The following is a 144,179-nucleotide window of genomic DNA, read 5'->3' as shown; positions in this document are numbered from 1 at the left end:
TTGAAATAAGCCCAGAGCATTCTCCATAGCAAAGGACTGCTCTCAAGAGACACTATTCTGCCAGAGACTTACCTGATCTGGGGGAAGGAGAATTAGGTAAGAAGCTTATGATCTTTCTGTCTCACCTTAGGAAAGGCAAAAAACCAAAACGGCCAAGAAATGTTTCTGGAGGTCAGACCCAGGGACTTAGAACCACTAAAAACTTAAAATTCAATCATATATTGCAAAAATGCCTTCCCTAGCTAACACCTTACGGCTACATCAGCAGTGCTCCAAGATAGAAACAGTGAATTACAACTGAGAGGGCTGCAAGATAAAACTATTTAAAAAAGAATTACTGGGGAAACAAAGGCAAGATGGGAAAGCAAAGCAAAACACGATGAAACTAGGGAAACTGAAGTTTCTGGCTTGTCCAGCTACAACAAACCCGAAACAACCCAATTCCTAACCAGATAAACGTAATACTTCCACAATGAAGCCTGCTTACCTCAGATCCTATTATCAGGTACATCATGTCCAGCTTTCAAAAACAACAAAAAACTATAAAGTGTGCTAATAGACAAGAGTAAAGACAACCTGAAGACACAAGGCATTCATGAAAACCAGGTCAAATATGACAGCAATTTGGGGATTAACAGATAGCAAATTTAAAATTAATATGATTAACATATTAAGGGCATGAATTGGAAAAACAGACAATGTTGTAATAACAGATGATTGTTATAGCAAAGAGATGGAAGCTAAGAAAGATTCATAAAGGAAATATTTGAAATAACAATACTGTGAAGAAATGAATAATGCTTTTGATGTGCTCATCAATAGATTGCACAGAGCTGGAAAAATATTAGTGATCTTGAAGATATGTTGATAGAAATTTCCCAGATTGAAATAAAAAGACAAAAAAGTAGAAAAAATGGAAAAGCTATTCAAGAGCTGTGGGTCGTTTATAACAGTGTAATGTACATGTATTGGAAATACCAGAAGGAAGAGAAAGAAGAAAGACAGAAAAAAGAAAGAAATAGAAAAAAAGGGAAGAAACATTTGAAGTAATAATGCTAAGAATTTTCCAAAATTAACAGATACCAAACCACAAATCCAGATACACACAAGATATATATATATACACACACACTTCAACTAGGTATATCATATTCAAACTGCAGAAAACAAAGAGCCAAGGAAAATCTTGAAAGAAACCAAAAGGGAAAATAAACACATTATCTGTAGATGAAAAGAATAAGAAGTATATCAAAATTCTCATCAGAAACTGTAAGCAAGAGATGAGTATAGTGACGTATTTAATCTTGGAAGAAAACCCCCACCAACTTAGAATTCTATATATAGCAAAGTTATCCCTCAAAAAAGAAGGAGAAATAAACTTTCCCAGACAAAAACTGGAGGAATTTTTTGCCAGTAGACCTGCCTTTCAATGAATGTTAAAAGAAGCTCTTCAAAGAGAAGGAAATGGTATAGGTTATAAACCTGTGTCTACATAAAGAAAGAAGACCATCAAAGAATAAATGGAAGTAAAATCACATATTTAATTTTTATTACTCAACTGACCTAATATATATCTGTTTGTTCAAAGCAATAATAATATATTGAATGATTGCAGGTTATGGATAAATGAAATGAATGTCAGTGATAAAGAAATGGGAGACAATAATTGGAGTTGCTGTCTTATAAGGTATCTGCACTACCTTGGAAACAGAATAGAGTTGCTTGATAGTGAATTTAGATGTGTTATAAATATATATTTGCAAATTCAAAGGCAAGTGCTAAAACTTTTAAAAAGATACATATTTTAAGAAAGGAGATAAAATAAAATAATATAAAATGCTCAAGCTAGAAAAGTGGGAAAAAGAAAGAGCTTCAAAAATTCAGCGAATAAAAAAGAAAGTTTCAAAAATTCGGTGAATAGAAAGCAGTCATAAACAGGATAGATCTTAATCTGAATATATAGTCACTTTAAGTGCATGTGAACTAGGGGTGCCTGAGTAGCTCAGTTAAACATTAGACTCTTGATGGCAGCTCAGGTCTTGAACTCAGAGTCGTGAGTTCAAGCTATGCATTGGGCTCCACTTCAGAATGGAGCCTACTTAAACAAAAGTACAAAAGTACAAAACAAAAAAATAAATGTCTGTGAACTAATGTACTAATTAAAACACAGATCTTGTAAGTGTGAATAAAAAAAGGAAAAAAGCCCAACCTAACTTGTGTATGAGAAACCAACTTTAAATATAAAGCATAGATTAAAAGGAAAGGAATGGAGAAAGACATGCTAACATCAAGCAAAAGAAAGGTAGAGTAGATTTATTAAGTTCAGACAAAGCAGACCTTAAAACAAGACAGGATGGCAAAGATAGATGCATTGCATAATGGTAAAGGGATCAATTTTCCAAGAAGACATAATAATCCTTAACATGTATCCACATAAAACAAGGTATCAAAATACTTGAAACAAAAACTACTAGAACTGCAAGAAAAATAGACAAATCCAATATTATTGTTGAGGACATCAATGTGCCTCTATTAGTAATTGATGGAACCAGTGGGTATAAAATCAGCCAGCATATAGTTGAAATGAACAGCATAATCATTTAACCAGATTTAATTTATATTTATATAGAATTTTATCAAACAACAGAAGAATACATGTTCTCAGATTCACATAGAACATTCACAAGATAGACCACGTTCTGGGTCATAAAACACACCTTATCACATCTCAAAGAATAAAAATCATACAAAATATGCTTTCAACCCACAATGAAATTAAACTAAAAATAAGTGACAAAAAGATAGCTGGAAAATTCCAAAATACCTAGAGATTAAGCAATGCATACCTGAATAAGACATGAACTGAAGAAGAAGCCTAGAGAAAATGTCCACCCTAAAAAACTAAGAAATCTGAGCAATATAAACCTAAATCAAGTAGAAGAATAAAAATAATAAAAACAGGAAAACAAAAAGTAAGCAAAAGTCAACAAAATACCAACAAAAGTAAAAGCTGATTCTTTAAATTCATTTAGCTCAATGTCCATGGAATCAGTATTGCTCATCTCTCATTTTCTGATATGAGTAATTTGTATCTTTTTAATTTTTTTCTTAGTTATTGTGCTAGAGGTTTAGCAATGTTATTGATTTTTTTTTATTTATTTATTCATGAGAGACACACATAGAGAGAGGCAGAGACATAGGCAGAGGGAGAAGCAGGCTCCATGCAGGGAGCCTGACGTGGGACTCGATCCCGGGTCTCCAGGATCACGCCCTGGGCCAAAGGCGGTGCTAAACCGCTGAGCCACCTGGGATGCCCTGTTATTGATCTTTTTAAAGAATCTTTTTCAATCTTTGACAAAGGAGAAGAGGTAATTAAATGGAGAATAGATAGTTTTTTCAAGAAATTCTGCTGGAACAATTGGACATCCATATGCAAAAAAAAATTAATGTAGACAAAGACTTTATATCTTCTACAAAAATTAACTTAAGTGGATCATAGACCTAACTATAAAAAAGCAGAATTATAAAAGTTCTTGAAGGTAACAAAAAATGTAAATGACCTTGGCTTTGGCAATGTGTTTTAGACACAACACAAAAACCACAATCTGTGAATAAAAAAATAGAAAAATAAAACTACGTTAAAATTAAAATCTTCTGCTCCATGAAAGGCTCTGTTAAGAGAATAATAAGACAAGCCACAGACTTGGAGAAAATATTTACAAAATACATATCTGATAAGAATCTTATATCTGAAATACACAAGAAACCACTTAAAACTCAATGCTTATAAAATCATATTAAAAATAGGTGAAATATCTGAACAGATACCTCACCAAAGAAGCTGAATTATGAATGAGTTAAATTATGTTCCCTAAAATTTGTATGTTGAAGTTCTAACCTCCAGTACCTCAGAATGTATCCTGATTTGGAGATAGGTCTTTGAAGAGGTAATTAAGTGAAAGTTTTTGGGGTTGACTGGTGTCCTTATAAGAAAAGGAGATTTAGGATATCTTATCTCCTTAAGGTGGCTCAGTTGGTTAAGCATCTGCCTTCAGCTCAGGTCATGATCCCAGGATCTTGATCGAGTCCCACTTCAGGCTCCCTGCTCAGTGAGGAATCTGCTTGTCCTTCTCCCTCTACCCCTCCATGCTGCACTGCCCACACACCACTTGTGCTCTCTCTCTCTCTCTCAAATAAATAAATAAATAAATAAATAAATAAATAAATAAATAAAATGTTTTTTTTAAAAAAAAAGAAAAGGAAGGAGATTTGGACATAACATACACATACACAGAGACAAGACCACAAGGGTATAGTGAAAAGATGGCTTGTAAGCCAAGGAAAGAAGCCTCAGGAGAAATCAGACCTGCCAACACCTTATCTCAGGCTTGTAGCTTCTAGAACTGTGAGAAAGTAAATTTCTGTTGTGAAAGTCAAACAGTCTGTGGTATTTTGTTACAGCAGTCCTGGCAATGTAGGATATACAGATGGCAAATAAACATATGAAGAAATGCTCAACATTATATGTCATTAGAGAATTTGCCAATTCAACATTGAAAGATGTTAAAAGTTAAAATGAAGAGATAGCACTACAAAACCAGTACAATGGTAAAATCCAAAACACTGATAATATCTAAGGTTGGCAGTGATGCAGAGAAACAGGAACTACCATTGCTAGTATGAATGTAAAGTGGTCCAGCCACTGAGGGGAGACTGTTTCTCACAGACCAAAACAATTTTATATAATACAGCAGTCAGACTTCTAAGTATCTTCTCAATTAAATTGAAAACTTATGACCACATAAAAACGTGCACACGAAAGTAGCTTTTCCCAAAATTGCTTTAAGCTGAAAGCAACTGAAATATTTATTTTTAATTAATTTTTGTTTTATTTATTTATTTTATTTTTTCCAGCTTTACCTGATACAATTGACATATGACATTTTGTAAGTTTCGCGTGTAGGATGTGTTGATTTGATACATTTCTATATTGCAAAATGATTGCCACCCTAGAATTAGCTAACACCTTCACCATGTCACATGGTTACATTTCTTTTTGTGGTGAGAACATTTAAGATCTACTGTCAACAAATCTCAAGCATATTAGTATTATTAACTATAGTTACTATGTTGTACATTAGATCTTCAGAGCTAATTCATTTTATAACTGGAAGTTTGTTCTATTTGACTAACACCTTTCCATCCCCCTATCCCTTTTTCTGGACACACACACACACACACACACACAATTCCTGGTAACTATCACTCTATACTCTGTTTTATGAGGTTGGCTTTTTTAGATTCCACATATAAGTGACATTATGCAGCATTTTTCTTTCTCTGTATGACTTAATTCACTTAGCATAATGTCAAGCTTCATCCACATTGTCATGAATGGCAGGATTTTTAAATTTCTCTTGGCCGAATAGTGTCCCATTGTATAGAAGTATCTTTTTTTTTTTAAATTATTTATTTATTCATGAGAGACACAGAGAGGCAGAGACACAGGCAGAGGGAGAAGCAGGCTCCTTGCTGGGAGCCCGATGTGGAACTCGATCCTGGGACCTTGGGATCACGACCTGAGCCAAAGGTAGATGCTCAACCACTGAGCCATTCAGACATCCCTAGAAGTATCTTTTTTTTTTAAAAAATTTTATTTATTTATGATAGTCAGAGAGAGAGAGAGAGAGAGAGAGAGAGAGAGGCAGAGACACAGGCAGAGGGAGAAACAGGCTCCATGCACCGGGAGCCCGACGTGGGATTCGATCCCGGGTCTCCAGGATTGTGCCCCAGGCCAAAGGCAGGCGCTAAACCACTGCGCCACCCAGGGATCCCCCTAGAAGTATCTTTTAATAGATGAATGGATAAACAAGCTGCAGTATATCCATACAATAAAATATTATTCAGCTTTAAGAAGAAAGAAGTTATCAAGTCACAAAACTACATGGAGGATCGTTAAATGCATATTGCTAAATGAAAGAAGCCAATCTAGAAAGAAGCCAACTAAATGACTCCAACTATATGACCTTGAAAAAATAGGTAGACAAAATGATCAATGATTGCCAGATTGGGGGAGGAGTGGGGATGAAAAGGTGAATTAGAGATGATTTTTGGTATGTTGAAACTATTCTGCATGATGTAATATTGGATACCTGACATTATGTGTTTGTCAAAACTTATAAAACTTTACAGCACAAAGAGTGAATCTTCATGTAAACTATAGACTTTAGTTAAGAATAATGCAAATTTGGTTCATTAATTGTAACAAATATACCACAGTAATGCAAGATGTTAAGGGGAAACTTTGTTCATGACAGAAGGTATATGAGAGCTTTCTATATAATTTGTTCAACTTCTCTATAGCTAAAATTGCTCCAAAAATCAAAATGTGCATATAAATATGAAAGTTTATATGTATATACATATCATTATGTTTATATGTGAATACATATATGTATATGTGAATACATATCATACATATCATTATATGTTTGTCAAGACCCATAGAATGTATACAACCAACCCTAATGTTGTGTATGTGTGTATATACATATAAACGTATATATGAAACATATATATGTATATACATATATGTATATGAAACATTTATATGTATATATATTCACCATTAGAGTGTATAGAATTAATTTTGCTGCCTTAGAAACCCACTTAGCTTAAAGCTCCATCTATTCATTCTTTCCTCTCCCCAAATCCCTGGAAAGCCATAATATTTTATTGTCTCCAGGTATGTCTTCTTTTTCAGAAGCTCATATGGTTGAAATTAGCCTATTTCACTTAGTAAATATGCATTTAAGCTTCCCCCCTGCCTTTTTGTGTCTTCATAGCTAATTTCTTTTTAACCCTGAATAATATTTTACCATTTGGATGTATCACAGTTTATTTACCTCTTCACCTGCAAAAGGACATATTGCTTCAAAGTTTTGGCAATTATTAATAAAGTTGTTCTAAACATTCATATGCCAGTTTTTGTGTGAACATAAGGTTCCAACTCATTTGGGTGAATACCAAAGAGTATGGTTGTTGGATCATATGGGTAGAGTACGTCTGGTTTTGTAAGAAGCTGTCAAACTGTCTTCCAAAGTAGTTATACCATTCTGCATTCTCACCAGTGATGAATGAGGGTTCCTGTGCTCCACATCTTTGCCAGCATTTGGTGTTCTCAGTGTTTTGGATTTTATCCATTTTAATAGGGGTGTAGTTGTATCTTGTTTCAATTTGAAATTCACACTGACGTGATGTTAGGCATTTTTTCATATGCTTATTTGCCATATGTATATCTTATTTGGTGTCTGTTCAGATCTTTTTGCCTGTTTTTTAATCAGGTTGTTCATTTTCTTATTATTGAGTTTTAAATTTTCTTAGCACATTTGGAATAACAGTCCTTTATCAGATATGTGTTTTGTAATTATTTTTTCATTATTTTCCCCTTCTCTTATCAGTGTCTTTCATAGAGCCAAAGGTTTTAATTTTAATTGAGCCCAACTTTTGAATTCTTTTTTTATGGATTATACCTTTGGTGTTTTACCTAAAAAGTTTTCATCAAAGATTTTCTTCTGTGTTATCTTTTAGGAGTTTTAGAGTTTTGCATTATGTTTAGATATGCAATCCATTGTGAAATGGTTTTTGTGAAGGGTATAATGTTACTGCTCAGCAAAGATATGTGTGAGAGAATCATTTATGTGCCTGAGAGCCTAAGAGGACATATTTCAAAAGGTTCAGAGAAAAGAGGGACACAATCTCATGGCAGAAATCTACCCAAGAAGAGGAGAAGCAATCCACACTTAAATTCTGATTCAACAAGGAGGAAAAAATAGAAAAGCACTTAAGGAAGCAAGTATTCAGTACTCCACAATGAACTGAGTTTATTTTTACCATGTGTGTGTGTGTGTGTATACACATTTAGTTTTATTGTAACAAAGCAACTTGTACACTTTTAACGTTTAAAACTAAGCATCTTTCCCTTCCAGTGAAACAAAAAGAAAATTTAAAAATAAACAGGAACAAAATTACAATAGAGAATGTCAATTCCAAATAAGATCCTCTGATTCTGCTGATTCCCCCATTGAGTGGCAGGGCTCAAGTCATCATTAGGAGAGTTTTATTTTAAAAGTGTCATCTTAAACTGCAAGGATGTACATTAAACATCACAATTAAACATGCCAAAGGAGAAGCCATGTTGCCAAAATGCCCACTTAACCCACCCAAACATCTCAAACCCACCCTTTGATGACCTTCTATAACCCCATTTTTAAAAGTTTTTTTCTTTTTTTAAACAAGATAAAGTAGACAGGTACATGTTGGTAAATGCTAACTGTCCACTTTCACATAAAGACACAGTGTAATCTCTGAGCTCAATATATAGAGAAAGGAGGAAAAAAGCTAGAATTCTATGCACTACTACACAGGGGCCTAGCACCCTCCAGCTTCCAGCAAAGCTAAGGGAGCAGAAGGTTTTTCTTTCTTCCCACAGAGCAGTACTGTAGTGTTGATTCCATAAAGTTTTTGTTGAGACAGGAAGGGATAAAAATGAATTTGGAACAGAAAGCGGTAGAGATTCTTTTCCCTCTGTATTCTGCTCAAGGTGTTTCCCCCCAAAATAAATTGAGAACCATGGTATAAAGGGAGAGAAAAGAGACTTCAAAAAAACAGGACAAATGAGCACAAGGGGGGGGGGACAAAAGAGATGCAACTTGCTCCCAGGGACTGGAGAAAATTGGAATGGAATGTTGGAATCCATCAGTGTTCCATTAGTCATCTTCTCCTTCATCCTCCTTGCCTTCCCCCTCATCATCATTGTCATCTTCTTGACCTTCATCCTCATCTCCTTCTTCATCAATATCTTCCAATCCTCCTCCTCCTCCTCCTTCTTCTTCTTTCTTACTCCTCCTCCTCCTTCTTCTTCTTTCTTCTTCTCCTTCTTCTTCTCCTTCTCCTTCTCCTTCTCCTTCTCCTTCTTCTTCTTCTTCTTTCTTCTTTCTTCTTCTTTCTTCCTTCTTCTTTCCCTTCTTCATCATCCATATCTGGAACCAAGTAGTACTGTAATGGATTTGGCCAAATATCTTTTATGACCTCTCCTAACTCATCTGCACCTGCAACAGAGTGGTCAGTAAACCAGGTTAAGAAGCTCTCTGGTTCTTCGTGCTGTCTCTTCCTGATGGCTTTATTCTGTGTTTGACTTGAATGTTTTGTCAAATCCTTTCCAGATTTCCATTTGATTTCAGTGGACTTTGAAGATGGATCACCACTCTCATTCAGGTGAAATTCTTTGGAGAGAACTTTTTTTGAAGTAAGGGTTTTCATCAAAATAAAAAATCTATTCTGTAACCTGATTTAATATCTTCAAATTCTGTCACTTCAACTCTTGTCAAATAATGAAGTGCCTCTTCATCCTCCTCCCCAGGCAGTGCAGACACTTGTGGATGGTTGACAAATGTTATTACTCCAAAATTGGGGATTTTGGTGATCAATTCCAACCTCTTGTGAAAAAATGGTTGGTGGAGTTTGTTATATTTCTGTTCTATTTTCAAAATATTCTCACTGGCTTGTTCATTAAGTCTGTCTATTTCACTTTGTACTTCATCAATATGTTCAACTGCTCCTTGCTGTTCTTTTTCTCCCTTCAGCAAGTTCTGAGAGGTTGATGTTTCCTCCGGATTGGGCGCAGGAGGCAGCCTTGGTTTCTTCATTTGATGCGCGAGCAAGGACTGGCATTTCGGGGCCATGCTGTGAGGAGGAAACTCCATGAAACCAGGAGAGAGGCACATCTGGAAGAAGCTCTGATTACTCCTCCCCCCCATTTTTTTTTTTTTTTAGATAAGAAAGTTTCCTGGACAAGTAAAAAGTATGGACTTCACAACTAAGCCTTTTGTAACATATTTCCAGGTATCTTGTCCATGAAGTTGATTTCAAGGACAATTGGAAGCTGGGCTAAAGGATATATGTCAACCACTAACCAGTGATGATTCCTCAGGGTCCTGGTTACTGGAACTGTCTTGGGAGGTCCCATTGGAGGGCTTCAGAGCTTGGTTGTTGGCCTTGTCCTGATCTACATTTTTAGAATAATTTAGAAGTACCTACATTAAGTACCTCAAATTTGTGAATGATACCGTGAAAAAAATCTTCTCCTTCAGCAGATCAGATTATGGGCTGACAGGCTGAGACAAAGATGGAGGAATGACTCTGCATTAGCAGGGATTTAAAAAATAAATGGCAGGAGAATTTGAAAAAAAAAACCAAAAACAAAATATTGGGCTTATTTAAGGATACAGGTTTTCAAGAACAGTAAGATGTTGGTGAATAAAAGACTCCCAAAAGTTGCTTTATTGGTGAGCCCCCCCAACCTCCACATGCAGGGCTTGGCCTCAACCTTGCCTGAGTCAACTGTGTAGACTGTAGACTATGTAGTCAGTCTGTGCTGTTAGAAGCTAGAGTTATAAAGTCATATCCACAGAGCTTTCCAGAAGTGAATGCAGAAAGTTCAACATCAATTTCCATATTTTAGAAGAGAAATTTAATGCTTAGTCTCTTCTTGCCAGTGCTTCCAAACTGCCTCAGTACCTCAATGGGCAAACCAAAAAAATCTCCTGCTGTTCCCACCTAAACCTTTGAGAGGCTCTGTCCAGGTTCTTGACTTCCATGTTAAACAACTTCATTTGTCTGAGGGCCTTGTTTGTAATCCATTTCCTCAATCACTGGCTCTACTTCCTGGCTAAAACTCTTCAATGTGATGTTTTAAAAGTTGAGTTGTATTGGCCTTGGGATTTGGATAGGGCCCTTTTAAGTCTCTCTTTCTTTCCCAGTTCTCCTTCTTAACTGTATTTTTCAGACTAAGTCTCCCTATCCATGCAAGAAGTGATTTAGACAATGTCTGATTCTAGGCAAGCACCTGGGAAGCACTGTAGAGAGGACTCAAGTATCGGATGTCAGATAAAGTGAGAGGCCTATAAGTCTTGTAGTTCAATGTGTCTGGATCTGTATTTCTGTTAACAAGATACCTGAAAGGTGAAAGTCATTAGACCTACCACCAAATAGATTTATAAATAGATTTATATTTGCAGGAAATATAGAAGATAGACATAGATGAACAATTATATGATCCTACAAAGAAGCCATTTCTCCAATCCAGAATGGGGTCAAGGTGGTAATCCAAGGACTAGGTTTTATCTACAGATTGAAGGCATAGAAGTGAGGGGATGGAAAACTCATATGATAAAAGAAAAATCAGAAGCAAATATGTAGACCTAATTGGGTCCTGACTCAAAATAAATAAGCTGTGAAGTTGGAACATAGATATATGGGAAATTCATTATACTATTTTATGATTTTGCTTATTTGAAATGTCTGTAATAAATTTTTAAAAATCTTTCTAGAAGGAGAAAGTAAAGGATTGTCACTGTATTTTGTTCTATTAACACACTTCGATGTTTTCAAATAATATTTAAAAGCTGCTTGTATTTCTTATCTGTGGAACTGAATTCCTACACAATTTCATATTAAAATCAGACCTGAGAGAACAAGTGAAGAAACCAATAAGGACTACAGTTTGGAAAAGTCTTTGATAGGGAGAGCCAAGAACTAGTATCTCCTCTGAGAATGGAAATGTTCTTTTTCTTCCCAAAGGCACACAACTGGGGGAAGCTATTAATATACTACTGGGTTAAATTTAATTCACAGGGAGATAGGACATTCTACAATATCCTCAAATGGATACTGAAGGTCTTAATTGCAATAGCAACCAACAGCAAATCATAAGAAGCATATAGCGAGAGGAAATCACAAATAAATGGCTAGGAAAACACATTTGCTTAAATGGCAATGCAATTAGGAGTTGTGTCTTAAGTATTGTACTGTGAAATTTCAATTAGGAGCTAAGTGCTGTGAAATAGGCTGTGCTCAAGGACTTTGGCCAACCATTAGGCGTGCATTGTGATTTTGAGTATGATATAGACAGAGCAGAATGAAAATTGGTATTTTGTTTGGAGTCTAATGTTTTGATGTCTCTTGAAAGTGTGTGTTTTCCATTTTAGGGGATAGGATTGGTGTACCTATTTGTAAATGTGATGTAGAAAATGTACAAGATGCTGTGTAAAGTGTCAGTCTAGGAGTAAAACACAAAGTAGGACAGTTCCTGAAGACTTGGTACACTTGAGTTCCTTTAGTGGAAAGAAAAGAAAGAGACTTCGTTATGGTCCCTTCAGACAGATTCATCATTTGAACCACAAACACTAGAAGCACACAGTTAATGTATGTGGGTAAAGCATATGTTTTACTATAGACAGAAGTAGTCCTAAGGCAGTAAGTAGTTCCAGAACTGATTGTGATAAGATGAAGCACTGTTAAATATGCCTTTGGCTCTATCTCTTCTAGAGTGCTGGGACAGAGTGGTTTTGTTTCAAAAGCGTTCTTAGAGTTGGTGAATTTAGTCATGATTATGGATCCATCTCTCTATTTTGGGATTCCGGGTCTGATTTTAGGAAAAGATCTAATTTTGTCAGCTAATGTTGAAACTGTCATCGTCATCTTGCTAGAAAAATCATGGAAGGGTTGTCAAATATTGCCAAGACAATCTTTCAACGATATACTTGAATCCAGCATGAGTTTGCCTTCAGGGTCCATGCAGACAACAAATGTAGCCAGGATCTTTTGCCAGGCATTAGAGAGTGTTGGTAAAACAAAGACTAACATATTTCCAGTCTCATTAGGAAAGAGCACCATATAGAGGGAGATGTGGGATTTGGGAATCTGTCATTTAAACTTCAATTCTGAGGCTCAAGAGCTGCGTGACTTTATGCTGACTTAATTGTACCTTGGTAGCCATTATAACAAAATGCCACCGATTACGTGGCTTGGACAACAGACATTTATTTCCCACAATTCTGGAAGCGGAAAAGTCAAGGTGCTAGGTGTTTAGATTCCTGGTGAAATTTCTCTTACTATATGTATCCTCATGCATTGGAAAGAGAAAATGGCTCTGGTCTCTTCTACTTATAAGGACTCTAATCCCAACATGGGGATTTCACTCCCATGACCTCATTACTTCCCAAAATCTCCACTTCCAAATATTATAATATTGAGGGTTAGGGTTTCAACATAAGAGTTTTGGGTGGACACAAACTTTCAGTCCATATCTGTCACTCTTAGCTTCAATTTTATAATAAAAGAAATAAGAACTACTTTATTACATTTGATGAAAATTACATTCAATAATAAATACTAGATTCTTTCTAAGGGAATACTTAACAAGAAGACAGATATTTAATCAGGAAAGCACAATGCCATGTAATACATGATAGCAACTTAAATAAGGTGCAATGAGAATGAGGGTAGGAGCAATTTTCTGCATTAGTGAGGACCAAGGCATGGACTGAATGAGGCAGTGAGCAGCAGCTCCATACAAGTTCATCTGGGGAAGCCAGCTGAAGCTGAATATCTCATCATGATTGTCAATGAGCTATGTGGCCTCAGAGAGTGATTTAACTTCCGAGATCTGTAATTTCCTCATCTGTAAATCCTCGTACAATATCATTAAGATTTTTTAATTAATATTTAATCATAGTACATTAATAAGATTCATGTATGAAAAATATGAAAAGTGGTCTGAGAGTCTCTCCTCAGTTGTTCCCATTTGCTTAGGTTCCATTTCCCTACTCTACGAAATGTTATTCTTTCAGAGATGTTTGTTTTATTTTGTTTTACTTGTATTTATTTTGGTATTTATAAGCCACACTTCCTTATTCTCTCTTTCTAATTTAAACAAAATGGTTACCTTGAGCTTACACTGTTTTACAATTTGCTTTTTTCCCTTAATATACTATATTTGAGAATATTTTAAATTGTTGAAAGCTGGTCTCAGGTACCCATCTTTAGAGACTGAATTATGAAGTTATTTAAAAGTCCTGGTCATAAGCTGATTTCATATCACAGAAAGCCAGGATAAATCCCATTGTGACACTCTTCACCTTGGACACATGCAATCATCACTAATTGCTGTGGAATATCACCCACATGCCACAGGTGGCTCCCTGATGCGACTATGTATCCCTCACCCCTCCCCAGTGCTCCAGCCCAGAGGATTGTCACTGTTTCATAGTGTGGCATGGGTGTGGCATGCCTGGTCATTTCTCATACCAGCTCCACACTGAAGAACACAGCCACATGGGCATGGCATGCATCTTGCTAGTGGTTTCAAGTCAGACTATTAGAAAATAGTTGCCTTCAAGAGTGATCTAAAACAGATCACCACAACAGTATGTTGATGTTTTCTCAGGTCTCCCCAAAAAGAATTGCCCATAGTGCTCAGTATTGATCCTTAAGGCAGCATTGTCAGAGGTAGTCATCATGATTTATCATGATTGCATTTGTGAGGTTCATGAAGGCAATCCCTACCTGTCTTGGCTCTGGGAAGGTGATGACAGTGGGAATCAAACCCACCTTCCAAAGTTCACCTTGCGGTCAGGTGACATGCTTTCAGAAAACAAGCTCCTAAAAAAAAGCTCCTAAACTCCTCTGATGTATATGCCACAGAGGCAGACCTTAAAGTCCTTTCGGCTCCTTGGGAGTCTCTTTAGGACCCTCAGGAGGCTCACACAACATAAGGTGTGTGATGATGAAAAAACAACACAAAAATCAGCAACATCCCCCAGCAATAAATGCAACATCTTATTGAAATGTGACTAAACAGATGTAGTAATGTTTAGCCTGCCCTGAATATTGTGTGGTCATGTGAAAGAATCTTCTACTCCTTTGTAGCCAGTAAGTTAAGGAGACCTTCAATATGGCCAGAGATAGGCCTTATCTTTCATCTAAGTTACTGCATTTACTTCTTAGTTATCTGTAGGAAAACTTCTGTAGTATTGCATTATCTGTCCAAACCTGTCCTCAGACGTGGACCACTCTTTCCGCAGCAGCATCATGAGAAATGACACAATGTTGAGTTAATCCTGTGTCCACTTTAGGGTCTATACAGGTTTATACATGCTGGATACCTAATACATGCACTTTGAATGAATTAACAAGTGAATGATTGAATGAGTGAATGAATGAATGAATGAACAAGTAGGTGCCTGTGCTCTCTTGATCCTGCCCGTCCTCAGAGAAGCAGAGGTTGGAGAGAAGGTGAGGTCAGTCTCTGTCTGATTTGGGCAGTCCCCCAATGTTTCCTCCCATTTACTGTCTCTAGTGATTCTACCTCTTGGGAACTCAGTTTAGATTTAAATATCCCAGGGTGAGGGGCACAGGCTAAATGGACATTCTTATTATACTTATCAAACATGAAGAAATGATGCTTTATTTTTCTATAACTTGGTTTTATTTAACAGACAACATTTTTTTTTTTTAACAGACAACATTTCTTACTGAAGGTGGTGTGTAGTGTTTATAATGTTCTGGGAGATTAATTTGTTTTCACAAACTGGAAGTCAGACAAAAGAAAGGAAAATCTAACTGCAAGCAAATGTTAAAGATCACACAAGGCACGCTGTAATCTTTGATACAAATAAATAGTCACACGGACCATAAGCACATCACTAGCCTTGAAAATCAGGGAACCATTCCCTATGGCAACCAGAAGACCCTGCTCCTTAATAACTGGACCTTTTATGATGTGTTTCTATGGCGACTGAAGCTCTGCCACCTAAACACACTGTTGTTCCCAGGAGGAGCTGATGAACAAAAGCTGTGAGGAGATTATTGGAGGAAAACAAAAGTTTCTTCCTTCTCTTCATTTCTTTCAAATCTCAATTTACTCAGAGTGGAGATGGGAATAAGTTGAAGTGGAAACACACCTTGAATTTCAAATCATAGTCTACTGGGATTTTTGTTAATCTTTTAATTTGAAGTTCTGTCTTTATAATTTTAGTCATCACAATTTCCTGGCAGGTTTCTAAAGGAAACAATGACCTCTCAGGAAAACAAATTTAGGTCTTGCTTGTGGCCCGTAGGAGGAGGTTCTGAACAAGGATGACTATGTTGGTTCATTTTTTCTGTTCAACCGAGGTCAGGTATACTACGTTATTGCTGAAACTTGCTATTCAGTAGGGCTGCATTTTGCTTTTACCTCCTGAGGGAAGGATAAAGCCCTGCTTTAATATTACATAGATGTGCTTAAACTGGAACTGAATTTTAAAACCACATACTTGTGTGATCAATAAGAAATGTCTTCTGCTTAATAAATAATGATAAGCATCAGGAATGTTGGGTGCCAGGCAGTGTCTTAGATGTTTACTTACATTGTGCCTCACTTAATCCTCACAAAACCCTTGAGACAGCCCTAGGGTAAATGTAAGGTTATCCCTGATGAATAGACATGGCATTAAGCTTAGAGAACTTGGTTGAGATCACTTGGAAAGACTCTGGTTCCTTTCCCTAAGCTGATCTCTCCTGAGACATCACCTGCTTTATCATACACATCAAAATACCCTCTTGCAGACATCAAGAAAGAAAGCACAGCGTGGAAAATACGTACAAGGGCCCTATATCCCAAGGGACCTTCTTCTGCCAACCAAAAGGTGGCTTTTGTAATCCCCAGGTAGGATGAATGCTACTTTGTTAGTGTGCCACAGAAGACAATGGCATAATCAACATTATCAATTAACTGTCTTGCACCTTGATGCTTGGGTTATTAGGATTGGAAGGATCACCTGTGGTAATAAAATATCATTGCACAGCCATAGTAGAAGGCTTCCAAAAGAGACATTGTTGGTTCCAAGGTCTAAGCGTCTTCTTCCAGCTTCTGAAATTATTAGAGATTGATGGAAAGTCAAAGACACAGGGTCAGTTTGGAAACATGGACTCAGGAAGCCATCAATAATTTCAGCTCTTTTTTCCTATTGGATCTGAGAATCCCATGGCTTGGGAACATCTGGGTCACTGAGCAGGGATATATGGGCTGTGGAGCCACTTAATGCCGTAGGAAGCCAACAGTGGGCAGCTCTTGGGGAAGTTCTGCTTCCAGAATCTTTTTTTAAAAGATTTTATTTATTTATTCATGAGAGACACAGAGAGAGGCAGAGATATAGGCAGTGGGAGAAGCAGGTTCCCTGTGAGGAGTCCAATGTGGGACTCGCTCTCAAGACCCCGAGATCATGACCTGAACAGAGGGCAATCACTGAGCCACCAGGTGCCTCTGCTTCCAGAGTCTTTGACTGAGGCCTACTCAGCCACTGAACTCCTACTATTTGTTTCATTTGCATTTATTTTGTTGTTCCACCCAGATTGAAATGTCAGCCACTGAGAACCCGTCTTTGTACCCTCTGCTGCCAAGGCCTGGCCCAAGCTGAGCATGCTTTGGCTCTTTACCTGTTTTGGTTGCTTGAAAGTAAAAATTTGCACAATAGACTGTTCAAATATCCTTGAAACATCCCAGTGACAAATGTTCTCCTTCTACTTAGTGAAGAGAAGTGCTTGAGGGCCTGGCTTATACATGGCCCCATTTGTAAAAAGGAAAAGACATTTTTATGTTATAACTATAGAAACATAACATTTGGAAGATAAAAGTGTCTTTTGAAGTCATTTGGTCAAACTTTGTAATTTTTCAGATAAATTCATAAAACTAGAATGCTTAATGTACTTGTCCATAGTTGTACAGCTAGCTCGTAGAATATGAGTATACTACAGTGTGTGTTGTTTCTAATAGTAATGGACATGACATCTGTGCTATGTGACAGCTTTTACTTATACTGTCCTGCTGTGGTCACATGAACCAGTCTGCTGACTAGCAGACTTGTGCCCATGTCCAAGGACCCCTAAGTAGCATAAATTTCCTTGGGTTTTCAAGTGTGTTTCAATTCTGTCCTTTATAAGGTCTGTAAATGTGAACAGTTTATTAGTTAATAACTAATAGTTAATTGTCATTATTTGAAACAGTTGTGTTCTATTAAATCTCTGTGAACACTGAATTAGCAATCCCTAAACACTATTGCTCCCAGGGGGAAATACAGGGCTATGTTCCTTCAAACCTCTGGCCACAACATTTTTATCAACTGATCATCACATAATCTTGTTTTATGTGTGTTTCTATTTAAAGACACCTTATTTAACATGCACTGTTGACTCATTAACATTGAAGTCATAGCTAACAGCGCCATAACTCATGCCTGAATGAGGTTTATATGACACATATTTTCTTTATAAGGCGCATCACAGTTTTCTTGCACTTTAGGAATTCTAGATAGCACGTTAGCACTACATGTTCTAAACAGTGAACTCACCAACAAAAAGCACAAAAATGTGGAAAACATAGCACTATGCACACCACAAAAGGATACTTGTTGCTGTATGAGAACTGAAAGAAGAAAGTAGAGCATGACTTTGTGATATGTCAGCTGGGAAGATGAGGGTTGGGTGACTCAAACTTTCTGTTGCTTTGCACTTGTCTGAAAAAGACTAGGAATTGATTTTTGGATAACAAATACATTTTGGTAAGTGAATTTGTAAATATGAAATCTGTGAATAATGAGGACCGGCTGTATAAGCATAATGTTTATTGGTATAGGAGGACTTTTTATTTATTTTTAAAGATTTTAGTTTATTTATTTGAGAGAGAGCATGCATGCGAGTGGGGGTAGGGGACAGACTCCTTCCTGAGCTCAGAGCCCAACTTGGGCCTACCTGAAGATCCTGAGATCATGACTTAAGCTGAAACCAAGAATTGGATGCCCAACCGACTAAGCCACTCAGGAGTTCCAGTAGGATTTTTATTAAATGCAACTTTGTTATAATAAAAAAAAACCTTTTGATTGACTCTTGTTAATTAGTGAAGTAGAATTGGCATATATTAATCAAATAAATTAATTAACAATAGATTCCAAGATAAATTGGGTTAAACACACCCAAAGCTTATGCCCAGTGCTTTGTTGGTACAGAGGGAGTAAAAATCTAGTATATAATGTCTGTTCTTAAGGAGTATACACTCTCTTTGGGGAAATGCATGCTGGGCATTGTGACAAATGCTAGCACAGGAGAAAGCCAATTATATATCAGGGCATAATTATGTATAAATCTGGGGAAAGTCACTCATGAGCTGAGTCTTGAAAGGCATGCTGGAGGTAGGAGGGAATGTTCCCAGCAGAGGCCTGAATTGCTAGGAAAGCATCCAGGTGTGCAGAACCCTCAGAAATTAGGCTGTGCTAGAAGATAGGAGAAGGTCAGGAAAAGCCTTCTGTGGAATTCTAACCTCGGACTATTACACAGGAAACACAGGAGTCATTACTTAAACAACTTCCTTTGATAGGTGAAACAATCTGTTTTGAATTTCAGACAGGTCCTTAAGATGGTCAGAAAAGGGACTGTTAAGTAGGTGGGAGTAAAGGAAGACATTCTAAATTAGGAGGATGGTTACTCATTAGTTTGCAGTTCATTTCTTTGCTCCTCATTCATTTGTTCTTTTGTCTAACACATATGTTTTGAGGGTGTTAGTAAAGCTCCAGGCTCTGGGGACTTGGAAACAAAATAGCCAGAATACACTGTCTTTGAGGAGCTAGAGGCGATGGGTGGTAAAACAAAGAGGTGCTGACATAGTATCCTTGGTTGATCCTAACATCTATGGAAAGGATGGAGAGGCAGTGGAAGCAGGGCAGGAATGGTTGCCCAATTGCCACTGCACTCTGTAGAGGTGATCTGGGAGTCCTGGCCTCATGGGGACCACTGTGCACATATGAAAAGATGGGTTCCCTGATCATCACAAAGGAGAGAAAAGCTCCTGAAAACTGTGACTTTGTTGGGGAAGGTGCAATCTTATCAGGAGCCCCTAGTCTGGGTCTACCCTTGATTCAGCAGTAAAGAGTGTAGGAACCAGAGCAGGGCCAGGGGAAAAGAAGGAGGCAGGATTTGAGAGATGTTAGGGCATTAGGAGGGACAGAACTGGAGTCAGTAGAATATGGAGAGAAGAGGGCATCTCTGATTACAGAGTTGGACTGTAAAAGCAAGTTGGGGAACTTCTGCTTGGGTTTGCTGAGCTTGGATTCTTTTTTTTAATTTTTATTTTATGTTTTTTTTTCCTTACACGTTTATGTATACATCTATTTTTTTAATAAATTAATTTTTTAGGTGTTCAGTTTACCAACATACAGAATAACACCCAGTGCTCATCTGTCAAGTGCCTGTCACCCATTCACCCCGATACCCGCCCTCCTCCCCTTCCACCACCCCAAGTTCGTTTGCCAGAGTTAGGAGTCTTTATGTTCTGTCTCCCTTTCTGATATTTCCCACACATTTCTTCTCCCTTCCCTTATATTCCCTTTCACTATTATTTATATTCCCCAAATGAATGAGAACATACACTGTTTGTCCTTCTCCAATTGACTTACTTCACTCAGCATAATACCCTCCAGTTCCATCCACATCGAAGCAAATGGTGGGTATTTGTCGTTTCCAATGGCTGAGTAATATTCCATTGTATACATAAACCACATCTTTATCCATTCATCTTTCGATGGACACCGAGGCTCCTTCCACAGTTTGGCTATTATGGACATTGCTGCTAGAAACACTGGGGTGCAGGTGTCCCGGCGTTTCATTGCATCTGAATCTTTGGGGTAAAACCCCAAAAGTGCAATTGCTGGGTCGTAGGGCAGGTCTACTTTTAACACTTTGAGGAACCTCCACACAGTTTTCCACAGTGGCTGCACCAGTTCACATTCCCACCAACAGTGTAAGAGGGTTCCCCTATCTCCACATCCTCTCCAACATTTGTTGTTTCCTGCCTTGTTAATTTTCCCCATTCTCACTGGTGTGAGGTGGTGGTATCTCATTGTGGTTTTGATTTGTATTTCCCTAATGGCAAGTGATGCAGAGCATTTTCTCATGAGCATGTTGGCCATGTCTATGTCTTCCTAGTGAGATTTCTATTTATGTCTTTTGCCCATTTCATGATTGGATTGTTTGTTTCTTTGGTGTTGAGTATAAGAAGTTCTTTATAGACCTTGGAAACTGGCCCTTTATCTGATACGTCATTTGCAAATATCTTCTCCCATTCTGTAGGTTGTCTTTTAGTTTTGTTGACTGTATCCTTTGCTGTGCAAAAGCTTCTTATCTTGATGAAGTCCCAATAGTTCATTTTTGCTTTTGTTTCTTTTGCCTTCCTGGATGTATCTTGCAAGAAGTTACTGTAGCCAAGTTCAAAAAGGGTGTTGCCTGTGTTCTCCTCTAGGATTTTTTTTTCCCTTTTTTTTTTTTCCTCTAGGATTTTGATGAAATCTTGTCTCACAATTAGATCTTTCATCTATTTTGAGTTTATCTTTGTGTATGGTGAAAGAGAGTGGTCTAGTTTCATTCTTCTGCATGTGGATGTCCAATTTACCCAGCACCATTTATTGAAGAGACTGTCTTTCTTCCAGTGGATAGTCTTTCCTCCTTTATCGAATATTAGTTGACCATAAAGTTCGGGGTTCAATTCTGGGTTCTCTATTCTGTTCCATTGATCTATGCGTCTGTTTTTGTGCCAGTACCTCACTGTCTTGATGACCACAGCTTTGTAGTATAACCTGAAATCTGGCATTGTGATGCCACCAGATATGGTTTTCGTTTTTAAAATTCCCCTGGCTATTCGGGGTCTTTTTTGATTCCACACAAATCTTAAAATAATTTGTTCCAACTCTCTGAAGAAAGTCCATGGTATTTTGATAGGGATTGCATTAAACGTGTAAATTGCCCTGGGTAACATTGACATTTTCACAATATTAATTCCGCCAATCCATAAGCATGGAATATTTTTCCATCTCATTGTGTCTTCCTCAATTTCTTTCAGAAATTTTCTATAGTTTTTAGGGTATAGATCCTTTACCTCTTTGGTGAGGTTTATTCCTAGGTATCTTATGCTTTTGGGTGCAATTGTAAATGGGATTGACTCCTTATTTTCTCTTTCTTCAGTCTCATTGTTAGTGTATAGAAATGCCATTGATTTCTGGGCATTGATTTTGTATCCTGCCACGCTACCAAATTGCTCTATGAGTTCTATCAATCTTGGGGTGGAGGCTTTTTGGTTTTCTTTCTTTTTTTTTAAACATTTTTTTTTTTTATGATAGTCTCACAGAGAGAGAGGCAGAGACACAGGCAGAGGGAGAAGCAGGCTCCATGCACCGAGAGCCCGACGTGGGATTCGATCCCGGGTCTCCAGGATCGCGCCCTGGGCCAAAGGCAGGCGCCAAACCGCTGCGCCACCCAGGGATCCCACTTTTTGGTTTTCTATGTAGAGTATCATGTCATCGACAAAGAGGGAGAGTTTGACTTCCTTGCCAATTTGAATGCCTTTAATGTCTTTTTGTTGTCTGGTTGCTGAGGCTAGGACTTCCAGTACTATGTTGAATAGCAGTGGTGAGAGTGGACATCCCTGGTGTGTTCCTGATCTTAGGGGAAAGGCTCCCAGTGCTTCCCTATTGAGAATGATATTTGCTGTGGGCTTTTCGTAGATGGCTTTTAAGATGTCGAGGAATGTTCCCTCTATCCCTACACTCTGAAGAGTTTTGATCAGGAATGGATGCTGTATTTTGTCAAATGCTTTCTCTGCATCCAATGAGAGGATCATATGGTTCTTGGTTTTTCTCTTGCTGATATGATGAATCACATTGATTGTTTTACGGGTGTTGAACCAGCCTTGTGTCCCAGGGATAAATCCTACTTGGTCATGATGAATAATTTTCTTAATGTACTGTTGGATCCTATTGGCTAGTATCTTGTTGAGAATTTTTGCATCCATGTTCATCAGGGATATTGGTCTATAATTCTCCTTTTTGGTGGGGTCTTTTTCTGGTTTTGGAATGAAGGTGATGCTGGCCTCATAGAACGAATTTGGAAGTACTCCATCTCTTTCTATCTTTCCAAACAGCTTTAGTAGAATAGGTATGGTTTCTTCTTTAAACGTTTGATAGAATTCCCCTGGGAAGCCATTTGGCCCTGGACTCCTGTGTCTTGGGAGGTTTTTGATGACTGCTTCAATTTCCTCCCTGGTTATTGGCCTGTTCAGGTTTCCTTTTCTTCCTGTTCCAGTTTTGGTAGTTTGTGGCTTTCCAGGAATGCATCCATTTCTTCTAGATTGCCTAATTTTTGGCATATAGCTGTTCATAATATGTTTTTAAAATCGTTTGTATTTCCTTGGTGTTGGTAGTGATCTCTCCTTTCTCATTCACGATTTTATTAATTCGAGTCTTCTCTCTCTTCTTTTTAATAAGGCTGGCTAATGGTTTATCCATCTCATTAATTCTTTCAAAGAACCAACTCCTGGTTTTGTTGATCTGTTCCACAGTTCTTGTGGTCTCGATTTCGTAGAGTTCTGTTTGCATCTTAAGTAACTCTCTTCTTCTACTGTGTGTAGGATCTATTTGCTGTTTTTTCTCTAGCTCCTTTATGTGTAAGGTTAGCTTATGTATTTGAGTTCTTTCCAGTTTTTGAATGGATGCTTGTATTGCGATGTATTTCCCCCTTAGGACTGCTTTTGCTGCGTCCCAAGGATTGTGAATGGTTGTATTTTCATTCTCATTAGTTTCCATGAATCTTTTTAATTCTTCCTTAATTTCCTGGTTGACCCTTTCATCTTTTAGCAGGATGTTCCTTAACCTCCATGTGTTTGAGGTCCTTCCAAACTTCTTGTTGTGATTTAGTTCTAATTTCAAGGCATTATGGTCTTAGAATATGCAGGGGACGATCCCAATCTTTTGGTATCGGTTCAGACCCGATTTGTGACCCAGTATGTGGTCTATTCTGGAGAAAGTTCTATGTGCACTTGAGAGGAATGTGTTTTCAGTTGAGTTTGGATGTAAAGTTCTGTAGATATCTGTGAAATCCATCTGGTCCAGTGTATCATTTAAAGCTCTCGTTTCTTTGGAAATGTTGTGTTTGGAAGACCTATCGAGGGTAAAAAAAGCTAGATTGAAGCCACCAAGTATAAGTGTATTATTATCTAAGTATTTCTTCACTTTGGTTATTAATTGGTTTAAATATTTGGCAGCTCCCACATTTGGGGCATATATATTGAGGATTGTTAAGTCCTCTTGTTGGATAGATCCTTTAAGTATGAGATAGTGTCCCTCTTCATCTCTCACTACAGTCTTCGGGGTAAATTTTAGTTTGTCTGATATAAGGATGGCTACCCCTGCTTTCTTTGGAGTACCATTTGAATGGTAAATGGTTCTCCAACTTTTTATTTTCAGGCTGTAGGTGTCTTTCTGTCTAAAATGAGGGATCCCTGGGTGGCGCAGTGGTTTGGCGCCTGCCTTTGGCCCGGGGCGTGATCCTGGAGACCCGGGATCGAGTCCCACATCGGGCTCCGGGTGCATGGAGCCTGCTTCTCCCTCTGCCTGTGTCTCTGCCTCTCTCTCTCTCTCTCTGTGTGACTATCATGAATAAATAAATAAAATCTTTAAAAAAAAATAAAATGAGTCTCTTGGAGACAGCAAATAGATGGGTCCTGCTTTTTTATTCAGTCTGAAACCCTGTGCCTTTTGATGGGGTCATTAAGCCCATTCACGTTCAGAGTAACTATTGACAGATATGAGTTTAGTGTCATCATAATATCTATCCAGTCCTTGTTTTTGTGGATTGTCCACTGAACTTCTTCTTAAAGGGAAATTTTAAGAGTCCCCCTTAAAATTTCTTGCAGAGCTGGTTTGGAGGTCACATATTCTTTCAGTTCCTGCCTGTCTTGAAAGCTCTTTATCTCTCCTTCCATTCTGAATGAGAGCCTTGCTGGATAAAGTATTCTTGGTTGCATGTTCTTCTCATTTAGGACCCTGAATATATCCTGCCAGCCCTTTCTGGCCTGCCAGGTCTCTGTGGAGAGGTCTGGTGTTACCCTAATATTCCTCCCCAAAGAAGTCAGGGATTTCTTGTCTCTTGCTGCTTTAAGGATCTTCTCTTTATCTTTGGAATTTGCAAGCTTCACTATTAAATGTCAAGGTGTTGAACAGTTTTTATTGATTTTATGGGGGGGGATCTCTCTATTTCCTGGATCTGAATGCCTGTTTCCCTTCGCAGATTAGGAAAGTTTTAGCTAGGATTTGTTCAAATACATATTCTGGCCCTCTGTCCTTTTCGGCGCACTTGGGAACCCCAATTAAACGTATGTTTTTCTTCCTCAGGCTGTCGTTTATTTCCCTTAATCTGTCTTCATGGTCTTTTAATTGTTTGTCTCTTTTTTCCTCAGTTTTGCTTTTTGCCATCACTTGTCTTCTATGTCACTCACCTGTTCTTCCACCTCGTTAACCCTCGTCGTTAGGACTTCTAGTTTGGATTGCATCTCATGCAATTGATTTCTGCCTGATTGGATATAAATTCTGCAGTCATGAAGTCTCTTGAGTCCTTTATGCTTTTTTCTAGAGCCACCAGTAGCTGTATAATAGTGCTTCTGAATTGGCTTTTGACATTGAATTTTAATCCAGATTTTGTAACTCTGTGGGAGAGAAGACTGTTTCTGATTCTTTTTTTGAGGTGAGGTTTTCCTTCTTGTCATTTTGCTCAGTGCAGAGTGGCCAAAAACAAGTTTTATCGGGAAAGGGGAAAAAGAGAGGAGAGAAAGAAGGAAAGAAAAGAGAAAAAGAAAAAAGAAAAAAGGAAGAAAAAAAGGAAAAAAGAGAAGAAAAAGAGAAAGAAAAAGAAAGAAAGGGGAAAAAATGGGTGGGGGAAGCAATCAGAAATCAAAAAGAAAAAAAAAAAGACACGGGGGAGTATCTTCTGATTCTGTATACTTTAAGTCCCTTGACTTCCCCTGGAACTTTTCCGTCTATCTGGTCTTCTGGGGGAGGGGCCTGTTTTGCTGATTTTCAGGTGTTAACACTTGGGGGAGCTACTCTGTCCCCTGCCTGGTGCAGGGCTCAGTGGGTGTTGTTTACCCGGTGAGGCCCCAGGAGGAACAACCCCAGTGGCGGCGGCCAGCTCTGGAGCCCTGGAGTCAGCCCCCGCAGGAACTCCAGAGCTCTCCGTCTGCAGGGCCTGGAGGCTCCGGGGCGGGGCCGCTGATCTCCTCAGCTCGGGGCAGGAGCATCCTCACTGTCCTGGGCCCTCCCGGCCTCTGCCTGTCCCGGGGGAAGGCTGGATCCTGGGCTTGTCCCGCGCCCTGTGCTCCGGGACCTGCGCTGTTGGATTCGCGCTCCCGGGCCGGCAACCCCCTCTGCGGAGCCGCCGACCGAGCCCCTATGAGATGCTCCGGGTCCCGCTGTGCCCGCTGCAGCCCTTAGGGAGCTCGGCGCCCTCTCCCCGGGGCGCAGGTGTCTGTTAGTGTCCCGGGAGCCCGAGGGCATCCCCGCCCTCCTGGGTCCTGCTCCAACTCCCTGCGAGCCCCTTTCTGCCCGGGAAGGTCGGTGCAGCTCCTGCTTCTCCGGGACGGGGCTCTCCTGTCCTGGGGACACTCGCCCCGGCCTCAGCCCGGCTCCTCGCGGGGCCCCTCCCCCTTGGAGGCCTTTTGTTTATTTCTTTTTCCCGTCTTCCTACCTTGATAGAAGCGCGAACTCTTCTCACTGTAGCGTTCCAGCTGTTCTCTCTTTAAATCTCAGGCCGAATTCGTAGATTTTCAGGATGATTTGAAGGTTATCTAGGTAATTTGGTGGGGACAGGTGATTTGGGGACCCTACTCTTCAGCCATCTTGCCCCTCCTCTGAGCTTGGATTCTTGTATATTATCTGATCAATCAGATGAGTTTAATGCAAATCTCTTTATGGAATTCTAAGCCCTTCATGTGGCACCTTGGCATCCTTGAAAGACCTGTTCTGATGGGAATAGTATGGTTTCCACTTCCCATGGGAGTGTCACAGTGCAGGGAGACCAAAGTAGTAACACTGGGTTGGAACCTGTAACTTAAGCCTTTAGGAGGCTAGGGTGAGGCATTGATGCAGGAGGGCTTTCAGAAAGACCCCAAAGGAGGATAGGAGTCTGACAAGCAACTTAGCCAGCTGTTGGCAGCATCAGGGTTATTGCAGAATGAGGAGTGAAAAGGGGTCGCAGCAATGAACACACTCATGATCCCTCAGCACTACCCACTCTGCCCACTTTCCCACCAGCCCTAATGGAGCTGGCTCCCTCACACACCCAGCCTGGGGTCCAGTTGCTTGGGAGATTCCAGGCATCCCCATGGAGGCTGAAGTCTTTGGTCTGTAGAGGGAGGGGCGGAGAGTTTTAAAAGTTCCCCAGGTGATTCTAATGGGAGCCAAGGTTGAATGAGAAAATAAGGTCTGCAGGGTTTCCAGACCCCAATGCTTGGAACCAGCTCAGAGCAGGAAACCTGGAGCAGGTGAGGAGATCATAATCTGTGTCCCTGCATGTACTTCTGTATGACATTTGTGCTATTACAAACAGAAATGCAATCCTGGATGTTTGATACCAGTCCCTGGATTTGATGGTGCCTTACGTTTTGCAAAAAGAATTTCCCTGAGAAAATGGCAAGTTGTGTTTTTTTAAAGCACAAAGACTTCCTGGTTCATGACTTAAAGCCCCTCCCTTTGAGGACTCTTGGGTACACACAAGGCAACAGGTCAGCCAGCCCTACCCCACCGGTTATCACTGCACCCTCCTTCCCCTACTCTTGTTGCCAGCTTCATGTCTGCTCCATAAATCACTGCATTATGCAAATTGAGAAATCTGCCTGTGTCTCTGTGAGGAGAAATCACCCACAATGCAGATTTCCATGGAAACCAAACACAAAATGCAACAGGGAGGAAAGAAAGGGGAAATTAGACCTGCAGCCTCGTTTTCATCAGCATCACTGTTTCTCATTATTGCCACTCCCCCATCCATTTCTTTTAATGTGTACACCTTTAGACCAGAGTGGGTTTTTTTTTCTTTTTTCCTAGCAGAGTTATAGAAGTTCAATATTCAATCTCGAAAAGGATGATTTATTTAAAGGGCTTCTCTTTGTGAAAAGCTATTTTATGGAGAATGATGGCTATATTCTCATTATTATTAAAGAAAAGCAAGAAAAAGTAGCTTCATCTCAGTAGTAGAGATATAGATAAGCTTTAAAGAACCTCCTAATTTATATCAGTATAAAATACCTGTTAGGGATTGTAGAATGGACCAAGAACGTTGTTTCTGGGAACCCCTTTAATTGTAAGATAGTATGCTAGTCTGTTATGGCTGTGTAACAAAGTACTACAGAATGGGGGGCTTACACAACAGAAATAAGTTCTCACAGTCCTGGAGGCTGGATTTCCGAGATCAAGGTATTGGCAGGTTAGTTTCTTCTGAGGTGTCTCTTCTTGGCTTGCAGACAGCTATTTTCTCTCTGTGTCCTCATGTGTGGTCTTTTAGCTTTGTGCATGTATGTTATATCTAAATCTCCATGATCATCACTTGGTCTGCATGTTGTCTGCATCTAAATTCTCTCTTTTGATAAGGACACCTGTCAGTTTGGATTAGAGCCCAACCTCATTTTACCTTAATTCTCTCTTTAAAGGTCCAATCCAAACACAGTCACATTCTGAGGTACTGTAGGTTAGGGTTTCAACATATGGATTTTGAGAGAACATAATTCAACTTATAATAGATAGATTCCATTTGGAGAACATGATTTAGAATCTAGCAGATGAGAGCTGGAGGAAATCTTTCTCAGAAATCTGGCCTCAAAGTTTGATTTCACAGATGGATCATTCAGGCCCAGGCAAGTGACTTAGTGCAGCCCACCCAATGGGGAAATGTGAGTGAGAACTCTTCAGACACTTTCTCCTAGCCCTGTTAGTCCATATTTTAGACTGTGTGGAACTCTCAGAAGCTTACATCAGTGCAAGATAATGTTGCTCTGCTTCTGACACAGGCTACATGTGACTGCTTGGCAAACAAGTGCCTTTGAGAGTGAGTGATCATGCAGCCCTCTCAGAACAAGAATGGGAGACATGATTCCATGTAGGTCAATTGTCCTACACAGGGTACACAGGATATGGTTCTTCAGATCAGCTTTAATCCTCCAAATCCTGCTGACTGTGATCTGGTAAAGGTGATTCCTGGGGCCATGCTGCCTTGCCTCACCCTCTAAAGGCTTTGACAAGGAGATGATAAAGAAGAGAACTAGAACTTCTACCACTATGGAACCAGCTGCAGAAGACTGCACTCACTGAGTTATTGGAAATTGTAATGGATCCCCTCAGCACTAGAATGCAAAAGGATCACTGCAAGACTTATTAAAAATGCAGTCCTGTTTAAGAGCTTCTGATAAATCCTGGGTTATGGTCCAGGGCTATCTCTAGCAAGCATCCAAGGTTGAATCTGAATCAGATTATCCTGTGGTCACACCTGGAATAACAATGATTTAGACCCTCCCTACTCAGAATGTGGTCCATGGACAAGCAGGTGCAGAATCACCTGGAAGCTGTGAGAAATTCAGATCTTAGCCCCACCTTAGATTGACTGAATGAAATCTGAATTTTTATTCAAGTCTGAGAAGCTCTGCTTTAGCAGCCATATCCATATGGTCTGATGGTCCCTTTTGCTAGTGATGGGGGGATTGTCCAGATCATTAGTTAACAGGATGTTTCAAAGATGCCCAAATACTTTAGAAGTTATAATTAGCCACCCTGAGAAAGTTACAATCAAAAACTATGAAGGATAGGAGATTTTATACTAGTTTTAAGCTAGTAACTTAGCCTGCCACCATATCTTAGATGCTGGCAAAATATGGAAAATTTCAGAGACAGAGATAGTAGGCAGACTGAGTTTTTGGTGCATGTCTGTTCCCTTGCCTATGTGGACAGTGTGGACAGGTGGGGTTATATTGTAGTGTAGGAGACCTGAGGGAAACCCCAGCCAATGACACAGAAAGAGACATTATCTTTATTTTCCTGGTCAGGAAAGATTGCATACAGAGAAGACCAGAGATGCTAATGTTTATAGTCACCACATACAGAATTAATAAATAGCACTTAATTCAGGTCTATTTGAAGCCCTAAGGAATTGTTTGAGGTAGGCAATGCATATATTTGAATGTTGTAGTTTTCATCTTGTACATTCTACAACAGAGATCTGTTAGAATCCGTTTTTATAGAAAGGTAGTGGGTAGGTCACAAAGCTGTTCGGATTCCTCTGTCAACTTAATCATAAGATGAATTAGTTAAAATAATAGAAATTAAAATATTAATAGATAATACATTTCTGTTTTTAGTACTTTACATTTATTAATGCACTTTTGCATTCATTATCTAATTTAATTCTCAAAACCTGATTGCTTCTTCTTCTTCTTCTTTTATATATATATATATATATATATATATATATATATATATATATATATGAAGAATACACCTAGAGAGATCAAATAACTTGTTTGAAGTCATGGCTAATTCAATAGAGTCAGATCTCACATCCAGAGGCTATGACTTTCTAGAGGGAAATTTTAACTGACATGTTTATTCAGTTAAGGGGAGAAAAATGGAACTAGATTTATGCTTACAAATAAAAATCAATACCACTAATTCTACCAGGAAAGAGAATAACCAATAGGTATAGATGAATTAATTTTTCCCCTTCTATAAGCCATATTTGTGACAACTTAACACTTTCCAGGGAACTTCAGAATCATTAACAAGATTTAGTTCTTCTCATGGCATCTGCTCCCCTGGAATCAGGAATCTTGAAGGAAATGGAATCCAGGAGAGTGTTGTTACGTTAAAAACTTATTTTTGAATCCATTCAAAGAATGTTTCTGAAATATTATAAAAGAGCCTATTGTGGTATCACATGAACTACTATGAAGCTTATGTATAGGAAGCCTTTATCTAATCAACCACACTGCATAGTGGCTTAGTAAATCATATTTAGGAGCAGACTTAAAGAGATTTTTAAATGTCCCATGCATTGTATTTAGGAGAGTCTTAATGCCAACCTTCCTTTTTTTTTTTTCTATCTTCTCTATTTTTAGTCTACACATTATTCTGTCATCATTAATGCTGCCTTACTTCCATCCTCATTTATCATAGCAGAGGAACAGGCTTGTCCTATGGTTTTCTACCTATGTAGACACTTTCCCAAATTGTATTTTTTACTTAGAACTTAATTTGTAGGTCACTAGATTTGTTTTTACTTGATGTCTTTTTTTTTAAGATTTTATTTATTTATTCACGAGAGACAGAGAGAGAGGCAGAGACACAGGCAGAGGGAGAAGCAGGCTCCATGCAGGACGTGGGACTCGATCCCGGGACCCCAGGATCACACCCTGAGCCCATGGTGTTGCTAAACCGCTGAGCCACCCGGGCTGCCCCTGATGTCTTTTTCTTAATAACTTTTCAACTGTGTATTCAAATTATAAAACTCATTGGAGAATCCTAGAACCAAAAAATATAAAATCAGTATTGCTGGCTTGAGATTTAGAACTACATCAGACAGCCAGCCCCATTGAAGGTGCCTTTGCTATTCACTGAAAAAGGAAAGACTGAACAGATAGGCAGGCATTTATGACTAGCACAAACTGAGTCACCATGTTGGTAGTGGCCATGATTTTCGAGCTGCTCTTGATAGTTGTGCTATGGCCACAAAGCTGTAACTTGTATGGGGAGGAGGAGAGAAATCCTTTGGGATCCCACAACAAGAGAGTAGGAGAAAGGATATAGGAAGGTCAGCATTATGTGGATGGTGCTTAGGTCTAATCAGTTTTCTGAGGGGATTGACCTCTTTCTGTGGCTCAGGCTCATATGCAAACTAGGCTCCAGGTTGGAACTGCCTTAATATGTATGGTTTCCTCCCACCCCAGCCTCTCCACTCTCTACACCTCTGTGGTCTGTTTGGCTGCCAGAGCTTTTGGAAAGAGGAGCATGAAATTCATGTGCCAGCTCCCTGCATGTGTGGGGTGGAAGGGCACACATTATCCCCTACTTCTCCAACAGGGGGAGGAAAGAAGCACAATAGCATATCCCACACCCCTCAAGGACAGTCCTGCCCTGAGACACACTTTGTCTCAGGCAGCATTTATCCAATTTTGATATGCACCTAAGAGGATGGCAACCTTGTGAAAATGCAAATTCTGTTTCAGTAGGTATGGGTGGAGCCTGAGAACCTGAATTTATTATTGGCTTCCTCATGATGCTGATGCTGGTAGTACATGGACCACATTTTAATAGCAAGGGCTAGATAACTTTTACTTCTAATTTATCTTTTTAAGATTGTATTATTAAGTAATCTCCACATCCAATGTAAGGCTTGAACTCACAACTCTAGGATCAAGCAAATAGGAGAAAGGACATAGGAAGGTCAACACTGTGTAGATGGTGCTTAGGTCTAACCAGTATTCTGAGATGGGATTGACCCCTGGAGCGTGCTCTGCCGAATGAGCCAGCCAGGTGCCCCTTTTACCTCTCATTCTTAAGATTTGTATTTCTGGTGTTCTTAAAGAAGAAGGAGTTAAGATGGCAGAGTAGTAGGAGGGACCCTGAACTTGCCTTGTCCCTTGAACACAACTAGATCAACATCAAATCATTTTGAACAATGAGGAAATCGATCTGAGGATTAAAAAAACAATCTGTACAATTGCAAGGAAAGAAAAAAAAGTTGGAAGGAGAGAACTTAGCAGATGTGAGGTTCAGAGACGTGGATTAGAGGAGAGAAAAACCATGGTGCCCTGAAGGGGAGGGAGCACTTTTTGAGAAAGGAAGTCAGGGAGAGAGGGAGAGTGGGAAAGAGAGCAGCACATTGGGTTTGCACAAGATGCCATAATGTGGGGATCCCCTGGGTTGCATTGGGAGAGACCACTCCCTTTCCTGGAGTATATTAGGAAGACAGCATATTTCCTCAGGACAGGACAAAAGTCTTGCCAGGTGCCTTTGAGTGGCTGTTCAACAGCATAGGACAGACACACTGCAAAGGGCAGATAACCCAGTTGAAGCTTTTTGCTGCACTTCACTACAGACTCCAACCAGTGTGCATGCCCTGCAACTCCTTTTCTGGGACAGAATGGTGCCAGGAACAACTCAAGTCTCTCCTCTGGCAGAGGGGAGTGGGTTCACACCTTGCTGGGTCCTTTAAGATTTGGAGTTTTGAATCCTAGGCACCGACCAGAGGTAAAACATAAGAGAACTAAAAACAAAACAACAAAATAACAAACAAAAAACCAAAAACAAACAAGACAAAACCAAACAACACACTCCTGTGGCACCGGGTATGCCCATGGCCAAGGCACAGATAGGCTGAGGACAGGGGTCTGATTAAAGCCTGGAACATATAGAGACTCTTCACTTTACTATGAGGGTCTCCTGAACAGTGACAGCCATGAGATCCCCTTTCTGGGGGCAAGAGGGCAGAGTGACACCATCTTCCAACCTTTCCATGCCCACCAATACAATCAGACTTAAGAGGCTGGAGTCACACTAAACCCTGCCCCCAGCATCTGGCAGGGGCATTTTTACAAGGCAGGTCTCAGAAGACCAACACGGGCCCCTCTGCATGTACCAGATCTACTGATCACAGAGCACTCCAAAGCATCAGCTTTAGTTCTGGTGAAAAGAGAATGAAGCATTCTTTTTTGTTTATTTATTTATTTATTTATTTATTTATTTATTTATTTTATTTTATCATTATTTTTTTCTTTGGTATCAAATTATGGTTTTTTATTTGTTTCTTTTTCTCATTTTTTTGGATCAGGCTTCTTTTGGTTTTTCTTTTTTTCCCTTCTTTCTTATTCTTTGAAATCAGGCTTATAGTATTTTATCTATTTCTTTGCTTTTTTGTTCCTTTTTCTCTTTTCTTGGATCAGGCTTTCTTTTTTCATTTTTTTTAAGTCCATAGAAAGATGAATGGATAAAGAATGTGGTTTATGTATACAATGGAATATTATTCAGCCATTAGAAATGACAAATACCCACCATTTGCTTCGATGTGGATGGAACTGGTAAGTCAGGCTTATCTTAAACAAGTCAAAGCACACCTAGTTAAAGGTCCAAGCTCTCCCCACTGCAAGCAAGGAGGAACTCTATGGAGAGGACTGACCTGTGGGAAAAGCAAAACACAACAGCATAGTGCACACATCAGAAAAACTTCCTGAAGTTCCAGGCCCTGGACAGTGTATGACCCCTTCTTAATATAGTATTTTTTTTAAATTTTATTTATTTATGATAGTCATACAGAGAGAGAGAGAGAGAGGCAGAGACACAGGCAGAGGGAGAAGCAGGCTCCATGCACCGGGAGCCCGATGTGGGATTCGATCCCGGCTCTCTAGGATCGCGCCCCGGGCCAAAGGCAGGCGCTAAACCGCTGCGCCACCCAGGGATCCTAGTATTTTTTTTAAATTTTATTTATTTATTCATGAGAGACACAGAGAGAGAGGCAGAGACACAGGCAGAGGGAGGAGCAGGCTCCATGCAGGGAGCCTGATGTGGGACTCAATCCCAGGTCTCCAGGATCACACCCTGGGCTGAAGGCAGGCACTAAACTGCCAAGCCACCCAGGTATCCCCTTAATATAGTATTAATAGGGAGCAGGAAACTTAACAAGATCTCAGGCAGAAACTTTGATATAATGACTAAATGGAGGAATTCTACCCAAAGGAACAATCAGGAAGAAATCACAGCCAGAAATTTGTTCAAAAGAGACATAAGCAATATATATGAACAAGAATTTAAAACAACAGTCATAAAAATACTACCTGGCCTTATTTTTTTGGTATATTTTTTATTGGAGTTTGATTTGCCAACATATAGCATAACACCCAGTGCTCATCCCATCAAGTGCCCCCCTCAGTGCCCATCACCCAGTCACTCCATTCCCCTGCCCACCTCCCCTTCCACTACCACTTGTTCGTTTCCCAGAGTTAGGAGTCTCTCATGTTCTCTCACTCTTACTGATATTTCCCACTCATTTTCTCTCCTTTCACACTACCTGGCCTTAAAGAGAGCATAGAAGACACAAGAGAAACCCTGGCTGCAAAGATAAAAGAACTAAAATCTAGTCAGGCCAAAATAAAAGTGCTATAACTGAGATGCAAAATCAACGATGTAATCATCCCAAATGTCTTCCATCTGGGATGGAAGACACATAGAGTTGAATAGGTGATATAGAAGACAAAGTTATTGAAAATGATGAAGCCGAAAAGAAGAGGGAAAGAAAACTGTTAAATCACAAGTATACATTAGCCAATGAGGCCATCGCCCGTGGCCCCAAGAAATGTTGTATCGTAATCCCCATCCTCCTTGCTGGTGTGTTGCAAATGGGACAGGGACAAACCGGAGCCTGTGGAAAGGGTGCTAAGGTGTGGATGCTGAGGCTACCCCATCATTGTGAGCTGACCAGACTCCCGAATGGTTTTGAGATGCGTTTTTAATGTCTGGAGATGCCGTAAAAGTGGGATGTGAGCCCATCTCAGACTCAGGCTATCTTCTAGAACAAAACTTTGCTCTGTGGCACAGGAAGGGTCTGTGTGATGAAATCATGTCTAGGAGAGCAGAGTAGAATAGACACATGCCTTTTAAAAAAGAAACTATGGTGTAGTGTGCCTCTGGGACATCTTAATCTGCCTCTTACTGAGGCATTTGGAGGTGTGCTTGTTTCAGAGGGGATCTTTTGTAGACCAAGTCAGTTGGAAAGTTCGCATCCTCTTTAGATCGATCCTGATCGTTAGTTTTCCTGGAACTTCTGCCCTGGCCTGAGGTTGACCTTTGCTTCAGGACCCTGACAGTCTTTGGGGTGGCATGGCCTTATGAATTCAGCCCTTAAGAGCAGGACTTCATTCAAAGCCTTGATAAAATCATCAGGGTGACCTCCAAATAAGATTAAACCACAGGATTGTTGTTGGAAGCTTCCTTGTCAAAGAAGAAACAAACATGGGATTTCCACTCGGATGTTGTACGTACCCAACCCTGCTTGTTGTGAACTGTGTCTCGCTTTTGGAGGAAAGTAAAAAAGAACACATGAATTCAGGAGCATGCATGCAGCTTAATGACCTTTTTTACTAAGTTATTTTTCCAAAAGAATAGCAAAAATATCCTTGAGTTAAAAATAGAACTTCACAAGTGCTACTGAAATTCAACAGAGAATTGATCTCTGGTGCCTGGTTCCTTACCCTGGGAACATTCTAACCTGTATCGGTAAAAAACATACTTTTATTTTTTTAAAAGAACAATAAAATCAAGAGAAACTAAAAAAAAAAAAAAAAATCACAAGTATAGGCTTAGAGAAATCAGCAATTCCATGAAGTGCAATAATATTTGTATCATAGAAATCCCAGAAGAAGAAGGGTAGGAAAAAAGGGACAAGGGGTTTATTTGAACATATTATAGCTGAGAACATCCCTAGTGGAGAAGGAAACAGGCATTCAAGCCCAAGAGCCCAACTGTCCTAAAAAAAAATATCAGACAGATCAACACCAAGACATATATCATAATGAAACTTGCAAAGTACAAAGATAAAGAGAGAATTCTGAAAGCAGCTAGGGATAAAAGGTCCTTGACCTACAAGGGTAGACATGTAAGGTGATCAGCAGACCTGTCCAAACAGACCTGGCAGGCCAGAATCAAGTGGCATGATATATAATCAATGTGCTAAATGGTAAAGATATGCATCCAAGAATACTTTATCCAGCAAGGCCTTCATTCAGAATAGAAGGAGAGTTAAAGAGTTTCCAAGACAAACAAAAACTAAAGGAGTTCATGAACACTAAACCAGCCTTGCAAGAAAGATTAAAGGGGACCTTTGGAGTGAAGAAAGATCCCAAAGTAACAAAGGACAGAAAGGAACACAGACAATCTATAGGAACAGAGACTTTGCAGGTAATATAATGGCACTAAATTCATATCTATCAATAATTACTCTGAATGCAAACAGACTCATGGTGCCAATCAAAAGACAGGGTATCAGAAGAATGAACAACAACAACAAAAAAAAACCAATGTCCATTGATATGCTACTTATAAGAGACTCATTTTAGACCCAAAGATACCTCCAGATTGAAAGTGAGAGGGTAGAGAACCATCTATCATGCTAATGGACATCAAAAGAAACCTGGAGTATCATTCCTTATATCAGACAAACTGGGTTTTAATTTTTTTAAGATTTATTTATTTGATAGGGAGAGAGTGCAGGAGAGCAAGGCAGAGGGAGAAAAAGAGAGGAACTTAAGCAGACTCTGCCCTGAGTGGAGAGTCTCACACAGGGCTCAAACGTATGACCCTGAGACCACAACCTAAGCCAAAATCAAAACTCAGGCACTCAACAGACTGTGCCACCCAGGCACCCCAAACAAACTAGATTTTAAACCAAACACTATAACAAGAGATATATAAGGGTACTAAATCAGAATAAAGGGGCCTACCCAAAAATGAAGATCTAACAATTGTAAATATCTATGTCCCTAAATTGGGAGCACCCAAATATGTAAGTCAATTAATCATCAATTTCAAGAAACTAATTGATAACAATACAATAAATAGGGGACTTTAACACTCCACTCACAGCAATGGACATATCATCCAAGCAGAAAGTCATCAAGAAAACAATGGCTTTGAATGACACCCTGGACTAAATGGACTTAACAGATATATTCAAAACATTTCATCCTAAAGCAGTAGAATACACATTCTTTTCAAATGCACATGGAACATTCTCCTGAGTAGATCACATACTGTGTCACAAATCAGGCCTTGGCAAGCACAAAAAACCTGAGATCATACCATGTATATTTTCAGACTGCAATGCTATGAAACTTGAAGTCAAGTATAAGAAAAAAATTGGAAGGACCACAAATATATGGAGGTTAAAGAACATCCTACCAAAGAATTAATTGGTTAACTAGGAAATTAAAGAAGAAATTAAAAAATGCATGGAAGCAAATAGATATGAAAACATAAGAGTCAAAAACTTTGGGGTGCAGCAAAGGCAGTGCTAAGAGGGCAGTACACAGCAATACAGGTATATTTCAAGAAATAAGCAAAGTCTCAAAAGCCCAAAGCCAGCAGAAGAAGGGAAATAATAATGGTTAGAGTAGAAATAAATGATATAGAAATTGAAAAATTATTAAAAAGATCAATTAAACTAGGAGCTGTTTTTTTAAAAGAATTAACAAAATTGACAAATCCTTAGCCAGACTTATTAAAGAGAAAGGACCCAAGTAAATAAGATCATGAATGAAAGGGGAGAGATCACAACCAACACCACAGAAATACAAACATTTTTAGGAGAATATTATGAATATTATGAGTAACTGTATGCCAGCAAATTGGGCAATCTGGGAGTAATGGATGCATTCCTAGAAACATAAAAACTACCAAAACTGAAACAGGAAGAAATAGAAAATTTGAGAACCATAATCAGCAAGGAAATTGAAGCAGTAAATAAAAAAAATCTCCCAAAAAACAAGAGTCCAGAGCCACATGGCTACTCAGGGGAATTCTACCAAACATTTAAAGAAGAATTAATACCTGTTCTTCTGAAACTGTTCTACAAAATAGAAATAGAAGGAAACCTTCCAAACTCATTCTATGAGGCCAGCATTGTTTCATGATTCCAAAACAAGACAAAGACACCACTAAGCATTATACACCAATATCCCTGATGAACTTGGATGCAAAAATTCTCATTAAGGTACTAGCTAATTGGTTCCAACAATACATTAAAAGTATTATTCACCATGATCAAGTGAGATTTACTCCTGAGCTGCAGGGATGGTTCAATCAATGTGATACACCACATTAATAAAAAAGGATAAGAACAATATGGTCCTCTCAGTATATGCAGAAGAAGCATTTGACAGAATACAACATCCTTTCTTGATAAAAAAAAAACCCTCAAGAAAGTTGGGATAAAAGGAACATATCTCCACATAATAAAGGTTATATGCAAAAGATACATAGCTAATATACTTAATGGGGAAAAACTTGGGGCTTTCCCCTAAGATCAGGAACATGACACGAATGTCTGCTCTCACCACTGTTGATCACATAGTACTAAAAGCCCTAGCCTCAGCAGACAAGAAAAAGAAATAAAATAAATCCAAATCAGAAAGGAAGAAGTCAAACTTTCACTCTTTGAAGATGACATGAAACTATATGTGAATCTGAAAGACTCTACTAAAAATTTGCTAGAATTGATACAGGAATTCAGTGAAGTTGTAGGATATAAAAATCAATGTGCAAATATTTGTTTTACACATCAATAATGAAGCAGCAGAAAGAGAAATCAGGAATCAATTTCGTTCACAACTGCACCCAAAATCATAAGATACCTAGGAATAAACCCAACCAAAGAGATAAAAGGTCTGTACTCTAAAAACTACAGGCCATTTATGAAAGAAATGGAAAAACATTCCATGCTCAAGGATTGGAAGAGCAAATATTGTTAAAATGTCTGTACTACCCCAAGCAAGCTACACATCCGATGGAATCATGTTGAAAATAACACCAGCACTTTTTCACAGAACTAGAACAAACAATCCTAAAACTTGTATGGAACCAAGAAAGACCCCAAATAGCCAAAGTAATGTTAAAAAGAAAACCAAAGTGAGAAGCATCAGAATCCCAGACTTCAAGCTACATTACAAAGCTGTAATCATCAAGAAAGTCTGGTACTGGCCCCAAAACAGGCACATAGATCAATGGAACAGAATAGAGAAACCAGAAATAGCCTCACAACTACATGGTCAACTAATCTCTACAAAGCAGGAAAGCATATCCAATGGAAAAAAAGTCTTTTCAACAAATGATGTTGGGAAAACTGGACAAAAACATGCAGAAAAATGAAACTGGACTACTTTCTTACACCAAACACAAAAATAAATTCAAAAAGGATGAAAGGCCTAATTATGAGACAGAAAACCATCAAAATCCTAGAGAACACAAGCAGAAATCTCTTTGACCTTGGCCATAGCAACTTCTTACTAGACATATCTCTGGAAGCAAAGAAAAAAGAAGCAAAAATGAATTATTGGGACTTCCTCAAGATACTTTTCTGCACAACAAAGGAAATAGGCAGCAAAAATAAAAGACAACCTACAGAATGGGAGAAGATATTTGCAAATGACATAGCAGATAAAGTGCTAGTATCCAGAATTTACAAAGAACTCATCAAAATCAACACTCTCAAAATAAATAATCCATTTAAGAAACGGGCAGATGACATGAACAGACATTTATCCAAAGAAGACATACACATGGCTAACAGACACATGAAAAATGCTCAACATCACACCTTATAAGGGAAATACAAACAAAACCACAATTAAACACCACCTCACACCTTTCAGAATAGCTAAAATTAACAACTCAGGAAACAACAGACATTGGCAAGGATACAGAGGAAGGGGAACCCTCTTGCACTGTTGGTGAGACTGCAACTGGTGCAGCCACTCTGGAAAATGGTATGGAGTTTCCTCAAAAAGTTAAAAATAGAACTACTCTATGACCAGCAATTGCTCTCCTACATGTTTATCCAAAGGATGCAAAAATGCTGATTTGAAGGGGAACATACACCCCAACATTTAGAGGAACGATGTTACATTTAGATAAACATTTAGAGGAACAATAGCCAAAATACAGAAAGAGCCCAGATTTCCATTGGCAGAGGAATGGATAAAGAAGATGTGGTATAGGTGACAAATGAATATTACTCAGCCATCAAAAAGAATGCAATCTTGTCATTTTTAATAATGTGGTTAGAACCAGACAGTATTATGCTAAACAGAGTAAGTCCATCAGAGAAAGGAAACTATCATATGATTTCACTTATATATGGAATTTAAGAAACAAAACAGATGAGCATAGACTGAGTAAAAATATCTGCAGATCATATATCTGATAAACACTTGTATCTAAAATATACAAAGAATTCTCAAAACTAAATAAGAAAACAACCCAATTTTCTTAAATGAACCCCAATTTGAACACATATTTCACTAAGGAGCATATATGGATGGCAAGGTAGCCCATGAAAAGGTTGTCAACATTATTAGTCATCAGTGAAATGTAAAGTAAAGCCACCATGAAATACCACTTCATACTTATTAGAATGAGGAAATTTAGGAAGAGTTACAATAATAAATGTCAGCAAAGATTAAGAGGAACTGAAATTTTCATACAGTGCTGATGGATATGAAATTATTTTGGAAAACAGTTCAGTACTTCCTTAAATAATTAAAAAATCTATATGCTTGTATGGCTTAGTAGGTTAAGCATCTGACTTGATTTGGACTCCAGTCATGATTTCAGGTTGTAAGATGGAGCCCCAGGTCAGGCTCCATGCTGGGTGTTAAGCCTACCTAAAATTCTCTCTCTCCCTTTCCTTCTGCCTCTCCCCATCACTCTTTCTCTCTCTCTCTCTAAAAAAAAAAAAAAGAAGAAAAATTAAAAATTAAAAAATTAAAAACTCACCTACCATCCAATTCCAAACTTTCCACTCTTAGCTATTTACTTAAGAGGTCTGAGAGTGTATGTCCACATAAACACAAAGGTTCATAGTGGCTTTATTTGTAATAATCAAACACTGAAAACAATCCAAATGTCCAACACCAAAATAGATGAATGAACTATTGATTCCTTCATTTTTTGAGATTCATTTAAGATAAATGAATCTCAAAAAATTACACTCAATAAAAGAAGTTGATGCAAAAGAAAAGAAAAAAAAGGAAACAATCTGATTTCATTTATATAAAACTCCAGAAAATGAAAATGAATCTATAGTGATAGGACAGATAATGGCTGCTAGGGTGGGTTGTTGGCAAATGGGAAGGATTGCAATGGAATGCAAAGAAATTGGGAGAATGTTGACTATCTTGATTGTGGGGATGGTTTTATGGGTACATACATATGTCAAAACTTACCAAACTGTATTCCTTTGAATATGTTAAGTTTATTGTATGCCAATTACAACTCAATAAAGCTTTTTAAAATTAATTCAATTAAAAAAATCAAGTAGCATATAGTGTAGTACTGGTTTCAGGGGTAGAATTTAATGATTCGTCACTTACATATAACACCGAGTGCTTATCCCTGTATGTCCCCTCCCTAATTCCTATCATCCATTCAGCACATTCCCCCATCCTCCTCCACTCCAGCAACACTTACTTTATTCTCTATAGTTAAGAATGTTTTATGTTTTGCCTCCCTCTCCATTTTATCTTAATTTTGTTGTTGAATGAAAGGAAAGGACAGAAACAAACTCACATGCCATTATTCCTGGAGCCAAAAACCTTAACTCTCCTTCGTCAAAGTCATCATGCTGGCTTCCTTGGAAGAAATATTTTCAATCATTAAGTTATAATTTACCCATCAGGGTTTTTTCTTTGTTCCACAGAAATGTCATAGGTTTGATTATCATAACATCATAATTATTCTAAAAATCTGAGGTGTCATTATCTTCTTGCTTTTATCTATGAATTGTAATTTTCATATTTGGAATATTACTTTTTATTTTCTTTTGTCATTAAGTTGGCAATAATGATAGTTGATTATACAAATACTCTACAATTAAAGAATAAAGCAAAAACATCAGTATAAAGAAATACTCTGTATCATTAGGAGCTCATTAAAATCTGCTATTTTAAAATATAATAACACTTTTAATTAACTTACAATGGACTCTTCAATTACAATGAATTAAACTCTTAGATATACATTAAAGTCCTGCTAAGCAAATCAATTAAAATTACAGGAGTCAGAAATGACATCCTGACATTAATAACACCTTATATTATGAAATGGCTAGGTTGAGGAGAAACAGAATTTCTTATTCCATTTCACAGTTAAAGTAACTGCTTTTTGCAGTAAAGGGACTGGATCAGGCATCAAAAGACCTGGATGTGGAATCCACCTTTACTTCCTGCAAGCTATCTACCAGGCTAGATCTGACTTTTTTCTTAATATAACATTTATTTTTTAAAAAACTTTATTTTCATAGAATATATTTTTACATTAGAGAGTCCTACAGTGAGAAAATTATAATTTATTACTTATAGTTTTATATTTGTAGACAGATTATTTTAGGACAAGTAAAATAAACACATTTGAGGACTAAGTCTCTGATTAGATTCTGTAATATTTTAATACATCTATTAGGGGACCTCTTCCCTACATGGAACTTCTCTATACTCAGAAGCTCATCAGGCTCTTCTTCCTAGGATTTAGAAATTAGTCATGTGAAATATCACTATTTCCTAATTTTAAAGTTTCTCTAGAACATGTAACTATCAGTAACTGGTATCAACTGAACAGAGACGGACGTTTTCAAAAATTAAACACTGACTAATTTTTTGCAGAGTCTTTACTTATGAAAGCTTTCCCTTTCTCCATCATTCCCAGGACAAATACCGAAGTTTGATCAGGTATTAAAAGCAATAAAGCTGAATTCCCTTAAAAAGTTTGATAAGCTAACAGGCAAAAGCTCATACATAGTGGTTAGTTATGCTGTGAATCTTGTAAGTAGCTGAGAACAAGGAACTCAGTCTCCAAATTTCTTGGATACAATTCCTCTCAAGTCTTTTCCTCAAAGACTAAATTCTAAAAATAACCAGGTGATTAGGAGAAGAGGTTTTGACTTATCTGTTATTTCCTCCTTACTGCGAGTTGAGTAGAATGACAGGCCAGAGGCAAAGAGGTGTGCAATCAATTATCAAGGTATTAAGTCCAAAAGGCCAGAGCTTCCATAGCATGGCGATAGCTTTGCAGATACTCACATCATCATAGTTGAGATAACATAGTCCAGCAAAGATTAAAGCTGAGAATACCAAAACATCTGCCTTGGTGTCTGCAAAGTATCCCCTCGAACATAGTCTGTAACAATTTGTCAAAGGCCCCAGTGACTATGGAGAGGAGGGCAGCAGCCAGGGGTAGTCATTGCACAGCCAGGATTCAAATAAGCAGCTGAAATTAGGCTCAGGAGCAAAAACATTAACAACCCTCTAACCAGTCCTGTGGAATGATGCAGCCTTGGACCAGAATGGTGGTTGAATGACAGGTGAATGTACTGTGTTCTACACCATTCTGGGGTAGGTTGATCCTGGAGAAATGCTAAGACAGGAGCAGGTATGACTGCTGGGATTAAGAGGAACAGAGCTCAGCCTTCTTGCACACTACACAGGGCATTCAGCCTCCAGAGACTCGCCGTCTCTCTCCTGAGGGCTGGAGGTCCTAGGATTAACTTTTTTTTTTCCTCTCTAGAGTGAGATGGGGAGGGCTGAGGGGAGAGGGAGAGCATCCCAAGCAGTGTGGGCTGATGCAGGGCTCCATTGCGCAACTCTGAGATCCTGACCTGGGCTGAAATCAAAAGTCCAAGCTCAACCAACTGAGCCACCCAGGGCACCCTTAGGACTGACTTTTAAAGGATGCAGGCCTGCCTGCCCCTTTTCCTAGTCAGAATCTGGTTGAGAGCACAGATTCAGAGTCAGTCTCTTAGGTATTTATTTCCTATGTAGCCTTGGGTAAGTTATATACATGTATAATCATCAGTTTGTCTATAAAATAAGGATAATAAAAATAACATCAATTGTATAGGGTTGTGGTAAAGTTTAAAATACAGAATGCAAATAATATGTTTAATATAATACTTGGACAAAATAATTATTATTACTACATCACATGCTTTCATCTTAGAACATTGTTATGGAGAACCAGGATCCTTCTCTCCATCCCTTGCTCTCATAAATTATTACATTTCTGAGAAAGTGGGCAAGAAGTAGTCTGTGGACTGTAAAAGATACCTTTCTGCTACAACAATGATTTTTTTTATATTGTTAGTATCTCTTGAACTTCTGGGCTAATTCTTTATATAAGCTGTTTTCAGATTCTCTTTTGTTTTACAGAATTTAACAGGGGTTGGGCAAGCAGGCCAAACTCAGAGATCATTTATTCAGCTGCAAATAAGTTCCCACTACAATTTTATTTAAAAATAAGATAGTGGATAAAATATTCTCAAAATATTTTTGATTTTATTTCTTAGTGCTAATATGTGCTACTATGGACAAACAAGATTTGTCTCTGCTCTGTGTTATGCTCTTAGTTCAATCTAAAATTCAAGTATATAATTCAAGTATATTTGTGGGTGCAATCGTGTGTGGGCAAGAAAAGGCCCTTGATTGTTCCCCCTCTCCCATTTAGGTAGCACAATAAACCAAAGAAATACCAGAAGGGACAGAGAAATAATCTTTTATTAATAAGATAATGACTCATGAATATAATAGCAGTCATTAGATTTTCAAAAATGTATAAAAACATGTTTTAATTCCTCATCATTTAATATGTGTAAGACAGGCATTCATCTATCTGATGCAAGGAACATCTTTTCTTTCTGGAGGATGTTTGAGTCCTGTTGATGCTGTGTGACCAGCACACTTGGCCCAACTGCCTGCACCTCCAGAACATGGATTCACCTGGTCATTGGCCATAGCCTCTCCAAAGAACTTGTTCATATGTTCCTGCTCTGTCCCAGATCCCTGCCTCTGTTCTTTCCTGACCAATGTCAGAGAGTAACCCAGAGTAGTAGAAAAGCTCTTTATAGACAAGAATAGGTGGAATAAGCAAGCCCAATCAGATTTTCTCTTTTTTAAATGGACAGGGAAGTATGGAGAGAGGAAGGTCCAATCAGTTTCAGGAGAAGGTGCTGAAATGAAGGGGCAAAGAGACCATGAGGGAGCTGGAAGTTTGAGTCACCAGAAATTGCAAGAAAAAGAAAGCTCTTTAGGAAACCAGGTGAGGTGTGCAGGTGGAAGAAATAGGAGTGTTACAGTGATAAGGAAGCTGAATGATCAGAGAATGAAGATGGCACATCCTACTGCTGCCTTGAATCCTTAGTGACCTGCCGCTGAGATTTCTGGCACAATTATGGTTTTTAGTTTTGTGCAAGGCCCATTGACACCCTATTCCTGAGTTCCTATGAGATTCTGCCTCCCTTATTTCCATGTTTATCATTATTATCAAGGCACCACATTTTCTATTACCCAAGTAACCTAAATAACCTAACAGCCATATTTCTATACAAGAGTCAGCACTGTCAAAGGGAAGATCCCCTATGGTGCAGTGTAAGTCAAATGGCCTCATTGGATATTAGAATGTGCTTTCATGTCCTGTTTTGTGTTGGGTTCAATCTGGTTCCATGGGGGAATGGTTCCTGAGGCTCTTCTGGGAAGAAATTACACATGTGCCTAAGTCTGAAAATTGTAAATTTTCACAGAAACTCATCTTCATAACCTTCTTTCATGACCAGGAAGTAGTGTAGATATAAAAAGCTATTTTACAGGGAACACAACATGGACAGTCCTTGGCAGTACAGGACTATAAAAATGGCCATCCAACCTGGAACTATGCAAAGAAGAACAATCAAAAGGACCCTTCTAAAACCTTTAGAAATTTTTTTGTAACATCAAAATTTATTGAAACATTAAAATATTAAACATTAAACATTGTATTTTCAAAGATTTTGTTTTTTTTTTTAATTTGAGAGAGAGAGAGAGCATAAGTAGGGTGAGGGACAAAGTTCAAGAAGACTCCACACTGAGTGCACAGTAGGACATGGGACTCGATCCCAGGATCATGACCTGAGCCAAAGGCAGACACTTAGTCAACTGAGCCACTCAGACTCCCCTAAACATTAATGTTTTCAAATGTAATTCAAATTTTAAAATTTAATGTTAATGTAATTAAACATTGCATTATAATTTCTTAATTATACTTCAATGTAATTAAAATTTAATATAAACTATTAACATTAAAATTTCAAATAAACTTTAATATTTGTTGAAACATTCAATTTTTTTTTAAATTTTTATTTATTTATGATAGTCACAGAGAGAGAAAGAGAGAGAGGCAGAGACACAGGCAGAGGGAGAAGCAGGCTCCATGCACTGGAAGCCCGATGTGGGATTCGATCCCGGGTCTCCAGGATCACGCCCTGGGCCAAAGGCAGGCGCCAAACCACTGCGTCACCCAGGGATCCCGAAACATTCAATTTTGATGACACATTAAATGTGTAGGGACATACAGTAAATAATAAATAAATAAAGTGTATACTATACAATAAATAAAAATTATACTGGGTAAGTTTTTTGTGAATTATTTGTTTAAAATTAATTTTGTTATGATTTCAAATTTACAGAAAAAATGTAAAACTAGTATATGGAACTTTAGTCCATTGTTTCCATTTTACCCTATTTGCTTTCTCATTATTACTTTTTCTCTTTCTTCTTTCTTCCACACTTCTTTTAAATCATCTGAGAGAAAGTTTGGGACCACTCACTGTCTCCAGGGTATATTTTCTTTTTTTTTTTTTAAAGATTTATTTATTTTTATTTATGATAGACACAGAGAAAGAGAGAGGCAGAGACACAGGAGGAGGGAGAAGCAGGCTCCCTGCCGGGAGCCCGACGCGGGACTCGATCCTGGGACCCCAGGATCGCGCCCTGGGCCAAAGGCAGGCGCTAAACCGCTGAGCCACCCAGGGATCCCGAGTATATTTTCTAAGAACAAGGAACTCTGTATAATGATCAAAACAGGAAATGTAATATTGATACTGTTACTAATCCACAGTCTGTGCTCAAGTGTTGTCATCTGTCCCAGTAATATCCTTTAGAGATATTTATCCCATTGCAGGATCCAGTCCAAGACCATGCATCACATTGGAGTGTCACATCTCTTTAGTTTCTTTTAATCTGGAGCAGGTTTGCAACCTTTTCCTTTTTTAACTTTAATTCTTTCCAGCTTTATTGAGGTATAATTGACATATAATATTGTGTGTGTTTAAGGAGTATATTGTAATTTTTTTTTAGATTTTTAAAAAGTATTTATTTATTCATTCATGAGACACAGAAAGAGAGGCAGAGACACAGGCAGAGGGAGAAGCAGTCTCCCCACAGGGAGCCTGATGTGGGACTCGATCCCAAGAACCTGGGATCACACCCTGAGCTGAAGGCAGAGGCTTAACCACTGAGCAACCCAGATGCCTTGAGGAGTACATTGTAATTTAAAACATTAGAAATCCTAAGAACTTAAGTGTTTTTATTTCACTGTAAAGCTTTCTGGGATCAGTTTGAACAGCACTTGTCTTCTCATGGTGTAGCTTATAATACGGAGTTAGCATCTTTTCTACGTCCTGGTGAACTGTCACAGTCCTTTATTTGGATCACTTCTACATTTTATTCTTTGTGTTTTCAATGCTGTAAAATATCCCTGTCACATAATTTTATTTTGCCCACCTCACACTTTCTGGGACAACTTTCCTTCTCTTTGTCACAGACGCTTTTCTAATATATGCCAATAAATTCTGCACTAAGATCATCAAGCTGTGTATCTAGTTTCTCAAGTGGCAGCAGTGACAACATTCCCCTGGTCAGCTCTTTCCTCTATAACTCTATTCACTTTCAATTCTTATTTCCCTTCCACTTTACCACTTTTCATTTATTTCTGCATTTTCATCTTTGTTGGCCAATTCTCTTTCAATGACCCATTTTTTTGGTAAAATGTCAGGTGGGTTTATCACTGAGAGGGGAAACAACACAGTTGTGTGGTTTGCTGTTTGTGTGTGGCTTGATAACAAATGCTCACTGATCCATCAGCAGCAGACTTGATCCTGCTGCACAGTTATTATTTATGGAGTGGTTTGTAGACTGAAGAGTTAGCAGCTGAGTTTGCCTTTTATGAAATTATTCACAGTCAGTATACCATGTATCTAAAATTCACGCATGTGGGAACTATGCAGTGTATGAATAACCTGTGTCTGACCCAAATTTCCATTATCTGACAACTATTGACCACTATTTAAAAAATGAAAGTGCTCTGGGACAATGGAACATAATACTTAACACCAAGAAGGAAATTGTTGACCAAGTGATTGATGAGTCAGACTATGCCAAAGAATCAGTGCTATCTAGGAGATATATTTGAGCTCTATAGTGTGTTAGCTGTTTTCTGCTAGCTTTTCTATGAAATATGTTAATGTTGTGATTGTCATCTCTATTAGTTGTGTCTGTTGTGGTGGATACAGTGAACCTAGAAATCACTGCTCAGAGGGGACGCTTTCTGAGTGAAATACTAAGTACTACATGTTTAACTAAGTCAGCTCCATAACTACCTCTCAAAACATGCAATTGTCAGACCAATTTCTAAGAAAGTGATAATATTGTCCAGTGATACCAAACTTTTATGAATTTCATTTTATACTTCATTCTACAAAGAAGGCCTCAGGAGTTCCTTCTGAGATTAATTTAGAAGAGATTTTCTTCTTCATGCTAGATTTAGATTTTTGTGCGCACGACAGCTGCCTTTGCTCCAATCTAATGTTATCTGGATATAACCATAGGTGGAGTATTATTTTCAGCTATATAATATTCAAGTAGACATTACTCAATCTGTAGCATCAGTAGTAAATTGTTTTCTTGCTGTTTCTCATTAAAAAAACTAAAAATTAAAAAAAATAAAAATAAATAAAAATAAATAAAAATTTAAAGCTAACATCCCTTGGCTCATTTATTCCCCAGGTATTTGGTTTAATTAAGAGGTGTTTTTGTTTGTGTTTTGTTTTTATAGAGGGGGTGTGGTAAAGGGCAGAGGGAAAGTGAGAGAGAGAATCATAAGCAGGATCCACACCCAGTGCAAAGCCTGTTTTGGGGCTTGACTCCACAACCCTGAGATTAGAAACTGAGCCAAAATTAAGAGTTGCGAGCTTAACCAACTGAACCACCCAGGTGCCCCAATCAAGAGATATTAAAAAACATTTTTAAAAGATTTTACTTATTTATTTGGTGGGTGGGGCAGAAAAGCAGAGGGAGAGAAACAAGCAGACTCCACACTGAGTGTGGGGTTGGAGGCAGGGCTTGATACCACCACTCTGAGATCAGAGCCTCAGCTGAAATTAAGAGTCAGTCGTCCAACCAACTGAACCACCCAGGAGTCCCACAGGAGATATTTTTGGATAAGGATTATACAGCTTTTGAAAATAAAGATACTAGAATATTTCTGGGAAAATTCTGACTCTTCTATAAAAGGTTTTTATTGTCTTTAGATATAAAATAGATTAAAAAATGATATAAAATCCGTGTAAGATAAAATAATTCTACATAATAAAAGTTCTGTGCAGGCAACATAGTTTAGGAAAAAACTATGACACATGTAAATCCCCTAAGATATTCTTGCTTCCAACTCATTCCCATCCCCGCCCTGCAGCATCCGAGGAAACTACTGTGCAGAATTTTGTAATTTTCATTCTTTCACTTTTCTTTATAATATTAATGCATATATCTGTGTCCCTAAATTGCGCATTGTTTAGTTTTGCTTTTATTATTCTCTCCAGCTTTATAGAGGTAACATACTGTGTAAGTAAGTTGTTAATTTTTGTTATACAACAATTATTAATTGACATATAACCTTGTGAAGATTTAATATACTCATACATCGTGAAGTGTTTAACATAGTAGTTAGTTAACAACCCCGTCATCTCAGATAATTACCGTTTCCTTTTTGTGGTGAAAGCATTTAAGATCTATTCTGTTAGCAACTGTGAAAAATATAACACAGTATTTAGTTACCATACTGTACATTAGTTCTCTAGAATTTAAGAATTTATTGGTCTTATGACTGAAAGTTTATATCCTTTGGCTAACATTTCCCCATTTTACCTATCTCTCAGCCCCTGGAAACCATCATTTTACTCTCTTTTTCTATAAGTCAGATTTTCGAGATTCTACATATGAGATCATACAGTGTCTTTCTCTGCCTGACTTATTTTACTTTGCATAAGGTTCTCAGGGTCTATACTCAAGGATTTCCTTCTTTCTTATGGCTAAATAACATTCCATTGTATCCTATTGTGTGTGTGTGTATATATCACATTGTTTTCATCCCATTTGACACAGGTTATTTCTGTATCTTGGCTATTATGAATAATGCTGCAATGAACATGGAAATGCATATACTTCTTTGAGATTCTGGTTTTATTTTCATTCTTTCATATTTTATTGTTTTTACTGCTGTTATGAATAGATTTGTTTTCTTTATTTCTTTTTCAGGTATTTCATTATTATTGTATAGAAACACAACTGAATTCTGTAGGTTGATTTTGTATCCTGCAACTTTACTGAATTTATTAATTCTAAAAGTTTTTTGGTCTTTAGGATTTTCTCCATATAAGAAGAATATATCATTTGCAAACAAAGATAATTTTATTTCTTCTTTTCTGATTTGGGTGCCTTTATTGTTTTTTCTTGTTTCAATTGTTCTGGCTAGGATGTCTATTACTATGTTGAATAGGAGTGGTGGAAGTAGGCACCCTTGTCCTGTTCCTGATCTTAGGGGGGAAGCTTTCAACCTTTCACTGTTGAATATGATTTTAGCAGTGTACTTGTCATATATGGCCTTTGTTATGTTGAGGTATATTCCTTCGATACTGAATTTGTTGAGATTTTTTTAATGAAATGATGCCATATTTTGTCAAATGGTTTTTCTGCATATTTTGTAATGATCATTATTTTTAAACTGTTATTCTATGAATGGGGGTATAGCAAATTTATTGATTAGCGTATGTTGAACCATCCTTGAATCCCAGGAATAATCTCTCTTGATCATGGTGTATTTTATGGCAGAGAACATAGATTAGGTACCAGAAAAGGGTACCTGTGTAGCCAAGACTTTCTCTTCTTTAGAATGTACACGCAGGTAACAAATGCATCTTTCACAACCCTTCCTGAAACTTATTCAGTTTCCCCTGCAAGGCTCCTGCTCAAGAAGGGGAGTCAGAGAAATAGGATCAAGACTCAGAGAAGAGAGTGAGATACTGAGTCCAACAGAGTCTCCTCTCCTGGGGAGGTTGGCCCTAAAACCCATTCATAGGGTAAAAATTGCATAGTGCCAAATTATCCTTGAAAATCCATTGTAAAGGCATTATCTTGTTTGCTGTACAATCTCATAGTAAAAAAAAAAAAAAACTAATATTTTAGAATTGTTTTTTTCTTGTTTTTTTTTGTTAGATACCAATATTTTAGAATTTGCTGAAACTCACTTATTGCCCATTATCTAGTCAATAAATTCTTTTTGTGTTTGAAAAGTATGTGTAATTTATAGTATCACGTGTTCTGTATATGTTCAAGTCAAGGTTTTAAATTTTGCTATTCAAATGTTCTATTGCCTACTTTTATATTTTTGTCTCTTTGGTCTACAATGACCAAAAGAGGTGTATTAATACCTTCTATTAGTATGTTAGATTTATCCCACTTTTCCCTGTTATTCTATCAGTTTGGCTTACTATATTTTAGACTATGTTATTATTTTAAGACTTGTTATTAGTTGCAAGTTTAGAGCTGTTATAGCTCTCTGGTCTTGAATAATTTTGCATTATTTAAGGACCTTCTTTATCTTTTGTAATGCTTTTTGCCATCAAATTATATTAAGTCTGATTTTAATATAGATACATCAGATTGTACTAATGGCCCTGTTTTTAGTGGTTAGAACTTGTGTTACTTAATTACTCTTCTGTACTCCAGTTTTCTTGTCTCCAAAATGGAGAGAACAAGATCGGCCTCACAAAGTTGTTTATTCATTAGTTTACTGTATATTTATTAAACATTTATCATGTGTTAGGGCTTGTTCTGTGCTTGGGAGAAATAGCTGCAAACAGAAATTCCTGTCCTTGTGGAACTTAGAGTTTTGTAGATTTAGTGGATTATTGTTAGAAATAAATGAGTTAACACATATAAATTGTTTACATAACTAACTAGCACACAGTGAGTATTCACTACATCATACCTGTTATAAACTTTTTTCCCCATTTTTTTCTTCCTAATTTTTAGGTGTCCTATTTTGGATATGTCCCTTAAACAACATATAGCTGGATTTGGTGTTTATCCAGTATGATATTTATTATTCTTTATCACTTACTTGGTATTTATTCCATTTTTATTTATCCTTATTACTACTATATTTGGATTTATTTTTTCTATTTTTTCCGCGGACTTTCTTTTCTCTTTTGACTCTTTATTATCTTAAAGTTGGGGAGGAGTTCAAGAGATCTTAAACCAGTTTGTAAATATTTTCTTTGTAAATTGTCCATGCAGTGATTTGGTTTAACATATATCATGTATCATGACTTGGTGTCTTTATAGAAACTTCCATTTTAACATGTTATTACATAAGGAAGTTCTCATGTAATCCTTCATATCTAGTTGATTGATGGTGTTGTTCAGTTTAATTAGGTGTTTACAGATTTTCTGCCTAGGGGATCTGTCCATTTCTGGTAGACAAACATTAGAGTCTCCAACTCTTTCTTTACTTAATATATCAGTTGTACTTTGTTTTTATGTTTTTTTAGTGTTTACCCTAGAGTTTGCCGTATACATTTACAACTAATCTAAGTCTAGTCTCAAATAACACTATGCTGCACAATGGGTAGTGCAAATACTTTATGTAAAAAAATAATACTAATTCTTCCCTCTCATCCTTTGTGTCATTCATTTGTTCATCACATTTTACATATCCATAAGCACAGATATAACAAAAACATTATTATTATTCTGAACTGTTATGGGTTATATTAAGAACAAGAATAATGGAAAGTTTTAAATTTACCTATACATATTTCTCTCCAGTGTCCTTTATGTAGATCCAAGTTTCGGATCTATAATTTTCCTTCTTTCTGAAGAATTTCTTTTAACATTTCTCACAGGCAGTTCTACTGGTAACAAATTCTTTCAATTTTTATCTGAGAGAGACTTCATTTCTCCTTCACTTTTGAAAGATAAGAACAGAATTCTAGGTGCACTTTTTTCTCTAATAAATATTTTACACCATCTCTTCTAGCTCTTGTGATTTCTGAGAAGACATCAGATATAATTCTTATCTTTGCTCCGCTATAGGGAAGGTGCTTCCCCCACCCCCTCTGGCATCTTTCAGGATTTTTTCTTTATCTTTGACTTCCGTAATTTGAAAATGATACAACTAGGTACAGTTGTATTTTTTTTCTTCTTTCATTCTGCTTGGTGTTCTCTGAGTTCCTTATCCTGTGGCTTGGCAGCTGATGTTAATTTGGGGAAATTCTCTGTCATTCTTGTCCGAGTTTTTTTTTGTGTGTGTGTGTTCCTTTCTTTCTTCTCCCTCTAGAGTTCTCATTACATGAGTTACACTTTTTGCAGCAATCTCACAATTATTAAATATTCTGTTCTGTCTCTCTTTTTGTAGATTTCTTTTTTCCTATTTGTTTTTTAGTTTTAGAGATTTCTATTGAGCTATCCTTACACCCAGAGGTTTTTTCCTTAGCCATGTTCAGATTACTAAGTCCACCAAAGGTATTTCTTCATTTTTGTTAGTGATTTTAACTCCCAGCATTTATTTCTGTTTTGTTTTGTTTTTTTTTTCTTAGAATTTCGGTCTCTGTGCTTACATTGCCCATCTTGCTGTTTCCTTTTCCATTAGAGCCCTTTGCATCTTAATCATAATTGTTTTAAGTTCTTGGTGTGATAATTACAACATTCCTGTCATATCTGGGTCTGGTTACAATGCTTCCTCAGTCCCTTCTAACTGTGTGTGTTTTTTTGTTTTGCTTTTATTATGTCTTATAATTTTTTCTTGATAGCAGAATATGGTGTACTGGTTAAAAGAACTACCGTAGGGCTTTTACTAATGTGGTAGTGAGGTGGGATAAAGGGAAGTGCTTTATAGATCTATAATTAAAGCTCAATCTTTTAGTGGACCTATGCCTCTGAACTGTGAACTTCATCCATGCTTCTCAGTCTCCTCCCTCTTATTGAAGTAGGACAGGATGGCTAGAGTGGGCTGGAGTTGGGTGTTTCCCTTACTCAGGTCCATTGGCTCTAATAAAACTCCAGTAAACTAGGTTCTGATTAACTAGTTTCTCCTGAGGGCAGGTCTTGTTAGGAAGAACAAAGTGCAACAGCCCACTTTCTGACTTGCATACTATGATTGTTTTGTTACCTATTCTATTTTATTATTATTAATAATATTAATAATACATTAATAATATAATATTAAATATAATGTATTATTATTATTTTAGAGAGAAAGAGAGTGGAAGTGTTGGGGGGAGGCAGGCAGAAGGAGACAGAGAGAGAGAGAGAGAGAGAGAGAGAGAATCTTAAACAGCCCCACACTCAGCACAGAGCCAGAGATCATGACCCTGAGATCATGATCTGAGCTGAAATCAAGTCAGATGCTTAACTGACTGAGCCATCCAGATGCCCCTATTACCTAGTTATTTAAGACTTCTTTTGTTCTTTAATATATATCTCAGAATACCTATTAGAATTTTTTTTAGTTATGGTCCATAGGTGGCAAAATTGCTGAGTTGTTATTTAACTGCAAATATCTTTATTTCCTTGATGTTTTGAAAGATACGCGTTCATGTTGTAAAAAAAACTGTTTCACTGTCTAGAAGTAGACATTTTAAAAATGTGTCCTATGTGAGAATTATTTATAATAAATATCATATATTCCTAAGTGATCTTTAATTAAACCTGGAAAATTATCATTTCAAATGTTACCTGTATGCTATTTTCTCTCTTTTTTCTCCTGAATTGTTTATATAAGTTAAAGCTTCTCATATCCTGATCTCTCTTTTACATTTCTCATTTCTTTGTATTTTTGTGTTACATTCTGAATAATTTCTTCAAACTGAACTTTCAGGTCACTAATTCTCTAACCTGTTGACAAAATGTTTATTTTTAGTTTACATATTTTTCATTTCTAGAAAATGAAATGTCCCTTAAACAACATATAGCTGGATTTGTTTTTTTTCCAAGGCTATTAATTTCATAGATAGATAAAATCTCTGCTTTTCATCTACATTTTTAGTCTTTCCTTTTAGTATTTTTTTTAATGCACTCATCTATTTTTTTTAAAGATTTATTTTTTGGGGAGAAAGAGAGTGAGCACAGGGAGGGGCATAGGGAGAGGGAGAGAATCCCAAGCAGGCTCCACTCCCAGCTTGGAGCCTGTCACAGGGGTCTATCCCACAGTCGTGAGATCACAACCTGAGCCAAAATCAAGAATCAGCTGCTTACCTGACTGAGCCACCCAGGTGTCCTTTTACTTATCAATTTTTAATTTCCCCATCTGTGACATATTTACAAATCTGACTTGGCTGTCTGCTTCTTTGTGAATTTAGTGATTATTTTATCTTGGACCTTTACCATGGAAATCCTTTGAGTCCTTGTTGCAGTGATTCTTCAGGGAAGAGACAAACGTCCTTCTCCTACTGAGCAGCAGAGCACTATCAGACAGAGATTTGTCTGAATTCTCAACTTGAGGTTTTCTTGTGTACCTAAGAAATCCAAATTTAGGCTGAAAACTCCTGAGAGCTGGCTGGTGATCATGGATCATCAATGAGAATATTTTTCCATTCCACTCAGAGCTAAGGTTTGATAGAGTCAGATGATTGCCTTTGCAGACCTTGAGGATGATGAGTATGTTTCTAGTCTGCCTAATACTACAGTGGCTGCTTGGGGTATGCAAGGATGCCTCTTGGGCCCCCTCTTTGGGCAGGCTCTGACCTTCCCCTCCCTGCTTCAACAGGACTTGGAACTCAAGGCTGAAGTTCACTGGGTCTGTCATATGCTCTCAAAAAATTGGCTTACCTTCCTCAGTTCCAACTTCACTTAGGTTTTGGCTGCTGAATATTCTGCCTTCACTTGCCAAATTATTGCTGCATATAGAAATATCTCATTCCATAGTTTATGTGCAGGTTTAGTTCAACATAAAGGTGTGTTGTAGTAGCTGGCTTGTCCCATTGCATAAATCTAAATTTTGGAATATTACAGGAAAAATAGTCAATGTACATTCATTTCTTATGAAAAATTTAAAAGTTCACATCAAATTTTAATGGATAATGATACATTTCCTCCTATCAATCTGTCCATTCATAAGGGTCTGCCATAGTAATAATTATGATTTGCAGAAAAGAAAGACCAGGCTTAGTATTGAACGTTTAAAAACATAACCTCTTCCAGAGCCTGCTTTGTATGCCCATGCACGGACTGCTGCTTGCCTGAAAGATTTCACCACTAGAGGAATCTTATGAACTTCCATTTTATACATTTGTCATATAAATTCCCTTCAGTGGGTCACATTTGTAATCAGTTGGAACTTTCTACCTTATGTCTCAAAAGACTTTTGATAATTGCTCTTGGGATAAATGTTTGATTTTTTCAAGATCAGGGTTTAGAAAAATGTTAGTTGTTAGGGTTGTGCAAAGAAGTCAGTTTGACTGAAATTCAGCTCACAACTAAAAATAACCGATTTCTTCATCAAAAGGAGCACACCTCTTTTCATTGTATTATTCAGGTTCTGTCTGACTACGTACAAATGTACTAAATATGCCAAATAGCATAAAATTAATAAGCTTATAAACATTATAAAATTCACTAAAGTTTATTGCCACAAGCTATTAGAAGTGACAAATGTGGGGTGCCTGGGTGGCTCAGTTTATTGAGCAGAAAACTCTTGATTTCAGCTAAGGTCGTGATCTCTTAAGTGATGAGATCAAGCGTTAGGTCAAGCTCTGTGCTCAGTGGGGAGTCTGCTTGAGGATTTCTCTCCCTCCAAGCCCCTCTCCGTGCTCTCTCTCTCTCTCTCTCTCTCAAACAAATAAATAAATAAATCCTTTAAAAAATAGTAACAAATGTATCTGTCCAGCTTTGTTTTTTCCCCTCCCTCCACCCAATTATTTGAAAATTAGTCATCTCTAATGAGAATTGCTGTCCCTGCAAACAGCCTGACACCCTCTGGTTTTTTAGGCTGCTGGGTTTTTTGTTTTTGTTTTTGTTTTTGTTTTTTTGCCTACTGTCAAGTTCTCCCAGCCATCCAGTGCTCCCCAGCATTCTCCTCCTAATACTTTGTTACCTCCCACAGGAGGCTTTCTGCCTTTATTGTAGGGCTGATGTTGCTTATTTTGGTTATCCAAATGTGCCTTGGTTTACTGGGTCTCACTCTCTGTCAGTGGAGATCTGGCATTTTTTCTGCTACACACCCAAACCTCCCCCCTTATCTCAATGATCGTCACCTCACATGGTCACTTGGCCTCTTTTGGCTTAGATATTTCTTGGCTCAACAGCATGTGCCCAACTGACCCTGCAGAACTTGGTGTTGTAAGATAGAGCTACTTGGATTCTTTGCCTTCCTCTGCACACAATTGACATATACACTTCTTAAAGGGAGCACCTCTATATGGCATCCAGGCTGATAGGACAGCTATCTAAAGCTTGCTGGTGGGGGTGGGCAGCCCCAGCAGCAGCATCTATTACCCACAGGCCTGCCTGCTGCAGGGTTCCTTGAGGTCATATATGGAGGAGTTGCTGCCTATCGGAGGAGAGCAACTCCAATCAAGCAAAACTTGGGAAAGTAGCACAAACACTACTGAAAAAAAGTTCCCAGAATTAAAACATAGTTGCTACTCATAAGAAGAGATTTTTAAAAGGCTTTCTACTTAGTAGGATGGGAAGAAATTCAAATAGTGGAAATATGAGAAGTTTAATGGAACATGGGCTGCCTACCATGAGGTTTTTTTGTTTGTTTGTTTGTTTATTTGTTTTTGTTTTTCCAGGGGTTCCTGTCATTGAGATGTCTCCATTGGGGACATTTTGGGACATTCCTTCACTGTCTGAAGGAAGAGGAATGTGAGGCCAAGGAGGGCCAGGGTTGAAGCACACACCCAGGGAGGAAATGTCTAGGGGAACATAAGACAGAAGAGTCCTGTATTTCAAAGGGTCTTAATTATAAAATGCCCCCATCTACCTCTCCTAAAGTGGCAGTTGTTGGTTTGACTGCACCGTCACAGTCTTTTGTTGTTATTGTATTCAAAAGACAAATGTAGCATCTTCTGAATACTTATTGGGGCTCAGCACACTGTGGTTGCAGGGGTTTCTAGAGTTAAATTATGATGTAATCTCTTTGAGGCCTGGTTCCTACTTTATTCACTTCTTTTTTAAACAATAAATTTATTTTTTATTGGTGTTCAATTTGCCAACATACAGAATAACACCCAGTGCTCATCCCGTCAAGTGCCCCCCTCAGTGCCCGTCTCCCAGTCACCCCCATCCCCCGCCCTCCTCCCCTTCCACCACCCCTACTTCGTTTCCCAGAGTTAGAAGTCTTTATGTTCTGTCTCCCTTTCTGATATTTCCTACCCATTTCTTCTCCCTTCCCTTCTATTCCATTTCACTATTATTTATATTCTCCAAATGAATGAGACCATATAATGTTTGTCCTTCTCTGACTGACTTCTTTTTTTTTTTTTTTTGACTGACTTATTTCTATTCACTTTTGTGCTCCACACATTCCACACCTGGAGGCTTGTTAAATGCACCTTGAACTGAATAAAAGCACAGAGCGGAGAACAGAAGACACTAGCTTCTAATCTTCAGGAAGGGAATGGATCAAACCACACTGATTCAACAATTCAGTAAGCATTTAGCCTGGAAGGGCCAATAATACATTCACTAGTGCCAAACAAGACCAGCAATCAGAATAGTTATGGACAGGGATAGAGATTTTCAGAGACTAGACTGGTAGCTCCTTGCCATTTTCAAAGCCAAATGTAAATCATCATTTAGATTTGAATAAATGCACATTTTGGAAAACTTGAGGAACAGTTTTGGGATATATCTTTAATATAGGAAGATGTGAAGCATCTGAACAGAATTAATATTTGTTGGTTTTTGCTGGCTTTAGAACCCTTGCTCTTATGCTCAAACAAATAAGTGCAGTGAAGGACTATACATACACCCACACATTCACAGACACATTGCTCACACACTTACCCCCATACATACACTCACACTGTTACACTCAGATTCACAGACTCTGACCCACACAGGCACACACAATCAGGCTCACAACTATACACTTATATCCTCATACCCACTTACTTTTGCCTGTACAGTTACACACTTAGATGCATGCATACATACTCATACACTCATGCTCTCTAACCAGGGGATAGGCAGCATACCTCAGTGAAATGTTTGCCAGGGCTGGCATCATGGTAGAATCAGTCCATGAATCAGCCAGCAACATTTATGGAGCACCTACTGTGTGCCAGGCATTATGCCACGGGTTGAGGATATAATGTTGCACAGACCATATGTGATGCATCTCTCTGTGGTCTAATGTAAATATAGAGAGGACAGCCATTGAAGTGATGGCAAATAATTGGATGTTAGTTACAAGCATGTAAAAGGCAAGTAATTAGCATTTGTGGAAGTTTTTCAGAGGGTGAGAAGGCTTCCCTGAGGAGGTACAAGTCTTTGCTGCCTCAACTAGCAGATTGTTGAGATGAAAGCATGGTTTCAAAGTGAGTGGGAAATATCAGATAGGGTGACAGCACATGAGAGACTCCTGACTCTGGGAAATGAACGAGGGGTAGTGGAAGGGGAGGTGGAAGGGGGGATGGGGTGACTGAGTAAGGGGCACTGAGGGAGGCACTTGACAGGATGAGCACTCAGTGTTATACTATATGTTGGCAAATCGAACTCCAGTAAAAATATATATAAAAAATCAATCAATCAATCAATTAAAAAAAATAAAAACAAAGTGTGGTTTCAATGCAAAGTAGACAGAGAAGGAGGTTGGAGGGAAAACCACTTGAGGTGGTAGGCCAGAGGGCTCTCACTGCTGGAAGGCTGGAGGTGATGGCCAGACACAGTGTTTTGATTAGTGGCAGCCACAGGACTCAGTATCTCTGCTCTTTGATTTTGGGGTTGCCCTCACTTAATGCCCCATCACAGATCACCTTTCCTCTGTGAACAGTAGCATCTTCCAGCTGGGGTGTGGGACTGGAGGCCTTGAAATCTGAGCATGCAATGCTTACTAGCATGAAAGGCTGACCACTGCAATTGGGAAGACTGGAGTCATGTAAACTGTGTCATTAACTATACTTCATGAGAATAATTTGAAAATGATCAAAGCCTGCTTAAAAGATGTGCCTATTAGGTTAGTAAATTTGCCTTCATTCATGAATTTAGGTTTCTGCTTTCAAGAAACTTCACCTAGTAAAGGAAATATGTGCACATGTCTAGAAATACCCTTCATGCCCCTGTGCTGAGAATCATCTTTGTTTGCCCCTTTCTTTGAGAAGGAAAAGGTGACTGTGCCAGAAGCTAAGTCCTGATTCAGAGCCAATCAGCAGCACAGTTTCCTCCACACTGGGCCTCCCAAGTCTTGCTCACTACTCTCCTCTACACATTCTTGTTTTATTGTCTTTTCCTTTATTGCCACAAGAGTAAAACATGATACATAAAGGCATTTGCTAAATAGAAAAAAAAGTCTAAAAGAATCATTTGGTCTATTTCTTTTTGGTGCTTTAAATTTTTTTTTAAATTTTTAAACAAGATGAAAAAAATTTTTAAACAAGATGAAATATACTGCTTATACAGTTTTATTTCTTAATTTTGTCTTTTAACATTCTATCACGTTTTTCCAGGATATTTTCATGACCTTAACGTTGATGATAGCATGACATTCCATTGTGTAGAATTGCAAATCATGGTCACTTATATTTCATAACTTACTCTTTATAGTAATAATTTTCTGTGGAGTGAGCAATGTTTTTTTTAGTGGTTTTCTAGGGGGAGCCCAAATTCCCTCAGTTTATTTACCCAATTACTTGGAGAGTCTGTGCAGAATCACCCCAACCAATGATTGTACTTCACAAAGTACCAGCACTAATACCAGATCAATGTTCTTTTCCTTTCTTTGTGAAACAGTGTATAGCTATAACACTGGCTATAAAAAACAATTTCCTATAAAATGATATTGAGGTGACTGCATTTCTAGAATGAAAGTTCTTTCTAAAAAAATCTGCTTCTTATTAAACCTACTAACTCTGAAAGAGGTTTAAAATATTAAGCTAGAGGTAGATTTTTAATATGTCCATAGGCAATCTCCGAGAAAAAAATCCAAATGAATAGGTCAGTTTGCCTAATGCTGATGGAGAGTTGTACCATTTCATGTGTACCTTAATGTACTTCCTTCTTTAGCAAGATGGGAAGGAGCCATTGTTTTAGGATGGCCATATCTAAAATCCCAGAGTAAGACTGCACATATTTATATGATAGCACAAATTTTTATTAAAAAAATGCATTTATAGACTCAGCAGTATTAAAGCATCTCTTTTTCTTGTTAGCAGCACAATCTGCCACCAGGAAGGCTTTAAATGCTTTCCTTACAAACAGCGCCTGCCTGAATTATTCAGTAATTAATCATGCATAATACCTTAAATTCCACGAGTGGTTGGCTGACAACCTTCCAGTGATTACTGCATTTGGTAGCAGAAAGTCAACTCCTAATCATTTTGGAGGGGGAAAAACAAGAGAGGTATTTTTTGCTTGTTTTTAATGTTGACATTGGCAATCCAGCAAGTATATGATCATTGCTACATCCTACCACTGTATTGACACCAACCAACTGCATATCTAAGAAATATTAATTAGCTTATGGGATCTAATAAAAATGGATAATTTCTTGCCATGGCTGGCACCAAAATAGTTTCAAATAGGCAGGGTTAGTGCTATGGCCTGCCTACTATGATCTCATTGGTTTCATTTGAAGTATCAAATCAGATGCTCATTTATTAGACCAATTTTGTTACAGTGGTGGTGGTGATGATGATGATGATGATTATTATGGTGGTAGTCGTGATGATGGTGGTGATGGTGATTATGATGAAAATAACTATAGTGGTGGTGGTAATGATTAACACTCTGGATTATACATCAGTCTCTCTCTTGATGGCTTAAAAAATTACCCCATATATATTACCTTTATGATGAGATAGGAAATATACCCCAGTTTTACAAACTATGAAATTATTATTATTTTTCTCTTCTTTTTGGTGTATTTTTATTGGAGTTCAATTTGCCAACATATAGCATAACACCCAGTGCTCATCCTGTCGAGTGCCCCCCTCAGTGCCCATCACCCAGTCACCCATCCCTCGTCCACCTCCCTTTCCACTACCCCTTGTTCGTTTCATGTTCTGTCACCATCACTGATATTTCCCACTCATTTTCTCTCCTTTCCACTTTATTCCCTATCACTATTTTTTATATTCCCCAAATGAAGGAGACCATACAATGCCTGTCCTTCTCCAATTGACTTACTTCACTCAGCTTACTTCACTTAACACTCCTGTTAATACCCTCCAGTTCCATCCACATCAAAGCAAATGGTGGGTATTTGTCGTTTCTAATGGCTGAGTAATATTCCATTGTATACATAGACCACATCTTCTTCATCCATTCATCTTTCGATGGACACCGAGGATCCTTCCACAGTTTGGCTATTGTGGACATTGCGGTGCAAGTGTCCTGCCATTTCACTGCATCTGTATCTTTGGGGTAAATCCCCAGCAGTGCAATTGCTGGGTCGGAGGGTAGTTCTATTTTTAACTCGTTGAGGAAGCTCCATACAGTTTTCCAGAATGGCTGTAACAGTTCACATTCCCACCAACAATGCAAAAGGGTTCCTCTTTCTCCACATCCTCTCTAGCATTTCTTGTTTCCTGTCTTGTTAATTTTCACCATTCTCACTGGTGGGCCATGGCATCTCATTGTGGTTTGATTAGTATTTCCATGATGGCAAGTGAAGCTGAGCATTTTCTCATGTACTTGTTGGCCATGTGTATGTCTTCTTTGGTGAAATTTCTGTTCATGTATATTGCCCATTTCATGATTGGATTGTTTGTTTCTTTGCTGTTGAGTTGAATAAGTTCTTTTTTTTTCCTGTTATTTTTTTTAATAAATTAATTTTTTATTGGTGTCCAATTTACCAACATACAGAATAACACCCAGTGCTCATCCCGTCAAGTGTCCCCCTCAGTGCCATCACCCACTCACCCCCACCCCCCCGTAATAAGTTCTTTATAGATCTTGGATACTAGCCCTTTATCTGATAGGTCATTTGCAAGTAACTTCTCCAATCTGTAGGTTGTCTTTTAGTCTTGTTGACTGTTTCTTTTCCTGTGAGGAAGCTTTTGATCTTGGTTAAGTCCCAATAATTCATTTTTGCTTTTGTTTCCCTTGCCTTCATAGATGTATCTTGCAGGAAGTTGCTGTGGCCAAGTTCAAAAAGGGTGTTGCCTGTGTTCTCCTCTAGGATTTCAATGGATTCTTGTCTCACATTTAGATCTTTCATCCATTTTGAGTTTATCTTTGTGTCTGGTGTCAGAGAATGATCTAGTTTCATTCTTCTGCACGTGGCTGTCCAATTTTCCCAGCACCATTTATTAGAGAGACTGTCCTTTTTCCAGTGGATAGTCTTTTCTGCTTTGTTGAATATTAGTTGACCATAGAGTTGAGGGCCCATATCTGGCTTCTCTATTCTGTTTTATTGATCTATGTGTCTGTTTTGTGCCTGCACCACACTGTCTTGATTACCACAGCTTTGTAATACAGCTTGAAATCCGGCATTGTGATGCCCCTGGCATTGGTTTTCTTTTTCAATATTCCCCTGGCTATTCAGGGTCTTTTCTGATTCCACACAAATCTTAAGATGATTTGTACCAACTCTCTGAAGAAAGTCCATGGTATTTTGATAGGGATTTCACTGAATGTATAAATTGCCCTGGATAGCATAGACATTTTCACAATATTAATACTTCCACTCCATGAGCATGGAATATTTTTCCATCTCTTTCTGTCTTCCCCATTTTCTTTCAGAAGTGTTCTGTAGTTTTTAGGGTATAGATCCTTTACCTCTTTGGTTAGGTTTATTCATAGGTATCTTATGCTTTTGGGTGCAATTGTAAATGGGATTGACTCCTTAATTTCTCTTTCTTTAGTTTCATGGTTAGTGTAGAGAAATATAACTGATATCTGGGCAATGATTTTGTATCCTGCCACACTGCCGAATTGCTGTATGAGTTCTAGCAATCTTGGGGTGGAGTCTTTTGAGTTTTCTATGTAAAGTAGCATGTCAACAGCGAAGAGGGAGAGTTTGACTTCTTCTTTGCCAATTTGAATGCCTTTTAATTCTTTTCATAGTCTGATTGCTGAGGCTTGGACTTCTAGTACTATGTTGAATAGCAGTGGTAGGAGTAGGCATCCCTATCGTGTTCCTGATCTTAGGGGAAAGGCTCTCAGTGTTTCCCCATTGAGAATGGTATTTGCTGTGGGCTTTTCAAAGAGGACTTTTAAGATGCAGGAATGTTCCCTCTATCCCTACACTCTGAAGAGTTTTGATCAGAAATGGATGCTGCATTTTGTCAAATGCTTTCTCTACATCTGTTGAGAGGATCATATGGTTCTTGTTTTTTCTCTTGTTGATATGATCTATCATGCTGATTGCTTTGTGAGTGTTGAACCAGCCTTGCATCCCGGGGATAAATCCTACTTGGTCATGGTGAATAATCTTCTTAATGCATTGTTGGATCCTTTTGGCTAGTATCTTGTTGAGAATTTTTGCATCTCTGTTCATCAGAGATATTGGCCTATAATTCTCCTTTTTGGTGGGGTCTTTGTCTGGTTTTGGAATTAAGGTGGTACTGGCCTTATAAAATGAGTTTGAAATTATTCAACCCTTTCTATCTTTTGGAACAGCTGGGAAAAAGCTTCTACTGGGAAGTCTTCTGGCCCTGGACTTTTGTGTCTTGGGAGGTTTCTGATGACTGTTTCTATTTCCTCCCTGGTTATTGGCCTGTTCAGGTTTTCTATTTCTTCCTGTTCCCATTTTGGTAGTTTGTGGTTTTCCAGAAATGTGTCTATTTCTTCTAGATTGCCTTATTGGCATATAGCTGTTCATAATATTTTTTTAAAATCGTTTGTATTTCCTTGGTTAGGGTTGTGATCTCTCCTTTTTTATTCGTGGTTTTATTAATTAGTCTTTTTTCTTTTCTGTTTAATAAGTCTGGCTAATGGTTTATCAATCTCATTAATACTTTCAAGGAACCAGCTCCTGGTTTTGTTGATCTGTTCTACAGTTCTTCTGGTCTCTATTTCATTGAGTTCTACTCGGATCTTTATTAACTCTCTTCTTCTGCTGGGTGTAGGTTTTATTTGCTGTTCTTCTCTAGTTACTCTAGGTACAAGATTATCTTGTATATTTTAGTTTTTTCCAATTTGGGTGGGGGGAGGCTTGTATTGTGATGTTTCTCCCTTAGGTCTGCTTTTGCTGTATTCCAAAGATATTGAATGGCTGTATCTTCATTTTCATTGTTTCCATGAATCTTTCTAATTTTTCTCTAATTTCCTGGTTGACCCATTCATCTCTTAGTAGGATTCTGTTTCACCTCCACATGTTTGACAGTCTTCCAAATTTCTTCTTGTGATTGAGTCCTAATTTCAAAGCATTGTGGTATGAAAATATGCAGGGGACAATCCCAATCTTTTGGTATTGGTTAAGATATGATTTGTGACCCAGTATGTGGTCTATTCTGGAGAAAGTTCCATGTGCACTTGAGAAGAATGTGTACTCAGATTCGTTTGGATGTAAAGTTCTGTAAATATCTGTGAAATCCATCTGGTCCAATGTATCATTTAAAGTTTTTGTTTCTTTGGAGAAGTTGTGTTTAGAATACCTGTCTTTTGCAGAAAGCACCGTGTTGAAGTCTTCCAGTATTAGTGTATTATTATCTAAGTATGCCTTAACTTTGGTTATTAATTGATGGATATACTTGGCAGCTCCCACATTAGGGCCATAAATATTCATGATTGTTAGGTCCTCTTGTTGGATAGATCCTTTAAGTATGATATAGTGTCCCTCTTCATTTCTAACTGCAGTCTTTGGAATAAACTTTAATTTATCTGATATGAGGATTGCCACCCCTGCTTCATTTTGAGGACCATTTGAATGGTAAATGGTTCTACAACCTTTCATTTTCAGGCTTTAGGTGTCCTTAGGTATAAAATGAGTCTCTTGTAGACAACAAATAGATGGTTTTTGCTTTTTTATCCAGTCTGAAGCCCTGTGCCTTTTGGTGGGATCATTAAGCCCATTGAAAGATATGAATCTAGTGCCTTCATAATACCTATTCAGTCCCTGTTTTTGTGGATTATTTCTTTGGGCATCCTCTTTCTTTTACACGGTGCCTTTAATATTACTTGCAGAGCTGGTTTGGTGGTCACATATTCTTTCGGTTTCTGCCTTTCTTGGAAGCTCTTTATCTCTCCTTCTATTCTGAATGACAGCCTTGCTGGATAGAGTATTCTTGGCTGCATGTTCTTCTCATTTAGGACCCTGAATATATCCTGCCAGCCCTTTCTGGCCTGCCAGGTCTCTCTGGAGCGGTCTGCTGTGAATCTAATAATTCTCCCCATATAAGTTAGGGTTCTCTTGTCTCTTGCTGCTTTAAGGATTTTCTCTTTATCTTTGGAATTCTCAAGTTTCACCATTAAATGTCGAGGTGTTGAACAGTTTTTATTGATTTTAAGAGGGGATGTCTCTATCTCCTGGGATGAATGCCTGTTTCCCTCCCCAAATTAGGGATGTTCTCAGCTATGATTTGTTCAAATATGCTTTTTGGCCCTTTTTTTCAGCACCCCGTGGAACCCCAATTAAACATAGATTTTTCCTTCTGAGGCTGTCATTTATTTCCCTTAACCTTTCCTCATGGTCTTTGAGGAAGGTCTTTGTTTTTCTTTCTCAGCTCCCTTCCTTGCCATCAACTTGTCTTCTATGTCACTTACTCTTTCTTCTACCTCATTAACCCTTGTCATTAGGAGCTCCAGTTTGGATTGTATCTCATTTAATTCATTTTTAATTTAGGCCTGATTAGATCTAAATTCCACAATCATGAAATCTCTTGAATCCTTTACGCTTTTTTTCCAAAGCCGCCAGTAGCTTTATGATTGTACATCTGAATTGGCTTTCTGGCATAATCATAATCCAAAATCTAACTCTGTGGCAGAGAGTACTGTTTCTGATCTTTTTGTGGTGAGTTCTTTCTAGTATTTTGCTCAGTGCAGAGTGGTTGTATGAGTGGGCTGTATCAAGAATATCAACCAGGACCTAAGTAAATTTCACCCTAGATATTTCTTGTTAGAAGCACAAACTCTTCTCTCTGTAGCATTCCAGCTGTTCTCTCTTCAAATCTCAGGTGAAATTGGTTTGACCATTTGGTTTTGGCCAAATAGGTTTTCAGTATGATCTGTGGGAACAGGTGACTTGGGGACTGTATTCCTCCGCCATCTTGCCCCATCCCCCAAGATGTTTTTTAAACAGCTAAACATTTCCTCTGGCAATATATGAGAACTCTCATTACTTCTTAATGTTGATAGAAAAATATGTGTAAACATGTTTGTTAAAATGTTAATGATAAAGGTAGAAAACCTAGGACTAGAATACACGAGTTCCAATCATAATTCAAAGTGAATAAAGAAGAATCTAATAGTTAAAGATCTTTTAAAAAGAAAATACACAAGGTGCACCTGGCTGGCTCAGTTGGTAGAGCATGAAACTCTTGATCTCAGTGTTGTGAGTTCAAGCCCCATTTTGGATATACAGATTACTTAAAATATTTTTAAGATTATATTTATTTAAAAAAAAGATTATATTTATTTATTCATGAGAGACACAAAAAGAGAGTCTGAGACATACAGAGGGAGAAGCAGGCTCCATGCAGGGAGCCCGATGTGGGACTTTATTCCAGGTCTCCAGGATCAGGCCCTGGGCTGACAGTGGCGCTAAACTGCCAAGTCACCCGGGCTGCCCTTAATCCCTGTTTTCAACCTGATTACATCCATTCTTCTCTCCTAGGTATTGGGGCTCAGTCCTGATTTCTGGGTGATATTTCCAGGTTGTCTACTTGTCAGTATTAAAAGAATCCTGTTCTCCCACCAGACTTTTATTTTTGTTCCAAATTTTACCATTAATATTATTTATTTATTGCTATTTACTTTTATATTCTGACTCCTCACCAGAATATAGGTCCATGAACTTAGGAACTGTATCTGTCTTGTTTTACAATATTGTTGACACACAATAAGCATTAAATAAATAGGTACATAGTAAATGAACAAGTGAAAGGAGACAAGTGCACTGTAGAATTCACAATCATCCCATCTGTCATAATCATGCACTAACTTAAAATATTGAAAGGAAAAGATGCAAAATAATGTTCAAATTATAAGAATAACTCATTAAACTTGTAAAAGAATCAATTTTCAACTTTTGAGAACTTTTAACATCACTCATCAGAGTGACTGGAAAAAAATACCTTGCAAAATTCCATAGCTTTTTGAATATATAGGATGACTCTAAAATGTCCTTTGATATTCTTTTTACCCCTAATTTTATTGACTTAATTGGTACATAACATTGTATCAGCTAAAGATGTACAATGTGTTGATTTGACATTGCAAAAATGATTACCACCATAGCATTAGCTAATACCTCCATCCCATCACATAATACTACTTCTTAAACCCAGATTATTTTGCTGGGCTCCTGATACTTGTCTATTTTTTGTTAACTCCATTGATCCATTTTCTTCTCATTCCCTGGCTATTTATTGACTATGCTCAACCAGGAGAGTGCATAAAGCTGAATGCTGCACTTGTGAGCTGCACAGAGAAAGGACCTCTGTGGAAAACAATTCCTGGGATTACCATAACTGTTTAGGTCCTAGACATTATCAGGCCACCTGCCTAATGGAGATCAGTACCATAGTTTCCCATTACCAGACTCACACTATCTCCCCTTCATCAAATATGAATTCCAGCTTTTGCTTGTTGGGTTCAGGCCAGCATTCCCACCTTTGACCATTTCACTTTCAGGAATCTGCTCCTATCTTCATGACTGAGAAGCTTCACAACAAATTGCCATAAACTTAATGAGCCAAAACAACACAGACTTGTATCTGAAAGCTGTATAGGCTGGAAGTCTGAGTAGCTGAGATTTCTGCTTAGGATCTCAAAGGCCAAATAAAGATAGTAATTAAAATGGGTTCTTATCTGGAGGCACTGGGGAAGAAGCCTATTCCCAGCTCATTCAGCTTATTCTCAGGCTTCTGTTTCTTATGACTTTCCTTACTGGCTTTCAGCTAAGATTTTCAAGGTTACCCTCCTTCCTTTTCATGTGGTTTCCTCCATCTTCAAACCCACATTGGCAATATTGAGTCTTTCTCATGCTTTGAAACTCTCTGACCTCTTCCATTTTCAGCTGAAGAAAATTCTGCTTTTAAAGGGCCTATATACTTAGATTACAGCCCCTTCCCCATAACTTAATTTTTGCAATATAATACCATAATCTCAGGAAAATGACTAGGGAGCAAAGGTCCTGAGAGCCATCTTAAAATTCTGCCTCTACCAGGAGAGAACCATATATTTGAAACATAGCTTTCTTATGAGACTACTCCAAATGTCCAAAACTTAGCTTTGTCAAATTAAGATTTTTTATCCCCCTCCCACCAAAAATCTTGTCACCTATCAGCAAAGTGGAATTAATGACAATAATGTTCTAAAACATCCTTGGTCTTTCCATATTTCTCTTTGTTTTCCAGACTTTTCCCCTCAATTTTGAACTCCTTAACTCTCTATATGTTATCCTTGATAATATATTTAGATTCTGCTTTTTCTTTTTCTATACCCCATCACTTTGTATTTTCAAAACAAGCAGTTACTCACAGGTGTCATCTGCTAAAAGTTCTAATTAAGTACCCTTTGAGGAATTAATATAATGATCTGTAGAGAGCTTCGTGGTTGTCTCTTTTGCTAGTCTCCATCTCTGCAGCAAATCAGGATAAGAACAGGCATTGACTGAACAGTTGGGAATAATATTGTGTTAGTCAGGGGCAGGGAAAAGTGGCTGTATGGAAATGAACCAATAATGATTTGATGTATTAAGCACACAGATGTTTATTTTTTCTAATCTAAAAGACCATAAATATGAATATATATAAACTCTTGACTCCATGTGGCCATTCAAAGAACAAGGTTGCTTCTCTCTTGTGTTCATGACGTCTAGAAGTTTACTCTTGTTTTGTTTGATTTCAACTCTTGGCTAGGGGAAAAGGCATGGAGGAGGATGTTATAGAGTTTTAAGACCTTGGTCTGTGAGGTACACAGGATCATTTCTACTCACATTCTATCAGAAAATATTTGACTTTTGGTTACCTCTGGCTGAAAGGGCATAGAATAGTATAACTATCCTCATAATTAATTTTAGAACTTCTTCATCACACCAGAAAGAAACACTATACTCAGTAGCAGTCAGCTCTTATAGCTCCCCACTGCCAGCCCCTAACAACCACTAATCTACATTCTAGCTTTATATATTTGCCTATTTTGGACATTTCATATAAATGGAATCATACTGTATGTGCCTTTTTGTGTTTGAGGCTCATTCATTTGGTAGAACGTATTAATACTTTATTCTTTATTCTTTTTTTTTTTTTTTTTTACTGCTGAATTGTATTCCATTGTATAACTATACCACCGTTCTCGTTTTCTTCAAATTTTTATTTAAGTTCTAGTTAGCTAAAAGGTGCCTGGGTGGCTTAGTTGGTCAAGCATCTGACTCTTGATTTTGGCTCAGGTCATGATCTTGGGGTTGTGGGGTCAAGCCTCACATTGGGCTCCATGCTCAGCAGGGAGTCTATTTGAGATTCTCTCTCTCTTTCTGCCTCTCCCACACTTGCTTTCTCTGTCTCTCAAACAAATAAATAAATCTTAAAAACTTCTGATTAACACAAAGTAATTGTTTTCAGGAGTAGAATTTAGTGATTCATCACTTACATATAACACCCAGTGTTCATCATGAGGAGTGCCCTCCTTAATACCCATCATCCACTTAGTCCATCCCCCACCCACTTACTTTCATCAACCCTCAGTTTGTTCTCTATTGCCAAGAGTCTCTTATGTTTTTTTTTTTCCCCTCTCTATTTTTCCCATAAGTTCTTTATAGATTTTGGATACTTTTATCTGCTATGTCATTTGCAAATATCTTTTCCCTTTCTCTAGACTGCCTTTTAGTTTTGTCAATTGTTCCCTCACTGTGCAGTTTTTATTTTGATGAAGTCCTGATAGTTCATTTTTGCTTTTGTTTCCTTTGCCTCCAGTGATGTGTCTAGAAAGAAATTGTTATAACCAAGGTCAAAAAAGTTTCTGCCTGTGTTCTCTAGGATTTTGATGTTTTCCTGCTTAACCAGTTTTTAACCATTTATGAGTGTATGGACATTTGAGTTGTTTTCATCTTTTTGGCTATTATGAATAATTATGCTATGAACTCTCATGTGCAAAATATTGTATAGACATATGTTTTCATTTCTCTAGGTTAAAAGCTTTGCTGGGTTGGGTACTTTCCTGCAAAATTCACATCCACCCAGAACCTCAGAATATGATCCTATTTGGAAACAAGATCTTTGCAAATATAATTAGTTAAGATGAGATCATACTGGATTAGGGTGAATCTTAAATTCAATGACAATGTGAAGACATAGAGACATTAAGACATAAGGGAGGAGAATGCCATGTGAAGATGGAGGTAGAGAATGGAGTGATGCAGATACAGAGCAAGAAATGCCAGATTTCTGTCAACCACCATATGCTTGGATAGAGGCATGGAACAGATTCATCATCAGAGCTCCCAGAGGGAACTAACGCTGTCAATATCCTGATTTTGGACTTCTAGCTTCCAGAACTGTGAGATAATACATTTCTACTGTTAAAAGTAATCCAATTTGTTCTTCTTTGTCACAGACGATGTAGGAAACTGAATATAGGCATACATTAGCTATATATATTAACATATATATTATATATAAATATATGTATATAAATATATGTATAATATATTATTAAAGGTAAATAATATACCTTTAGTTCTGTATATATCTCTGTCCTTATTTGTATATCCACAGATATCTCTATCTCATATTTCATATATATATGCATACACACATACATGTATTGCTGCATCATATGATAGATTTTAGTCTGTGTTCTGAGGTCATTTGCTTTCAGTCTGAAGCATTTCCTTTAGTATTTCTTATAGAGTGGGCCTGCTAATAACAAATTATCTGTTTTTATTCATATGGAAATTTCTTATTTTCCTTCATTTTCTTAAGACAGTTTTTCTGGATATAATATCCTTGGTTGTCAATACTTTTCTTTTAGAACTTTGTATATGTCATCCCACAGCCTTCTGGCTTCTATAATTTCTGATGAGACATCAGTTGTTAATCTTATTCAGGTTTCTTTGTGTAAGACAAATCATTTTTTCGTTGCTTTCAATATTTTCTCTTTTTCTTTAGCATTTTTTAAAGGTTTTATTTATTTATTCATGAGAGACACAGAGAGAGGGAGAGGCAGAGACACAGGCAGAGGGAGAAGCAGGCTCCATGCAGGAAGCCCAATGCGGAACTCGATCCCAGGACTCCAGGATCATGCCCTGGGCCAAAGGCAGGTGCTAAACCTCTGAGCCACCCAGGGATCCCCTTTCTTTAGCATTTTTACTGTGGTATTTCTGTGTGTGAATCTTCTTGAAGTTAATAATTGGAGTTTGTTGAGCTTCCTGGATATGTAGATTAAGGTTTTTAAAATCAGATTTGGGAATGTTTCATCTGTTATTTCTTTAAATATTATTTCCTGCTTCTTTCTTTCTCTCTTCTCTAATACTCCACTGAACTTGTTAGTGTACTTTGTAACATTTCACATTTGAGGATTTGTTGAGTTTCTTCATTCTTTTTCATTCTGTTCTTTGGATTGTGTAATCTCTATTCATCAATCTGAACGTTCTCAATTTTTCTGCAAGCTCACATCCAGAAAATGTTTTGCCATCTCATAGCCAGCTCATTTTCCTAATAATGTAGCCATACATGATAAAAGCAAATTTATAGCTCTCTCCTCCAGCAACAGAAGATGCCCAAAGGAAAGAAGTTGAAGAGGAAGAAGGTGGCTCCAGTCTCTGCTGTTGTGAAGAAGCAGCAGGCCAAGAAGGTGGTCAATCCCCTGTTTGAGAAAAGGCCCAAGAATTTTGGCATTGGACAGGACATTCAGCCCCAAAGGGACATGATATGCTTTGTCAAATGGCCCTGCTACATTCAGCTGCACTGGCAAAGGGCTATTCTCTGTAAGCTCTGAAAGTGCTTCCTGTGATTAATCAGTTCTCTCAGGACTTGCATGGCCAAACTGCTACTCAACTGCTTAAGCTGGCCCACAAGTACAGACTAGAGACAAGGCAAGAGAAGCATCAGAGATTGTTGTCCCAGGCCAAAAAGAAAGCTTTGGGCAAAGGGGATGTCCCCACTAAGAGGCCTCCCGTCCTTTGAACTTTCACCACTTTGGTGGAAAACTAGAAGGCGGGCAGCCCGGGTGGCTCAGTGGTTTAGTGCCGTCTTTGGCCCAGGGCATGATCATGGAGACTCTGGATTGAGTCCTACATCGGGCTCCCTGCATGGAGCCTGCTTCTCCTTCTGTGTCTCTGCCTCTCTCACTCTCTCTCTCTCTCTCTCTGTCTCATGAATAAATAAATAAAATCCTAAAAAAAAAAAAGAAGGCTTAGTTGGTAGTGATTGCACATGATGTGAATCCCTTTGAGTTGGTTGTCTTTCTGCCTGCCCTGTGTCATAAGACAGGAGTTCCCTACTGCATTATCCAGGGAAGGGTCAGCCTGGGGCATCTGGTCCACAGGAAGACCTGCACTACTGTTTCCTTCACACAGGTTAACTTGCAGAAGACAAATGACCTCTGGCTAAGCTGGTGGAAGCCATCAGGACCAATTGCAATGATAGAAATGATGAGATCCACTGCCACTGGGGAGGCAACATCCTGAATCAGAAGTTGGTGGCTCACATCACCATGCTGGAAAAGGTGAAGGTTAAAAACTAGTCACCAAACTGAGCTGAAGGGATGCTGTTGAATTTTCTGTACATAAAAGTAATAAAAAAATATCTTTTAAAAAAACAAATACATATTCTTTATATAATCAACAGCTTAGAGTTTTTTATTGTATTGGGGAATTGATGATTTGTAGGTTTGCTTAATATGAAAAACAAAAGCATACAGAGCCCCTCCCCCTGTTGCCAATACAACACAATTCTCTTGTGTCATTACTTTATTAGTGGTTCAGATTTATTCCTGTTACTATACCTTGTATCAGTGATCCTTGTGGTTATTTTCTGGAATATTTTTACTTTGGTTCCCAATATTTATTTGTAGAAATCCTAGAATAAGTTTATCAAAACATATAAAACTATTTAATGGGAATTTTTAAACGTATCAAAAGAGAGAATAGTGTAATAAGTTCACATGAATCATTTATCCAGCTTCAACAATTATGAACATTTTGTTAATCTTATTTGGTAGAACTCTCTGCCTTTTTTTTTATCTCCTGATATATTTTAAGGGAAATCTCAGATCTCAAATCATTCAGTCTATTATGATTTCATCTCTAATAGAGAAAAATTTCTTTTTCTATAATGTCATTATCAACCTGTCAAAAACAACAATATATAATATACAATTTATATTAGCATGTTTCCATTTGTCTCAAAATACCTTTTAAAAACAAAGCTAGTTTATTTACATTGGGATCCAAATAAGGTGCATAAAATGCATATGACTAATATGTCCAGATACATCTCTCTTTTTTGTTTGTTTGTTTGTTTATGATGGCTATGAAAATATGCCACTGACGTCTGCTCTGGGACCACAATTGAGTTTCAGTCCCAGCTGCTGCTCTTGGAATTCTCCAGTGCAGTTGCGCTGAGATCATGATACTCATGGGTTCTTCCCAGTCAGTTTTGGATCATGGCTGGGATTAGACTGTACCTCTTTCATATAGGCAAAGAAATCGTTCAGTGGCCAACTGGCTCAAAGTCTCCCATCAGCTGGTTGGTACCTCGGAAGGCATAAGTGTGCTACAGTTATGATTCTTCCTACTCAACCCTCCTTTCTTACTTCCCTCCTTCAGAGGAAAGACATGCATTGTGATCTGAAGGCTCTTCCCATTTCCTCTTTTTCTCAATTTTTTCCCTTTATAGGCATTTTGCCTAAATAAATGCTTTGCTTTTTGGAGAAGTTGAACCTATAATTTTTTTTATTATATATCATTTTCTCCCTCATTTTCCTCCCATAATATTTGTAAAACCATATGTGTCATTTTTCCTATAAAATTTCCTATATATTTGCCAATGGATTCCTTGAGGTATAGACTCACTTGTTCCTCTCTCCCCATATTTCCTACATAGTGGTTTGCTTTAATGGTATGTGAGATATGGTACTGTGTGCTGACGATTCCATTAGAACAGGATAAACATATGTCTGGATGTCCCACTTTAAGTGTAGTTAGAGTGTTTAGATATATGTAACTCCATATCCACTTTCTTTTCCTTCCACATCCACTTTCACATAAGGAATATCATATCAAATGATCCTAGACTGGTCCCATGATCCTCTTAGGTTATAAAATGGTATACATATTTTTTTATAATTCTACCATTTTCTTGGCCTTTATTAGCTGAACTTCTTCATAAAGAAAATCTTGCCATATGAACAGTTTGGTTGCCTGTATAACATAATAAGGTAAGATACGTGCTTGGTTCTTTTCCTTTATATGTTGGTTTTCTGAATACTGAGTTATGCACTTTACTACAATGATGCCTGGTGGATTTTTTTTTTTTTTAATTTTCAGTGTCATTTTGGATCCTAGGACTTTTTTAATGTATTTATTGAATTTCAATTTATTATATTCTTCATTCTTTTGATGTTCAAATTATCCAATACTTTGTCAATAAGAGCCCTTTTGGGTTGATTCTGTGTCATTTTGATACAGTCTCATCAATCTGCTATAAATATTTTTCTGTCTTTTTGTGAACATACGTATACATTTCTCTTGGATAAATATCTAAGAATGGAGTTACCAGGTCATAGAGCAGGCATATGTTTAACTGTATCGAAAAAAAAAAAAAAAAAAAAAAAAACCTGTTATTTTCTAAACTCACTGTATCACCAACCATGTTTGAGAGTTCCACTTGTTCCACATTCTTGTCAAAATTTGATATTATAAATCTTCTTTATTTTAGCCATTTTAGCATATGTGAAGCAATATCTCATATGCTTTTAATTTTCACATCCCTGATAACTAAAGATATTAAGCTCCCTTGCTTGTGCTTCTGGATATATATAATTATAATATCCTATTGATATAATAATATATTTTCTCTGCCAAATGTGTATATTGCACATATTTTCTCCCTGTATATGATTGTCCTTTAATTTTTTTTAATGGTGTCTTTGGACGAACAGAAAATTTATTTATTTTTTTAATTTATTTTTTATTGGTGTTCAATTTGCCAACATATAGAATAACACCCAGTGCTCATCCCATCAAGTGCCCCCCTCAGTGCCTGTCACCCAGTCACCCTCAACCCCCACCCACCTCCCCTTCCCCCACAGCTAGACGAACAGAAAATTTAAATTGTGATGACATTCAACTTATCATTTATTTAAATGGTTAGTGCATTTTTGTCCTGTTTTAGAAATATTCCCCAAGGTTAAGCAGATATTCTGCTTTCCATAAGATTTTATAATTTATCTCTTATTTAAGCCTATAATTCACCTTAAATTACTTTTTTCATGTGGATATTCAAGAGTTCCAGCACTATTATTAAAGAGACTTTCCTTTTCCCATTGCATTGCCTTGGACTATGGTAAAAAGGCAATAACATGAAATCTTTGCATCTCCATGATATAGCATAGTACCAGCAATTACAATCCCCTGGAAAACATTTCCTACCTCTCTTCTTGCCCATATAACTGCTATTCGCCCATAGTATCTGTTTAGATTTCCATATTCTAGGTTAGGTGCCCTCTAATTTATGTGTCAATATTCTTCATTAAATTTTGAATTCATTTGGACAGGAACTATGTTCTCTTGACACTTCTATTGGTAGCTCTATGTTCCCTAAGTAAGTATTTGAGTGTACAAATGGTGAACTGGAAAGGCAACAAGAAGAGCTATAAAACCTTTTTTTTTTTTTTTTTTTGGAGGGAGGAGATTCTGAAATTAGAAGAATAAATTCATTGTATACAAAAAATTAATTAAAAAACTATATGCACACCCCCCAAATTTAGGTCTCATTAGTGCCTTAATGGCTCAGAAATGAAGGGATAAATCAATGGAACAGAATATATAGTCCTGAATCCTGCATTGAGTTCTAAGAATTTCGAAAATCATATGAAAAGAATTTAAAATCAACAGATATTATTGGGCAAATGAACTATTTGGAACAAAAATGAAAATAAAAATTTTAATGGATTAAGACAGCTTTTGGTGAACCATAAATGTTGTATTTTCAGAAAAAGTTAAAATGATGTTGCTGATTTTTTTTTGAATTTTATATTTCACAACAGTTCTCAAATTACAAAAACTACATAAAGTAGTGCTTTTTCACTGTCTTTAGAATTGGAACTAATGCCTCCACAGTTAAGTTGGATAAATATATACAGACATTTCACATATTACAGGATAAATATATAGGTAAACATTTCTTCTGTAAAACTAAATTTGGGAGTTAGGGTGGAAATACTTTTTTATTATTTATTTATTTGCGAGAGAGAGAAAAAAGGCAAGAGGGAGGGACAGACGAGAGGGAGAGAACTAGACTCTACGCTGAGTGCAAAGCCCAACATAGGACCTGATATCACGACCCATGAGATCATGATCTAAGACAAAATCAAGAGTTGAGTGTCCAACTGACTGAGCCTGGGGTGGAAATATTTTGAATATTACTTTGTTTTTAAAGATGCAAGATAATACCTTGTGCAATGTATTTTTGTAAAGATTTTCAAAATATTTGTCTTTGGTAGGTTTCTTTGCCACCAAATTGATAAAGTGCTATTGAAAATTTTAACTAAAGAATTTTAATATTTAGAAGTGCATGTGATATTTCAAATGAATAATAAACAGTATATTTTTTCTCAAAAAAATATATTTTACCATTGTAAAAATACAGATAAAATAAAGTCAATTTAAAAAAATCAAACCATACTAAAAATATAGAAAACAGTATTGCCTAATAGTTAACCAATTCTTGGATAAACAAGTGCTTTTTAAATATTTTTATTTTATGTATTTATTCATGAGAAACACACAGAGAGAGGCAGAGACATAGGCAGAGGGAGAAGCAGGCTCCCACTGGGGAGCCTGATGTGGGACTCGATCCCAGGACCTTGGGATCATGCCCTGAGCCAATGGCAGATGGTCAACCACTGAGCCACCCAAGTGCCCTAAACAAATGCTTTTTAAACCTGAAAACACTGGACAAATTTCTAAAGAAAGAAAAAAATGGACCTATTTTACTACATAAAAAGGTAAACTTTCTGAAGTTAGAAAAAATACAAGGGAAAATGCCAATAATAAGAATACAGTGAAGAAATGTTGACACACTTTTTCTCTCTCATATATACCAGCGGTGGCAACTTGATTCTATAAAGGATAACATACTTAGGTTTTGCATGACAGAGGATCTTTGTCTCAATTACTCAACTCTACTATTCTAACACAAAAGCAAGTATAGACAATATGTAAAATAATTGTGGCTTTGTTTCAATAAAACATTTTTTATGTTTCAATAAAACATTTAAATTTCATTAGATTTTCACATGTCACAAGATATTCTTCTATTTATTGGAAATTTTCAATTATTTAATAGTGCAAACAACATTCTTAAGCTTGTGGTATATACAAAAACAGGCAGGTTGCCAGATTTAGCACATAGGCTTTAGTTTGCTGAATCCTGATATACAATGGGTTCTTAAAAATTAATACACATTATAATAAGAAATTTCCTAAGTGACCAAGCATAAGACATCAAAATGGCAAGACTTAACGCAAAAATGTTCAACTTCATTGATAACTAAATGCAAAATAAAATGAAATAACATTTTTTTGGCTTGACAACTCAGCAATGATTAGGAAAAAACTTATAATCTTCAGTATAATACTCTCTGAAAGGCAACACTGCATCATGTTTTGCAAGTCTTGAGGGACTCCATAACCTTTGTAGAGGATTTCCACTTTTAGGAATCTATTTCAAAGGAGTACTACAAATATATGAAAAATCATGTTCATGTGAAATATTTATAAAAACTAAAACTGGAAGCAATTCCTCTACCATTAAAGGAAAATATATGTAAATTAAAATATATTCACTAAGGAAAATATACATAAGTCTTGAAAATCACATTTTCATTAATAATATGAAGAAAACACACCAAAAATATTACCAGTGGTTATCTCTAAATAGTGGGACTATGGGGATTTTAGGTCTTGTTTATATTTTCCCATATTTTCTACCTTGTCTTCAAATAAAGTACATTTAAAGTAAAAATTAAAATGTAGCAACATGAGTTGGGTGTGATGTATATAGGTAGAAAAGAGAATGAATAATAAGAATAATGGACCTGGAAAATAGACCTATGTTTGCAGAGAAGAGACAGTTCCTCGATATGGGATGGACCAGCCAAGGAATAGAGATAATAGGCATTAATGCAAAAGTGAAGGTTGCCTTTGGACAACAGCTAGCCTTGGTTATTTAGAGAAGGGACATCAGTCTTAATAAGTGTTGTCTCAATCAGAGCTCTGACTGAAGATGAATAGTCCTCCTGCAATTGGCAACAGTGATTGTAGGAGCAGAAACTGGACATTGCAGTCAAGCCGAAGTTTATTGTGATTGTCTTGGTGAAAGGAAAGAAGGTCTGCATTACTGGGAACAGGCACAAGAGGAGGAGATACACAGGAAAGAAATGCCACAGAATTGATGGTACTTGACACTGTCCATTGTTCAATGTCTTGGAATAGGTATGAGAAAAACTTAAAAAGAGGGATCTGAAATTTTGAACCTGAGAAATCATTGATATGGGTGGCATTGGGTGACTTAGGGTATGCAAAAACAAAAACAAAAACAAAAAACAAAAAAAATCCATATGGAATCAAATGATAAGGTAGATATTTTATAGGACATTGCAGTGGAAATTCCTGGGAAGTAGAATTTATTGATGGTTTTAGAGCTCATGAGGAAATGGATTAGAGATTGGTGCACTACCCTGTGAAGAAGTCATGTGGTGGTCCAGCTTCACCAGAGGCAGTTCAGGCTCCTATGCATTCAAATAGTACAGAACTGAATCATGTCCTCTGCACAGCATTGCCCCACTTAAATACTTAGACCTTACATTTTTTCTTTTTCTTTCTTTCTTTCTTTCTTTCTTTCTTTCTTTCTTTCTTTCTTTCTTTCTTTCTTTCTTTCTTCTTTCTTTCTTTCTTCTTTCTTTCTTTCTTTCTTTCTTTCTTCTTTCTTTCTCTTTCTTTCTTTCTTTCTTTCTTTCTTTCTTTCTTTCTTTCTTTTTCTTTCTTTCTTTCTTTTTCTTTTTCTTCTTTCTTTCTTTCTTTCTAAATTCTATTTATAAAAGGCATACATACTTATCCTAGCTAATTTGGAAAGAACAGAAGTTTATAAGTAGAAAAATTTCCCTGAATCCCATCATTTAAAATTTTGGCACATTCCCTTCTCTCCCTCTGTCTCTTTCTCCTTTCTTTTTTGAATTTTAAAACAGTTGATGAGGGTGGAGTTTAGTAAAATGGGTGAAGGTGGTCAAAGGTGAAAATTTCCATTTATAAAATAAATATATCCTGGGCATGCAATGTACAAGATGATAACTAGGTTAATAATACTGTATTGCATATTTATTTATTTATTTTTTAATTTGTATTTATTTATGATAGTCACACACACAGAGAGAGAGAGAGAGAGAGGCAGAGACACAGGCAGAGGGAGAAGCAGGCTCCATGCACTGGAAGCCCGACGTGGGATTCGATCCCGGGTCTCCAGGATCGCGCCCTGGGCCAAAGGCAGGCGCCAAACCGCTGCGCCACCCAGGGATCCCTGTATTGCATATTTAAAAGTTGCTAAGAGAATATATCTTGAAAGTTATCACAAGAAAAATAATTTGCAACTATGTGTAGTGATGGATGTTAACTAGACTTAAGTTACTATTTTACAATATATACATATGTCAAATCATTATGTTGTATACCTGAAACTAACATAATGCTATCTTTCGATTATATCTAGATAAAAAATAAATAAAACTTGGAACACACACACACAGAGTTGAGATGTCTGTCATTGCATATACAATTTTTGTATTAACTTTTCCATTTGATGGCATAGCATAAGCAACATCAATGTTATTTAAAACTCTTTGTATAAAGGGAAAAGATGGGCATCTGGGTGGCTCAGTGGTTGAACATCTGCCTTTGGCTCAGGTTGTGATCCTGGGATCCTGGGATTGAGTCCCACATCAGGCTGCTTACAGGAAGCCTGCTTCTCCCTCTGTCTATGTCTCTGCCTCTCTCTCTGTGTCTTTCAAGAATAAATAAATAAAATCTTTTTTTTTTTTTAAAAAAAAGGGAAAAGATGACTAAGAAAAAAAAAGAGGAAAGGAGAAAAAAAGGGGGAAGGAGAAATAACACTGAATCTGTTTTGTCTTTGTTGTATAATAAAGAACTAATTTTGTCCCAGTTCCTGGCACAGGGCTTTTAAAACCCTTGTGATTTCTCAAGTGATAGAAGAGCCTCTGTTAATCAGGAGCCATTGGATTTCTATGCTTTCACTGTCATGTCAATGAAGTGAGTCAGAGTTGACCTGTAGGTAACTTCAGGATTGGGGGCTTGGTCCAGGAAAACTATTCACATAATTAGAAGATTAGAACTTTGAGCCAACTGAACCTCCAGGGAAGGGAGTGGGTGTGGGAGTTGAGTTCAAACAAGTGGCCAATGGCTTAATCAATCACGGTTCTGTAATGAGACTTCCAACATGAAACCCTGAACACGAGGCTCATTAGGGCTTCCTGGTTGGTGAACACACTGATATAGTGGGACAATGACATGCTGCCCTGATCTATAGAAGGCATAGAAGTTCTGCATCTCTCCTTGATCTTTATCATGCATCTTTTCTTTTGACTGTTCCTCCTGATTTGCACCATTTACAAAGAAAACTGTATTATAAGTATAGCATTTTCCTGAATTTTGCGATTTGTTCTAGCAAATTATGAAACCTGAGGGGGATATAGAAACTCTGAAATTTATAGCCGGTCAGCCAGAAGCATGAGTGGCCTGGGAATACCTCACGTGTTCCTGACCTCTAGAGTAAGAGTAAGTGTTGTTGGGGACCATGCCCTTTAACATGTGGGGTCTGTGCTTATTCTGGGTGGTTAGTGCCAGAATTGAATTGTAGTACAACTGGTTGGGTATCTACCAGATTTGTCTATTTTTGGAAGGGTCCAGAAGAAGGAAGTCAGGCTAACATATGAAGTATATCAGGTTTTGAAATAAAGTCACAGAAAGAGATTTCTTATTTATTTCAACAGCTTTTTCCTTGCTTTAAAATACTTCCTAAGTATCATGGAAGCACATGTCCTCAGGGGAAAAATGCCTTCAGTAATTGCATATTTAGAGTTTTTTGCCTTCAAAATGCTAGTTTCCACAATGAATCATAAGGTTTATCTACTGCAGCGTGAGTTGGAGAGCAGATGATTCTATCCGAAGTACTGATGACATTTCTAATGTGCATAACATCTAGGTTTTTCTTTTTTATTATTAAAATAATTGTACAAACCAGAAAATCCAGCAGGGGGTGTCAAATTCCAATTTCTAGGATATTTCACATTTCTTTGAAAAACAAGTTCTTTCTTTATAGCTACAACTCAGTAATTCTGCTTAATATTGACCACAGAATAAAATGAACTTCTTAAATGCCATTGTGCCTGAGCAGTGATTGAAAGGCTCTTCTCTCTAAAAGGGCACATCTCCTTTTTGAGTTACCATTAACAGATGTGTTCTTGTAGCTGCTTTGCAAGCAAATATTTCTCGGGTTGAAATTTCATATAAGTATTCATGCCATGTGAATGGATAACCAATATTCTTACTAATATTTATGAAAATAATTGAGTGCAATACAATTTTTTATAAAAGCAGAAGCTCTTTTCAGAGAGAGAAGTCTTATGTTCTCTATGTTACTTAAAATGTACCACATTATGGACATATATTATATTCTTAATAAGAAACATCTTAATAAGAAATATGTCTCTCAGATGGTTTTAGACTTGTCTCTGAGTGTGTATATGTATATTTATCAAAATAAATATCTATAGGTAAAATTAATTATTTCCCACAAAATTATTGCAAAGGAAATAATCAAATATCCTTCAGAAATAAATAATATTTTCATTGTAAATTAGAAAAGTGAGAGAAAATGTGATCATATTCCTGGGAAACAAAACTGCTCATTTTTAGAAATGTCTTCCCTCTGAACCATTAGAGCTCTTAATATTCCTTTCTAATATTTTATCCTTCTGGACCAACAAAACTTAACTAGATAGACTATCATCAATACAAGCTAGAAAAATAATACGGGAAGACTGAACTAAGGCAAAGTTAAGGACATGCCTGAAACACATGCCCATAATCATAAGATGAATCTTATGATTCATAAGTGATAAAACTGAAGGAAGAATCAATTATTGCCCTTTCCTTGGAATCAAAAAGGCCCACTCAGGCTACCAGGCCACTTACCTGCTCTTGTAGCCACCTCCAACTGGGTATCCTGACCTCATTTCCCATCTCTGCCATCTGCCTATTTTGGTGATGGGGTTATGCCTGGCCTTAAATGGGAAGAAGTGGGGGAGACTGCAGAGGGGATAAACTTTCTGGGTCTTAGTGAGCAGATCTGGTTCGTGAGGAGGAGACTTGGAAGACCTAGACAATCCTCTTCCCATACTCATCAGGTTAGAAGCAAACAGTTGTTTAAAACTCACTCCTTCTATGAGGTAAAGTCAGGAAGGATTGATTCCTTGGATATGGATGGGTCTTAATTTCTTGTCTTTAGGAGAACTGTGCCATTTCATACTGTATTAGAAGAAATATATCTTTATAGGTGTCTAATTTTTGTGACAGATTTAAAGCATTTTCAAATACTGTATCACACTTCAATTATTTTTCCCCTTGGTCATTTGGCTGAGGCCAGAAAGTGCTCTGGCTTTGTCTGCATTCTGGCCCTTCTGTATTCCACTACCTTCTTATAAGATTTCTGAAGTTTTGATAACCAACCAGCACCTCATCTTCTTCTCCTGTAAGTAACATCTTCTCATCTCCTGGGGTTTATGAGAATTCAGTGAGTTGATCTTGACTGTGAAATATTTGGCACGAGGACAGGCATGGAATAACTATTCAATGAGGTGAGTTTCCCCTCCTTCAAATGGAAACTCCCTGTGGAGAGGATATACCTATTCTAAAGGAAGTCCTTGTTTTGGTGCCCAGTGTGTGGTAGTGAGAAAAACATGAGAATTAGAATCACATGGTCCTGTCCAAATTCTGCCTTTCCAGCTCTGCAACTAGAGAAATGTAGTTTAAGCTTTTGGGATCTTGACATCTTACCTTCAAAAAATATATATTTTATTCATTTATTTATGAAAGACACAGAGAAAGAGGCGGAGACATAGGCAGAGGGAGAAGCAGGCTCCCTGAGAGGAGCCTGATGTGGGGCTTGACTCCAGGGCCCTGGGATCACAACCTGAGCCAAAGGCAGATACTCAACCACTGAGCCACTCAGGTTCCCTGACATCTTTATCTTTAAAATGGGTATCTCCTTATCTCTCAGATGGTTTTAGACTTTAGTGAATTTGTAATGTGTCAATGTAGCTAAGCTCAAACTATGTTCCTCAGAATTCTCTTTGTATGTTTCCAGTTGGAATGGGCCTCAAGAAACATGTTGCATGGATTTGGAGGGCAGAAGTGAAACAGTTGTGTGTATATGTGCAAGCTATTCACTTCCAAGCTATTATGCTTGGAAGGTTGGAGCAAGGGCACACATGACGTCACTTAACTGCTTGTTTCCTTGTTGATGTGCACCAGCAGTCAACCCTGCAGCTGGTTTTCCACTAGCTTCTCCAATTCCTGGGTCAGGAGCTAACAGTGAAGGGTGTCAGCTTCTCCTACATCACTTATGTCATGAAAATTAGAGGCAGTGAGAGACTGATATACAGAGGTGTATTAAGAAGGGTTTTAAGGCAGCCCAGATGGCTCAGCGGTTTAGCGCCACCTTCAGTCCAGGGCATGATCCTGGAGAAACGCTGGATCAAGTCCCATGTCAGGCTTCCTACATGGAGCCTGCTTCGCCCTCTGCCTGTGTCCCTGCCTCTCTCACTCTCTGAATAAATAAAATCTTAAAAAAAAAAAAAAAAAAAGAAGTGTTTTAAAATCAACTCTCCTGAAAAACAAAACAAACAAACAAAAAAAAGCTCTGATTTGCTGTGTTTGCCAGTATGCATGGTGCCAATAGATCCTTTTTGGATAATTTCAAGCTACTGAATGTGAACCTGGGAAGAGATATGCACAATAGACTCTTGTGAGTTGGAACGAGAAGTCTCTAGGCTCTAACCCACTGCTGGCATGGGTCCGGCTCATTTTTATCAGTTTCAACACATGCCTGTGAGTTCCAGTTCGTCCTTAATTTTCTTCTCTTTGCAAGCATCTGCCTGCTCTGAAAACTTCAAGTTGAAGATTTAGGTGAGAGACACAAGCCTTTCAGAGACTATCTAACCAATTCTCATAGTTGCATCAGATCAATTTCTAGCATTGATCCTTATTTTATTTTTATACATGTCTATTTCCTAGTGGTTTCACTTCTCTGATTAAATAGTGTCTCTTGTCTGATATATGAAGCTTGAGATTATATATGTGAAACACCCAGCAGTATCTGGCACACAGTAGACACTAAAAAAATGTACATTTCATTTATGAACAATTGCCAAATATTTTAAATTTAGTTATATTCACATTTCTTTTCCTGATATGATGGCATCCAGAAATATTCATAATATATATAGAATAATGTTCCTTTTGTATTTTTCTAAGGATATGGATGATACAGAGCAGCAATATCCAAGAAAGATAATGAAAGCCATGTATGCAATATGAAATTTTCAAGTACTCCATTAGCAAAAGAAATAGGTAACATTAATTAATATATTTAATTTAACTCTATATATCCAAAATACTATTTCAGCATGTAATAAATATAAAACACTATTAATGAGATATTTTAAGCTTTTTTTGTACTCACTCAGGTGTGCATTTTACACTTATATAGCACATCTCAATTTCAAATAGTCACATTCAAGAACTATACTGTAGTAGGTCATTATCCCGGGGTCCTAGGATTGAGTCCTGCATCAGGTTCACCACAGGAAGCCTGCTTCTTCCTCTGCCTATGTCTCTGCCTCTCTGTGTGTCTCTCATGAATAAATAAAAATAACATCTTATTTTTTTTTGAAAAAAGAAGTTTACTATGGTAAATGACCATAATGTTGGACAGTGTAGATAAACCCATACGAAATGCAAATAGAATGTAACAATTTTTATCATGTTTAATTATCTGTGTCTTTAAAATGTATGTATTTGATCTCAGCATTGGCTGTAAAAGTGGTAGCACCATTCACTTGTGGGGTTACTAGGGTTATTAGTAACTAGGACCAGATTATTCTGGCTTCAGAAGGGCTGTCTTCTACTTCATTCATGGGTCACAGGTGTCCAAAATTAGAAGACAATGGCTGGCTGACTTAGTTGGTAGAGCATGTGACTCTTGGCCTTGGGGTCATGAGTTTAAGCCCCACATTGGGCACAGAGCTTACTTAAATAAATAAATGTTTTAAAAAGAGGATTTAGAAGATCGGGGCAGCCCAGGTGGCTCAGCGGTTTAGCACCACCTTTAGCCCAGGCCTGATCCTGGAGACCTGGGATCGAGTCCCACATCGGGCTCCCTGCATGGAGCCTGCTTCTCCCTCTGCCTGTGTCTCTGCCTCTCTCTCTCTCTCTCTCTCTGTGTCTCTCATGAATAAATAAATAAAATATTTTTTTAAAAGAGGATTTAGAAGATACTAAGCCTTTTCATCCCACCAACCATCCTGCACTTAATGTGTTCAGTAATTTGCAAAGCACATCAGGTCCTCCTAGCTAGCTGGACACAGCTATGGACGACAAAGTTGTGGCACACTGGCCTGAACTCCTATTAACCTTAATCATGCTCTGTAAATTGCTTAAAAAGAAACAATGGGGAAACCCACAATATACATGTTACTTGTTTAGTGAAAGTTGAATATAGTAATTTTCATCCCGTTTTACTGCAATAAACAATGGCATACATATTTTTGACTGAAAATAAGGTTTGGAATACAGCTGTAGTATATCAAGAATTGTGCCATATCTCCCCAACCCTTCTTACTTGTTATCTCTTTCATCTTTGGTTGTGTTAACATAGAAATCTCACAACCAATAATGACTGCACAGTAAGTCTTTGCTATTCTCAAGCCATCTGCAGAGCTTGCTTATTTGCCATAGAGTCCCCTGTGGTGGGCATAAGATTTCATATTACAAACTTCAGTGTGAAAAGGAAAATGTGGGTTATTTTCTCATGGCTCAGTTTAATTCCTATTTCAAATTCCTGTTTTATGAGTCCCCCTTCAAAAAGAAGAATACATCAAATTTGGGTTTTCAAGTTTTCTCCCTTTCTTCTATGGAGAATTGGTAGTAGATTCCTATGGCTTGAGGGGCAGGGGTGAGCCTCTCTTGCACACTGTGTCTGCATCATGAATGCTTTCACCATGAGAACTCCTCCAACTCCTCCTGAATATTCATAAAATGCATCTTCTGTAGGGCATGGTCAAGGACACTCTCCAGGCAATGTGCCCTGGTCTTAACGGGAGGACCTTCCAGAACCTTTGCTGTCATCCCCACACTTGAGTTCCTCCAGGTGATGCAGGAAATTTTTTGCCATTTTCCCACACCCCTGCAGAGAGCTGAGAAACTCCACAGCTTTATATTGTGATACTGGTGTAGGTAGGAGAGCTGTGGGTGTCTTGGTGTAGAAGAACCCCTCCACAGCTAACCCTTACTCAACTCTCTTATTTCTTCACAAACCCTTTCTTTCTCTCTTTCCAGTTTATAAGATCCTTTGTATATTCAGTAAATATACAAAACCTAAAACCTGGGATCCCTGGGTGGCGCAGCGGTTTGGCGCCTGCCTTTGGCCCAGGGCGCGATCCCGGAGACCCGGGATCGAATCCCACATCGGGCTCCCGGTGCATGGAGCCTGCTTCTCCCTCTGCCTGTGTCTCTGCCTCTCTCTCTCTCTCTGTGACTATCATAAATAAAATAAAAATGAAAAAAATAAAATAATTAAAAAAAAAACAACCTAAAACCTTTCTATATTCGTATGCCCCTGGGGTTTCTTATTATTTCTAAAGCTTAAAAGCTAAAAATTTAACATCCTTATGTCTTGAGCTGGCTAAGTTGGTTCTCCCAGGGGCATGACCACCTCATGTCCAGCAGCCTGGGCCATGGGAAAAGCTTCAGACTACTGCCAACTAAGGCAATGAATGAAGCAATGGGGTGGGGGTATGCCAGTAAATCATTGTAAGGCACGATTCAGGGGCATGAAATCAGGTGACTCATTCATCTTCATAAATGAGTGCTCTGTAAATAACTGAAGTTATTGATGACATTGTACTATTTCAAAACTAGGTCACTGTCGCATGTAAATGTATTTCTCCCATTAGATTTTCAGTAAGCCATTTTATGATGATCAAATTTTGAAGAGCAGTTTCAGAAAATCATGGTGGGTTGTATAGTGAGTTGACTCATGCCAAAAAAAAAAAAAAAGATTATTGGAATGTTTCTGCCTTAATCAAAATAAACTCGGGTTTGTAATAAAAGAAGATTCACCCAGTTTTTCACATTAGCAAGAGATTGACTTGAACAGCTTTGCTCCTGGATCTCATTCTAAGGAACCTTTTAGTTCTCTGAGCATTTTATACTTCCTTGGAATGGTGATGGCTGCATGAGACATTTGGTTTGAGGTTGGCCTGGTATCAGTGTGCAGTTGTTTCCTTGATGTTTCTTTGGTTTTGACTCTTATAGATCTTGAGCTTTAAAAGCAGTAGAAGTTCTCTGGATGATCTCTGGTACCACATTGATAGCTCAAGTCAAGCAGAACTTGTTATCAGCCTAGACAAAATAAAATAATTTTTGGTTTACAGAAATGGCACTGATTTGATTCTACAACTATCTTCAGAAATGAGGTCACTTTCTGTTCAATGTCTCATGGTACTTCAATGGGTATTCAGGTATGTGGGCTGTCATTTGAAGGAAGAACTAAAGACCAGAGATGCCTGGTCTTTGGCACTTTTTAACTTGGTGTCTCTATCATCTCGAAAATACGGCTGAGAAACTAGTGCTGAGCTGCAATTCTTCTTATCCATCATCCTCGGCCTCTAGTCATGAGCTTGCACCTTACACAATGAGGGGTAGCATTGCTGCAGAATTGGACTCAATGAATGCGTGTCAGGTTATCCAGCCCTTGGAGGTCAGGAGGGAAGAATACATTTCCCTGCTTCTTGGGGAGAGGATTCTGTGGCCTTTCTTGCTGGCATGTACAACCCACCTCTTAAGTTGGGCTTCAAGGTGTTATGTTGCCATTGCTCCTTTTTGTCATATATTCTTTTGTCTGTTGGCTTACTTTATGAAAGCTTGCACACTCTCCAGCCAGCTACCATTTTCATGGGCTCTGTGACCTTGGTTTAAGTCTTGTCTTTGTGTTGATAGAGTCTGTGGAGTGGTCTAGCACCCACTCTTTCTCTCCTCAGTCTATTTTCTTCAAGGACTGACAGAAGACCAGAAAAGCAGATCTGATCATGTCCCCTTTCCTGCCATTGTACCTTGGGCACACCTGCTTGGCCTCTCACTTACCACTCTTTCTCTTTCTGAACTCCAGCCACACTGGCCTCCTTCCATGTACTGATGAACTGTGTTCCCTCCTCACCCTGCTGTTCCTTCTGGACCAAAACTCCCCTTCCAGGTAGTTAAGTCTTATCAATTGTATCTTAACTCAGTTGTGATCAATCAGGCCAAGTCAGATCCCTCCATCACTCATTCTCCCAAGTCCCCAGTGGTTGTTTGGATGACAGCTAACTAACTAGTGTGATAATGTCACATTAGCTGGCTGCTGCTCCTTCACTAGTCTGAAGCCTCTTTGAGGACAAGGACCACACCTGTCTTTGCTCATGAGTGAATCCTTTGTGCTTGGCACTGAGTAGGTCTGCAATAAATGTCCAGTGTGTTTGATGGGGGAACAAGTAAACTATACATTGTATCCTGGCATAGCTTCTACTCCACCCCGCTCCACTCCTGGAGTGCTTGGAATATCTTGGTTGTTTGTAAGTTAATTGTACCACTGTGATGAATATATGATTAAAATATTTCAGGAATCACATATGACATCATCAGATATTCCAAAGTCATTTGCAGTAAATGCTATGTTATTTGGTATTCAATTATCAGGACTTTAAAAAATCCCCTTCTCCCATCAACATATAATAATTGTTATCAGAAGCATAAAGAACCCAGTCGATACCTTATGTATGTTTATTGATGACCATAATGACAGCATCTTTAGTACAGAGGTGATTGATTTTCATGGTGACAAAGCTGAGGCTCTGTAATGAGCAGAGGAGGCACTGAAGATGCTGAAATGCTTTTCAAATAAAAGCAATTGTTTCCATGTGGTTTTACTAAGTGCTTTCATTGGATTTCAAATATTTTAAATTAGTAATTCCTATGGGGCATACACAGCAACTGCACTGAGCAGTATATTTGATTGATATAATGACTCAGTTTCAGCTATGACAGCTCATGGCACTGGTGCCAAGCACCAGGCACACTCACACATTCACACTTGGAGTTTGCCCTGGAGCTCAAGGTTTAAATTCTTATACCTCCTTTCAGTTCTTTGATGCAACTGCTGGCTTTTCTGAATTTTTTTGTTTTTAAAAATAATCACTGTAAGACTGGGCAGTGGTTGACAAATCAATGATTTAATTCATGAATGCCTGCTTTACACTTTCCTTTTTTGATGGTTACCTAAACAAAGTGAAGCTTTTTGTGGACAATTCCAGAGTAAATAGGGCTCAGATTCAGAAAGGCTGAAGTAAATAGGGCTTCCGAGAAAGAGTGGCTCAGATTCAGGTTCAACTTCCCCTGCCTCATGGGTGCTGTCCCCAGATGTACCATTCCATTCAGTTCTCATATATCCAGGTGGCTGGGAATCCCTATGCACATTTTGCACATTTTTCACATGGGGAAGTGGAGAATTGAAGGTTGGAAAACTTGCCAAGGTCAGGTCTAGCCATTCTGTCTTCTGGCTGAGAGGCTTCACTGCTCAACTAATCCTTGCCATTTTTCTGTAGAATCTCGAGACATGAGTGGCCTCAGCTTTTACCAATGTTTCTCTTTTTAAAGATTTTATTATTTATTCATGAGAGACACACAGAAGGGGAGAGGAAGAGACACAGGCAGAGGGAGAAGCAGGCTCCATGCAGGGAGCCCCATGTGGAACTCGATCCCGGGACTCCAGGATCACGCCTTGGGCCCAAGGAAGGCGCTAAACCGCTGAGCCACCCAGGGAATCCCAGCTTTTACCGATGTTAATAGAGAAAGTGACCAGAGGCAGGTAAATTTTGACTTCTGAAACATGCAGTAAAGGTGGTTCTGTTATGGCAGTATACAAACGGAGTCAATAAAATTCCAAATCAAGCACAACAAGAAGGCAGTTGGGTAAATCCTTCTAGCTTCTTAAATGTTCATGCAGTAATTGGTGGCTCTTATCTGCTATAATTTGTCAATTGAAAAAGCAAACCATTTGAACTCAATTGTGGAAAACTACATTCAGGAAAGTGTAACAATAATTATGAAGCAAAATGTTATTGGAAGCCATTAAACAAGAATTTACAAGAAGATGAAAGGCAAACTGTCCCCTAATCCTATGCTGTTGAGTGTTCCCTGGAAATGGCCAGCTGAAATGCCAATGAAAATCAAATTGGAATGCAGAGTCAGCCAATCAAATAGCTTATCAGTAAGGAAATGTAGGCAATATGGAGGTGTTCTGTCTGAAGGGAACAGGGAGGAGAAATGCCTGAAGGCTCAAGTTGCATTGAGTGCTGAATTTAAACTGGCTGAAGGGGAGAGAATGTACAGGCTACTAAAGCAAAAAGCAGTTATATTTCAACTGAAAATTAGGGCAGATTACGGGACAAATCTAATCATAAAACCCTTCTGCAAAACACATTTTACAATAAAAGGTAATCAACCCCAGTGACATCTGCCACATGTTTTAAGGGATAAACTTACAACATTGTCCTTCTGTTCTTTCCTCCCCCTCTCTCTTTCTCCCTCTGTTCCTTCTTTCCATCCATTTCTTTGCATAATTCTCTCTCTGCCTCTCCTTTACTTACTCTGTCCCTCCATCCATTTCTTCATCCATCCATCCATCCATCCATCCATCCATCCATCCATCCATCCATATATCCACCCACTAGCATACATTCAACAAATATCTTTTTATTGTGATGTTCTATGGACTAGGTTTTAGGAATACAACAATTTATAAAAGTATCATGGTCCCTGGTCTTGGAGTTTATAGTTTTGGGTGGGTACAGACACATGACCACTCAGTAGAATTCTTCCTGACATGTGCAGAATATACCTCCTTTGCAGGGATTTTGTAGCACTAAATGTAGAGTTTCTAGCTACATAACTATTGCTGTGGAATACTGCACTTACATACATCCTTTGGAGTGCCTCCCTGTTCTGAAGACTTCATGTGTAGTGATTTATTTAGTCCCATAATAACCCTGTGTAAGTTTTATACCTTAATCAATTAGGAAACTGAACTGCAGAGAGATTGAGCGATTTGCTGAGGTGCCCTAAGTCATGGTAAAGGGTAAATGCACTGGATGCAGGTGGTCCCTCTCTCCCTTCTTCCTTCAGTGCTTTGTGGCCATATCCCTTTCCCAGAGGAATTTGGGACATGTGTACTTACTGTGGTAAAATATTGTTTACATTAAAGAGCTTGAGCTAGGTTGATGAGTACATAAAATATCATCAAAGTTGTGATTCTTTGTGTAAAAATTAATAAAAAGAAGCTTTATTCAAAATGGAGTCAGGAGGCCAGAAAGGGGAGTTTCATGCTCTCCCTTCCCAGTCAAAAGCAGACCAAACAGGAAGAGAGGTAACCTGCATTCCCACCAGGAACAGCCTATACTTTACTATCCCAGCAGAGGGAAGAAGGATTTTTCTCCGGGTGGCTATAGCCCAGCCAATGACAATCTGTCACAACTCAGCCAATGAAAAGGCACAACACTTTGAACTCCTCGTTGACTCCAGTAGCCTTTTGTTTATAACACTCCTTCCTAATACCTCCTTCCTCTATAAAAGAGCATTCTTCTCCTGTGTTCTGTGAACTTGCTTACGGTTTTGCTGTAGCTTGCTTGTCCTGGGTTATAATTCTCTGTTGTTCCTGAATAAGTCCATTTTTACTGGTATAATAACTGATAGCTTTATTTTTAAGGTTAATACCCACAACTCATTTTGTGTCTTTATCCTTATAAACCCCTCCTCTGGATACAGTGGAAGGGGCTGATGAAGTGACATGTGCAAGTCATGGGGCAAAGCCTTCAGAGAACTGATGAAACCTCCCCACAGGAATATCTCTTCCTGATTAGCACATGACAGTAGCAACATCTGGCAAAAATAATGAAGAAGCCAGGGATTGAGAGCTGGGCAGGAGTTGTTATCACCACACAGATACCCTAAAAGATAAAAGAACTGCCCACATCCTACTGTCACATGTCACAAAGCAAGGAGGAGATTTACAGGCCTGCTCACAATGACTGAATCACAGAGATCTGCTTATTCTTGCATCATCTTACCTCTCTTACATCTTAACTCCTAATGACTCTCTTTTTCTGGTCAGTCCTCTGTGTGTCTGTGCCTTCCCTCAGAAAGTATCACAGCTTAAAGCTATTATTTCTATGAACATGATTTGAAAATTGCTATTCCAGCATGTTTTCTGTTTAAAGCACAAGCCCTAGTTTTCCTTTCTGCTGTGTTTTTGCATTAGACTCAAAAGAACTACAAACCAAACTTCCCCTTTCCACTTCAGCCTGGCTTCTTCTCCAGAATTATGTTTATGATGGTTTAGTCATTCTTTTTCTATGAGCTTATTTTATTTCTTTAGCCTGTTTGCCCCTATGATCATGCATCCCACTGATTTCTTATCTTTCCTGTTCTACTCTTGTGGCTTTTGCTTTTCCTTTCAATAAACTTTGTGTTAGTATCTCTGCTTTTAGCCCTGGCTACACACCTTGTTATCTGATTCACACTTAAAACTCCCTAGAATAACAGCTTAATTACACATCCCTCTTTTTAAAATACCATTAATTACCTTTCTTGTCATTGAAGGCTCTGGGAAATATGGCTTTCACTCATAATTCCAACCGTATCTTTATCAGTTACCTCCATCTTAGCCAATTGGTGAACTCTCTCCAGCCCCTACATACTTAGTGTTTATTCCTACCATTATGAATTCACAAAATAGTTCATCTTACCTGAATACTTTCTCCACCTCCAAATCCCAGCCATCCTCCTGAAACCACTTTACTTCTTCCTTCTTCCATGAGTACTTTTCTCATTGCTCCATCTATCAGTCATCTGAAATATTTATGAGCAGTAACCCATTTCCTCCCAAATATTAGTCTGTGGAACAGCCCAAACTGGTATATAAGTATACCTGAGAGCTTGTTAACAATACAGGATTTGTGGGTCTATTGTGAGAGCTGGGAATCACACTTTTTTATGAACCCAGAAGATTTTGATGTGCAGTATGTGGGGACTTATTTGACAATTACTCTCAATCTAATTTATGTTAACTTTTTATGTATTAGATGTCATTTACTCAGCTATGTTGTGTGAGATGCTTCAGAGTGGGGTCCATGGTTCCTTCAGAGTAATGACATGCCACTGGGAATATAGAAAGCACTAGGAAGAGAGGCTAGATTTAGTTAAACTTAAAAATAGCTCCAAATTGATTTTTCCTTTACAATAATTTTTGTCTACAGATAATACTATGCATTCATTCATTAGTTTGTTTTTTTCATTAATTCCATCCATTCATTAATAAGCATTTACTGGCCATTGCCACACTCCCTGTGAGAGTAACAGGAGACACTACCCATTCCATGTGATAAAGATTCTGCTGCCACTAGGGACAGAATGCTACAGAAGCCCAGAAAAGAAAGCAATTATTTTTTTCCTTGGTGAGTCCATAAATTTGTCAAAGAAAAGATGGTATAGATGACATTGGAGCTGGGCAGTGAAGGTTTAGCAGAGGGAGAGAGAACTGGGAGGCATTCCAAGATATAGAAAGAAGTATGATAGAAAGGAGCAAAGGTCAAAGGGTGACACTACTTGGAGAGAAGAATGAATGATTCCAAGTGGCTCAAGGGAGGTAAATAGGAGGATGGCACACAGAGAGATAGTATAAGAAGAGGTGGAAGTAAGAGAGGAAGATAGTGGTAGGAGAGAAGGAAAGGGTCAGACTATGGTCTTCATCTTGGAGGGGTTATCTTAAGGCTCTTAGAACAATCACTCCATTAGATCTGTGTTTTGGGTTTCGGGATCATAAATTTGGCTACAGTATATAGAATAAGTAATAGGAGAGAGCTTGTAGGTTGAGAACATAACCATGAAGATGTCACAAGCAACCAAAGAAAGGGCAATGAGGTCTTGGTCTTTTTTTTTTTTTTAAGATTTTATTTATTTATTCCTGAGAGACACACACAGAGAGAGGCAGAGACATAGGCAGAGAGATAAGCAGGCTCCATGCAAGGAGTCCGATGTGGGACACAATCTCGGGTCTCCAGGACTACTCCCTGGGCCGAAGACAGATGCTTAACTGCTGAGCCATCCAGGGGTTGGCTGAGTTTTGTCTCTACATCATTCCATTCAACTCTCTCCTTCTGCCTCTCCATCCATCAGCAATCCCCAGAGATTCCTCTCAAGTTGTCAACTTAGGCTACTGGGTGAATAGTGATGTTATTAACCAAGGCAGGTACCAAAAAAGAAGTACAGATTTGTGGAAGAGAAATATGAGCATGGCTTTTGAAGCAAAGAATTTTTTAATTGCAATAAGACACCATGATGACTTGTTCAGAATGCAGGAGGGAGATGCAAAATGAATATGCCTACTTGGAATTACTAAAACACAGGAAATAGTGGGAACCTTGAGAATGGGTGGCATTTAGACATGGTTTTGAGATGATTTAAGTTTAGAAAATTTTATCTACATTGAGCAAGAAGAAAATGGATGAGCTTGCATGTTATTTTAGTTTGTTCCTTCTGTTTCTTCTGCTTGGTATGCTAATGAATAAATGAGTCCCACGAAGAAAGAGAATAGATTGGGTTTATTAAGAATTTATGAGTTAAATAATCAGTACCAACCAACCAACCAACCAACAGTGATGAACTAAATGAAACTATTTGATGATAGTCTACAGAAATATTAAAACTTCACTGCTCTAGCCTGTAAATAGGCCTTCTGAATCCAGAATTTGGTGTAAGAATCATTATCCATCATCCATTTTTGAAGAAGAAAGGAGACAGAGATTTATTGGAACTATCAGGAAAATATTATGTATAAGGAAGAAACCATTATTTAGAATGTATTCTGGTAATTATATATCCAGAATCTATCATTACAATGAATTTCATTATCCTTTTAATTGTTATAATTTCTTTACCTTCTCAAGAGCTCAACAAACTTTCCCATATAAATGGAATTTTAATTAATAGCTATACCTTGTACATCATTTTTAAAGATAAAGTCTAAAGTAAAGTAAAATAGAGGAAAAGAAACACTTTGCTTGGTTTGTCTGAATTTTCCAGAGAGGTTAGGAAATGATAAATGATAACACAACAATCTTGGTGTTCATCAAAAAGTTTTCTGAGCTCCTAGTTATAGGCATTGTATTATATGGTTGTTTAAAACAATCTGAAAGTGGAATGTTTCATATACATTTACTTCTAATGAGACTAAAATCCTCAATATTTATTTGTCATCCAAATTTTCTTTCAATATGAATAAAACTTTAAAAATCTCAGTATTATTTTAATCAGTGTATATTTTGTATAGGATGAGACTTACAGAGACTTATGTAATGTCAAAGAAAGTTTTTTCTTCCAACTTTATGCTTCTAGGCTCTTCAGATCTTTTGTGAGAAATGAGTTAAATATAAGATTATTAAACTGACATTGATTCCTAACAATTCCTTATTTTATATCATCCATCACCACACAATAATTGAAAAGCATTAGAAGCATACGTGTGTGAGGCAAATATCAGGATATATGAGGCATAGTATTACCATCAGAAAATTTAATTTGATAAACATTTGTTGAGTTTCCCTGATGGAAAAGACATATACTAGGTAGACTTGGTAATACCCCAAATGAGTAAGGGATAGCCTTACAGAGAAGGGATGGGCTTACAGAGAATAGGACTGACTTTATCTATTTCAAGAAAGACCTCTAGCAAGAGCTAGAGAGGCATTAAAATAAAATAAATACTTGTTTCAAACAAGAGAACTCAAAATAGCATATAAAAGAAATATTAAACTACAGATTATGATTTGGTCTTGAACGACATCTGATAAGAGACCAGAATGGCTTCTAAATGAGTCTGAGAAATTTTTTAAACAGAACTAGAGACACCAACTCTAAGACTTGCCATGAAAGCCCTGGAGTGTTAGGAACTATATTGAAATTTAGAAACATATGATCTACTTACTGTATTAGCTACAGATTATGGTATGCTAACTCTAACACAAAGATTACTTGTGGTATGGGATAACAATGTTTTTACACCCTTCACTTCATGTGATCCTTTGTATGGTCTTAGAGCTAAAGGGGAGTGGAATTGAGCTATCACCCACATTTTCCACTGCCTTCAGTTCTGTTATGGTACTCAATGAGTATGCTATAAATGGTGTTTACTCAACAACGAGGTTCTTTAATGAGAAACAAACATGAAAATTCAGAGAGTTAATTTAGAGGCGACTGTGCTTTTAATCTACTGAATGTTGTGTTAATTCAAAATACAAAAATGTAATTCTCCTTGCCCACAAATTAAATAATTTCTAAAATTATAATAATCAAAAAATTTAAAAATTCCAATAGAATTCCTCCATATTTTTATATGCTTTGTGACTTTTGTTTTTATGTTTCTGTGTGCCCTCTGTTGTCTTTTCCTCATTTCTCTTGTATACCACACTGTCCTTGAATATTTCTCATTTCTGCACCAGAGCAGATGAGAGTAGGTGCCCTAGCTCTACTCGCATGGTACAGTGGATGTATCCTAACCTAACCACCATGTACTGGAGTCTGAGAGTAACAGATTTTCATTACTTTCTAAAGTCAATGGACTTAACAGTCACAAAATACTCAAAGCCACTAGGTTGTGTTCAACCTTTGAGTCTTGTACGTACTATTTCCTTACATTGCACAATTATAACTAGCATATATGTTATTATAATTGTATGATGTATTAAAATATTACACAATCCCAGAAAAACAATCTTAAAAGAGAGTTTTACAGAAATTTAATTGAATGTTTTTTGAAAGACAATAATGTTGCTATTGAATAGGCAAGGGTCAAATTCAAGGAAAACATAAAAATTTGGGAAGATTCTACATACAAATTGCTTTGCAATTTTATTTATTTATTTATTTATTTATTTATTTATTTATTTATTTATTTATTTATTTATTCATGAGAGACACAGAGAGAGGCAGAGACATAGGCAGAGGGAGAAATAGGCTCCATGCAGGGAGCCCCATGTGGGACTTGATCCCAAGTCTCTGGGATCATGCCCTGGACCAAAGGCAGGTGCCAAACCACTGAGCCACCCAGGCATCTCTGCAATTCTCTTTAAGTTGTTCACTTCACTGGCTGATAAACAGAATTGCTATAAGTGTGATTAATGGAAGAAGCAAAGAGCTACAACCACACTCAAAGAAAAAAATCTTGGTCTATAGACAAGAGCTGTAGATAAAAGCATATTTATTACTTATGTGTTTAAATCTGATATTTTTTCAAAGTATATTTCAGTACTCTTTTTAAAACCTTGCCTTATGTGACTGTTAAACAAATAGTTAACCAGAAGCTGACCCCAGTGGAAGTATCTGCCAGGTCAGGCAGTGGGGGCTCTGTAAGTCCTGGCAACCAGTTCAACAAGTACCTCTGATTCCTTCAACTTTTAATGATAAACAAAGGACCATCTAGAAGCACTTGAAAAATGCTGCTAGAGTGTAATTTCTTAAAACATGCATCTGCCTTCATATCTCACACTTATTTTAATAATTTTCAGATTTTTCCTTTAAAACTTTGCAAAGATTATTCTGACATAGCTCTCTTCATCTATTGTCTGTCTCCTTTATATCTTATTTATTCTTAATTTACTATTAATGTTTGTATCAATATATGCTGTCTGTCATTTTCTTGTTTAAGGCTTTCCCTGTCACTATTTCTTCTAAATCTATCACAGATGAAAGACTCATTTGCACAATTTTCTGACAACCATTTCATTTCCCCAATGTTACCCTGGGATATGACCATGCAAATAGCAAAATTTGCTTGGGCTTACAGAGAATAGGACTGACTTTATCTATTTCAAGAAAGACCTCTAGCAAGAGCTAGAGAGGCATTAAAACAAAATAAATACTTGTTTCAAACAAGAGAACTCAAAATAGCATATAAAAGAAATATTAAACTACAGATTATGATTTGGTTTTGAACGACATCTGATAAGAGACCAGAATGGCTTCTAAATGAGTCTGAGAAATTTTTTAAACAGAACTAGAGACACCAACTTTAAGACTTGCCATGAAAGCCCTGGAGTGTTAGGAACTATATTGAAATTTGCTTCCTGGTTTGAGTACGAAAAACAAAGTGAAATTCTTCAAAAAGAGGCTTTGCCACAGGGAATCTGCATAACTGCACACATCTTTCCAGCTGGAGAAGGTTCAGGTTTTCAGGTGATTGGGACTTGAATTTTTTTTTTTTTCAAATAGAAAATGGGCTATGAGCATTCCTAGAGAAAAAATATTTATGAAACCTTTCTGTTTATTTTGTGGATAGAAAAAATAATCTCATTTGCTTTTGAGACTTGTCAGCTTTCCTGGAATGGTTTAACAAACACCAATTCTAACTCACAGAGGAATAAATAAGTCATGAATTTCAAGGATATGACAGAAAGAGAACAAAAGCTGCCTTATTCAACCTCCTCCTGTCTTATATATCTATCCATCCTACTGCATAAGAAGCTACATAATTAATACATTGCTGAAATGTTGTAAGGAGTGAGCTTTATCTTGTCACTTTACACTGTGCATGAGGATAACACATTTCTTTGTCTAGAAAAGAAATGTGTTACCCTATACCTAGAACTCTAGTCGCAAGAATGAAATAAGATAGGGTAACAAACTTGGGTTTACAAAGCAAAGGATTGACTTTGTCTATTGACTTTATTATCTATTATCTATTCCCAATGAATTTATTCAAATTCATGAAGTTACTTTACTTTGGTGACCCACTCAATTTCCCACAATTCAACAGTATCCAGTAGGTGAAAACAGTGTTACTTACTTAGTTTGTGGAAGTGGAATCTCTCTTAAGTATTACATCTCACAGAGCCCTACCTACAACCAGAAGATTAGCTGGCATGGTACTAGACTTGTGCACTTACAAATAAATTTTTCAGGGCTAGAATTTCTGCTTTGTGTCTTTGGACACTGGACACATTACTAAAAGAACACGTGAATGGAGTAAAACAAATTCCTTACTACACAAGGCACCTAAACAGGTAGCATTAGCATTCTAGACCTTCAAGGAAAACTCTTTAGGGTCTTCCAAATTCAATCTCTTATAAATCATGATGTTCTGTGATCCTCTATTTCTATTTCTATCATCCTTCTATGCATACTTCCATGAACACACACACACACACACAGAGAAATAAATTATGTGACTTTGTTTTTTGACTTCTGCCTCTATATTCCTCAATAACAAAGGGTAGTGCAAAAGTTGAGACTGTTACAGATTTTGTTGTGTTGTCTTAGAACATAATGGTCAGTGAGGGACCATCTATTATAAATATATACCTTTGTCTTTAACAGATTTAGGAGTATACATAGTAGCATCACTTCCATGACTAAGAAACACCCTCTATACAAACTTAACCTCAACTATATCTTCAGATTTTACTTAATTTTCAATGGGGAAAAAATGGGCTTAAGTGTGAGTAACAAAATCAGGTGTCAGTTAATTAATTCCACTTATTCACTTTCTGGTTTACATTTTGGTACTTCCTTTCCATGCCTATAATATCAGTCTATTGATAAATGTATTAATGTAAACTTTAGTTTTTTCATCTTCTTAACCTTAAAAAAATGAAACTGAAAATTTTGCATATATAATTTACAAGGAAGTCCTGTACCAAAACAGCATTCCTTTGACTACACATTTGTCAAAGCCTTGGGAGAGAAAATAAATAGAGTAGCTTTCTTTGCTATATAGAGAAATACATACTCCAAAAAACAAACTGTGTCCTGAATTTTTTGAATGCTACAAAGACAAATCCAATGCCAGAGATTTTTTTGGATTACATCTTTTTAGTTCTATGTAACTACACTGTTAGCATTTGCAAATGAATATGGAAAATAATAAAATATATATTTCACTGATAAAGCAAAATGAAAAAATGTAACTTAAACAAAAACTCAACAAATGTTTGAATATCTATAAATGCAGACAAATGTATACTTAATGAATTGGATACATTAAAACAGATTTTACAATCTGAAGACTTCTTTACATAATTCTTTCTTGAAGTACAATTATTCTCCATTGTGTGAAGACTTTGTCATTTTGGGGACACCTGGGTGGCTCACTGGTTGAGCATCTGCCTTTGGCCCAGGGCATGACCCTGGAGTCCAGGGATCGAGTCCCACATTGGGCTCACTCACATTGGGCTCTCATTGATTCTTCCTCTGCCTATGTCTCTGCCTCTCTCTCTGTGTGTCTCTCATTTTTCCCCATGAGTCAACCATAGGATATCTTGTAGCAAAATTCTGCATTCTACCTAGAGTATTAGGGGCTTGTATGCAGGGACAAAGAATTGTTGCTTTTGTTTTTTAAGCACATTTTATTTTTCTGGCAATAGTAATCAACAAAATATAATAACACCAACATAATCATTTTTTGATATCACTTCCCTGATTAAGCTGCTTATAATTAATGCTTCTTATGAATGCTTAACAAATTATGATTAAATAATTTTTTTAGTCAAATCATGCGTGATCCTTGGTTTCTCATCTGCATAAGAAAAGTGTATAGGCTACAAGGTATAAAAATCCATTCAAGTTACTTATGTGAAAAAATGAGAATTAAAGAGAGTTATAGGGCCTCTGATGGAACCCAATTTCCATGGAATAACCAGATTTTAGGGAAGAACTACTCCAAGGAATGATCTATAGTCAGTAATTTCTCACTCTCTTTTCTTTCTCCTCCTCTCTTAAACCTGCTTTGTATTTCTTACAACATAAGCCTTCTCTACTCTGGATTCCTGATAAAATATATTGGAATATATCATCTGCAGCCTGGGTCTGTGTTTCTTCCATTGAAGTCAGCCAGAAAGAAACTGAAATGTCCTCCCTCAGATTCCAAATTTTTATATGAACATGGTCTCTGGTTGACTTGTCTGGATCAGGTGATCATTCCAAGATTGTTTACTTTTGATGAGTGAGGATCAGTTGTGTTGGTATCCAGTTGTGTAAGCCCAAATGTTCCCATTGGAATCATGGAAATGAGAATTGGATAGAAAGAAGGGAAGTAGGAAGTAAATCCCCAAAAAAGTGTGAAAATAGCTAAACAACTACCAAGACAATTTCTGCAAGGGTCTTGGATCAGAGGCTTCTAAAGTTGCTCCTTTTTTTTTTTTTTTAACTTTTTTTTACATTTATTTTTTAAAGTTGCTTTGGATTCTAAAATTTACAATTCCTTTTTCAGATTAGATGTTTCTTATAAATTTTTAATTTCTTTTTTCTTTGAGGTGAGATTCACATAGCATTAAAATCAACCATTTTAAAGTCTAAAATCAATGGGATTTTAGCACAATGGCATTTGTACAACCATCACCTTTGTCAAGTTTCAAAATATATTCACTACCCCAAAAGAAAACATACCATGCCCATTAGCAGTCACTCTTTATTCCTCCCCTTCCTCTGTGTCTGGTAAACCCTAATCTGTGTTCTATTTCTATGAATTTATTCTGAGTATGGCATATAAATAGAATTATACATTATGTGACTTTTTGAGTCTGGCTCTTTCTTTTAGCATAATATTTTTAAAGATTTATTCATATGGTGGTATTCGTTTTTGTCGTTTAATAATTTTCTATTTTGTGTATATACTACAATTTCTTTCTCCATTGATTGAGATTTGGGCTGTTACCACCTTCTAGTGCATGGAACTGTTATGAACATGTGTGTACACAGATTTGTTTAAGGACCTTTTTCAATTCTTCTAGGTGTACATCTAAGAATGCTGAGTCATGTGGTAATTCTACATTTAACTTTTTGGCAACCACCAAACTGTGTTCCACAGTAGCTGAAAATTTTACATTACCACCAGCAATGTATGAAAATTAAAATTTCTCCACATGCTTGCCAGACTTGTTATTTTCCTTTAAAAATACATACATATATATCTATATATGAAAAAGAAATTAAAAATGTATAAGAAACATCTAATCTAAAAAAGAATTATAAATTTTAGAATCAAAAGCTACTTTATATTTATATATATGCCAGCCATCCTAGTGAGTTTGAAGTGGTACCTCACTGTGGTTTTCATTTTCCTGATGACCAATGGTTTTGAATATCTTTTCATGTGCTAGTTAGCCATTTGTAAATATTTGGAAAAATGTCTATTTAAACCTCTTATCCATTAAAAAAATGTTTAGGTTTTGAATTGTAATAGATCTTTATGTATTCTGGGTACTAGACTTATGTATTCTGGGTACTTATCAGATGAATAATTTGCTAATATTCTGCTCCATTCTGTAAGTTGTCTTTTTACTTTCTTGATAATGTCCTATGATGCCTAAATAGTTTTTCACTTGGATAAAATTCAATTTGCCTTTTTTCAATTGCTCATAATTTTGGTTCACATCTAAGAATCCATTGCCAAATCTAAGATTATGAAGATTTGGCCCTATGATTTCTTTGGAAAATTTTACAAATATATCTCTTGCATTCATTGAGCTCTTTAGTCCATTTTGAATTATTTTTAGTATGATGTGAATTAAGGGTCTAACATTATTTTGCATGTGGTTATCCAATTTCTCCAGCACCATTTGTTGAAAAGACTATTTTTTTCCCCTTTGAATGGTCTTGGCAAATTCATTAAAAATGAATTGGCCATAGACACATGGCTTTATTTCTGGACTTTCACCTCCATTTCATTGATCTATATGTCTATCTTTATGACACTGCCATAACATTTTGATTACTGTAGACTTATAGTAAATTTTGAAATCAGGAAATGTGAGTCTTACAACTTTGGTGGGATATTTTTTTCAATATTGTTTTGACTATTTGGTGTTTCTTATAATTCTATGTAAATGCAAGTACTGTCTTTTCTATTTTGTAAACAAGGCCACTGGAGTTTTAAAAATTTTTTTTTTTAATTTTTTTATGATAGTCACAGAGAGAGAGGCAGAGACATAGGCAGAGGGAGAAGCAGGCTCCATGCACCGGGAGCCCGATGTGGGATTCGATCCCGAGTCCCCAGGATCGTGCCCTGGGCCAAAGGCAGTCGCTAAACCGCTGCGCCACCCAGGGATCCGGCCACTGGAGTTTTGATAGGGATTGTTTTATGTCTGTGGATTGCTTTGGGTGGTATTGTTATCTTAACAATACTGAATCTTCTAACCCATAAATAGAGTATATCTTTCCATTTATTAAAGTCTTCTTCAATTTCTTCCAGCAATGTTTTGTAATTTTCAGTGTGGCTAGAGTGTTGCTTGGTTTAATCTATTCCTAGATGCCATATTCTTTCTGATTCTTTTGTGAATGCGACTGACTTAATTTCCTTTTTGGCTCTCTTCTTACTATTATACAACTCTTAAATCTTACAACAGTGCTGAATTTTTATTAGCTCTAATAGTTTTTGTTGAATTCTTTAGGGTTTTCTATACATGTGATTTTGTCATCTATGAATAGAATAGTTTACTTCTGCCTTTTCTGTTTGAATATCCTTTATTTCTTTTTCTTGTCTAATTGCTTTGACTAGAACTTTCAGTACAATACTGAATACGAATATCAAAAGCATGAACCCTTTTCTGGTTCCTAACCCTAGGGAGAAAGTTTTCAGGCTTTCACCATTGAGTATGATGTTACTTGTGGGTTTTTTATAAATGCCCTTTATCAGGTTGAGGAAGTTTCTATCTACCTAGATTGGTAAATGATTATATCATGAAAGGATGCTGGATTTTGTCAAATGCTGCTTCTGCATCTTTTGAGATTATCATATAGCTCTTCTCCTTCATTCTATTCATATGATGCATTACTTTGACTTATTTTCATATGGTGAGCCACTCTTGCATTTCTGGGATTGATGCCACTTGGTAATGGTATAAGTCCCTTCAATATAATGTTGGATTCAGTTTGCTAGTATTTTGTTGATATTTTTTGCATCAATACTCATAGGGTACTTTTGAGTGTAGTTTTCTTGTGCTGTTTTTGTATGGCTTTGGTATCAGGGTTGATGCTAGTCTTATCAAATAAGTTAGTATTTAGTATCAAATAAATAGCATTCTTTCCTTTCTATTTTTGAAAGAGTTTGAGAAAGATTGCTGTTAATTCTTCTTTAAATGTTTGATAGAATTCACAGGTGAAGTTATCTGGTCCTGGGTTTTTCTTTGTTGGGAGGTTTTTGATTCTTCATTCAATCTTTTTACTTCCTATAAGTCTCCTCAGATTTTCTATTTTTTCTTGAGTCACTTATGGTAGTTTGTGCATTCCTAGGAATTTATCCATTTCATCTAGGTTATCTAAACTGTTGGTGTAAAATAGCTTATAGTGTTCTCTTATATTCCTTTTTTACTCCTGTAAGGCCAGTAGTAATGTCTGTTTTAATAATTTGAGTTCTCTCTCTCCTTTATTTATGTACCTAAAAGCTTGCCAATTTTGTTGATTTTTTTCAGAGAATCTTCTTTAGGTTTTGCTGATTTTAGCTATTGTTTTTCTTATTATTTCCTTCCTTCTGTTGGCTTTAGGTTTAGTTCTTTTTTATTCCTATTTCCTTAAGATGTAAAATTTAGGTCATTAATTTGAGATCATCTTTTTTAATGCAGACATTTACAACAATATATTTCCCTATGAGCACTGTCTTCACGGTATCCCAAAAATTTTAGTCAATTCACATCAGATGTTTTTGATGATAGGCTATTTAAGTTCATAATATCTTTGTATCTAGGGCTTCTCTGTACACGACTCTTGTGGCTATCTCAATAAGTCACAGAAAATCAGGAACAGTTGTTTTTAGAAGGTTCATTTATTTCTAGAGTTCTTTATGTATTCTAGATTGTAGTACATATAAAAGAAATTAAAAAGCAAATTCTATTTTCAAATACCACCTAATCAAAGCAATAAAAATTATATATACCAGGAAACATTGATAGACTTAGGAATGTAAAACATCTTAAACCAAACACAAATTCAAACATGTCATTCATAAGCCACAACCCTTTACTCTTTCCTTTTTTCCAAATAAATACCACGTGCCTTTTCAAGGCAAGCAAAGATCTTTAATACATGATTGCTACTCACATCTCCAACTTCCCACCTCTCCTTTTTATTTTCTAGCAATACTTGTTGTGTCTTTCCTCATAGCCTCCAAGTTTCCATGCCTCTGGGTCTTTGTCCATACTCTTCCTTTTCCTAGAGTGCCCTTATTCTTTCTTTCCATTGTTAAATATTCCTCATTTTTCAAGATTCATTTCCAGCATTTTTCTCCAAGAAACCCCAGATATTCTTAAGTATAGTTTGTACCTCTGCCTGGACTGTGAATATCTCTATTTTACTGACTTATACTAAAATTAACCTGTTTTTGTGTTGGTTCCCCCCACACACACACAAACTAGACTGAAAGCACGTAGTCTGAAATCTAAATTTATTCATCTTTTTTTCCACAATACCTCTTAAGACTTAGCACATAGTAAGTGCTCAATGAGTACACTAAACTAGTGTAGAACTAAATAAAAGGAGGCCATATATTTAATTCCAAGTAGTATGGAGACCATAAGAATAATAGAGATTAAAAGCAAGTTAAGAGGTTGCCAAGAACTAAGATGCTAAGAGGAGTCAGCAAGAAAACAGGGTTTAGATGGGAGGGGAAAAAAAAAGTAAGTGGGTTTACAATGAGAAAGTGAAGTCAAATGAGCAGAGACCTGTATTATCTTGGGAATAATGATACTGGGCAGATTAGAAGGTACAGGGTGTTTAGGGAGAATGGAGAACTGCCTGTGGATGTATGGTGGGCTGGTTGTGGAAGTTGGCTGGCTTGATACTGTGACCAGACACACTCCCCTCCTGTGGTGTGTCTTCCCCATCTGTCCCTGATAGCAGGTAGTTAGGAATCCAGGAATGTCATCTGTACCTTGCAGAAGGCTGCTTTTTCCCAACTTCCCATCACATAAAGGCTTTGTCCTCAATGAATGTTGGAGTTGGTTCTAAGGAAGTGGTTGGTTGGAAGCACTGAGAATCCCAGGAGTGACCTGGACTGGGTCAGTGAGCCCCACAACTCCTGAATGGATGGGGCCAGCTTAAGGCTAAATATTGCTTGTTATGCACACCTGAATTTCCCTTAAACCCACAGTTGTTTTGTTTATCTACTATTTTACAGGATGCTAATTATATCCTAGGGCTACAGACTTCTAATGAGCCAGCACCTGGGAGATTAAACCTGGACTTGCTTCTTTGTGGAGATTTTATTTTTTAAACAGAGCATTTTAATATAGAGAAATAATAATTTTTCATTTAACATGTAATATTCCTTTGTGGAGCAACCTATCATTATGCCTGATTATTCTACCACATTATGAGCTTTGTTAAAAGAAGAAAAAAACATCTTGTCTTCCTCATGGTAAAAAAAGAAAAAAGGAAAAAAAATAAACCAACTGAATATAAGTGATGCTATATATAAAAGGGGCCACAGGTTGCCATAGTAACCAAAGTTCTAAAAATGACAGAAAGAAAAGAACATCAGGTTGTTGTGACAAATGACACTTGAAGTGACAGGTTTCTTGTGGTGCTTGCTTTTAATTAATGCAGCTCTGTAAGGAATGGTATTATTGAATAAGAGATTAATGTGGAAATCAGGAACCTGGCTGGAAGATTTGTTTTTCCAGCACTGGGATAACTAATAAGAGAATGCAGGAAACAACTGGAGAGTGAAACTCTGCTGTGAGAGAAGATGCCTGATGGTGGTTATCCAGGATCACATGATGAATGTATGCACTATACACTTTTGTAGATTGTGGGAACAGCTGTTTCCAGCAGCAGTAATCAAAGTGAAGCTAAAAATACAACAGTCATCACAAAGGAGAGCAGTTGTGTAACATCAAAAATCACCAGCTCAAAATTTTTTTAATATGTTTATATTGTTGGTGCTTTTTAGTGTTTTAATGTTTGATACATAAATTGAAAACATATACGTATGTAGGTTTGGATGGATATGTATGTAGGTAAGGATGGATATAAATGTATTTATAGCTATACAAGGGGTGTATAAAACCTATTTCTTGCAGCAGAATGAGACATCCTGTGAATTCTTAAATAATAGTGCACCCCACATCAGGAGGCTGATTCACTATTTACAGATAAGGTATTTACAGATATTAAAATGTACAGGCAATGTCTAGACAAGACATTTTTATGACACACATGGAAAAGAAGTTATACAGATTCTTCCTGTAGTTGTAAACAATAAGGAAAATAGAGATGAGATAACATGTCCACATGACATGATGCTGAGACGAAAACCCAAATCTTCACACCCCCAACACCCCATATTCACACTACTTGTTCCAGACCTGGTTACAGTTGGGCTCCTTGACCTGGGTCAAGGGAATGATTGATGTACCTATTTATTTATTAGAGCCTCTATGCAGCTCCATAAGGACATAGACACAAAGGAAAACAAAAAACAAAATTCAAATAGCATGGGTGGTACACTCCTTTCTTATTAGTACTTTAAGCTACAGAGTATTGAGCTGGTTCAAATCCCAGTCACTTGTTTTGTTTGCTTCTAACTCCCACCTCCATGACAGCCCCATGTTGCTGTGTCTCTATACAATCCATACACTCGCCACATTCTCTGGTAATTGTTAATGGTTCATCTTAACCTTTTGGACTGTGAGCTCCTTGAGGCAAAGTAAAGCCTCCTTGCTTATTTGTTGGCCCATAAAAGGAGTTCAATGTATTTTTTAAAGGAAGCAATGAACAAATGTAACAAAACTTGCAGATTTAGGTGACTTCAGCAGAGTTTCACCATTATAATCATGTTAGTTTATTCATCCACCAAACCCTTTTAGGGACAGACCTTATTTCAGTGGTTAGGTGGGTGTGGCAAAGACAGTGAGATATAGTACCTGCTTCTGTCTTGGCATCTAGAGGGCAGCACAAACAATCAAAGTGATAAATAAGGCAGCAAGGTAAACAGTACAATAGAAGTATATGGACACTTGAATACAGTGGGATAGAGGATTCTTGGAATCAGGAGCTTTAGAAAAAAATTTCATGAGAAAATGAAATTTAATGAGAAGCCTAAGGAGAAGTTAGCTAGACAGAAAAAAAGAAAAGATTGTTTTAAATCAAAAAGACACAAACCAGCACAGGATATTTGTGGAAACTGTTAGAAATGAAGAAGTATGGCTCAAATGGAAGAGTATGTGGAGTGAGAGAGGATGAGTGCTGAGGCTGCGAGTATACAGTTTGTGGAAGACCCCATTCATCATGACTTGATGAGTCAAGGAGGGCCTGGTCTCTACCTAATGAGTGACCTCTGGGCTTCTTATATGTATATTTCATATTATGCAATTACTATCAGCTCATTATGAAAACTGGAAAGTATGATTAGTAGAGGTAGGAGAAAGTACCAATTGTCTCATTACCAGAAACACCCATTGTTAACTCACTTCAATATTTTTTTTCACAACCATATAGGTATATGTAGACATTTTTACATATAAAAATTGTAAAATCTAATTTTTTTAATTTAAAAATAATCACCACTTAAGAAAAAGTTGGAAGTACAGTACAAAGAATTTATTACCCTTAATCATTTGTAAGTTGTCCACTGGGTGCATCCGCTCTCATTTTCCACTCAAATACCTAACAACAGGGACATTCTGCTACCTGATCTCATTTTAACATAATCCAAAAACAACAAAAAATCATGAAATTAACATAATGCATAATCCTCAGATCCTCAGACTTAACCTTCTTCCAGGTGTTCCCCAATGTCATTTTGAGAAAGAGGGTAAGCTCAGAATCCCCTGTTGCATTTGGCTGTTGTGTCTGTTACATGTCTTATAGTCTTTAACAGTACTTTTATCTTCAAGGACTTTGATGATTTTGACACTTTCAAAAGTTTTAGGGAAATTCTGGTATAGGATGTCCCTGCATTTGCTTTTGCATAAGGTTTCCTTATGATTAGAATCTGATTATGGATGTTCGGCAGGAATGACAGAAGAGATGTGTATTCTTCCTATTCTATCAGGTGGATGCTTGACTTTGGTTTGCACCACTACTGATGATGTTCATACTAATTGTTTGATTAAGTTGTCAACTAGAATTCTCCACTGAGAGTGACTCCTTTAGTCCTATAATTGACAAGTATTTTCTGTGGAAATGCTCCTGTTGGAAGACAATTCTCTTGCATTTCTGCACCTCTGAGAGGCACTGGTTACCTTTTGTTCTGGTCTGTCTTTTTAAGGATGTTTTTATGGCAAAGAGCCTTGTTAGACAGATGTAATGTCTCCTTCTGGAGCACAGGGTAGTTTGTTTGCAATCCAGAGTAATAAAGATAATGTTTCACTCAGAGGCAAGTGTTGGGCAGGTTGCTTGGAGGTTGTTATAAAGTTTGGGATTGTCTAAGCTCAGGGCTTCTCAGTTGTGAGGAACCTGCTGTGCATGCAGCATCTACCTGGCCACTTCCTGTTGTTCTATGGAACTTAGGGAACAAATGGAACGAAAAGAAACATGAAGTTCATGCTGCCTGCTGCTCAGTGAATAAAAGTCCTTTGTCTTCTTCCAGCCTCATGAATCCATCAGCAGCTAGCCTGTAAAATTGCAATGGTAAAACTTCAGAGTTCTTGAGAACTTTGAAACTATGTAAATATCTCTTCCTCATCAAATTTAAATTTAAATATCCATTAATATCTGTATGGGTATATATCTTCCTATTTTTACAAAAGGTTATAATCCACTATTATTGTTTTTTCCTTTTGATGCACCGATCAAATCCCCTGATTTGGCCAGTGGGAGAATTTCAAGTTGATTCCTGTATCTTTTTTATGCTTTCTTATCCTTCTGAGCACTTGTTTTCTGGCACAAAAAGGATAAGTTAGCTCATTTTGTACTTTTCTTGCCCCTGCCCTTGATTCAGCCCTTCCTCTAAGGAGCTCTGGTTCCATTCAGTGGAGCATGGGATTTAGGAGCTACCTTGGGGGCCTTGAGATGGCCAACTGCAAAGTTAGAAGGCATGGTCCTCCAAAACCGTCCTAAACTCTGATACCAGCTACAAGTTCAGGGGTATCCTAAATGGTCTTGGATTTGATGATTCACTAGAAGGACTCACCCAAATCACCGAAAGCTATTACATTTATGGTTATAGCATATTATAGGGAAAGGGTACAGATTAAAATCAACCTAGGAAAGAATAGTCTAAAAGAGATACCAGATACAGAGTTTCCATTATCCTTCCTCCGTGGAGACTGAGTTATCATCCCAGCATTCTATGTATGACAGTACACAAGAGTTCCCAATTAGGTAAGACCATCCAAGCTTTGGTATCCAGAGTTTTTACTGAGGCTTCATTCCATAGTCATGATGTATCAATTGATTGTCCACATGGTTAATCTCAGACTTCAGATACACTGATACCATGTGACCCAAAGTCCTCACCCTAAGTCATATTGTTGGTCTTTCTGGCATGGCCAGCACCCACACTAAGGCTACCCGGATGTAGTCAGCTCCTCCCTTAACTCACATTGTTAGACTATCCAGTATGATCCAAGACTCTCCAGCAAACAAAAACAATCATATTAGGCATATTATTCCAAGAATCTATAGATGACCTACTAGAAGCTGAAGTGCAAAGCCCAGACTTTTCTTTGGACAAGATAAAATTCTTCACTACATAGGGGCACTAGGTGTGTTTATTGTTACTGCAGTGCTAATGCTCTTAGGCTTTCTCAGAGAACAGAGCTAGGGACAAATGTATGTACACACACACAGAGTTGTATCTTTACTAACTTCTCTATCTGTGTACCTAACTATCTACCTATCCACCTGATCTATCATCTTTCTATATTGAAAGACATGAGTTTACACTAATACATTCAATATCAATATAACAGCACAAGGTTCATGAAATTTTCTCTCTTTTCCATATTAGTAAGTCTTCTCCCCAATAGTAAGAAAACTTCTCCCTTTTTCCTTGATATATTTACTTATGTGAGCAACCCCCTGTATTAATTAATCTCCCATCTCTGCCACCAGGCTCTCCCTTCTAGGCAGAGTTGCCTTCCTGACTCTGCTTGCTCTCTGACACCCCATGCTGAGCCATTCATCCAGGAGGAAACCTCACCATGTTTGCATTCCAAAACCCTGTGATAGACCATTCTGTGTAGATGTCATTCTCATCCTACTCAGGCTCTCAGACTCCATAGGAAGGGAAAGGAAGGAAGACAGGAAGAACTCCCACTGACTCATTAGTATACTTTTTTCTGACTTAAACAATAATACTTGCTCATTGACCGGCATTTAGAATATACAGAGAAGTTTAGAGAAAAAATTGAAAGTCATCCACAATTCTACTGTTCAGAGATTTCCATTAACATTTTTGATTTTCATTTTATCTCCTCCCTAAGAACATTTAAAAATAGTTGATAACATAATTTAAAAAAAAACGGAAAAATTCAAACTTGCTCAAGATAGTAGTTGATATAATGAGAGCAAGTGCTGAAACAGAACAATACTAATAACTTTAATTTGTTATGAAACATGATGAGAAATCACATCTGAACTGTAGAGAAAGGATAAGACTTGAGAAGCATATTTTCTTGTACTGAATAAAGCTAAGCTATGGAAGCAATAAATGGAGAAAAGTGATTCAGGACCAAGACTGACCATAATGTTGCTCTGAAAGAAAAACATTTCTCTAGTCTCAATACTCTGCTCCACTCTAGCACTTCTGACACCAATTTGGGGGTGGGGGGTATTCCCTCATGCTGAGAAATTCTGTGATAACTGTTGGGTATCTTATAATTTAACTGAATTAACTGATACCTGGAGATAGTATCAAAGCCCACAGATTGAGGCTCATTCACACAGGAGCCTCAAGGCTCTCACCCACCTTGAGACCCAATGGCAAGTCTGGGTTATCACCTGTGCTTCTGACCAACTAACTATAAATTGGAGGTTCCCCATCCTTGTGTTCAATTAATTTGCCACCACAGCTTGCAGGATTTAGGAAATCAGTTTACTCACTTGATTACCAGTTTATTACAAAGGATATTAAAGAATACAGATAAACAGGCAGATGAAGAGATACATAGGGTTTTGAGTACAGAGGTGTCTACCCCTGTGGAATTTAGGTTTCCCACCCTCCCAGAATGTGAATTTGTTCTTGTTTACCAACTTGGAAATTTCCAAATTCTTTTGGATTTTTATGGAGCTTCATTAGGTAGGAAAGTTTGATTAAATCATTGGTGGTTGGTGATTGATTCAGCTTCCAGCCCCTCTACCCTCCCTGGAGGTTAAAGGGTGTGGGACTGAAACTTCCATCCCTCTAATTACATGGTTTGTTCTCATGGCAACCAACCCCATCCTGTAGTTATCTAGATGCTTTCCAAAAATCATCTCCTTAACTCAGATATGGTTGAAAGGGATTTGGTATGAATAACAAAAGACACCCAGTTCACCATGATCACTGCAACTGTTTTAGAAAGTGGGAGCAAAACTAAATATTATAACAAAATATGCTTTATGGATCTTATATAGGGAATTACAAGGGTTTTTAGGAGCTATGCACCGGAAGCCATGGAAACCAAGGAAACCTAACATACACCAGTCAGAATCCTCCAACTCAGATTTAACTAGTTTACATTATCTTAGACAATAGGATCTGCTAGCCTTGTAAGGAAATCTCTGACCTGGCTAATCACACCTCATGTCCACCTTGTCTCTCCGAATGCTCTATAAAATCTAATCTTGCCCAAAATTCCTTGGGAGAGGTGTTCCATTTCTTATGAGGCACTGTACTCCCTCAGGCCATGGATTGTTTTCCCTTAAAAAAAGGACACAAAATTCATTACTAAATTGCAATATTTTTGTCACTTGACATCAGGAATTGCACTTGCAGATTCCCTTTTGCTGAACGGTTCTGGGTTAGGGTTTTCTAGCATAAGAAAAGGTGAGATCTGGAAGGCATAGGAAAGAGAGAGGAAGAAAGGAAGAATAAGAATTTCTTGTTTGGTCATGACAGCTCACTATGGTGTGGTGACTTCTCTGGGAGGTCTAGCTTCTCAGCTCACCCAGAAGCTGATGCCAAAGTTGTTGGTGATGGTTTTGCCCATTTCCTGGTGGCAGCTTCTCAGGCCTTCAACTTGCCAACATTTACACAAGCCCAAATTCCTGTGTTAAATCTTTTCATTCCTTTGGTCTTTTGCAGTGGCTCTGTTTTATAAACCAAAAGTAGATTGATACATTAGATAATGTAATTTTTCCAAGTAGAGGTTGTTAAAATAACTTTCTATGACCATTATGGAACTGCCCTACCCAGGTGCATGTCAGTGAGTCAAAATTTAGCTTTCATGTCTGTGTAAATCCTTCACTTAATCAGAAATGCAGAGTACTGGTAGCCAGTCCCCATTTGCCAAGCCAACTCTGGGCTCTATATTTTATTGCTCCTCTCACCCCAAAGAAGTTTGACTATGTGGCCCCAGGAGCAACCAAATATTTTCTATTTTTCTCTTTGTTCCTTACTCTTTTTTTTTTTTTTTAAGATTTTATTTATTCATTCATAGACACAGAGAGAGAGAGACAGAGACACAGGCAAAGGCAGAAGCAGGCTCCACGCAGGGAGCACGATGTGGGACTCGATCCCGGGTCCCCAGGATCACACCCCAGGCTGCAGGCGGCGCCAAACCACTGCGCCACCGGGGCAGCCCCTGTTCCTTACTCTTTATCATAGAAGAACGTCTTGCCCTCTGCCCCATTTGGCAGTTCTGTGGACCACTGAGAACAGAGACTGCCTGCTTCATGGAGTTTTCAATAGAGTTTGTATCACCTAAATTATCTTTTAAAATCATATTTAACAAAGTTTATGAATGTTTAAGCCATATGACATGACAATAAGCTTTGGCAGAATGTGGAAGTGTCTTTTTATCCTCTTTGCCTAGAATTCAGTGAGCCCTGTCCAGCTGGATGCTCCTTGTCTCCTTATTTGTCTTTAATTATTTCTATGATTTTTGCTTCTTTTCCACTTTCTGTAGTTTCTGCCTCGTGAAAAACTTGTTAATTCTTTGCTCCAAAGACTCTTTTCTGTCCTCTGTAACAAACAGCACTGCCTTTAGTGTTTTCCTGTCTACACATTGCATGTTTCTGGAACAGCCTTCAATTTGCCTTTTTTATGATAGATTCAGTTTTCTGAGGCATTGATTCTGCTGTTTTTTTCTTTTCTTTTTTCTTTTCTCATTCTAAGAAGCATTCCATTCTGCATTTGGCATTGTTTCCTTTTCAACACCTTCTTTTTTCATATGCTTTTCATCAGCCTCTCTTCTCTTCCTGCATTACTGTTGTTTCATAAACATCATACATTTTACAAATAGGTTAAAGCAGCAAGTGGTTGTCTAGATGAGTTTGTCATTTCTAAAAATAATTTTCAAGGGTCTGCTGCTTTTGAAGCCTCCATGATATTATTATTCCCATTTCATAGTGTTTTGCTATAGGCCACATATTGATACTTTTGTCTTCACGCATTCTCAATAATGTCAACTAATAGGCACAGTGTGCTTTTGCCCTATTAGTTCTCCAGCTGGACCACAGCCTAGCATGTGGAACTCCTGGCTCAGTTTCTAAGGGTGACAGGGTTTTTTGGGTGCAGCTTCATTGGCCTGCACTAGTACCTTTTCCTTTTTAGTGGCTCAGCTGAACTGGAGACAGTTGAACTGCCAGATGTCTGAATAGCTGGTTAAGACAAATGGTAAGGAAAGTAATGGTCAAGACTTTAATCATTTACCATGACTGCACAAGCAGGAGGCTAAGCCAAAGAAAGGGCTGGCTTCCTCATCTTCCATTTTCCTTCATGGATCAGCATTCTGGCTAAGGGTCAGATGGGTCAGCACAGACATGGTATGGCAGGTGCTGATCATCTCACTGCTGGGGGAATCCTTAAAAAAACAACTATTGCTATTTTAAGGACCCAGAAGGGATTATGGGGGAGGGAAAGAAGCAAGGGCGAGGAAAATTTCTAATTGGAGAAAAGTATTTCAAGTCTCTCCTCTGCCCCCTCTCCCACAAAAGAATCTAGCAGAGGCACTGTGCCATGTTCTGACACACAATTCCTATATCCTTATAATTTCCTATATACGAACAATAGGGGCACTTTTTCACTCATAATCTACATTTAATCAATCATACTGTTCCATCGAGCTGATCTTCTAGAAAGCTCCCAGAGATTCCCTCCACCCTCTTCTCAGTACCATGGACTTAGTTCTGAGCACAAAACATCCCACGTAAAAGATCATCAGCCTCCCATTGGCTTTCTTAAACATTCAGTAGGGCAACTTTTGGAATGGTATGGTGTCAGGTGGCAGCTGCCAAGACATCTTTTTTTCTATTAATTTTCTAACTTTTCTATTACTTTATCTATGAAGATGCCTGAAATGGATACATCATGGTCAGAAACAATGACTTTTTACAAAGTCAGTATGCACTTTTATCTCCTTCAACCAAAGAAACCAAGCATAGTGGCCCTGAAAGATACCTGTGAATGAGGATGCCTGGCTAGGAATGCAGATGTACATAAGTGTATGGGTTGCTAGAGGGCAGGGCAGGGGAGTGCATGAGTCCTTGAGAGACTGCCATTTCTTGGCTATCACCAAGCCTGGTGTGGGCAGGGCAGCTACCCCCAAGGCCTGCCTGGCAGAGCCTTGTAATTGCCTGTGGTTAGGCCCAAAAAAATCACCTATATGTTTTTGGCTTCGATTTTTTTTCGAGACCCAACTGAGAAGCATAGACTTCCCACCATGAATCCAAATAGGTTAGATTCTGTTGGGCTGTGACAAGAATTGGTTGAATAGTCTGAGGCAAGGCCAAGATCAATGCTATTCCAGGCCAATTGACCAGGCCTGCCTGGAGGATTGAATGTAGGCATGAGTCCCAACAGTTGCCAAGTCAAGGAAAGATGCCTCATGGCCTTTTAGTATATACTTTAGAAAGTCAGCCTTTAGAATGGCTTCTTCCTTAAGTTTTTGTAGGAATCTCTTTAACCAGGTCCAAGACATCAGTTCAGGCATGACACAGCAGTGACCAGTAGGTTGAAGCTGACATGAAGACCTAAACACGTTCTAGGACTGGGGCAGTGTCTTGGCAGGCAGGGCATGTACACAAAAAATATAGTTGTGGAGGGCACAGCACCTGTGTCAGTCACAGGGGCATCCTTGAGGATTTGGCCACAAGTTACCTGGGGAGGAAGAAGGAAGGAGAGCTGGGCAGTGCAGTGGACCAAGTAGACAGCTATTTCCTGGCTGTAGGCACAGGTTTGAGCTGAGCCAGCTTTCTGCAAGAGATGGCTTAGTGTCCAGGAGTCTGTGCCTGTAGCTTGAATCCAGTTATCCTGGCAGGACTATTGTCACAGCCCTCTGAAAGAGGTTCACACTGTGTCACTTCCCTTACTAGCCTTAGCAAGATTATCTCTTGAGGAGGTCTATGTCTCTAAGGATTTTTAGGGCCACTGATCTAGCAAATCCAGAGGGCTCTAAATTCCAACAGCTTGCTGTACCAAGGGTGTTTACCAGCACCAGGGACCTTCTTAGAGTCATTAGGCTCACAAAAACTCCCTCCACCCACCATCATCTTTTGGTCCCATTAACAATTACTGTAGTGGTGGCTTGAGAACTGTTTCCTCAGCTTTCTTTGATTCCCTCTTTTGCATCTCTGATCTGATGCACTGGTGAAGGTCAGCCAAGCAGTCAGGAGCTAAAAGATCAGTGGTCCCTCTTGAAACTGAAAATCTTGCACGAACAATTTACTAGTAGCCTATAAGGATTCCCTATAGAATCTGCTAGCATTTCCCAAAGCCCATTGGCAACATGCTCTGTGAGACCCTCAGATTCTTGCAAATGATCCACTAGCATTTCTCTATAATGACCTGCAGATTCTTCAGGCTTTTTGCAATTCCAGAATGGTATTGTGCTTAATTGACTTCCCTGTTCACTGCAGCAATCTGTCAAGAGCTCAGCAGATCTGGCTTGCTTTCTGGATCTGCAGTCTAGAAATGGAAAGAGAGAAATGAAGAGGGAGGTGGTAGGAAACAGCTCTATGTCTAACTTAAAAAGCTCCTCCCATAATACTGAACATTGTAAATTTTTTTCCTCCCAATACATCACAGGCAGGCAAGATGCTACTATTGGTGATGGCAGTAGGGCAGTAGGAATATGCAGGATAATATTACCCCAAAATACCACTAGTCACTTTGATCATGCCTCCTGCAGTGGACAAAGCCTCCCTCTCAGTAAGCAGTCCTCCTCTGGGGAATTAATTTCACTGAGTGATGCCTCCCCTGTTGTCCAGTCCTGTATCTTTAACTTATGTGGAAGCAGTGACTGAGGGGAGTGGGATGAGTGAGGAAGTGAAGGTGGAGCAACAGGGGCCCAACTGTCTTGTGATTGGCATCCCATTACCTTCAGGAGGTAAGCCAACTCCATCTCCAGTGGTCCAACCATGGACCTTTATTTAAAAAAAGATTTATTTACTCATAAATCTTACTTATTTACTTATACGTATTTGAGAGAGAGAGAGAGAGAAAGAGAGAGAGTACATGGTCTGGGGGGAGGGGTGAAGGGAGAGAGAAAAAGAGAATCTCAAGCAGACTCCCTGTTGATCACAGATTCCCAAGGCTGGGTGGGGCTCGAATCTCACAAACTTGAGATCATGACCTGAACTGAAACCAAGAGTTGGATGCTCAATTGACTAAGCTACCCAGATGCCCCAACTGGGGACCTTCTGATCATGCTTGTATGTTGCTTGGTCTCTTTGGTTGTAGGAGGTAAAAGTGAAGCTAAGATTGTAAAAAGTCATAGTTTCTGGCCATGATATGCCATTTTAAGGAGTCTTCAGTGTACATATCAGGCAGCCATGTGACACCACTCCAATACCAAAATCTCTCTACTGAATGTTTAAGAAAACAAATCGGAGGCTCATGATCTTTTAGGTGGGATGTTTTGGGCTCAGTACTAAATTATGGCAGAGAGGAGGGAGAGGAGGAGATTTCTGAGATTTCTGAGGAGCTCTTTAGATCAACTAAAGAAAACATCATTATAGACTAGACGCTGATTATGAATGAAAAGAAGTAACAAAAGCCCTCAGGTTTTCCTGTATGGGTGAATGGAGAATCAATGGGCACATTACCAATATTTTTACTTTTTCCCCCTCTAACAACCACTCCTTACAAGAACATCCTAGAGAGTAATAATTAGGTCATCTTTCTGGGCTGTCTACAAAAGCTGGCTATGCTGACCATTCTATGCTTAGAATAGTCATTGCATGCTTCTTAGATGAGCTTTTGTTCTTACACTACAATAGGTATTGATGTAGATACTTAGCTCAACCACCTTGATAACTGTCTCTGGGACATATTAACAAGCTCAAAGCCTGTTCACCAGGATTCTTACCACCTGCCTGATCCTGTCTAAAAGAGAATGTGTGCTCTCAGGACTATGTTCCTCTATAGTCAAAGTTCAAGGCATGACTTGAACCCTCAGTAAACATTTATGCTTTCGCATCCTCTCTCTCTCTCTCTCTCAAAAAAAAGAAAGAAAGAAAGAAAGAAAGAAAGAAAGAAAGAAAGAAAGATAAAAAAAGAAAGAGAGAACACTCAGGAAAGTGGGGGAGAGGGAGATGGGGAGGGAGGAGCATAGAGAGAGAGAAGGAGAGAGAGAATCTTAGACTGGTTCCTTGCCCAGTAGCAGAGCCCAACTTGGAGCTTGATCTCACAACCCAGAGATCATGACCTGAGCCAAAATCAAGAATCAGCTGCTTAACTGAATAAGTCACCCAGTGCCCTTGCATCCTCCCATTATTAGCCTATTTTCTGTATTCTTATTTATATCCTAAGGTAGTTATAATATTAACTTTTTGTTAAAAAAATTTCACTGGGTAAATTTTAAGGATCTTATTGGCTTTATTCTGTGACTTCTGAATGGGACAGCATCCAATCTAACAGATAGAAAGGGGCTCTGAAGAGCTATATAAAATGGAAGACTTTTATAGGCAGGAGTCGGGACGAGGGAATTATACAAGGCAAAAAATCAGACTGGTTACTGTAAGGGCACTTTCCTATGGAAGGGGTCAATTAGGCAGATGACCTAACTAGTGCTGATCAGATGGTTTCCTGATTGACTGGTTTTAAGATTCCATTTCTGAGAGAGCTGAAGTTGTAATTTAGTCTTGGTTTAGTGATGTGGGGTTTAGTCTAACTCTATTTGGGGTCTCTTGTTTTGTTTTAAATTTTTTTTAAAATAATTAATAGGATTTATTAATATACTGACACAAATTATTTATATTTTTATTAACAAACAAACCAAAATAAAATAAATCTCACACTATAAGAGAAAGTGTGATAGACAAACTGAAAATGAACTATCTGGTGAGAAAATAGGGTTTTTGCAATTTCTACAAATATTAGGAAAATGACTACAGCCAATACCATCACACTTTAGGTTATATGCCACAGGTTTCAGTTGTTTTGCTTCTCTCTCAGGAAGCATTAAGAATGCATGCCTTTTAATAAAGCAGGCTTCAGTAAAAGATCAATTGCTTTTTTGTTTTGTTTTGTTTATAAGCATTTTGCTTTATCAACAAAAATGAAACATCCTTTACTGAGGCTACAAATAAAACTATTGTATATATATATCTGCAAGAGGCACTCAGAGACAAAGTAGGAAAAGGAAACTGGGACTTAGAGAGAGGACAAGGAGGGTGGCCAACACTGAGAAACTGTGAGTTAGCCTTGGAACATATTTGAAAACAAAGTAAACATCTTTATGGATGTCATAGCTGTCTCCTCTCCATCGCTGCCATCGTTCCCCTGTCTGGGCAAGCATATGCTTCTCTGTATTGCACAGGGGCATTCTTACATATATTTCCAGTTCACCTGGCTCAGTCAACTGAAGACACTGACAGCAGGGATGTTTCTTTTTCTTCTCTCTCTCTTTTTTTTTTTTTTTTTAAGATTTTTTATTTATTTATTCATGAGACACACAGAGAGAGAGAGAAAGAGAGAGAGAAGCAGGCTCCATGCAGGGAGCCTGACACAGGACTTGATCCCAGGTCTCCAGGATCATGCCCTGGGGCGAAGGCAGGTACTAAACCACTGAGCCACCCGGGGATCCCCCTCTTCTCTTTTTTAAAGGCAGTGACTGACTTCTGGCTGCAGTGTTTTTGTCACTTCCAACAGAGGTCATGAGCATCAGTAGTTCAAGCAGCTGAGGCAGTGTGTGTAAGTAACTGGCACGCTCCTGCAGTAGCCACCACGAGCAGTCTGATGGTTCCAGCTGTATTATTCTCAGGCTTTAACAATGTCAGCAGTGAGATGCTCCTAAGTTTTGTTAGAGCCGCCTCCCTCCTCTTTCTTCTTCTATCCCTTCATCTATAAGAGGTATCTGAAGTTTTTCTGATTGTCTAGCTAGACATCCATTTATACTGTTTTTGTAACCAGTAGTGCTTTCTTGAAATAAACACTCAAAGATGAAAATTTGAGACGATTGTCTTTCCTTGGACATGGAAAAAGTAATGACTTCACTATTAATGGAAAATAAGATACTGGTAGTTCATATACATAGTGACAAGATACTTACTTAAGCTATAACCTGGCATAACCTGAAATAAAATCTATTGAAGGTAAGGTGTTGGGAGATCAAGAGACTGCTACAGTCAACTACTGTGATGGTGGGCTGGTTATTTCTGACTGTACTGGAGAATTATCCAAAGAAAATGAATCACTCAGGGTTTTATTTATTTTTAAGATTTTTTAAAAAATTATTTATGATAGATATATATAGAGAGAGTCATTCAGGGTTTTAAACTCTCAACTCAATATATGGTCAGAGAACTGGAGATCCTGTATGATGGCCCTTGGATAATTCCATATCCTTTATAGAAATAAGTCATAATAAGTACAGCTGAAAATCAACCCAATTTGATTCCACAAATAGAATTACAATGTAAGTTTGACTCATAGCTTCTTCATATTACTTAAGTGAAAGCCACTGTAATGGTTAAGAAAGAATGGAACCCTAAAACAAGGAATGGGATGATTTAAGTTGGTTCAGATGAATCTGAGAATTATGAAGCCCCCAATTTCCTTGAGCTTTTTCTTGTCATGGAAGCAGCTTCTCTCCCTCTGTCTAAGGAAGCTAGTCTTACTTGCTTGAGGACTTAATCAGTGCTTTTCAGATGTTAGTGTGCATGAGAATCACCTGAGTATCTGGTTAAAATGCACATTTTGACTCAGTAGGCCAAGGGTGTTGTTTGAGTTTCTGTATTTCTAGAAAGTGCCTAGATGATGCTGTTGCTGCTGGTTCACAGACCACACTTTGCACACCAAGGAACTCAATATGGATTTTAACCATGGTGGTTACCTTGCATGGGGATGCCCATTCCAAACCATCACTCTCCAAAGTTTTCAGACACAAAACTGGAACTCAGTCCCAAGCCTGCCAGGAGGTCAGGTATACATATAGTCTGACCCAGCATAATATTGTTTAGACATTGAATTAATTATAAGATTATGCCAATTTATATTTGAAAACATTTGAGGAATAGATATAAAAATGGATACTAAGATTATTACATCAAGTAGGCAGAAGATAATGGATTGGGCTAAAGTTGTTGATATGTATTCCAGGAGTTAGTCTAAGTATTTGGGAGTGGCTGTAAGTCCAAGTTTGCTGGATATTTTCGCCATTTTATTGTCCAGATCAAGGGCAAGATATCCACAACTGATGTACCTGGAGTTTGCCCACATGAATTGATTGATCTTAGTGAATGGCATAGGATTGGTTCAAACAATAGAACTTTCAAAGGAGATAGCATTGTGTGCTTTGACAGCTGCTCATCTAGACTTACAGTATAATTTTTTTTAAGATTTTATTTATTTATTCATGACAGGCAGAGAGAGAGAGAGAGAGCCAGAGACACAGGCAGAGGGAGAAGCAGGCTCCACGCAGGGAGCCCAACATGGGACTCGATCCCAGTAGACTTACAGTATAATTAAAAAACATGCAGGCCTATTCACAGAAAAATACTTTATTCCTATCTGGGAAATGGTTTAGAAGCTGAGAAAGTTTCAAGGCCCTCCTCCTTCTCAAAATTTGAGTTTGTTGAGTACTGACCTCAACCTAACCACACTATCCAGAAGCTGATTTCATGCTTGTCAGTTTTCCCACATGTTCTGTGAAAGTTAGCTATTTGAATGGATTTGATTTTCTTTTTACTCCCTACCCTTGTTAAACCTCTGTTAAAGCTATACTTCTACTTGGAGACCTCTCATTTCTTTACATCCCAGCCATAGAGACTCTTGCTTCAGGAAGCACTTTGTGGGGCGCCTGGGTGGCTCAGCCATTGAGCATCTGCCTTTTGCCCAGGGTGTGATCCTTGACCTCCAAAATTGGGAGTCCCATATTGGGCTCCCTGCATGGAGCCTGCTTCTCCTTCTGCCTGTGTCTCTGACTCTCTCTCTCTCTCTCTCTCTCTCATGATAAATAAATAAGATCTTAAAAAAAAAAAAAAAAGCATTTTGCTTTCCCCAAAAAGCCCTAAAATATCAGCTCCTTTTGGGTTTAGCTTCTAAGACCCCATTTCCTCTCTTTGTTTTGTTCTCCATCTCTTTATTCTTGGGCCAGAAATACTTAGTGGGGGCATAAAAGCAGTAAATTGGCCAAAACATAAGAAATTGTAAGAAATATAAAAGAAATGGCAGGGATCCCTGGGTGGCTCAGCGGTTTGGCGCCTGCCTTTGGCCCAGGGCGATCCTGGAGACCCAGAATCGAGTCCCACGTTGGGCTCCCGGTGCATGGAGCCTGCTTCTCCCTCTGCCTGTGTCTCTGCCTCTCTCTCTCTCTCTATGTCTATCATGAATAAATAAATAAATCTTAAAAAAAAAAAAAAAGAAAGAAATGGCAATTACATGAGGTGATGGAGGTATGAACTCACCCTACTGTGGCAAATATATGTGTGTATATACATATACATATAAAATCATATTGTACACCTTTAAACTTACACAATGTTATATGTAAACTATCTGAGTAACAGTAGCAAAAATGAATCCGTTTGTTTAATACAGTTTGACAATTAAATGTTAATTATGATGATTTATTATGACATTTTAAATGAGTTGTGTGATGGGCAGAAGTAACAATACTAATTACACAAGCAAGTTTTCCAAGCTGGAGAAACACACCAACAAGATTCGGATCCTTATGCCTCAACATTTCCCCTTCAGAATTTCAGCTGTCAACAACTGTATTCAACGCTTTCTTGCTAAGAAGGATACAAATGCGCTGGGTAGCAATTTTTTTTTATAAAAACTCCAGCATTCCCACACCGGGAGTCGAACCCGGGCCGCCTGGGTGAAAACCAGGAATCCTAACCGCTAGACCATATGGGAGGCGACAGAAGCGGCCTCCAGGGCAAGTGGATTGAAAAGCCTCCTGCAGACTTCCGCCTTCCGCGCGCGGCCCCGCCCCCTGCGCGCCCGCCTTCTGCGCCTGCGTGGCTTTCGGCGTTGCTGGTTGTGGACGGCTCCGGGCGTCCCTCCGGGCTGGGGGAGGGCGGAGGGCGGCTCTGCGCGGGTGCTGCGCCCGCCGACCCCGGGCGGCCCTCCCCCGCCCCTCGCCCTCGCCCTCGCCCTCGCCGGCCAGGTGCATTCCCCAGAAAGTGCTGCGAACGAGCTCCGGGAACGAGCTCCGGCCGTGGGATTTGGAAAAGAGTGCTTGGAGTGGCTCGAGAAGCACGTTATGACATTGGCTTCCCAGGTCCCAGTTCCCCAGTTTGACCTTGTGGCCCAAAACCTTTCCTTAGCCCGGGTCTTTGCCGTCATGAGGATTTAAGCCCTTGGAATCGTGCATTCACAAGTCTGCGTACCCTGAATAACCTGTGGAGAACGTTGGGAGACTACTGTGTTTACACTCTTGTTTAGGAAGGCCAAAATCAGAACAAAACACCCAGACCATAAAGGAAAAATCCACACATTGCACCAGGTGAACAACTCATACTTTGGGGGGAAAAAGTGAAAAAACAAAACAAAAAACCCCCAACAGATTGAGAGATGAACATACAAAGGGTTGCTTTCATATAAACTACACATGATTTAAAATTAGGCAAACACTGCCATGTAAAAGTGAGAATTTATTGTGAATAGGCCATGAGCTGGAGAGGAACCCCTCGGACAAAACCATCTGAAAAACATCTCGACCTCCCTGGCTCCAGCTAGCATTTGGACAAAACATAAGTGTCAAAATGTCAAGTGTTGGCAAAGATATGGAAGAAAGGAAGTGCTTAGAAACTCATCAAACTTATCAAACTTGATCAAGGAGGCACAGTGTCAGGATTTCCTAAATGGTTGGTGTTTATGACCAACCATTTTTATTTTTTAATTTTTATAAAACCAGCATTGTTCTTGAACTGCTTCTCAGGCAGCGAACACCAAAACACAGTGCTGTGCAAGTAATAGACACACTTAGGGGCACAATGGCATTACCACAAAGGAGGGCCAGGATCACTCTACTCAAAAATCAAGGAAGGGTGGAGGGATTAAAGTATTCTGAATCTCAAAGAATTTCAATTGTCTGTTGAAAAATAAAAATTCTTAAGAATTAAAAACATTTTTTTGGCATGAAAGGAACCATAAATAATGTCAACATTCTAGCTACAGATTGGGAGAAAATGTCTGAAACACGTTGGACAGGAAAAGGTGACTATTATTACTATACAATGAGTTTAACATCTGGGGGAATCCACAGGAGCAAGGGTCAAAGATATGAATAGTGGACAGAGAGGCAAGGAGTTCTGATTAGTTAACAAATTCCAGGGGGGGGGGAAAAAAACAATAGCCAGTGTCATTGAGGAATTGGTTCAATGAGGACAGAAATGGGCTGTGGGGATAGGGAGGACAACTTGGCAATTATCTACTGAAATGTGAAAGGTGTGTATTTAATCCAGTACTTTTAATTCTGTGTTGCCTATAGCCAGTCACCCTATGATAGTAGGGTGTTAGGGAAGATTCTATGGGAAGCAGAGGTCTCAGGAGAGTCTTGGGGCCTCTTCGTACTCCCTGCAGATCCCTGGCATGGGAGATCAAGAAGCACAGCACAGGCTTCAGGATCATTCGTTACCATTCTGAAAAATGAAGAGTGGCTGGCTGGCTGGGTCTCCCTGCCCTGCTGGGCACAGTATCTTGCCCAGCCCCTTTCCCCTGAGGCAGGAGGGAGCAGAGCCACAAGATGGAATGAGAGAAACTCTGGGGTGGAAACAGCTTGCCAACTAACAGGTACATTTTATTGTTACATTTAGAAATTAAGTTTTGTTGCAGAAAGTCCAATTCCCAGCCCAAGCCTTGGTAGCGGCCGGGCGGCTGGCGGGCGTCGGGGCCGGCAGAAAGGGGGGACCAACCGCACCCCGCCCGGGCTTGCTTCAGACGCGGAGCCGAGGGATGCGCCTCCCTCGGTCCAATCCCAAGGAGCCAACGCGGCCAGGCCCTCGAGGCCGAACCACGGGCCCCTGGAAATCCGCCTGCCCGGGGCTCGGAGGGTCCTGGGCGCCTCCACGCGGGGGAACCCCTGAGCCGCTGAGTCCAGCCTCCAGCTACTGAGAGCGGAGCGGCGGACGGCGCCCGGCCTCGGAGCCCCCCGCCCCGACCCGGCCGAGTCCGCCCGGCTGCAGCGAGGAGGGGAGTGCAGCATCCCTTATCCTGTGGGACGCGGGGGCGGGGGCGGGGGCGGGGGGACTTACTCTTCCGCCTTCCCACTCGGGGGCCGGTTTCCCCTTTCGGGTGGTGGTGGTGGGAACTGACGGCACCCCCCTACTCCCCGGGCCACCGCACTCCTCCCTCGCGGCCTGGATGGGTTCCCCTTCTCACGTTCCTTCCTGCCCAGCTCCGCTCTTCGCTCTTCGGCTGGGATATGCTACGCAAGCTCGAGGCCACATGCGTCTTTCTCCCTCTCCTCCCCGGTGCAAGGCTATATTTGGAGCCACCTGTGTGTGGTCTGCCTGGGGACGGAGACTTTAAGGAATATTGCCAAGCAGATGCTGAAGCTCCCTTTGTTACAGGGGAAATTCCCCGTCTTATCAGGCCCACGTGGACCGCCTGATTCCCCTTGTTGGCGGGAAAGCACGGCGCCTGCCCCTCTGCTGCAGCTGGGGAGCTCTAGACCCGGGAGCCCTCGCTGCCTTCGGGCAGCACCTCCCCTCTCCTGCCCCCCTCCTCCTCCTGTTTCTGCAGCGCCACGGGCGTGGCCAGCACCGCGGGCTGCGAGGCCCTCCTCAGTGCCCCGGGTATTTAGTATCCCAAATAATGCTTAAGTTCCAAAATTGATAAGGGCAAAACACATAGAAAAGAATTTTCTAGTAAGTAAGTGCCTCAGGCAATGGTTATGGTGTTGTTTTTGGTAAAAACTGGAGTAGCGTACAAAGGCTCAAATATTTTGCTTTGTTTTACAAAACAGTGCTTTGGAATCCTTCCATTTGGTAGTATTAACTCAAGTAATTAAAAAAATTTGGAGTTAATATTTGACATTTCTTTTATTACATATTTGATATATTTTAGTAATTTAGAGTTTAGATTTATAATCTAAAAAGATAACGTTGGGGATTTTCAAGGCCAGAACTTCAAAAATAAGCAGGAATTTAAATCATCCATCTAATAGATTTAGTAAAATCCGTTTAGGAGATCCTCTTGTATTGATTCCATGATAAGAATAATATTGGAATATGCTGAAATGAATAAAAACTAGAAAGCAGTTCCCCCACAAAGGAATAGAAAATTCCAAGGACAATATACATTATGAATAAAAAGTATTAAATTCTAATGTCTTTCTGTGAATTGTAATTTGGCAGGAATAAGATTACTGGTAATACATTTTTTTTTATTAACTTGCATAACATGAAGGTTAAAATAGAATAATATGAATAATGCCTGTGTGTATATGTACACACACTTTCGAAGTCAGATATACCTGGCATAAATCCTAAATCCAAGAGTTGACTAGCTGTTAAGTTTTGAATTAAATCTTTGAAATCTTGGAAAATGGGTGTCCTCCCCACCATGTCCCCACCCACATCCATGTATAGCTCAGTGAGTGAGTCATTGCGAAGGCAAGTTCTAAGCATCCTGCCTGAAATGAAAGTGCTACTTGGTCAGTGTTGTCGTTTCACCAGTACACACTCAGGCTGCCCAGACCTCTGAAGAAAGCTAAGGTGACATGCTTAAGCATACACAGCCAGTATTTGACCACATTACTTGGAGAGATTTCATGTGTTCTCTCTGCATTTGAGTGCATGCTGTTTCTCTCCTGCTTTCATTCTTTTGCTGGAATCTTGGCAATCAATGCTTTTACTCTCTATCAGATATTTAACAATTGTTTAAGATTTTGCAGTTTTTATCATCTTTCTGTATCCGTGTTTTAAAAAACCTCAAATAGAATGTGAGCACCTTGGGGTAAGAACATGTCTGAACTGTTTCTCTACCCTGTCCATACCAAGCATGGGGCCTAGTACAAGATAAATATGTAACCATTGTTTATTGGTTTATTTTCTTTACAATAGTAGTATGATTATGGAAGTAATATTTTGGTAAGTCCACATTCCTTAATTCCTTATGTTTCCAAAAATGTGTCCAGTGGGGAAGCAAGATGGTAACCACCTTTATTCTTTGCTCTAATGAACACACTCAAAGGAAGCAAAAAAACTGGCAGTGCTCCCATAGAGCATCTCTGATTATTCTCCAAGCCAAACCAAACTTTTATTTAAAAAGTAATTGTTTGTTATATCAGGCTAGCTGCATAGAACTGCCAATAACTCCACTGGTTTTGATTTACTACAATGGAAATTCCATGTTCCAAGACAATTCTTCCCAGGACATCTGGGTGGCTCAGTGGTTTAGCACCTGCCTTCAGCCCAGGGCATGATCCTGGAGTCCCTGGATCAAGTCCCACATTGGGCTCCCTGCATGGAGCCTGCTTCTCTCTTTGCCTGTGTCTCTGCCTCTCTCTCTCTGTGTGTCTCTCATGAATAAATAAATAAAATCTTAAAAAAAAAAAAAAGACAATTATTCCCTTAACTGTAACGTATCCAGATTTATCTAATAATAGTAAAGACTTAGAGAAAGCATACTATTTAATTAAAATCTGAGTCTTTCCAACATCCACTTCAACAGCAGTAATAAAAAACTATACTTTCTTCCAGGATATAGATACTTTGCTTTTTAAAATTACCATGCAAAGATGAAAGCCGAGTGGGTAATATTTATTTTAGAAGGGCTGAGGGGTGGGAAGAGAGCAGTCATAGAGTATTTGTTTAACAAATTTCTTCTGGGTGTATAAGAGCAGAGTTGAAATATGATTCATAACTTCAACCTTTTTTAAATCACTGAAAACTCCTGAATTCTTAGGGGCAGAAAAGAATTTTTTCAATGTATAAAAAAGCATTATGAATTCATCTCTAAAATGTGGATTCCTTTAAAATAAGTTGCATTTCCAAGTATGTTAAAAAACCAGTCATTGCTTGAGAGAATTAGCAAGTGTTTAGAGAGATTGAAGCAACCATTAAAAAGATTGTGACATTAATAGTGAAGCTGTACCTGGTTTTCAGTAGAAATGAAGTCATCAGGGAGATAACTGAGTGTACGCAGACTCAGATTTTTACTGGTTGAGCAGAACCTATTCAAGTGAGGCTTTGAGCTTAGACAAATGTTGGAATCTATTTTAAAAAAAAGAAACACAAAATCATGAATACAAAATTATGTATGTAAGTTAACATTTATTTAGAGTAAGAGGAAATCACAACAAATCACACATTTAACAAATGAAAAATACCACATATATTTTAAAAGTCTAGAGAAAAATGTTTATTTATTAACTTCTAATGCCCCCTATGTTTGTTTTTTTGGCTGCACACTCTTTGGTCTTTCCTCATATGACAGAGAATGTAATATTTTCTATAAGGAATAGAAAGATAATGTGGTCTTTAGCATGATTTTTGAAATTTGTTCTTTTGTTAATAATTGAGAAAATTTTGTTTCTCAACTCATTATTGATTATTATTATTGATATATTATTGATATTATTATTAATATCTTATATATTTTTAACACTGCTATTAAGTTATGGCAACCTCTGTTAAGGTTCTTTCATATATGAATCATAACACTCCAGGATATTTCCAATATTCCCTGTATTGATGATACCTACTTATCAGTTTGCTCTGTGTGTCTCATTGCACTGGCATCTTATAAGGTTTTGTGGTTGTTGCAATCTTTGTTGAAATCAATACTTTGTGTCCTAAATCAGTAGGAAATTTAAATATCTTGCCAGTGAATTAATATGATTTGCTCCTTTTTATTAACTGGATTATCAAAGAATCCAAGAATTCATTTTTATTTATTTTTAAAGAGTTTATTTATTTGAGAGAGAAAGCAGTAGTGAGCATGAGCCAGGGGGTGTGGGAGAGGCAGAGGGAAAGGAAGAAGCAGACACAGGGACTGAGCAAGGGACCCTGAAGTGGAGCTTGATCCCAGAACTCAGGATCATGACTTCAGCTGAAGGCAGATGCTTAACAAACTGAGCCACCCAGGCACCCAATCTGAATTGGGCTTCTTTTTGAAATTTATATCTTCCTGTTAATGAATTATTACTTTGGTAAGATTTATGTGACTTTCTTTTTTTTTTTTTAAGATTTTATTTATTTATTCATGAGAGACTACACACAGAGAGAAAGGCGGGGGCAGAGACACAGGCAGAAGGAGAAGCAGGCTCCATGCAGGGAGCCTGATGTGGGACTCGATCCCGAGACTCCAGGATCACATCCTGAGCCAAAGGCAGGCGCCAAATCGCTGAGCCACCCAGGGATCCCCTATGTGACTTTCAGTGATCTGTCAAAGATTTTTGGAAACCCCATGATGTGATCCATTGTGTTGGAATGTGCAAAACACAACTTTACAGTTTGTAGGATGGCTGTGAATTTGTGTCTTGCAATCATAGGACTTCTTATAAATTATATTCCAAATGATTCCTATCCAAAATGTATCTGGGAGTGTTTGAATGTTATCAAGTATATTCCTAAGAGGAGACCAATGATAATGTCATCCTCTACTTAAAATTTGGCATGTCTTGTAATTGGAAAAATCTTCCACAGGCTAGCTTCTGGCTCTGTAAGTATCAAACTGCAGACATGTTCCAATGCCAGAGCCATAGGAAATGTTCTTATCAAGATAACACCTCTAGCTGTTTGTGTCACACTACTGGGTGATTGGCCTAGTGAGGCTCAAATCTGTGGGGCTTAGCACTTGTACAAATGTTGAGAACCATTTAAAGAAAAAGAATATAAACTCATGAATATAAAATTCTGTATGAAAGTGAATATTCGTCTACAGTAAGAAGAAATCACAACTAATTACACATTTAGAAAATGAAAAACATAGATAATAAAAAATCTAGAAAAGAGTATTTTTACTTATTAAATTCTAATGCCCCCTGTATTACTTTCTTCAGCCAGACCCCGAATTCTCAGAGCCATCCAGTTCTACCCAACCTGAGGGGAGCTCTGAAGGAGCGGAATTCCAAGGGGGAAAGAGGCATTAACCTGATAGTAGTTAAAATATCTTGTTTTATAAACTTTACAAAAATATATGACTACCTAAGACAGTTTGTGGGTACTCCCAGGGACTTGAAAAATGCCAGTGCAAAGTAAGACTTCCTGAAGCTGAAAGTTTCAGGGAAAATTCACCTATGGCTCTAAGAGGCCCATCAACAAGGCCCTAGTTGAGACCTTCCTTGGATCACTCCTGAATGACTGAAAATGCTTCCCTGCTGGTCTCCCTGCACCTGGATTTGCTGCTGCCTATCTAATATGGTTACATTAGTCTACTGCTTAAAACCTTCCAATGGTTATTTATCATAAAAGGTCAAATTCTTTAGCAATTCAGAAAGGTCATTAACATCCGACTCAGACCTTTGCATACAGTCTTATTTCTCTATGCTTTGGATTCTTTGTAGTTTCTCCTAATGTGTCATCCTAAAAATTCCTTTCCTTTGCACCAATTTATTTCTGCTAAAATGCATTCTTCCTCCTATTTGTGTATGTCCCTCATCCACTTTACCTAAGAAATGTCTCCTTATCTCTCAAGACTTAGCTTAAATATCACCTCATTGTGGACATCTTTTTGGAACCAAACTCTGCTCAATGGTGGCCTCCAACCATACCCCAAATGGATGATTCTCTACATCATGCCACCACTCTACCTTGTACACGTCCTTTTAACTCACTTCTTACCCTGTATTATGATTAGTTAATTCTAATTGTTTGCTTGTGTCTATTTCCCAAAATTTTAATTTTGAGAAAGGAAAAAAAATATATAGCCCCAGATATCTAGGGAACTGGCCTGGTGCTCATAGCTAGATCATATTATTTTTCTATTGGAAAAAAGCAATCTTACAGAACACAAGCCTCAGACAAGATCCCTCTGAGGCCAAGATAAAGTGAGACAAAGAAAGGTTATTTCATAGTATTGTCTAAGTACAGATGAAAAACAAGGTCCCCATGCCACCCACAAAGTACCAAACACCCCCTTTCTCTTGGCTAAAATGAGTGACTGCAATTTCTTGATCAATTGCAACTTTGTTTTTTTAATCTCATCTGGTGGGCTCTCCCCCTAGATAAGATGAATTGGGATACCCAGTTATCGAATTGCCTACATTTTCTGAGAGCATCCCAAATATAACAAACTCTTCTGGCTCTTTCTCAGTTCAGCTAACTAGAACCCTAATTATATAATAGGTTCTTTGGAACAGCTTCTTGTGGATATGCCATGGTTCCTTGTGGCACATATTCTCTCTAACTGAAAAAAGTAATAAAACCAATTTGTTCAGCTACTGGTGTGCCCTGGTGGTCTTTGGCTGAAGGGTATTGACAGAAATAGAGGCTTCACTCAGGTGCACTGAGAGCTTCATGCCTTGGCCTGGCATGCTCTACCAAGTGATGGCACACACATTTGGGATTTCTGCCTCTAAAATCGCACCAATTGCCATCTGCCTTGGCAGGAAGATAAACTCCCCTATTTTTTAAAAGCCTTTTCAACATTGGATTTATTTTGTTTTCTTAGGAATTAGGTCTTTTGGGATTTTTACTTATGAGACTAGATTTGTATTGTTCGTTCACAAAATTGTTTATTAGCACCTAACTCCTGCTTGTCTAATGCCCTGTCTGCTTGTCTGGTGTCTTAAAAGTGGTTTGTCTTTTGTGGGAGGAAGTCTATAGATCTAGACCTGAGAAATCTATCATCAAGCCATCTCAGAGGCTGAGAAATTGATATTTCTTTTAAGACCAGTGTTCTTGGGGATCCCTGGTTTAGCACCTGCCTTCGGCTCAGGGTGTCATCCTGAAGTCCCAGGATCAAGTCCCACATCAGGCTCCCTGCATGGAGCCTGCACCTCCCTCTGCCTGTGTCTCTACGTCTCTCTCTTTCTCTGTGTGTCTCTCATGAATAAATAAATAAAATCTTAAAAAAAAAAAAAAAGCCCAGTGTTCTTTGAGCAACCTTGTCCCAAGTCACCACCTCAAAACCTGGTAAGAAGAACTTCCTCAGTCTTGTTTTTGTTTCTCTCAAAAACTGCTTTTATTTAATTTTGTCTACTTGAAACCAGGTTTTGTCTGGCCCCAGTAGGTGATGATTGTCTTTACCAGGCTCCAGAAACACAGAATTCTACAAAAGCCATCCTTATAGACATTTTTGTAATTTTCACTTGGTCTTTTCAATATAAACTACACTTCTCCAGGCTGACCCTTTCCTGTCCTTATGTTTTATCACTATAACTCTAATTATTTTACATGTCTTTCTAACTGGCACAATTTTACCAAGACATTTTTTAAAAAGATTTTATTTAATCCTTTGAGACAGAGAGATACCGAGAGAGAGGACATGAGCAGGGGAGGGGTAGGGGGAGAGGGAGAAGCAGATTCCCCATTGAGCAGGGAGTCTGATGTGGAGCTACATCCCAGGACCCTGAGATCATGACCTGAGCTGAAGGCAGATGCTTAACCATCTGAGTCACCCAGGTGCCCCTTTACCAAGACATTTGAAATCACAGACACCACCTTAGAGAATTTTTAATATGGGCAAGATAGTTTACTTGAACAGCACTTTAGAACAGAAAGGAAGCAAAATTCCAACTGCCCCATGGTCTGCTTCCTTTAATTGGTATAAGGAGACTTCTGGATGCAATTTAGGCCCAAATTTGCCTCCATAAAATATTCTTTAGCTAAGGCTAATGAAAAATGTGAGAAAGTATCTCTCTAAGCAGCATTGTTTTCCTAAGCCACATTTTTAAATGGTGTTCAAGATTAGCTACTACATTTCCAAAGACTTTCCCACTTTTATTCTTGATGGCTTAAAGTCAGAAAATGATTGTTAATAAAGAAATATCTGGCAAATCACCTCTTGCATGAACTTCAACATTTGAGCATTTTCCACAGACTTCAGAAAATTTTAATAGCCCTCATGAGGGAATTGCTTTATTTGTCTAGAAGAGACATCATTTTGTTTAAGTGGAAGAATCTCCTCCTTTATTTTCATCCATAGAAATTACTAAGTGTGGGCTTTTTGATCAGATGACTTGATAAAATTCTCAAGGACTTACATTGTGTCAAAAACCAGCTGCATAATACTCTCGTTTGTGTGTATATGTTGAACTCTTTTTTAAAAAATACATCTTAACTTGCTTCCCTTTCCTTACAGAAGGAGCTAGTTAGCGATTTGTCTGAAGATTGCTTCCTCACATCTTTTTGTCCCATTCTTTTATCCTTTCTGGAGAAACTTTACAGATTAAGAGATAAAAAAGGTCATCCAATCATTATATGTGTATTCCAGGAATATTTAATTCAGATCAAAAGTCAAAATTGTCTAAGAAAGAAAAAGTTAGCAAACTATGTTTCTCTTTGTGGATACTGAAAATTATATTTACATAATAGTCTTTGTGACTCTAGATAGGAGACAACAAGAAAAGGCTTCATTTTCAAAATAGAAGAAAACCTTGAGGTGATTCAGCATATTTAACAATTAGTTCACTATAAAAAATGTCAGTATGACATTTTGGATTGCTCAAGACCAAGGTTAAATTTCTTGTGAATCAAACTTTTACATTGGTTTTATAAGTTAAGATTCCAATATTCCCATAATTTTTTGATTAAAAAATTTATGTATAAACTTGCACTTAATTAAATACAGTGATAATATTGTTATCTTTTTTTTTAATTTGTATTTATTTATGATAGTCACACAGAGAGAGAGAGAGAGAGAGAGGCAGAGACATAGGCAGAAGCAGAAGCAGGCTCCATGCACCGGGAACCCGACGTGGGATTCGATTCCGGGTCTCCAGGATCGCGCCCTGGGCCAAAGGCAGGCACTAAACCGCTGCGCCACCCAGGGATCCCCTGTTATCTTTTTTTTTTAAGATTTTTATTTATTTATTCATTCATGAGAGACACGGGGGGGGGGGGGAGAGAGAGAGAGAGAGGCAGAGACACAGACCGAGGGAGAAGCAGGCTCCATGCAGGGAGCCTGACATGGAACTTGATCCCGGGTCTCCAGGATCAGGCCCTGGCTGAAGGTGGTGCTAAACCGCTGGGCTGCCCTGTTATCTTTTTTAATAGTACGTTTTAATTTTAGAATAGTATTAGGTGTACAGAAAAGTTGTGAAGATAGCATATAACATTCTCCTATACCCCATGGCCAGTGTTCCCTATTATTAACATCTTACATTAGTATGGTATGTTTATCACAATTAATGAGCCAATATTATTAAATTATTATCAACTAATGTCCATATTTTTATTCAGATTGCCCTGGTTTTTGACTGATGTCTTTTTTCTGTTTCAGGATCTCATCTGGAACACCACCATTACACTGAATCATTGTATCTCCTTAGGTTCTTAAAATTCCTTGTTTTTGATGACCTTGACAGTTTAGAGGAGTATTCATTAGATGGTTTGCACAATGCCCCTCAGTTGAGATTCAACTGGTATTTTTCTCATGATTAGATTGGGCATACGGGTTTCTAAAAGGAAGACTACATAAGTAAAGTGCCATTCTCATCATTGTTGATATTAACCTTAATCAGCTGGTTGAGAAGTTTTGCCAGGTTTCTTTAGAAAGAAGTTATTCTTCTCTCCCTTTGTATATTGTACTGAAAGGATTCAGAAAGTCTTCCCAAACTGTGCCACTTTGGCATGTGGAGAATTTTGAGCTGAAGGCAATCAAGGCCCAGCACTCTCAAGAAAAAAATTTACCTCTCCCTTAAACTGCCTGGAAGAATTTAGATAGGGGTCCTGACCAAGAAAGAGAGCTATTACCAAGAGATAAAATTTTTATCTGAATTTCCTATCTGAATAGCATTACAAATACCTAATCACCAAACATCTGTTCTTATTGTCCTGTGACTCACCCTCTTCCCTTTGAAACCCCAGGTCCCTATCTCATTTCTTAGCACAAAGTGGCATACAAGCTTCAAATCCTGGCTTGTCTTTGGGTCTCATATTCTTAAGGGACACTTGTATGTGTGTAATTAAATTTGTTTTGTATTAATTTGATTACTAGACCTATCGAAGAACTGACTAAGCACACTTTGGAAAGAAGTCATGATACCCAGCCTTTGCTTAATGAAGGGACAGTTATACTCTACCTTCTTTAATGTGGAGTATCTGCATAAATTATTTGGAATTCTTCTGCAAAGGAAATTAGCCTATCATTTCACATTTATTTATTTAATTATTGTGTGTGTGTATCTGTATTTTAGTACTTCCTTGTTTTTTAGCACAATAAGATGCTCCAGATTCATCCTGCATATTCCCTGCCTCAAGAGTAAACCATTTCTCCAAGGAGTTCTTGGAAAATGATACTAGAAACCAAAATCTGTGTGCTGAGTGTGCTCATTGCTACTGGGGTATCATTGCTTCTAGGTCTTCTTGGCAGAAAGAGCAAGGAAATTTATGTGTGTATGCATACTATATATGTATCTATACTTACAGATACTAACATATCTATATGTTATGTATATAGATATTAATATTTCTATATGTGCTCATCTAAATGAAGCTAAACATGAGTTCATACTGATGTCTCCAGCTCTAATCCTTTACCTATAGATTATTCTAGCCATGCTTATATGTAACATTCTGATTCAATACTGAGAAACCTTACACTCACCATTCACCATCTACTTTCTTTTCAATTCCATATTTGTGTAGTTTCAGATGTGTTAACCCATATTCTGAAAAAAAATATCCACCTAGAGTACCATACATGTGTGCAGATCCTTTTGTCTTTAGTATCATATACTCATTTCTAAAATTACTTAGGTCCACACTTTTTCTCCCTGCTCTCTTCTGAAAGGATGTGTCATACATTTGTAATACAGTTAGATTCTTTTGTCACAGCCTGCATTACATTTTGGGGGCTCCTGACTTCCTAAATGATTTTTGTATAAGGTTCCTCTCTGTGTTGTAAAGTTCTATGCTTTTTGATGGTGGCATAGTTTCATGTACTCACTATTATGGTACCAGAGAAAAGTAGTTTCACTACCTTAAAAGATCCCTTCTAATTCAACCGTCTTACCTCTCCAAATTATTGGCAACTGCTATTTGTTGTCTCTACAGTTTTGCCTTTTCCAGAATATAATATAAATGGAATCACACAATATGTGGTCTTTTCAGACTGACTTCTTTTACTTAACAATATGTATTGAAGATTTACAGTTTTTATGTGGCTTGATAGCTTATTTCTATTTATCACTGAATAATGTTTCATTGTACTCCATCGAAAGTTTGTTTATTTATTCACTTACTAAAGGATATCATGGTTGTTTCCAGTTTTGTCAATTATGAATAAAGTAGCTATAAACATTTATAGGTGTTTTTTGTGTGGGCATAAGTTTTCAATTCAGTTGGATAAATACCCAGGAGTGCAATTGGCAGATCACATGGTAAAAGGATGTTTGGCTTTGTAGAAAATTGACAAACTGTCTTCCAAAGTGGCTGTGCCATTTTGCATTTCCACCAGGAATGAACAAGAGTTCTTTTTTCTCTTTATCCTTGCCAGCAAATGATTTTGTCAGCTTTCGGGAATTTAGTCATTCTAATAAATGTGTTGTGGTATCTTGTTGTTTTAGTTGACGTTTTCCTAATGGAAAATGGTGATGAATACCTTCTTACATGATTATTTATAATTTGTGTAGATTCTTTGGTTATATTCTGACCTTTTGCCCCATCAGTATCTCACTCCTATAGCAGAAGGATGTTTTTGCTTTATTGAACATACGTGATTCTATGTATCATTTTAAACTCTGTTATGCCATCCAGCAGGCCAAGGCAGGGCCTGCTACATTTGATATGACAATCAAATGATGCGGCTAGAAAATTTTGAATATATGTGTAATTATAAAAATATATACTTATCCACACCTTTATCCAGGAATAGCTACCTTAACCAATTTGTTACAACTTCTTCTGGATTGTTTTCTCCTGTGGGATTATCTTTCCCTTTACATATTTTTTCTTTATATTGGACATTTAATTGGTTTTCAACTTTTTCTAATCTTAAATCATGCTGAAACAAACCACATGCTTCATAAATCTTTGACCTCATTTTAGATTAAACCCCAGAATTAGAATTATCATATAAAATTCTAATAGTCCTTTAAAGTTCTTTGATATACACATCCAAGTGTTTTTTTTTGTTTTTTTTTTTTTTCACAGAATTGCTAACATTTTATTTTCACTGGCAGATACTGAGAATGCTTACCATTACACTCCCACCAGCACTAAGGTCAGTGGTTTTCATTTTTGTCAGGCTGTCAGCCCAACATGGTATCTTATGTTAATTTAGATGTATTTAAATAACTAGTTTTTAATTTTTTTATTATATGTGAAATTAGTTTCCTATAATAGTTTTTGTAAAGTACTAATTTGTGGTCTCAGTGACAATTCATTCAGTCAGAGTCACAGACACAAATTGCTTCTTTTGCTGTCTTGGATGTGTGTCCTTCCTCAGGGATCAAGTCCAAGGGAGCATATGGAGCACAGAGCCAGTTTTAAGCTCAGACAGAGCTCAGCACCACAGCCTCTCCATGTACTATGGTTTTGAAATGAGATAATGGCTAAGTCTTTGAGCCTCTGTTTCCTCATTTGTGGAGTAGGATCATCACCTATGCTTCACAGGGCTTTCATAGAGATGAAATGAAATAATACATGTGTCAGGCCTTCATCTTTTTAGCTCTTTGCCTGGTATTGCTTGGGGATTTAACTGTTGTGTAAATTTATTCATTGCTGTGAACAGGGAATTTACTATTTAGAAAAGGAATGTTACATACAAGAGATGAGGCTGACCTTACTGAAGAGTGCACAAAAGAAATCTTGGTATAGGGTTTAGGCATTGGGCTATATCTGGGTATATAATTTTTTGTTTCTTTGTTGAAGGACCACGTTTGAGGAACTGCAGTTTACAGGTTATATATATATATATATAAAATGCTTCATCCTCTCTCAAGAAAGGCTTAATAGTTTGTTATTAACTTATTTACTGCCAGTTAGCATGAAGAGAATAGATTTACCTACAGTGGTTTACCACTTCTCAACAGACTCTAGTGACCAGGCAGCTGAGGGCATGTACAGAATCATAAACAAAGAGTAATAACACATCTAAGGGAAATTATGCTGCAAGTCAACATGAATGAAGCAGACTGGCAAAAAAAAAAGTTGACAATTTTAACAACAAAAAATTATCCTTTAGAGGAGATTCAATTAGAGCACAGAAATTACTTCCTGAAATTTAAATTTTATGGACAAACTGGAAAAACATTTAACAATTAGAACAAATGTACCAAAGGAATAGAAATAATGAAAGGAAAAAATGTTAGAAACTGAGAGTAGTTTTAGGGAATATAACAATAAAATAATTCAGCAGTCCAAAGAGATAAAAATAAATAGTTCAAAGAGAGATAATAACTAAACAAAGAAAATTTCTCAAAAAAAAAAAAAAAGAAAATTTCTCTGTGATAAAGCCTTGTCATCAAAAACTGAATATCCACAGATGAAAGAATGAAATTAGACCTTCTATCTTGTACCATATACAAAAATCCACTCAAAAATGGATTAAGCATTTAAACATAAGACCTGAAAATATAAAACTTCTAGAAGAAACATAGAAGCAAATCTTTATGACATTGGTTCTTGGCAATGATATCGTGGATATGTCATGAGAAGTTCAGGCAACAAAAACAAACACAAACAAGTGGAATTATACCCAACTAAAAAGTTTCTGGACAGCAAAGGAAACAATCAGAGTGAAAAGACAGCTTACAGAATAGGAGAAAATGTTTGCAAACCATACATTTGATAAGGGATTAGTATCCAAAATATATAAGGAGCTCCTATAACTTATTTGTAAAAACTCTAATAACCCGATTTAAAAATGGACAAAGGACCCGAACAGGCATTTCTCCAAAGAAGTTATACATGGCCAACTGGTACATGAAACATCACTAAACATTAGGGAATGGAAGTCAAAACCACAGTGAGATATTATTCTACACCTATCAGGATGGCTATTATCAAAAATACAAAAAGCAAGTATTAGTGAAGATGCAGAACCCTTGCATATTGTTGGGAATGCAAAATGGTGCAGCCATTATAGAAAACAGTATGAAAGCTCCCCCCAAAACTTAAAAATAGAGCTGCCATATGATTCAGCAATCTCACTACTAGGTATTTATACAAAATAATTGAAATAAGAGGGGTACCTGGGTGGCTCAGTGGTTGAGTATCTGCATTTGGCTTGGGTTGTGGTCCTGGGATGGAGTCCCACATCTGGCTTCCCACAGGGTGTCTGCTTCTCCCTCTGCCTATGTCTCTGCCTCTCTATCTGTGTCTCTCATAAATAGATAGATAGATAGATAGATAGATAGATAGATAGATAGATATAGATAGATAATCTAAAAAAAGAAAAATTGAAATAAGAATCTCAGAGATATCTGTACTCCCATGTTCATTGAAGCATTAGTCACAATAGCTAAAATATGGAAACAACTAAAGTCTCCATGGGAAGATGAATAAAGAAAATTTGGTCATAAACATATAATGGAATATTATTCAACCTTTAAAAAAGAAGAGATTTCTGCAATATATGAATGGAGAACCTGAGGATATTATGCTAAGTGAAATAAAGCAATCATAGATAAATACTACACCATTCCACTTAAATATCGAAAATAGTCACATTTATGGAATCAAAGAGTGAAATGGTAGTTGCCAAGGGCTGGGGGAGGGGAATGGAGAATTGCTAGTCAACAAGACAAAGTCTCAGCCAAGCAATATCAGTAAGCTCTAGATATCTGCTGTACAACATTGAACGTAAAGACAACAATAATGTATTGTATACTTAAATTCTTTTTTTTTCTTAAATTCTTTATAAGAGAAATTTCATGTTGTGTTCCTTCGACAATAAAATAAATAACAACTTGAGTCTGAAGATTGAAAAATATTCACTAGGTGGAGAAAAGATTCCTTTAAAAAATAAAGAGATGCCTACACATGTCTTCTTGAAATTCTGACATTTCAAGTATAAAGAGAAAATTGTTTCAATTTCCAAAGTGAATAAACAGACACAACTGAAATTAGCATCAGACCTTTCTTCTCTGGCACTCAGAGACAGTGAAATAATGTCTAGAGAATACTAATAAGAAAGAATTTTTGCCCAAGAACATGTTTCCAACTAAAATGCCATTAACTTGTCAGTATTAAAGATGATATTTTTGGATATGCATTGATTTAGAATATATTACCTGCCAATTTATAGGTGAATAAAACACTTGTAAAAGTTTCTGAAGGCAATAGTACTTCAATTGCAAAAGAAATCTCAAGATAGATGGAAACATTGCCAATCCCTGAATCATGCAATATATAAAAGTCTAATATATATATATTATTGGCTTTCATTTTACTGTTTATTTTACTGTTTCATTTTATATATATATATATATATATTAGACTTTTATATATATATATATTTTAATATATATAGTTTGACAGAGAGCTAGTACTATGTGTTAATGATTGCTGAAAAATAAAAGGTATGATTTAAGGGCAATCCTATGGAAATTTTTAAAGATATATTTAAAGAAAACATCCCATAAAGAAATCAATTTCAATCCACAAACTGTCCAGAAAACACTAACACAGAACATTACATATTACATGTATTTTTATAAAATATAAAATATATAATTGCTGAACTTCCTGAATAGAGAAATCTCTTTGCATCCATTTAGATGATTAAGTCACATTTAATGAGAAAGGGAAACACTGGCTCACACACTTCTTCATGCAGGAAGTGTGACCTTTCCACTTAAGGAGGAAAATGTCCCTTAGACATTTTTATATAAACATTCAGTATTAAAAGAAAATAGAACAGTATTTTCTAAGATCTCATGAAATGGAAGTATGGCCAAAATTCTATTCCAAGGCAAAGAGCCTTTTAATTATAAATGCTGTAGAACAAACATTTAAAAAATTGCATAGATCCTTTCAGTTGGTCTTGAA

General features: G+C 37.9%; 1 non-coding gene and 3 pseudogenes across 1 annotated transcript; 1 reads left to right on the top strand and 3 right to left on the bottom strand.

Moving 5' to 3' along the window:
- Positions 1 to 8,768: 8,768 nt before the first annotated feature.
- On the bottom strand, positions 8,769 to 9,743 carry LOC100683915 (annotated as a pseudogene).
- A 33,859-nt stretch (positions 9,744 to 43,602) lies between these two features.
- On the bottom strand, positions 43,603 to 45,274 carry LOC111094834 (annotated as a pseudogene).
- A 28,386-nt stretch (positions 45,275 to 73,660) lies between these two features.
- On the top strand, positions 73,661 to 126,430 carry LOC106558580 (annotated as a pseudogene).
- Positions 125,917 to 125,988, bottom strand: TRNAE-UUC. Its single transcript has one exon. It is a non-coding gene; the product is annotated as a tRNA-Glu (tRNA).
- Positions 126,431 to 144,179: the final 17,749 nt, after the last annotated feature.

Source organism: Canis lupus, chromosome 3 (genome assembly GCF_011100685.1).
Source record: "Canis lupus familiaris isolate Mischka breed German Shepherd chromosome 3, alternate assembly UU_Cfam_GSD_1.0, whole genome shotgun sequence".
Classification (NCBI taxonomy): Eukaryota; Metazoa; Chordata; class Mammalia; order Carnivora; family Canidae; genus Canis; species Canis lupus.
Note: the sequence above shows the minus strand (reverse complement) of the source record. Positions and strands in the feature narration are given on the sequence as shown.